At 41.8% G+C, this 115,639-nt stretch overlaps 3 protein-coding genes across 8 annotated transcripts; 1 reads left to right on the top strand and 2 right to left on the bottom strand.

Moving 5' to 3' along the window:
* The first annotated feature begins 14,240 nt into the window (after nt 1–14,240).
* Nucleotides 14,241–23,400, top strand: LOC139382856 (heat shock cognate 70 kDa protein-like). Its single transcript, XM_071127093.1, has 9 exons — nt 14,241–14,502; nt 16,207–16,416; nt 16,517–16,722; nt 16,900–17,052; nt 17,197–17,752; nt 18,161–18,363; nt 18,591–18,789; nt 22,473–22,705; nt 22,876–23,400. The coding sequence occupies exons 2-9, from the start codon at nt 16,212–16,214 to the stop codon at nt 23,062–23,064; spliced, it is 1,944 nt and encodes a 647-aa protein (XP_070983194.1). The 5' UTR covers nt 14,241–14,502; nt 16,207–16,211; the 3' UTR covers nt 23,065–23,400.
* Nucleotides 23,401–28,746: 5,346 nt separating this feature from the next.
* LOC139382771 (lens fiber membrane intrinsic protein-like) lies at nt 28,747–30,763 on the bottom strand. Of its 5 annotated transcripts, none has more exons than XM_071126908.1 (6): nt 30,605–30,763; nt 30,460–30,520; nt 29,986–30,173; nt 29,486–29,635; nt 29,198–29,332; nt 28,747–28,920 (listed from the first exon to the last, which is right to left on the bottom strand). In XM_071126908.1, exons 2-6 carry the CDS (start codon nt 30,465–30,467, stop codon nt 28,859–28,861), a joined length of 543 nt encoding a protein of 180 aa, XP_070983009.1. In that variant the 5' UTR covers nt 30,468–30,520; nt 30,605–30,763; the 3' UTR covers nt 28,747–28,858. The 5 variants fall into 5 exon arrangements, with proteins under 5 accessions (XP_070983009.1, XP_070983010.1, XP_070983014.1 ...); XM_071126909.1 differs by having other exon boundaries at nt 29,986–30,161; XM_071126913.1 differs by having other exon boundaries at nt 29,986–30,090.
* An 18,927-nt stretch (nt 30,764–49,690) lies between these two features.
* Nucleotides 49,691–110,631, bottom strand: LOC139382468 (roundabout homolog 2-like). Of its 2 annotated transcripts, none has more exons than XM_071126533.1 (26): nt 110,215–110,631; nt 87,390–87,716; nt 79,051–79,208; nt 78,531–78,651; nt 78,277–78,415; nt 75,136–75,263; nt 73,211–73,335; nt 71,914–72,085; nt 71,481–71,686; nt 69,903–69,984; nt 69,469–69,643; nt 57,868–58,034; nt 57,495–57,616; nt 57,144–57,360; nt 56,737–56,855; nt 55,882–56,065; nt 55,410–55,628; nt 55,039–55,081; nt 54,639–54,781; nt 54,064–54,414; nt 53,721–53,859; nt 52,434–52,828; nt 51,942–52,058; nt 51,375–51,554; nt 50,923–51,062; nt 49,691–50,371 (listed from the first exon to the last, which is right to left on the bottom strand). In XM_071126533.1, exons 1-26 carry the CDS (start codon nt 110,291–110,293, stop codon nt 50,360–50,362), a joined length of 4,260 nt encoding a protein of 1,419 aa, XP_070982634.1. In that variant the 5' UTR covers nt 110,294–110,631; the 3' UTR covers nt 49,691–50,359. The 2 variants fall into 2 exon arrangements, with proteins under 2 accessions (XP_070982634.1, XP_070982635.1); XM_071126534.1 differs by having other exon boundaries at nt 54,639–54,778.
* Between the last annotated feature and the right edge of the window lie 5,008 nt (nt 110,632–115,639).

The raw sequence follows: 115,639 nt of genomic DNA, 5'->3' as shown, positions 1-115,639 counted from the left end.
ATAGCATAGGGTTGTCTAAGAAATTAGAGTTCTTCAGAGGGTAATAATGTCTGTGAAACCCAGACTCTAGGCAACAGGTTTTAAGCCGGAACATTAGAACGTTGTTGTAGGCATCCCAGATGTCTAGAGAGTCAAAAGCAATATGGTGAACGTGATCGTGACCGCCACAATGTACTGTCGCAAAACGTTTAGTTTTGTTTCTCTGAGTGAAGGCAGTGACCTGTGTGTTATTTTCGAATTGTTGATACTTACAGGCAGTAAGGACGAACAGGAGGACACCTCACAGAGTAGGGTGACAGTGCAGGTAGAAAGTGGCGATGGTCATGTTCTTGTGTTCAATGAAACGGAAGGTGTGCATGCTGAGACGCTCCATTCAACTCGACCCTGGTTTGTCCATCATGTGTATGTACACGTTCTATGAGACAAGAGATATGAGTCATACTGTACTCATACACGATTTAGGCGTGACCGGAAACAAAAAGGCTTCAGTTTCAGTTGCAGAGTTATCATAAATCTATAGAAATTAAACTGGGTGAATAATATTGACTCACCCAACAAAGAGGTCATAGTAGGTGCTGTTGTTGGGAGAGACACTTGTTGTTGTGTAGCATCGGTCAAGCAGAACGTGGAACCTTTGGAGAGGAAGAGAGGGACTGATTCTAGAATGCAGTATAACTACAGCACTTTTTTTCTTAAAGATATTTGGGTTTTTTTGTGATACATTGTACGTTTTGCAGTATGGCACTTTACAAAAGGCTTTTATTGAGGTAGATTTTAGTCCTACCTCTCTGTATGGTACTTTACAAAAGGCTTTTATTGAGGTAGATTTTAGTCCTAACTCTCTGTATGGTACTTTACAAAAGGCTTTTATTGAGGTAGATTTTAGTCCTACCTCTCTGTTAGATTGGTGGCTTTCACCCCCACAAAGATTCGGGTCTTCAGATTTATTCCATTCTCTGGAACAATGAGTTTCTGAGTGTAGTCAGTGTCCTGTTTCACAGCAAAACACTAGTCTATTATAAGCACAACACAATTGCTTCATATCCTGTAGAAGTGCACTGTGTACTTCTGGCAGCCATGTGCTCAAGGTACACACAAAGACAGACCACTTACACTGTAGAGCCACATACTCAGAGTACTGATGAAGCTGCCACTGTTCTCCCTCACTGCAAGACTCACACCCGATCTGTGGACAATCAAGTGGGGGAATGTTACAGAGACACATACATGGTTTACACTCAATAATGAACACTCTTAATAATGACTCTTTTCTCTGTATATATCAAATCAAATCAAGGAACCCACCAGATACAACCCTAAATCCGTAAACATGGGCACCCTCATAGACATTATCCTGACCAACTTGCCCTCCAAATACACCTCCGCTTTTTTCAATCAGGATCTCAGTGATCACTGCCTCATTGCCTGTATCCGCTATGGGTCCGCGGTCAAACGACCACCCCTCATCACTGTCAAACGCTCCCTAAAACACTTCTGCGAGCAGGCCTTTCTAATCGACCTGGCCCGGGTATCCTGGAAGGATATTGACCTCATCCCGTCAGTCGGGGATGCCTGGTCATTCTTTAAAAGTAATAGATAAGCATGCCCCGTTCAAAAAAAGTCTTCAAAAGCCAAGTTAATAAACAGATCACTGACCATTTAGAATCCCACTGTACCTTCTCCGCTGTGCAATCCGGCTTCCGAGCCGGTCACGGGTGCACCTCAGCCACGCTCAAGGTAGTAAAGAATATCATAACCGCCATCGATAAAAGACAGTACTGTGCAGCCGTCTTCATCGACCTGGCCAAGGCTTTTGACTCTGTCAATCACCGTATTCTTATCAGCAGACTCAATAGCCTTAGTTTTTCTAATGACTGCCTCGCCTGGTTCACCAACTACTTTGCAGACAGAGTTCAGTGTGTCAAACCGGAGGGCATGTTGTCCGGACCTCTCTGTGGGGGTACCACAGGGTTCAATCCTCGGGCAGACTCTTTTCTCTGTATATATCAATGATGATTCCCTGATCCACCTCTACGCAGACGACACCATTCTGTATACATCTGGCCCTTCTTTGGACACCTTGCATACAAACCTCCAAACGAGCTTCAATGCCATACAACACTCCTTCCGTGGCCTCCAACTGCTCTTAAACTGGAGACTTTTATATCCCTCACCAACTTTTTTTATTTTTTTATTTTTTTTACCCCTTTTTCTCCCCAATTTCGTGGTATCCAATTGTTGTAGTGGCTACTATCTTGTCTCATCGCTACAACTCCCGTACGGGCTCGGGAGAGACGAAGGTTGAAAGTCATGCGTCCTCCGATACACAACCCAACCAAGCCGCACTGCTTCTTAACACAGCACGCATCCAACCCGGAGGCCAGCCGCACCAATGCGCCGGAGGAAACACCGTGCACCCGGCCACCTTGGTTAGCGCACACTGCGCCCAGCCCGCCACAGGAGTCGCTGGTGCGCGACGAGACAAGGACACCCCTACCGACCAAGCCCTCCCTAACCCGGGCGACGCTAGGCCAATTGTGCGTCGCCCCACGGACCACCCAAGCCATGAGGTCAAAGGAATTGTCCCTAGAGCTCCGAGACAGGATTGTGTCGAGGCACAGATCTGGGGAAAGGTACCAAAAAATGTCTGCAGCATTGAAGGTCCCCAAGAATACAGTGGCATCCATCATTCTTAAATGGAAAATATTTGTAACCACCAAGACTCTTCCTAGAGCTGGCCGCCCGGCTAAACTGAGCAATCGGGGGAGAAGGGCCTTGGTCACGGAGGTGACCAAGAACCTGATGGTCACTCTGACAGAGCTCCAGAGTTTCTCTGTGGAGATGGGAGAACCTTCCAGAAGGACAACCATCTCTGCAGCGCTCCACCAATCAGGCATTTATGGTAGAGTGGCCAGACGGAAGCCACTCCTCAGTAAAAGGCACATGACAGCCCACTTGGAGTTTGACACAAGGCACCTAAAGACTCTCAGGCAATGTGAAACAAGAGTCTCTGCTCTGATGAAACCAAGATTGAACTCTTTGGCCTGAATGCCAAGCGTCACGTCTAGAGAAACCTGGCACCATCCCTACGGTGAAGCATGGTGGTGGCAGCATCATGCTGTGGGGATGTTTAACAGCGGCAGAGAATGGGAGACTAGTCAGGATTGAGGAAAAGATGAATGGCGCAAAGTACAGAGAGATCCTTAATGAAAACATTTTCCAGAGCACTCAGGACCTCAGACTGGGGCAAAGGTTCCCCTTCCAACAGGACAACAACCCTAAGCACACAGCCAAGACAACGCAGGAGTGGCTTCGGGACAAGTCTCTGATTGTCCTTGAGTGGCCCAGCCAGAGACCAGACTTGAACCCAATCAAACATCTCTGGAGAGACGCTCCCATCCTACCTGACAGAGCTTGAAAGGATCTGCAGAGAAGAATGGGAGACTCCCCAAATAAAGGTGTTCCAAGCTTGTAGCGTCATACCCAAGAAGACTCGATGCTGTAATTGCTACCAAAGGTGCTTCAACAAAGTACTGAGTAAAGGGTCTGAATACTTATGTAGATGTAATATTTCTGGTTTTTAGTTTTAATAAATTAGCAACAATTTCTAAAAAGCTGTTTTTGCTGTGTCATTCTGGGGTATTGTGTGTAGAGTGATGAAGGGGGGAAAACTATTTAATACATTATAGAATAAGGCTGTAACGTAACAAAATGTGGAAAAAGTCAAGGGGTCTGAATACTTTCCGAAGGCACTGTATGTTGTTGTATTTTCAACATGGCTATGTACTTAATTATTAAGTATTTTTTAAATAAATGTTTCATATTTTGGCAAGGATCTCTGTCAGTAGACATACCTACAATGACGCTTGACTAAAAGTGATTTACTGTATTAACATGGTGAAAAGAAGTACACGAATGTACAGAAAATGTCATTACATATCCTCTGAGAGTAATTGTATGATTGTTGTGCTGATTAAAGCCAATTGACTTCAACAGAGTTGTGGATCTGATATAGAGCCACAGGATGAGCTCAGTGATATAAGTGTGTTAATAGCCATTAATGGTGAGCTCAGTAATATAAATGTGTTAATAGCCATTAATGGTGAGCTCAGTAATATAAATGTGTTAATAGCCATTAATGGTGTTATGTAAAGACTACATAATGAATAGTCTCGGGCATAATGTAACAAAGCACATTCAAATCAAGTACACTACCATTCAAAAGTTTGGGGTCACTTAGAAATGTCCTTGTTTTTGAAAGTCCATTAAAATAACATCAAATTGATCAGAAATACAGTGTAGACAGTGTTAATGTTGTAAATGACTATTGTAGCTGGCGAAAGGAGGCCCATTATCAGCAACCATCACTCCTGTGTTCCAATGGCACGTTATGTTAGCTAATCCAAGTTTATCATTTCAAAAGGCTAATTGATCATTAGAAAATCCTTTTGCAATTCTGTTATCACAGCCGAAAACTGTTGTTCTGATTAAAGAAGCAATAAAACTGGCCTTCTTTAGACTAGTTGAGTATCTGGAGAATCAGCATTTGTGGGTTCGATTACATGCTCAAAAAGGCCAGAAACAAAGAACTTTCTTCTGAAACTCGGCAGTCTATTCTCTTTAGCTAAATCCCAAACGTATTTTTTTTCTCTCTCTCTCTCTCTCTCTCTCTCTCTCTCTCTCTCTCTCTCTCTCTCTCTCTCTCTCTCTCTCTCTCTCTCTCTCTCTCGCTCTCTCTCTCTCTCTCTCTCTCGCTCTCTCTCTCTGGGGTGTGAGTCAGATGGCAGGAGAGGAGACAAAAGTGTTCTCTGCTCTCATCTCGTGTACTCTAGTTTCCCTGTTCCATTCCATCCAAGCACAAACAACATGAGCAATGGACAAACAAACCCCACATAGCAACAGGGGACTGTTTACATGTTTTGACTTGCTTCGGTTCCTTTTTCATGTTATAAACTATAAAGTTTAGTGTCATTACAGTTTTTCTCAATTGCTAAAACACTAAAACCCATTGGCTGAACAAAGTTTTTCATTTAGCTAAATATGCAGTCTGTTGTCAATATCTTAAACCATTTCACATGGTAAAACACAATTTGCAGATCTCAGTTAGACTTTTCAGCAAAACTCTTAACACATTCTCATTCTCAAAACACATTCTGCACTCTAATCCACATGTCATCCATACTGGTAAACACAAGTGGCAACAATCAAATACAAATAGAGAAGACATGTCATTGATTGAACACAACCACTCAAAATTGATTTAACCTGTTTCAAATGATGCGACACAACCAATATAAGCCAGTTCAGAGAGCAAACAGGTTGTTGAAGGTGGGAAGGAGAAAGTCTGAGAATGGATAGAAGAAACAATGTGAGAGGACGAGTGCGTATGCGAGGTGGGTGATGAGGAGGAAGAGGAGGGCAAGAAAGAGGAAGAGGAGGACGAAGAGGAAGAGGAATATAAAGAGTGGAAATATCTGATGAAATTCGAGCATAAGTTATAGACCATGTTCAAATCAAATGTATTTATTTTGCCCTTCGTACATCAGCTGATATCTCAAAGTGCTGTACAGAAACCCAGCCTAAAACCCCAAACAGCAAGCAATGCAGTGTAGAAGCAAAGCACAGTGGCTAGGAAAAACTCCCTAGAAAGGCCAAAACCTAGGAAGAAACCTAGAGAGGAACCAGGCTATGAGGGGTGGCCAGTCCTCTTTTGGCTGTGCCGGGTGGAGATTATAACAGAACATGGCCAAGATGTTCAAATGTTCATAAATGACCAGCATGGTCAAATAATAATAATCGCAGGCAGAACAGTTGAAACTGGAGCAGCAGCACGGCCAGGTGGACTGGGGACAGCAAGGAGTCATCATGCCAGGTAGTCCTGAGGCATGGTCCTAGGGCTCAGGTCCTCCAAGAGAGAGAAAGAAAGAGAGAAAGAGAGAATTAGAGAGAGCATACTTAAATGCACACAGGACACCGGATAAGACAGGAGAAGTACTCCAGATATAACAAACTGACCCTAGCCCCCTGACATATAAACTACTGCAGCATAAATACTGAATTATATTCTTGTCCATGGACTGACAATGAGGGAAGCAGGACTTAAGAGTGCAACCCAATTTGAGCCGATTTTCTGTGTCCACCATAGTAAGGACATTCAGAGAAGAGAACAGGTACAGTACACTACTGTATTTTTGTAATTGCAAATTTACTGTACTACACTATATGCAGCTGTTTCAATAGACATTTGTAAAGTTAATCACTGTATGTATTGTACTGCATGAATATGTTTTGTAACTGCACAACTACTTTTTGTAGAATTGCAAGGCTGCCACGTGCAGGTGGAAGGACAGCTATATTCACTCGGGAGCAAGAGGCCGTTATAGTTGGCATGGTCCTTCAAGATAATGCAATACGACTCAGAGAAATCCAGGAACGAGTGATACAAGACAACACACACTTCCAGGGAATCGACAGTGTGAGCATTTCCACAACTGACCGTGTCCTCCATTGTAACAGGATGCGAATGAAACAAGTATACAGAGTACCTTTTGAGTGCAACTCACCAAGGGGGAAAGAACTGCGAGCTCAGTATGTGCAAGTAAGTGTACATTCAGAAACATTTACTGTAATCCAGATTGTCTACAGTACTAACACATACTATGTGAATGACATTACTCTTCAGTACATACAATGTCTGTGAATCAGAAGCCTAATTGTACTCTACAGTATAGCACTGTCTCTGTACGACTTACAAAATCCTACATACAGTATATTGTATTTCTACACAGACAATATTTGACTTGGAATCCTTGGACAGACCCCATGAGTTCATCTTTGTTGATGAAGCAGGCTTAAATCTAACAAAGAGGAGAAGGAGAGGCCGATACATGATTGGACAGCGGGCCATTGTTGCAGTCCCTGGTCAATGAGGTGGCAATGTCACAATCTGTGCTGCTATCATCAACTATGGTGTTCTACATCACCATGTTACACTCGGGCCATATAACACCCAGCACCTTCTAAGATTTATTGCCAATCTAATAGATATTTTATTTGAGCAGCAGGTTCAAGAGCAGCAGGGTCAAGAGCTAAATGAGAATCCCATTCCCACCTATGTGATAGTGTGGGACAACGTCAGTTTCCACCGAGCTGCTCAGGTAAGGGAATGGTTTAACATCAATGGGCAGTTTATGAACTTGTACCTCCCTCCATACTCGCCTTTCCTGAATCCGATTGAGGAGTTTTTCTCCTCTTGGAGATGGAAAGTGTATGATAGACAACCCTACACCAGAGTAAATCTGCTGCAAGCCATGGATTTAGCCTGTGGTGATATAGGTGAGGAATCATGTCAGGGCTGGACACGGCACACAAGAGGCTTCTTCCCCTGTTGCCTCAGGAGGGACAATATAGCGTGTGATGTCGACGAAGTGCTCTGGCCTGACCCAGCCCAAAGACAAGAAGAAGCACATTGATCACATGTTTACTCATTCAATTTTTTTGTCCCTTTTAGTATTGTATACTGTAGTACAGTGCATTGTAGGCTGTATGCTGTACAATGGACAAATTGTATGGCCCTGAACATTGTGCTTTCCATTTATTAACAGTACTGACTGCTCAATAGATTTTGACTGGTTGCAGGTTCATATCAACAAAGAACAAGAATTACAGTATCACAGAGACAAAGGACACGTTTGTGAGATGCAGGGTACAGTACTATAAAAATAGGAGGAGGAAGAACAAAAAACAAAATTGCAAAGAGCAAAGCAGAGTAGTAATTTCTGATCAATTTTGAGCTACTATGCTTTAACATGTTTTCGTTCATCAAAAGGCAATGGCGGAAAAATATGAATATTTTTTAGATAAAAAATGTACTTCTCCCTGAGAATTGTATGTTTTAAACATTGTGTTTTCTATTTTTCGGTGTATAGTTTACTGACTGCTTGAGAGTGTATATCATTTTGATCACTTTGTTTATGATTTGAGAGCAGTGTTTGATTTTGAACACAGGTAAAACTGTTTTGAGGCGAATGTTTCATTTTGCGAGAGGAGTCAGAGGTTATGTAAATAGTGCTTGAAGATGAGGTTTTGTGTTTAATGTTTTCAGGAAATGGAGCAAGGTTACAGAAATTGTGTTTTAGCAATTGAGAAAAACTGTAATTATATAAAACCAGACTCACATTATGTTATTGATATGCAAAATGCAATGCATATTACAATTACATGGTAGGCCTATGCTTTTGCCGACAGTATAAATTAAACAACTAAAGTGAAAGACCATGAGAGGTCATTCCACGAAATGAGTGTATTTTGCGTTTGTGTACAAATATTGCATTTTTAAAGACTGTTATATTAAATTAACTGCCCTTTAATATAGAACACATTGCATGTAAAATTCAATAACTCTGAACAGACTTTGTAAAGTGAAACAATTCAGCATTTTTACATGCATTTTGACATGCATCCTCTGTGACTACTAGTAAGATTTTCACCCACTTAAGCCCAACATTTCTCAAATTTTTCACCATCATTGTAAAGCCCTCGATATTTTGTTGCTTTGAAAAATGTCATTTCTGAAGATTATTATTTATTTCATGTTATTAGTGATTAATATTTTGGCAAAAAAAACAACAACAACCTGTCCCTCATTTTAAGGTCAGCCCTGTTATATGAACTGAACTCTTTTTTCAATATTTATCTCAGTAGGTAGGTTTCCATCCAATTAGTGACAGATTTTCATGCGAATACTCAAAAATCTGCATAAAAACAATATGCTCATTTTCGCACCAAAGATGTGTTTCCATCAAATTTACTAAAAGGTTGTGCGTGATGATGTAATGCACATAAAAATTACTTTTTGCGGTTAAATTCCAATGTACCGAATAAAAAACGACAAGTTAAACGGGTTTCCATGGCATTTTCTACTCTACTGATGGTTTTCTCACAACAAATGTTGGGTTATATAGCGAGTGTGCCCGCTCGGGTATTGTTAGGTGCGCTCTAGCCAACAGTACTATCTGCGGATGTATAGTTTACATGATGAGATTATTATGGACAAAATAGCGAGTTTATTTGTATTTGCCAAGCATAGATTATCATGTAACCAGATTAAGACCATTGATATTTATTGGAAAGGAGAATAAAGCACATCACCTTGCACTTTCTCGACCCTGTGAAGTTCATCATATTTATTTAATCTTTAACCTCGTAAACTGTATGCTTTCCTGATGAGTTGTAGTGGGAGGACCACACAACATGTCATCACGTCATCATGTGAATCCACGTGACTACTTTGGTATAATGGTGATTGGCCTATATCAATATTTGCGCATAAAAACGTTTCCACCGACATTTTTTGTGTAATTAATTTTACCACATAAAAAGATCCACCTGGTCTAGCGTATTTTGTTTTGTCAACTTTTGGAAAGTTTACAGAGAAATGCTGTTTTGAAAGGTTGGATGAAAACTTTAAAAGGTTGAATGAAAACCAGTGTCAAATCATAGTGTAAAAGCAGGTGAGATGGTTTTATTGTTTTGGGCAATTTTTTTGTGTTTGTGGAGGAAATCTGAGCGGGTCGAGCATGCACTACCGGTCAAAGGTTTTAGAACACCTACTCATTCAAGGGCATTCTCTCACTCTTGGCATTCTATCAACCAGCTTCGTATGTAATGTTTTTCCAACAGTCTTGAAGGAGTTCCCACATATGCTGAGCACTTGTTGGCTGCTTTTCCTTCACTCTGCGATCCGACTCATCCCAAACCATCTCAATTTGGTTGAGGTTGGGAGATTGTGGAGGGCATGTCATCTGATGCAGCACTCCATCACTCTCACTCTCTAGCACTTACACATCCTGGAAGTGTGTTGGGTCATTGTCCTGTTGAAAAACAAATGATAGTCCCACTAAGCCCAAATCAGATGGGATGGCTTACTGCTGCAAAATGCTGTGGTAGCCATGCTGGTTAAGTATGCCTTGAATTCTAAATAAATCTCTGAAATTGTCACCAGCAAAGCACCACCACACCATAACACCTCCACCTCCATGCTTTACGGTGGGAAAAACACATGCGGAGATCATCCGTTCACCCACACCATGTCTCACAATGACACGGCTGTTGGAACCAAATATCTCAAATTTGGACTCCAGACCAAAGGACAGATTTCCACTGTCCACTGCTCGTGTTTCTTGGCCCAAGGAAGTCTCTTCTTATTATTTGTGTCTTCTTATTATTTGCGCATACTGGATGCTCTGGCGGAGGAGTAGGGTTGATCCGAGAGTTCTGACGTCACAACGGCGGTAGTGGAATCTTTGCGGAAATTCGACCATGATGGCCTGACTCACAGAGATGTGTCTTTTACTTGAATATCTGTGAAGTATTTACTTGGGCTGCAATTTCTGAGGCTTATACTCTGCAGCAGAGGCAACTCTGTGTCTTCCATTCCTGTGGCGGTCCTCATGAAAGACAGTTATCCTCATAGCTCTTGATGGTTTTTGCGACTGCACTTGAAGAAATATTCAAAGTTCTTGAAATGTTTCATATTGACTGACCTTCATGTCTTAAAGTAATGATTGGCTGTCGTTTCTCTTTGCTTATTTGAGCTTATCACGTTCTGACCTTAGTTCCTTTGTTATGTCTTTGTTTTAGTATGGTCAGGGCGTGAGTTGGGTGGGTTGTCTATGTTCGTTTTTCTATAATTTGGGATTTCTTTGTTTGGCCTAGTATGGTTCTCAATCAGAGGCAGCTGTCAATTGTTGTCCCTGATTGAGAATCATACTTAGGTAGCCTGGTTTCACTTTGGAGTGGTGGGTGTTTGTCTTCCGTGTCAGTGCTTGTTGCCACATGGGACTGTTTCGTTTATTCACGTTTATTGTTTTGTTCCAGTGTTCTGTTGTGTTTTGATTAAACATTATGGACACTTACCACGCTACGCATTGGTCCTCAGATCCTTCTCGCTACGCCTCAGGAGAGGAGGACGAGATCCGTTACAGAAACACCCACCAACCAAGGACCAAGCAGCGTGGTATCGGGCAGCAGCGATCTCCGGACTCCTGGACATGGGAGGAGATACTTGACGGCAAGGGACCCTGGGCACAGGCTGGGGAATATCGCCGCCCCAAGGCAGAGCTGGAGGCAGCGAAAGCTGAGCGATGGCGATCTGAGGAGGCAGCGCGACAGGCACGAGAGGCAGCCCCCAGGTCTCCAACCTGACTCTGCCCCACTCCTCGTGCTTATCGGAAGAAGCGCAGTACTGGTCAGGCACCGTATTATGCGGTCAAACGCACGGTGTCGCCAGTACGAGCTCATAGCCCGGTAGGCTATAGGCCAGCCCCCTGCAAGTGCCATGCGAGAGTAGGCATCCAGCCAGGGCGTGTTGTGCCAGCCCAGCGTGTTTGGTCTCTAGTACACCTTTTCGGTCCAGGGTATCCTGCGCCGGCGCTGCGTGCTGTGTCTCCGAGGCGCTGGGAGGGTGCAGTGCGTTCTATGCCTGCACTCCGCCCGTGCCGGGCGAATGTGGGTATTGAGCCGAAGGGAGAGGCGCGAGTGGTATGCACCAGAGCTCCAGTGCTTACCCACAGCCCGGGTCAACCTGTGCGTGCACTCGGGAGGGTCCGGGCTAAAGTGGGCATTCAGCCTGGAGGAGTGGTGCCAAGGCTGCGCACCAGAGCTCCCCCACAGCCCGGTCCATCCGGTGCCCCCTCCATGCACCAGGCCTCCTGTAGGTCTCCCCAGCCTGGTGGGCCCTGTGGCAGCCCCACGCACCACTCTGTCTCTCTGTCTCCTCCCTCCCTGTCTCCTCCCCCTCCCGCCTGTCCGGCACTGCCGGAATCTCCCGTCCGTCCGGCGCTGCCAGGATCTCCCGTCCATTTGGGACCCATTGCTAGGGTCCCCAGTCCGAGGTCGGCAGCGAGGGTCGCGGCTCGAAAGAGGCCACGGAGGCGGTTGAGGAGGAGGACAGAGACTATGGTGGAGTGGGGACCACGTCCCGCGCCAGAGCCGCCACTGAGGACAGACACCCACCCAGACCCTCCCCTATAGGTTTAGATTTTGCGGCCGGAGTCCGCACCTTTGGGGGGGGGGGGGTACTGTCACGTTCTGACCTTAGTTCCTTTGTTATGTCTTTGTTTTAGTATGGTCAGGGCGTGAGTTGGGTGGGTTGTCTATGTTCGTTTTTCTATCATTTGGGATTTCTGTGTTCAATCGTTGTCCCTGATTGAGAATCATATTTAGGTTGCCTGGTTTCACTTTTGAGTGGTGGGTGTTTGTCTTCCGTGTCAGTGCTTGTTGCCACATGGGACTGTTTCGTTTGTTGTTTTGTTCCAGTGTTCTGTTGTGTTTTGATTAAACATTATGGACACTTACCACGCTGCGCATTGGTCCTCCGATCCTTCTCGCTACTCCTCAGGAGAGGAGGACGAGATCCGTTACAGAGCTGCTCTTGCCATAATACGAACTTGGTCTTGATCCAAATAGGGCAATCTTCTGTATACCCCCTACCCTGTCACAACACAACTGATTGGCTCAAATGCATTAAGAAGGAAAGACATTTCACAAATTTACTTTTTAGAAGGCACACCTGTTACTTGAAATGCATTCCAGGTGACTATCGCTGGTTGAGAGAATGCCAAGAGTGTGCAAAGCTGTCATCAAGGTAAAGGGTGGCTATTTGAAGAATCCCAAATATATATTTTGATTTGTTAAACACTTTTTTTTTGGTTACTACATGATTCCATATGTGTTATTTCATAGTTTTGATGTCTTCACTATTATTCTACAATGTAGAAAATTGTAAAAAATAAAGAAACTCCTGACTGAGTAGGTGTTCTAAAACGTTTGACCGGTAGTGTAACTTCCAATAAATAGGTTAGTCCTAAATATTTCAAAACTAAAAGCATTGTCTGCGGTAAATCATTCACTAAACCTCAACTAAATCTTGTAATGAATAATGTGGAAATTGAGCAAGTTGAGGAGACTAAACTGCTTGAAGTAACCCTGGATGTTAAACTATTATGGTCTAAACATATTCAACAGTTGCTAAAATGGGGAGAGGTCTGTCCATAATAAAGCGCTGCTCTGGTTTCTTAACATCTCTATCAACAAGGCAGGCCCTACAGGTCCAAGTTTTGTCGCACCTGGACTACTGTCCAGTCATGTGGGCACAAAAAGGGACTTAGGACAATTACAATTGGCCCAGAACAGGGCAGCCCGGCTGGCCTTTAAATGTACACGAAGAGCTAACAATAATATGCATGTCGATCTCTCCTGGCTCAAAGTAAGTGGAGAGATTGACATGTTGAATGCACCTGAGCGGTCTGTTTAAACTACTAGCACACAGCTCAGACACCCATCCATACCACAAGACATGCCAACAGAGGTCTTTTCACAGTCCCCAAGTACAGAACAGACTATGGGAGGCTCACAGAACTACCTTGAGCCATGACTACATTCAACTATGCCACATCAAGTAAATCATGCAAGCAGTAAATTCGGATTTAAAAAAGAGATACAAATATATCTTATGGAACAGTGGTGACTGTGAAGAGACACACAGGCACAGCCACACGCATACACACACATGATAACATACGCACTATACACACATACATACACACATGGATTTTGTGTTGTAGATATGTAAAAATAGAGGAGTGGCCGGAGGGCATGTGTTCGTAAATTCACTCTGGAGTGCCAGAGTGCACTCCGAGCGTTTCTATCGGAGCGTTCAGACTGCATACTGGATGCTCCGGCGGAGGAGTAGGGTTGATCCGAGAGTTCTGACCTCCCAACGGCAGTCATGAACCCAAGCTAACTGGCTAATGTTGGCTAGCTTGCTAGCTACAGTACTTCCAGACACAAATGAGAGAACACCTCACTCTGACCATTTTACTTGCCCTAGAAAAGCTGGTTAGGCTGTTTCCATTTTTTCCAGAGCGTTGGTGACTGTAACTGTGCTTCTCGCAACAACTGAATTACTCTCAGACAAGAGTGCTCTGAAATCGGAGTAGACAGAGTGAATTTATGAACGCACCCTTAATGTGTTGTGAAATCTGTTGTGAAATGTAATGTAATGTTTTCAATTGTTTATAACTGCTTTAATTTTGCTGGACCCCAGGATGCTGATGCTTTGGTAGGCCATCATTGTAAATAATAATTTGTTTTTAACTGACTTGCCTAGTTAAATAAAGGTAAAAAAAAAAATAATAATAATAATAGGTTGTAATAATACTGTGAAATTGTTAAGGTGGGATGGAGTTTTGGCCTGCCTCGGACATCACCATCACTTTTTTTGTGACACTTGCATTCAATTAACTGCCCCTCCCTGTGGCACACAAGAAGCTTGACTTGATTGGTTACATCGCTCAGTTCTAGACTGTTCTGCGGAAATCTTTATATACCTCAGAAATCACCAGCCCGCCCAGTTTCTGCGAGAATATTGTAGATGCGGAAACCTTCGGTACTGTTCAGGGTGAAGCTACATTTTCTGTCTGATTTCTTATCTTTAATAAGGTAAGCATTTTTAAATTGAGGTTGAATATCAGCATTACAATTGTTGGAGATGGAAAAACAGTAAGTTAGGCTAACAAGCTTGACGCAATACTGAAACGGCAAGCATAAATGGCTATATTAGGCATAATCTGGATTCACAGGAAACGTTACCTACGGTTGGGTTTCATATTCAAGTCTCCTGTAGAATCGCCATATTCAACGTCTCCTGTAAGCCCAAATTTTAATTGAAAATGGCTACATTATTTTTGAACGCAAAAATAGTTTCAACGATTGCGTCATCGGATATGGCAGTTTCAGTTTGCTTGCAGTTTAAAGAGACGCTCTCTTGTTAGGCTAACTGTGAAGAAGGCTTGCCTTCCAACATTAACCAATTCAGTTGAACAATTGGTTTACTCTGTCGATGTAGCCTAATGTGCTGGTAACATATGTTCGAGTTTAAATAATTGCGTGTGAAACTTATTTTAATGGCAAGCCTATCAAGTCTAGCCTACGTGAGTTGGATGGTGATGAAGCTGAACTGAATGTTCCAGCAATTTCCCAACCCACCCGCGGCAGGGCAGAGCCCTCAGTGACACAACTCCCGGCGAAATGTTTGTTTTGTATTTGAGTAGGTGATAGTGAGGAATCGCTTCCAGGATTTGTTCTATCATGTTAATTTGGTTAAAGTGTTAATAAGTATGGAGTTACTTTAGCTATTCAGTTAAAACAGGCGGACATAAAAAAAAAAAAAAACGTAAACAGTAACGTGACTTGCACTTAACCCCCCCACACACACCACACACACACACACACACACCCTCTTTCTAACTGACTGCGGATAGCTACTTAAGGAGAAATGTACTTTCTATGCCTGTGTTATGTGGTTGGGACACCTTAAAATGAATGCACTAACTATAAATCGCTCTGGTTAAGAGTGTCTGTTAATTACTAAAATGTAAAATGCTGTAATAAAGCACGTCTTCTCCCAACCTGTAACTAGGGAAACACACTTCACGCTGCTTCGATACCAAAGTTACTTTGTCGTAGCAGCTTATGAGACTAAGGTTAGCGAAATGGCTCTTCTAACCTGCTACTAAAATAACTGTCTGTATCAAGACGAAATGCTTTGAAGAATGTCTGGTTGAAAGACAGCTGTTGCACTGAAGGTCAAGACAAGGATGAGTCTTTTGAATGCAGAATCGCATTAGTGGAAACTAAGACTGTTCTCAGGGCAGACCTGTTTGTATCTAGATTTGTGGGGTTGGGACAATTTTAGCAATTTCTAACCCTTTTCCTAACCTTAATCTAATTATCCTAACATTACACATGAATTCTCCTAACAAGCCACATTAATTATCCTAACCTGCTTATTAAGTTCTCATAAACCTGCTATGAAAAGTCACATCCGCTAGTAAAAACCGGCAGACCTCCCTTGAGAGCAGTGTGAGTATCCAATAATGCAATACTCCTTTTTGAACAGGTGGTCCCGGGGTCTTTCAATGACACAATAGGCTACGACAAAAAGTATGAACTTTTCTGAAAATAGCATCATGTGTCACAGGCCTATACCAAAATAGACCCAACTTGACCAGTTGTACAGAGTTGTCCCAGAGTCTACCCTCAGGATCACTTACCTTGGTCAATGAGTTCATACCTAGATCTCTTAAAAAATCTCTACTTTGCCACCACACAGTTTGTTTTAATGATATCGCTCTTCATTTTCAGACACCATGTCAAAGGGACCAGCAGTTGGCATTGACTTGGGCACCACCTACTCATGTGTGGGTGTGTTCCAGCATGGCAAAGTGGAGATCATTGCCAACGACCAGGGCAATAGGACCACACCCAGCTACGTCGCCTTCACAGACACAGAAAGGCTGATTGGGGACGCTGCCAAGAACCAAGTGGCCATGAACCCCACAAACACAGTGTTTGGTAAGAAATTCACTTGGAGAAATTGATCGGATACCATGTACGGTATATAAGATGTACTTGTGTGGCGTTAACTCCTGTTTACCCCCTTATCTTTTCCCAGATGCGAAGCGGCTGATTGGGCGGAAGTTTGACGACAATGTCGTCCAGGCAGACATGAAACACTGGCCGTTTACAGTGATCAACGACTCGACACGGCCCAAGGTCCAAGTGGAGTACAAGGGAGAGACCAAGGCCTTCTACCCAGAGGAGATCTCCTCCATGGTGCTGGTCAAGATGAAGGAGATTGCAGAGGCCTACCTGGGCAAGGTGAGCATCACAACAGTCCTATCACTCTGTCTTCATAGCAATGCATGTTATGGTCTTTTGGGTGTTACTGAATTGTTTAACAAAATATAAATGCATTTTTCTCACACTGTAGAGGTGACTTTCAAAAATGAAGACTGTCTTGTCTGTTCACTTAGTTGTAAATATTTCCTCCTGCAGACTATAACCAATGCAGTGGTCACTGTGCCAGCTTACTTCAACGACTCTCAGCGCCAGGCCACCAAAGACGCAGGGACCATCTCAGGTCTCAACGTACTCCGCATCATCAATGAGCCAACCGCTGCTGCTATCGCCTATGGCCTGGACAAGAAGGTTCATTTATATATATTTATCAACACTAACAACAGTACTTAGAACTCAGAACTGTAATGCATACCTGAGGCCCATTGACCATGTGTTTTGAGAGACAAATTTCACCCTAAAAATAATTTAACTCACAAAAGAAAATGTTTTTAGGTGGGAATGGAGAGAAATGTCCTAATCTTTGACCTGGGCGGTGGTACGTTTGATGTGTCCATCCTGACCATCGAAGACGGGATCTTTGAGGTGAAGTCCACTGCCGGAGACACCCATCTTGGAGGAGAGGACTTCGACAACCGCATGGTCAACCACTTCATCTCAGAATTCAAGCGCAAATACAAGAAGGACATCAGCGACAACAAGAGGGCCGTGCGTCGTCTGCGCACTGCCTGTGAGCGTGCCAAGCGCACCCTCTCCTCCAGCACCCAGGCCAGCATCGAGATCGACTCTCTGTATGAGGGTGTCGACTTCTACACCTCCATCACCAGGGCTCGCTTTGAGGAGCTGAACGCTGACCTGTTCAGAGGCACTCTGGACCCCGTTGAGAAGTCTCTTAGGGACGCCAAGATGGACAAAGCCCAGGTCCACGACATTGTCTTGGTGGGAGGCTCCACGCGCATCCCCAAGATTCAGAAGTTGCTGCAGGACTTCTTCAACGGGAAGGAGCTCAACAAGAGCATCAACCCTGACGAGGCTGTCGCCTATGGTGCAGGTGAGGCTCTTTATTTTTCTAGCTCCCTCTTTTATCTAAAGCTTTGCCCAGTAAACCTTCTTGTCAACTGTCTTTTCCTGTTCTACCATTTCTAACCTTCATCCAGAGAAGCCCTAATCAAATCAAATGTATTTATATAGCCCTTCTTACATCAGCTGATATATCAAAGTGCTGTACAGAAACCCAGCCTAAAACCCCAAACGGCAAGCAATGCAGGTTTAGAAGCACGGTGGCTAGGAAAAACTGCCTAGAAAGGCCCAAACCTAGGAAGAAACCTAGAGAGGAACCAGTCTGAGGGGTGGCCAGTCCTCTTCTGGCTGTGCCGGGTGGAGACTAATATGGAAAAGACATTGTACATTCTTTGATGGTTTGTTTAAGAATGACTGATGACCCCGTGTCTGTTGACAGCTGTCCAGGCGGCTATCTTGTCCGGAGACAAGTCTGAGAACGTGCAGGACCTGCTGCTGCTGGACGTCACACCTCTGTCCCTAGGCATTGAGACGGCCGGAGGGGTCATGACTGTGCTCATCAAGAGGAACACCACCATCCCCACCAAGCAGACGCAAACCTTCACCACATACTCAGACAACCAGCCTGGGGTGCTCATTCAGGTGAGCGGAACGTACTTATGACTCATTCCTAGGTATCTCAATGGATTGTGTCCATCAGTGTCAAAATGTTAGCATATACTCTAGTTGATATTTAAGTTGAATTTGGATCGGAGTCAATATTGACCCACACACTAATTTATTTGTTAGTGTTTACATTAAAACTTGAGATTTGAATCAGAATGTATCCACATGAGTGTTGACCTGAGTGTGTGTCTGTGTCCTGTCAGGTGTATGAGGGGGAAAGAGCGATGACCAAAGACAACAACCTACTGGGGAAGTTTGAGCTGTGTGGGATCCCACCAGCCCCCCGGGGTGTGCCTCAGATAGAGGTCACCTTTGACATTGATGCCAACGGCATCATGAACGTGTCCGCCTCTGACAAGAGCACTGGCAAGGAGAATAAGATCACCATCACCAATGACAAAGGTAGACTTAGTAGTAGTTACAGTTAAAGGACAAATCTGATTTTCAAACAATAAAAACGCACCCAACCGCCACTGTTTTGGGGGAAAAGTTGAGGGATGGGACTGGAGAAATGTGTACCCACTCTCAAATGTATAGATCTAGCTATGGATGCAAGGACTGATCATCCATGATATCAAAATTCTAGTTTTAACCATATTTTGAGACTGAACAGTGTTTGTTTACAATTATTTTGTTTACAAACAAAGGAGATAATTAAACTAGCTTATATGTGACCGACTGTCTTGATCCGGTCTTATGTAGCAATTTTTTTTATCATATTTGACTTTGGATCAAAGTGGAGACTGAGCTAGAAAATGGTATATCATACGCTACAGCTGAGGAACAATGGGAAAGTAATTCTGCTTTGAAAGTTTGATAAACTTAGAACCTCACTTTTGAGAAAATGGCCTTGGAATGTTTTGGCGCATCTACTGTAGAGCCCCTCTTTGTCTACACCTATTCAGCATCGAAAACACTAGAGGTCGATCGATTAATCGGAATGGCCGATTAATTAGGGCCGATTTGAAGTTTTCATAACAATCGGAAATCGGTATTTTTGGACACCGATTTTTAAAAAAATATTAACCCACCGGCCTAGGAACGGTGGGTTAACTGCCTTGTTCAGGGGCAGAATGACAGATTTTTACCTTGTCAGCTCGGGGATTCAATCTTGCAACCTTACGGTTAACTAGTCCAACGCTCTAACCACCTGCCTCTCATTGCACTCCACAAGGTGCCTGCCTGTTACGCAAATGCAGTAAGAAAGTAAGTTGCTAGCTAGCATTAAACTTATCTTATAAAAAACAATCAATCAATCATAATCACTAGTTAACTACACATGGTTGATGATATTACTAGTTTATCTAGCGTGTCCTGCGTTGCATATAATCGATGCGGTGCACATTCGCGAAAAAGGACTGTTGCACCAAAATGTACCTAACCATAAACATTAATGCCTTTCTTAATATCAATACACAAGTATATATTTTAATTTTTAATTTTTATTTAGGTAATATTGCCTGCTAACATGAATTTCTTTGTCACTTCTCTTGCAACAGAGTCAGGGTATATGCAGCAGTTTGGGCCGCCTGGCTCGTTGCGAACTGTGTGAAGACTATTTCTTCCTAACAAAGACAGCCAACTTCGCCAAACGGGGGATGATTTTTAACAAAAGCGCATTTGTGAAAAAACCACAATCGTTGCACCGTAAACATTAATGCCTTTCTTGAAATCAATACACAAGTGTATATACTTTTAAACCTGCATATTTAGCTAAAAGAAATCCAGTTTAGCAGGCAATATTAACCAGGTGAAATTGTCACTTCTCTTGCGTTCATTGCATGCAGAGTCAGGGTATATGCAACAGTTTGGGCCGCCTGGCTCGTTGCAAACTACTTTGCCAGACTTTTACGTAATTATGACATGACATTGAAGGTTGTGCAATGTAACAGGAATATTTAGACTTATGGATGCCACCCGTTAGATAAAATACGGAACGGTTCCGTATTTCACTGAAAGAATAAATGTTTTGTTTTCGAGATGATAGTTTCCGGATTCGACCATATTAATGACCTAAGGCTCGTATTTCTGTATGTTATGTTATAATTAAGTCTATGATTTGATAGAGCAGTCTGACTGAGCAATGGTAGGCACCAGCAGGCTCATAAGCATTCATTCAAACAGCGCTTTCGTGCGTTTTGCCAGCATCTCTTTGCAATGCTTCAAGCATTGCGCTGTTTATGACTTCAAGCCTATCAACTCCCAAGATTAGGCTGGTGTAACCCATGTGAAATGGTTAGCAAGTTAGCAGGGTGCGCGCAAATAGCGTTTCAAATGTCACTCGCTCTGCAACTTGGAGTAGTTGTTCCCCTTGCTCTGCATGGGTAACGCTGCTTCGAGGGTGGCTGTTGTCAATGTGTTCCTGGTTCGAGCCCAGGTAGGAGCGAGGAGTGGAAGCTATACTGTTACACTGGCAATACTAAAGTGCCTATAATAACATCCAATAGTCAAAGGTATATGAAATACAAATCGTATAGAGAGAAATAGTCCTATAATTCCTATAATAATTACAACCTAAAACTTCTTACCTGGGAATATTGAAGACTCATGTTGAAAGGAACCACCAGCTTTCATATGTTCTCATGTTCTGAGCAAGGAACTTAAACGTTAGCTTTCTTACATGGCACATATTGCACTTTTATTTTCTTCTCCAACACTTTGTTTTTACATTATTTAAACCAAATTGAACATGTTTCATTATTTATTTGAGGCTAAATTGATTTTATTGATGTATTATATTAAGTTAAAATAAGTATTCATTCAGTATTGTTGTAATTGTCATTAATGCAAATACGTTTTTAAAAATCGCCCGATTAATCGGTATCTGCCTTTTTTGGTCCTCCAATAATCGGTATCGGCGTTGAAAAATCATAATCGGTCGACCTCTAGTTCACACCCTCTTAAGCTTTAGCCCCACCCATCTCTTTAAGAATTTGCATGTGAGGCCGAGGAGTAGGGTTGAGCCAAGCATTCTGTCCTAACAGCAGTCAAGCACCCAAGCAAACTGGCTAACGTTGGCTAGCTTGCGACTTCCAGACACAAATGAGAGAACAGCTCACTCTGACCATTTTACTCGTCCTAGCAGAGCTGGTTAGGCTGTTTTATATTTTATCCAGATCGCAAGTGACTGTAACTGTGCTGCTGGCAATAATTTAATTGCGCTTTTTTCCCAACGTTTACTGACATTGGCCATATTCAATGGCTGTTGAGCGTTTGTAAATTTGTCAGTTATTCTGTGCTCTGAATTTACCAACGTCTATCAACAGTTGTGTCAGTGACATTAACTTTCAAGACATGTAGCTAGCTAAACAATGACACATAATCCCAGCTCATGACGTTACTGCCCTGCATGAATCTGCAGGCAACAAAAAACAGGTTCAGTGTTAGCTAGCGAACATTAGGCTATAACTAGCAAGGAAATTGCTCTGCGGTACGAATAATATTACTACAAAGATCATGCCCGTAAAGTTCGCTAGCGAGCCAGCTAACATTAGCTAGCTCGCTAACAGTACACTTCAACTTAAATGAAAATTACTTTCTAACAACATTAGAAATGTGTAATATCTGAATATTTTTTTGGTTCCGACAGGGTACTACTGTTGGACTAGGCTCATGAGGCATTTTGAAGCTACTTTGAAGAATTTCAAATATAAAACATATTTTGATTTTGTTTAACATTTTTGGTTACTGCATGATTCCATATGTGTTATTTAATAGTTTTGATGTCTTCACTATTATTCTACAATGTAGAAAATAGTCCAAATAAAGAAAAACTCTTGAATGACTAGGTGTGTCCAAATGTTTGACTGGTACTGTGTGTAGATATATACAGTATATTCAAAAGTCCAAACATGGATGAACCAATCACAGATTGACATGTAAATCTATAGTCTGGGATCTGGGTATCTGTTCATGACAATTCAATTTATTGATATTTACCCTTTGAATCTTGAACATCTGAATCCCAGAATGTAGCTTTAAATACTATGCCATTGTAAGGTATGCACACCATTTTAAATAGGGATGTCCTCTCCAACAATGCTTTAACAAATCCTCCATCTCATTGTCTGTCCCTCTCTCCATAGGTCGCCTGAGTAAGGAGGACATAGAGCGCATGGTCCAGGAGGCTGAGCAGTACAAAGCTGCGGACGATGTCCAGAGGGACAAGGTGGCGTCCAAAAACGGCCTGGAGTCGTACGCCTTTAACATGAAGTCCACCGTGGAGGACGAGAAGCTCAAGGGCAAGCTCAGCGACGAGGACAAACAGAAGATCATGGACAAGTGCAACGAGGTCATCAGCTGGCTGGATAAGAACCAGGTACAGTACTGGCCCTGGGCCTTTCAACCAGAATGGAGTGGGTTAACATTCATATTTAAAATCAATTATAGCGCTCGGAGTCCCTCATTGTAATTTGATTAAACAAATGTCTGGTGGTTCAACAAGGAGATTAGGCACTAATCTACCTTTCTCTTTCTCTCTCCTTGTAGTCTGCAGAGAAGGAGGAGTTTGAGCACCACCAGAAGGAGCTGGAGAAGGTGTGTAACCCAATCATCACCAAGCTGTACCAGGGTGCAGGGGGCATGCCCGGGGGGATGCCAGGAGGGATGCCAGGGGCTGGTGGTGCCACACCCGGAGGAGGCGGATCCTCTGGACCAACCATTGAGGAAGTCGACTAAACCATGCAGAGCATACTTTTACTCCTGATTGGATATGGCTAAATAGTGGTCCACATTCTATAGCTTGGAATGGGCTGAACCTTTATTTTCACAATCTGCATTGACTACTTTTGTTTGTTTTGGTCATTCATCTTTTTATGCTGAAAGCAACCAATCAATTTAATATTTTTCATGGGCACTGTTCTACCTATTGTTAAACGTTTTCAGTTCAACCAGTGAATGGTTACTACTGTATACAGAGCATGTTTTTCACAAGTGGAATTCTGTGACTGCAAAATGTTTTTGCCTTTGTACTGCACTGTTGGCTTAAAAAAACGATTAAAAAAATTCACACTCTTCCAGATCCTCCTTTAATTTTGACACCTATGACAGTCTTGATGACCATCATGGTTTATCATTTAGATGTTAAAGCTGTGCTATGCAGAAATCACTTGCCATTTCCTGGTTGCTAAAATTATAGTAGTTTGCCTAATTTCAGTTGTGACAAAAAAAAGCACATATAGTGTGTAGAGAGAATCATTGTACCATCTAAACAGCTGAAATATATGTACATAACCAAAAATATTGTATACTTAGCTGTTTAAAGCTGGTGTACAAAACTGAAATGTAAAATATGCAAAAATTAAACTTAAGAATGGGAAGCAATGAAAGGGTGCAAACATAACATTTTCCGCTTAGATGTGCTGATCTATTACTTACATTTCTATGTGAATTTGGTCTGGTCACCCAAAAAGTTACAATGCAGCTTTAAAGAAATGTTCTAACTTATAACTGAACATAATCTTAACTGTGGTTTATATTCTTATCAGACTGATGAATACCACTCAATAGAAAGACACAGACAATTTAATTAACTCTTATTCAATAGAGGTCAGGTAAACAGGAAATGACATGGGTGCCTAAACCCTGGTCTCAGCTGTTTTTTTTTTTAAATGTAAAATTAGCAGGAGTTGGCGTTTCTCGCCAAAAAGATCAAGGACAACAACCACCCGAGCCACTGCCTGTTCACCCCACTATCATCCAGAAGGCGAGGTCAGTACAGGTGCATCAAAGCTTGGACCGAGAGACTGAAGAACAGCTATCTCAAGGCCATCAGACTGTTAAACAACCATCACTAACATAGAGACTGCTCCCAACATACATATTCAAATCTCATGTCAGTTAAGAACAAATTCTAATTCGGCCTAGGAAGAGTGGGATAACTGCCTTGCTCAGGCAGAACGACAGATTTTTATCTTGTCAGTTCAGGGATTCGATCTTGCAACCTTTCGGTCACTAAATCCAACACTCTAACCACTTGGCTACCTGCCTAGTGGTTAGATGAAGAAGAGGACGCCGGCCAGCAAACGTCTTGTCAAACCCACTGAAGGAGGAGGAGCGTATGAAAGCCATGACGCCGATCACGATGCCAATGAAGCAGGCCAGCAGGGAGAGGATCATGAAGGCACGGGTGGCATCCCAGTACGCTGGTGACAGAGAGGGCACAGAGAGGACAAGGCTGATACTCAGTACAGTACAGATACTTACCCAATAAGCATTACTACTATCCCTGTCTACTACTGAATTACATTTCACACTTTACTCAAATGTGACATCACTTAACATTTACCTATTACACAATATTCAATATATTGCACCAAATATTGAAATGTGGTGATTTATTCCCAACTGAACCTGCTCAAATAAAATGAGCTGAGCCAACTCCAGCGCAGTACAACCCTCTGCCCATGAAGCTGTACATCCTGCCAAGCACAGGAGGAGGAGACAGTTAGCCTACAGCACAACTGGCTGGGACAGTGAAGCATCTCTACACACCACCATCTCATGGCTGGTGAATACAGCATAGAGTAACACAACATTGCATGCTTTGAATAGTTGAAAGGGTCTGAACCAATTACATTTTCCAAAGAATAATCTTTCAAGGTACACATTCATATTCCACATGTTTTACCATAGGCCTGCTGCTTTTAGACAGTTTGTTAGAGCAAGGTGTTTTCAAATGTGGCACATAGTTTTAGCTTTGATACACTGTATTTACCCTGACATGACTGATCTGTCTCTCTTCTGTCCTCTCTTCTGTCCTTTCTATGAAGAAATATTAACTTTAAGTCACCTACATTATGTCAAAGCACACACATGACGTCAGATTTTAGGTAAGTAATAACCTACCTTTATTATCCTTTTTGAAAAAAAGTCAGAAATTCCAATAATACAGGGGGGTTGTCAATACACTCCGGAGCCCGGTATTGCCCAGCCTGGCAGGAAAGTTTAGTTTGTGTGTCAGAAACTAGGCGAACAAACGGCCCGAGGCACAATAGAGCATGCTGAGCCACAACCAATCACAGGGAATGAGTTTTGTGTTTTAGAGAATCTGCTGAAAATACGAAACTATTAAAGCGCTGGGTAAGTCACAGTAATACTGATGACACAGAGGTTTCAATTCAAAATGCTGCACTGCCATCCACAGTGGATATGGGTTGGCAATAGGCTCCCACACTATGCAGTAAATGTTAATTTCACATAGTTATTTCACACAGATTATTTTTGTAAGTATAGTTGGGGCTCTCATGTTGGGAAAGGTCAATTTAGATAATCTTATCCCTCACAACATCAGGTGTTAAAGTATTAAAATCTTTATCGAAACTACAATTGAACTCCCAAAACTGCTTACAATTAATTGAATTTAAACTGGCCAGTAATTCTCTGACCTTGATCCAAAAAGCAGCTTCAAACACACACTGTGATGAATATGAGTCACTATGTAACACTCCTCTGCTAGGGTAGCAGGTGTCTTGAACAAATTATGGTACATTTATTTTATAATCACAAAACAGTGATTCAAATTATTCAGTGCTATTCCATAATTAACACATTTTGAGTAAAAGCGATCAATAATTATGTATTCAAACATTTTTGGTGGAGAGTCAAGTCTTTTGGGAGGCGGGAACATAGTCAGAAAACATTTTATCAAAACATTTTACACGGTGAGGTCTGAAATTCTTGACAACCTTGATAAAGTTGAGCAAAAATGACTGTATGAAATAAATAATTCAAATACTGAGCTATGCTCAAATAAATGGGAAAATGTTCTGATTTTAAACTCATACAATTGCTCTCCAAAATGTAGGGGAGGGGCAATTAGTTGAATGCAAGCAAAAAAAAATCTGTTTTCATCTCAATATCAAATCCTTTTTGGGTAACAATTTAGTACCTTACTGTGATTGTTTTCAATTTAAAAGGACAAAAATAAACAAAAATAGATTCTTAGCAAAGAGACATTTCTCAAGCAATAACTAAGCTAGGACTCTGGGAGCGATCTGAGTGGAGAGGGGAAAACTGAAAACAAACTGTTATTGGCAGACAAGTTTGGAACTCTCTTTCTTATTGGTCTATCAACTAATTTAACCCTTGGTGATGTCGCTAAGCAGTCGAAAACTCCATCCCACCTAATCAATTTCACAGTATTATTCCAACCTCATAGTGTAGACATATATACAGCGCCTTGCGAAAGTATTCGGCCCCTTTGAACTTTGCGACCTTTTGCCACATTTCAGGCTTCAAACATAAAGATATAAAACTGTATTTTTTGTGAAGAATCAATAACAAGTGGGACACAATCATGAAGTGGAACGACATTTATTGGATATTTCAAACTTTTTTAACAAATCAAAAACAGAAAAATTGGTTATGCAAAATTATTCAGCCCCCTTAAGTTAATACTTTGTAGCGCCACCTTTTGCTGCGATTACAGCTGTAAGTCGCTTGGGGTATGTCTCTATCAGTTTTGCACATTGAGAGACTGACATTTTTTCCCATTCCTCCTTGCAAAACAGCTCGAGCTCAGTGAGGTTGGATGGAGAGCATTTGTGAACAGCAGTTTTCAGTTCTTTCCACAGATTCTCGATTGGATTCAGGTCTGGACTTTGACTTGGCCATTCTAACACCTGGATATGTTGATTTTTGAACCATTCCATTGTAGATTTTGCTTTATGTTTTGGATCATTGTCTTGTTGGAAGACAAATCTCTGTTCTAGTCTCAGGTCTTTTGCAGACTCCATCAGGTTTTCTTCCAGAATGGTCCTGTATTTGGCTCCATCCATCTTCCCATCAATTTTAACCATCTTCCCTGTCCCTGCTGAAGAAAAGCAGGCCCAAACCATGATGCTACCACCACCATGTTTGACAGTGGGGATGGTGTGTTCAGGGTGATGAGCTGTGTTGCTTTTACGCCAAACATAACGTTTTGCATTGTTGCCAAAAAGTTCAATTTTGGTTTCATCTGATCAGAGCACCTTCTTCCACATGTTTGGTGTGTCTCCCAGGTGGCTTGTGGCAAACTTTAAACAACACTTTTTATGGATATCTTTAAGAAATGGCTTTCTTCTTGCCACTCTTCCATAAAGGCCAGATTTGTGCAATATACGACTGATTGTTGTCCTATGGACAGAGTCTCCCACCTCAGCTGTAGATCTCTGCAGTTCATCCAGAGTGATCATGGGCCTCTTGGCTGCATCTCTGATCAGTCTTCTCCTTGTATGAGCTGAAAGTTTAGAGGGACGGCCAGGTCTTGGTAGATTTGCAGTGGTCTGATACTCCTTCCATTTCAATATTAACGCTTGCACAGTGCTCCTTGGGATGTTTAAAGCTTGGGAAATCTTTTTGTATCCAAATCCGGCTTTAAACTTCTTCACAACAGTATCTCGGACCTGCCTGGTGTGTTCCTTGTTCTTCATGATGCTCTCTGCGCTTTTAACGGACCACTGAGACTATCACAGTGCAGGTGCATTTATATGGAGACTTGATTACACACAGGTGGATTGTATTTATCATCATTAGTCATTTAGGTCAACGTTGGATCATTCAGAGATCCTCACTGAACTTCTGGAGAGAGTTTGCTGCACTGAAAGTAAAGGGGCTGAATAATTTTGCACGCCCAATTTTTCAGTTTTTGATTTGTTAAAAAAGTTTGAAATATCCAATAAATGTCGTTCCACTTCATGATTGTGTCCCACTTGTTGTTGATTCTTCACAAAAAAATACAGTTTTATATCTTTATGTTTGAAGCCTGAAATGTGTCAAAAGGTCGCAAAGTTCAAGGGGGCCGAATACTTTCGCAAGGCACTGTATATATATATATACAGTTTTTCACAATTCCTGACATTGAATCCTAGTAAAAATTCCCTCTCTTAGGTCAGTTAGGATCACCACTTTATTTTAAGAATGTGAAATGTCAGAATAATAGCAGAGAGAATGTCACGACTTCCGCCGAAGTTGGTCCCTTTCCTTGATCGGGCAGTGTTCGGAGGTCGACGTCACCGACCTTCTAGCCATCGCTGATTCATTTTTCATTTTCCATTGGTTTTGTCTTGTCTTCCATCACACCTGGTTTCAATACCATCACTGGGAAAGTGATGAAAGAAATAAAAGCTTAAATAAATCATTCTCTCTACTATTATTCTGTCATTTCACATTCTTAAAATAAACTGGCGATCCTAACTGGATTAATCAGAATGACTGATCTAATACTCACATTCTTATGAATTTGTCGGGTCACCCAAAAAGTTACAATGCAGCTTTAAAGAAATGTTCTAACTTATACCTGAACATAATCTTAACTGTGGTTTATATTCTTATCAGACCGATGAATACCACTCAATGGAAAGAGGAAACACAATTGGATTTACCCTTTTTATTGCTTATTCAATAGTGGTCAGGTAAACAAGAAATTACGTAGCTACTGTTGGTGTGTAAACCCCGGTGTCAGCTGTGTTTTTTTTTCATTTTTTTTTTCAAATCAGCGGGAGTTGGAGTTTCTCGGGCATTCATGCATCCTGTAGGCACACATGTAGAAGATACCTGTAAAAGAAAATGGGAAGACATTACCATTCAGTTCATGGACATAATGTCCACTGGATTATTTACTTTTGTGAAGAAGAAAAAAATATTCAAATGAATCATGTTGGACTGAGTCATCTCAAATGGCACCCTACTGGTTATATAGTGCACTACATTTGACCAGAGCCCTATGGGCCTTAGTCAAACGTAGAACACTAAAGGCAATAGTTGGCCATTTGGGACACACTGATAGTAAATTATTGCATTTAGCTCTATAGGCAGAACCACATCATCCTACCTGAGAAGAAGGTGAGGACCACGGCCACCCAACCCATGATGTAGGACCAGGAGAAACGCCAGTTCCCATATCGTTTCCCGTAGTAGTTCACCGTCACCCCAGTGTACACAGCCATCGCTAGCAGTACAAAGAAACCTGTGGAGAGTAGTCAATCAAACGCTGCTTTATTCCCTTTATCACATCCCTCAACAGGGACTTGATAGCATGGAATGAATTCATTCTATTTCTAGGCTTGATATGGAGAGTGACAGGGAGAAATGACAGTAGGAGGGGGAAGGAAACACTTACAGGAGATGAAGAAGAGGATGCCGGCAGCAAATGTCTTGTCAAACCCACTGAAGGAGGAGGAGCGTATGAAAGCCATGACGCCGATCACGATGCCAAGGAAGCAGGCCAGCAGGGAGAGGATCATGAAGGCACGAGTGGCATCCCAGTAAGCTGGTGACAGAGAGGGCACAGAGAGGACAAGGCTGATACTCAGTACAGTACAGGTACTTACCCAACAAGCATTACTACTATTCCTTTCTACTACTGAATTACATTTCACATTTTACTAAAATGTGACATCACTTAACAATGACTTATTACACAATTAATTGCACCAACTATTAAAATGTGGTGATTTATTCACAACTTAACCTGCTCAAATAAATGGAGCTGATTCCTTTATTGTGGAAATTATTTTACACTAGATATTCACAGTATGGAACAAATCACAATGTGACCTCATCAAGGCCTTTATTTAACTTAAAGTACATTTGATGACAAAGGAGACATGTTGCTCTTACCAATGCTATCTGTATGTGTCATGCATTTCCCTGGCATACAGTAGCGCCACAGGCCCTGATGCATGTAGTTGTTAGATTGACGATACTGCATCCAGTAATCAGTTGCTGTGGAGATAATAAGGAGTATGTTCCCGACTCCAGCGCAGAACAACCCACCGCCCATGAAGCTGTACATCCTGCCAAGCACACTGACAGAGGTGACAGTTATCCTACAGTACAACTGGCTGGGACACTGAAGCATCTCTACACACTACCATCTCATGGCTGGTGAATACAGCATAGAGTAACACAACATTGCATGCTTTGAATAGTTGAAAGGGTCTGAACCAATTACATTTTCCAAAGAATAATCTTTCAAGGTACACATTCATATTCCACATGTTTTACCATAGGCCTGCTGCTTTTAGACAGTTTGTTAGAGCAAGGTGTTTTCAAATGTGGCACATAGTTTTAGCTTTGATACACTGTATTTACCCTGACATGACTGATCTGTCTCTCTTCTGTCCTCTCTCTTCTGTCCTCTCTTCTGTCCTTTCTATGAAGAAATATTAACTTTAAGTCACCTACATTATGTCAAAGCACACACATGACGTCAGATTTTAGGTAAGTAATAACCTACCTTTATTATCCTTTTTGAAAAAAAGTCAGAAATTCCAATAATACAGGGGGGTTGTCAATACACTCCGGAGCCCGGTATTGCCCAGCCTGGCAGGAAAGTTTAGTTTGTGTGTCAGAAACTAGGCGAACAAACGGCCCGAGGCACAATAGAGCATGCTGAGCCACAACCAATCACAGGGAATGAGTTTTGTGTTTTAGAGAATCTGCTGAAAATACGAAACTATTAAAGCGCTGGGTAAGTCACAGTAATACTGATGACACAGAGGTTTCAATTCAAAATGCTGCACTGCCATCCACAGTGGATATGGGTTGGCAATAGGCTCCCACACTATGCAGTAAATGTTAATTTCACATAGTTATTTCACACAGAATTCTTTTGTAAGTATAGTTGGGGCTCTCATGTTGGGTAAGCTAAATTTAGATAATCGTATCTCTCACAACATCAGATGTTAAAATATTAAAATGTTTATCGAAACTACAATTGAACTCCCAAAACTGCATTCAATTAATTGAATTTCAACTGGCCAGTAATTCTTTGACCTTGATCCAAAAAGCAGCTTTAAATACACACTGTGATGAATATGAGTCACTATGTAACACTTTCCCCTGCTAGGGTAGCAGGTGTCTTGAACAAATGATGATAAATGTATTTCATAGTCACAAAACAGTGATTCTAGTTATTCAGTGCTATTCCATAATTAACACATTTTCAGGTAAAGCAATCAATAATGATGTATTTAACATTTTTTGGTGGAGAGTTAAGTCGTTTGGGAGGCGGGAACATAATCAGAAGACATTTTATCAGTGAGTGTTTTAAATTTGTATATACACGGTGGGGTCTGAAATTATTGACAGCCTTGATAAAGATGAGCAAAAATGACTGTTTGAAATAAATATTTAAAATACTGAGCTAAGCTCAAATAAATGGGAAAATGATATTATTTTAAACTCATACTATTGCTCCGAGAAAAATATTTTGTTTAACAAGTAATACTTTTTTTCTCTCTCTTGTGACTCCCCATCCCGGGTCCGGGAGCGTAATCATCGCCTGACACTAATTAGCATAACGCAACGGACATAAATCTTCCTAGAAATTCTTCCTATTCATGAAAATCACAAGTGAAATATATTGGAACACAGCTTAGCCTTTTGTTAATCACCCTGTCATCTCAGATTTTCAAAATATGCTTTACAGCCAAAGCTAGACAAGCATTTGTGTAAGTTTATCATAGCCTAGCATAGCATTATGCCTTGCTAGCAGCAGGCAACCTTGTCACGAAAATCAGAAAAGCAATCAAATTAAATCGTTTACCTTTGATGAACTTCGGATGTTTTCACTCACGAGACTCCCAGGTAGATAGAAAAAGTTACAGTGCCTTGCGAAAGTATTCGGCCCCCTTGAACTTTGCAACCTTTTGCCACATTTCAGGCTTCAAACATAAAGATATAAAACTGTATTTTTTTGTGAAGAATCAACAACAAGTGGGACACAATCATGAAGTGGAACAACATTTATTGGATATTTCAAACTTTTTTAACAAATCAAAAACTAAAAATTTGGCGTGCAAAATTATTCAGCCCCTTTACTTTCAGTGCAGCAAACTCTCTCCAGAAGTTCAGTGAGGATCTCTGAATGATCCAATGTTGACCTAAATGACTAATGATGATAAATACAATCCACCTGTGTGTAATCAAGTCTCCGTATAAACGTATAAATGTTGTCCATAGGACAACAATCAGTCGTATATTGCACAAATCTGGCCTTTATGGAAGAGTGGCAAGAAGAAAGCCATTTCTTAAAGATATCCATAAAAAGTTTTGTTTAAAGTTTGCCACAAGCCACCTGGGAGACACACCAAACATGTGGAAGAAGGTGCTCTGGTCAGATGAAACCAAAATTGAACTTTTTGGCAACAATGCAAAACGTTATGTTTGGCGTAAAAGCAACACAGCTGAACACACCATCCCGACTGTCAAACATGGTGGTGGCAGCATCATGGTTTGGGCCTGCTTTTCTTCAGCAGGGACAGGGAAGATGGTTAAAATTGATGGGAAGATGGATGGAGCCAAATACAGGACCATTCTGGAAGAAAACCTGATGGAGTCTGCAAAAGACCTGAGACTGGGACGGAGATTTGTCTTCCAACAAGACAATGATCCAAAACATAAAGCAAAATCTACAATGGAATGGTTCAAAAATAAACATATCCAGGTGTTAGAATGGCCAAGTCAAAGTCCAGACCTGAATCCAATCGAGAATCTGTGGAAAGAACTGAAAACTGCTGTTCACAAATGCTCTCCATCCAACCTCACTGAGCTCGAGCTGTTTTGCAAGGAGGAATGGGAAAAAATTTCAGTCTCTCGATGTGCAAAACTGATAGAGACATACCCCAAGCGACTTACAGCTGTAATCGCAGCAAAAGGTGGAATAAATAATGAAATAATAATAAATAATAATAATAATAATAATAATAATAATAATAATAATAAATAATTCAAATACTGAGCTATGCTCAAATAAATGGGAAAATGTTCTGATTTTAAACTCATACAATTGCTCTCCAAAATGTAGGGGAGGGGCAATTAGTTGAATGCAAGCAAAAAAAAATCTGTTTTCATCTCAATATCAAATCCTTTTTGGGTAACAATTTAGTACCTTACTGTGATTGTTTTCAATTTAAAAGGACAAAAATAAACAAAAATAGATTCTTAGCAAAGAGACATTTCTCAAGCAATAACTAAGCTAGGACTCTGGGAGCGATCTGAGTGGAGAGGGGAAAACTGAAAACAAACTGTTATTGGCAGACAAGTTTGGAACTCTCTTTCTTATTGGTCTATCAACTAATTTAACCCTTGGTGATGTCGCTAAGCAGTCGAAAACTCCATCCCACCTAATCAATTTCACAGTATTATTCCAACCTCATAGTGTAGACATATATACAGCGCCTTGCGAAAGTATTCGGCCCCTTTGAACTTTGCGACCTTTTGCCACATTTCAGGCTTCAAACATAAAGATATAAAACTGTATTTTTTGTGAAGAATCAATAACAAGTGGGACACAATCATGAAGTGGAACGACATTTATTGGATATTTCAAACTTTTTTAACAAATCAAAAACAGAAAAATTGGTTATGCAAAATTATTCAGCCCCCTTAAGTTAATACTTTGTAGCGCCACCTTTTGCTGCGATTACAGCTGTAAGTCGCTTGGGGTATGTCTCTATCAGTTTTGCACATTGAGAGACTGACATTTTTTCCCATTCCTCCTTGCAAAACAGCTCGAGCTCAGTGAGGTTGGATGGAGAGCATTTGTGAACAGCAGTTTTCAGTTCTTTCCACAGATTCTCGATTGGATTCAGGTCTGGACTTTGACTTGGCCATTCTAACACCTGGATATGTTGATTTTTGAACCATTCCATTGTAGATTTTGCTTTATGTTTTGGATCATTGTCTTGTTGGAAGACAAATCTCTGTTCTAGTCTCAGGTCTTTTGCAGACTCCATCAGGTTTTCTTCCAGAATGGTCCTGTATTTGGCTCCATCCATCTTCCCATCAATTTTAACCATCTTCCCTGTCCCTGCTGAAGAAAAGCAGGCCCAAACCATGATGCTACCACCACCATGTTTGACAGTGGGGATGGTGTGTTCAGGGTGATGAGCTGTGTTGCTTTTACGCCAAACATAACGTTTTGCATTGTTGCCAAAAAGTTCAATTTTGGTTTCATCTGATCAGAGCACCTTCTTCCACATGTTTGGTGTGTCTCCCAGGTGGCTTGTGGCAAACTTTAAACAACACTTTTTATGGATATCTTTAAGAAATGGCTTTCTTCTTGCCACTCTTCCATAAAGGCCAGATTTGTGCAATATACGACTGATTGTTGTCCTATGGACAGAGTCTCCCACCTCAGCTGTAGATCTCTGCAGTTCATCCAGAGTGATCATGGGCCTCTTGGCTGCATCTCTGATCAGTCTTCTCCTTGTATGAGCTGAAAGTTTAGAGGGACGGCCAGGTCTTGGTAGATTTGCAGTGGTCTGATACTCCTTCCATTTCAATATTAACGCTTGCACAGTGCTCCTTGGGATGTTTAAAGCTTGGGAAATCTTTTTGTATCCAAATCCGGCTTTAAACTTCTTCACAACAGTATCTCGGACCTGCCTGGTGTGTTCCTTGTTCTTCATGATGCTCTCTGCGCTTTTAACGGACCACTGAGACTATCACAGTGCAGGTGCATTTATATGGAGACTTGATTACACACAGGTGGATTGTATTTATCATCATTAGTCATTTAGGTCAACGTTGGATCATTCAGAGATCCTCACTGAACTTCTGGAGAGAGTTTGCTGCACTGAAAGTAAAGGGGCTGAATAATTTTGCACGCCCAATTTTTCAGTTTTTGATTTGTTAAAAAAGTTTGAAATATCCAATAAATGTCGTTCCACTTCATGATTGTGTCCCACTTGTTGTTGATTCTTCACAAAAAAATACAGTTTTATATCTTTATGTTTGAAGCCTGAAATGTGGCAAAAGGTCGCAAAGTTCAAGGGGGCCGAATACTTTCGCAAGTTTGGCTGAGAAATCGCCCGGAAATTGCAGTCACGAAAATGACGAAAAATATTTTAAATTAGCTCCATAATATCGACAGAAACATGGCAAAGGTTGTTTATAATCAATGCTCAAGGTGTTTTTCAAATATCTATTCGATAATATATCCGTCGGGACAATTAGTTTTTCAGTAGGACCGATTTGAGTAATGGCTACCTCTGTATTTTACGCGAGTCACCCTGGGAGCCATCAGGTGACCACTTACACAATGTAGCCGCCTACGACTATTCTTCAACATAAATGCGTAAAACTACGTCACAATGCTGTAGACACTTTGGGGAATACATAGAAAGCGTAAACTGGTTGATAGCACATTCACAGCTCAATAGGGACTCATTGGAACGCAGTGCTTTCAAAATATGGGGCACTTCCGGATTGGATTTTTCTCAGGCTTTCGCCTGCAACATCAGTTCTGTTATACTCACAGACAATATCTTTACAGTTTTGGAAATGTTAGAGTGTTTTCTATCCAAAGCTGTCAATTATATGCATATTCTAGCATCTTGTCCTGACAAAACATCCCGTTTAAAACGGGAACGTTTTTTTTCTCCAAAAATGAAAATACTGCCCCTAGAGTCGCAACAGGATTTATTAAACTCATACAATTGCTCAGAGAAAAATATTTTGTTTAACAAGTAATACTTTTTTTCTATCAAAAAGGTAGGGGTCAAAATGATTGACACCCTGCGAGAAAAACAGCGTGAAGTCTTTTTGCATTGGAGAACACATTGGGAGGGATCTTAAGACCATTTCTCCATACAGAAAGAATCCTGTCTGCGCTTATAGACTGCCCTCTTCAATTCAAACCATAGATTTTCAGTGGGTTTCATGTCCGGATAATGAAATCCAAAGCAAAAATAAATATATTTAATCAATTACAAGTATACTAAAGTGTACTTAAATATAAACATTTCTAATAATATACTTAAAATATGAAATGTAATATTCTATACTATATACTACATATATATATATATATATATATATATATATATATATATATACTATAATACTATATATATATTCTATACTATAATTACACTTCAACACACTTATTCAAATTGTGCTTTATATTCATTGCTATTTCAGTCTTTTAGTATACTATAAATACACTATCATCAACCTTCAATATGCTTATTAAAAGTGTACTTTAAATTAGTTGTTTTTCAGTCTTTAAGTATACTATATGCTCACTATCATTAAATGTACAGACTCATTAAAACTGTACTTCAACTTCAAACACTAATTGGAATTCAGTATATTCATTCAAACTCTGCTTATGAGTGATCAAGTACACTATATGTATACAGAAACTTAAGTATACAGCAAGTGTATTCTTCACTCTATATTGTGTTTCAACGTGGGATTAAAATGTATTTAATAAAATTATTTTTGTCAACAATGAACTCAAATTCTCTGTATGTATTCAACCGTTTTGGTGATTTTTAAACAGTTAGAGTTCAATGTCTGTGATGGGAGAAAACTGAGGATGAATCAACAACATTGTAGTGAGTCCACAATCACTTAAATGACAGAGTGAACAGAAGAATACGAATATACAGAATACAAATTCAAAACATGCATCTTGTATGCAACAAGGCACTAAAGTAAGACTGCTAAAAAACACGACAAAGGAATACACTTTTTTGCCTAAATGCAAAGCCTTATGTTTGGGGGTAAATCCAACACAACACATCACTGAGTAACTGCCTACTTATTTTCAAGCATGGTGGTAAGTGCAACATGGTATGGCTATGCTTGACATCAGCAGATACTGATGAGTTTTTCAGGATAAAAAGAAACAGGACGGAGCTAAGCACAGGCAAAATTGTAGGGAAAAACCTGCTTCATTCTGCTTTACATCAGACACTGGGAGGGGAATTCACAATCTCCAACATATTGACAAAGCTTGAACAATTATGAAAAGAATAATGGGATAATATTGCACAATCCAGGTTTGTAAAACAATTAGAGAATTACCCAAGAAAACTCACCGCTGTAATCACTGCCAAAGGTGTTTCTAACATGTATTGACTCAGGGGGCTGAATACTTATGCAATGCCTACATTTTAGCTATTACATTTTTATCAATCTTTACAATTTAAAAAAAAAATATTCCACTTTGACAGAGTATTTTGTGTAGATTGTTGACAAAAAAAAATACAATTAAATCCCACTTTGTAACAATAAAATGTGAATAAGTCCAAAGGAGTATGGAGCCAGTTCCGTAGGCCTCTATTACTCATCTAACCAGTGTCTGGCCAACTGGTAATAAGCATGTGGGGGTTTCTTGTCATCCTCCACATGGTAACTGACTACGGAGTATTTTGTCAACAGAACATGTGATCATCTCTGCAAATTCTCTCCATGATGACAACCATGCTTGATTTATAATCTGATCTATATCACATTAAATGCATAGTCCCATTTGTAACAATAAAATGTGAAGAATCCAAAGTATGAATACTTTTGCGAGGTAATGTAGTTTCAGTGCCAATGAGGAATTTTTAAGTACTTTCTTAATTCCTGTTCAGGAGAGTGCAGAGAAAGTTGACAATGATATCAATTGTTTATTCCACTAAGGAAATATGCACAGCTGAGGAACATGCTTCCTGAAAGTATACTTTTCATATCTCAAGAAAATATACTTAAGTATACTTTCACAAAAGTATATTTAACTTAAATGTTCACAAAATATATTTAAAGTTTATGTTAAAAATAATAGTTAATAATAATAATAATAGCATCCTCTCTGCAGTTTTAATAAATTATGTTATATTGTTCTAATTTTTAGGTTATTAAAATGTTTTGATGTTCATTTTAAAACTGAATAATGTTGTGCTTTAAATGACACATTTTATTGAAATGGTACTTTATCACTTATCACTGTAATGTTAACAACTAAAGTGTGAAATGCCACTGATGCACAAGTACTGTATCATATATGTTACTTTTAAATTGTTGCTCCAGCCACAACTGCTTATAAATAGCATGTTAACATTCACTGAAAAAAAGGTAACCTATACATGGCTAATTACAATAGCTAACGTGGTTAATGAGTAGAAGTGCATTTTCAAAAGTAAACTTGAAACACATTATAAATATACTTTATTTGTAAAAATAATAATACAGGAATTCTAATTCAAATACCATTTTCCAGGGTTGTTCTTTATTTTTTACTATTTTCTACATTGTAGAATAGTTGTGAAGACATCAAAACTATGAAATAACACATATGGAATCATGTAGTAACTAAAAAAGTGTTCTTCAAAGTAGCCACCCTTTGCCTTGATGACAGCTTTGCACACTTTTGGCATTCTCTCAACCAGCTTCATGAGGTAGTCACCTGGAATGAATTTCAATGAAAAGCTGTATCTTGTTAAAAGTTAATTTGTGGAATTTCTTTCCATCTTAATGCATTTGATGGCCATGTTGAAGGCAGACTTCCACTCGTCCCCTTCCCGTATATGCACCAGGTGGAAGGCATTCCATAGGTCCAGCTTGGAGAACATGGTGGCCCCCTGGAGCTGCTCGAAGGCTGAGGAGATGAGAGGTAGTGGGTAGTGGTTCTTCACCGTGATATCGTTGAGACCTCGGTAGTCAATGCACAGGCGCAGGGTTTTGTCCTTCTTCTTCACAAAGAAGAACCCTGTGCAGGTGGGGGAGGTAGAAGGGTGGATGAACCCAGTAGCTAGGTAGTCCTCAATGTAGGTCTCCATAGCCTTGGTCTCCGGACCCGACAGAGAGTACAGTCATTCCCGGGACGAAGTGGTGCATGGGAGAAGATCAATCCCGCAGTTATATGGTCGGCGCGACGGCAGCGAAGTGGCCCGGGCCTTACTGAACACCTCCCGGAGGTCCTGGTACTCTGCGGGAATGGCAGAGAAGTCCGGGGCAACTTACGAGGCCCCAGGAAGATGTCCCGGGAGAGGCTGCGCTGACTTCAGGCCTTCACAGGCTCCAGCCCATGATGGCACCGGCAGACCAGTCAATGAGGGGATTGTGTCACTGGAGCCAAGATAATCCCAATACTACGGCAACCTGAGGATACTTAATTAATGAGCAGGAACTGGATCGTCTCGCTGTGGTTTCCTGACATAGCTAGATTGATGGGGTGGTATTGTGGGTGACCCGACCTATAGAGCGCCCGTCCAGTGCTCTAACGTCCATCTGAATGGAGAGGGGCTGAGTGGGGATATCCAGCTCGGAAGCCAGGGTAGTGTCCATAAAGCTCTCATCAGCCCCAGAGTCAATGAGGACCCGGAGAGATTTAGACTGGTTCCCCCACAGCAACATGGCATGAAAAGGAATGCGAGTAAGGGAAGAGGAAGAGTTCTCCGTATGGCCAACCAGAGTACTCACTCCTACCGGAGAGCCTGGGCTTTTAGTGGACAGGTGGAGACAAAATGACCAGTAGTCAAGTCCTATAATACAGGCAGCTCTTAATGTGAAGCCTGTACTACCTGGCATGATGACTCCTTGGCCGTGCTGCTGCTCCAGTTTCAACTGTTCTGCCTGCGGCTATGGAATCCTGACCTGTTCACCGGACGTGCTACCTGTCCCAGACCTGCTGTTTTAAACTCCCTAGAGACAGCAGGGGTGGTAGAGATACTCTTAATGATCGGCTATGAAAAGCCAACTGACATTTACTCCTGAGGTGCTGACTTGCTGCACCCTCGACAACTACTGTGATTATTATTATTTGACCATGCTGGTCATTTATGAACATTTGAACATCTAGGCCATGTTCTGTTATAATCTCCACCCGGCACAGCCAGAAGAGGACTGGCCACCCCTCATAGCCTAGTTCCTCTCTAGGTTTCTTTCTAGGTTTTGGCCTTTCTAGGGAGTTTTTCCTAGCCACCGATATTCTACACCTGCATTGCTTGCTGTTTGGGGTTTTAGGCTGGATTTCTGTACAGCACTTTGAGATATCAGCTGATGTACAAAGGCCTATATAAATACATTTGATTTGATTTGATTTGTATAGCCATTTATCTGGAGACAGCCTAGCTCTGCCTAGTTGCATGGGCTCGGGAATAGGTGAATCGGCAGCCTTTGGAGACTCTCGGGGAAAGTCGGGTAGCCTCGGGTTCTCTCGTCAACAGAGCCGTCGGGGACTTCCGTGATACCTCGGCGGCGAGGTGGAATCCAAAGACAGGCAAGTGAAATCAAATCTCCTCTCCTTATGTTCCCGTAGTCACCCATCGATCTGAATGGGAGATTACCGTCGTGGTAGGCTGCATAGTAGACAACCCATGGAATTGCTCTAGCAATGTGTTCAATGCTTGGTTGTGACGTTCGGTCAAGGTCTGAAATCTTTCCATAAGACTACGAAGCAACTCTTCGTGCCTTCCATTGTTGGCATCTTAGGAGGAGAGGGCGTTGCGGAGCTGGTCCATGAATGCTGGGTCAGTCATGGGCAGTTTGTACTATCACGTTTCAGGAATGACCCAGATGCAGACACTGTCAAAGAAACAAAAGTTTATTTCTAAAACAGGGGCAGGCAAATGACAGGTCAAAGGCAGGCAGGGGTCAATAATCCAAAGAGGATGCAAAGGGACCAGAATGGCAGGCAGTCTCAGGGTCAGAGCAGGCAGGGGTCAATAATCAATTAAGGTCGGGTAAAGTACAGAACAGCAGGCAGGCTCAGGGTCAGGGCAGGCAGAACGGTCAAAACCGGGAAGGACTAGAAAACAGGAGCAAGAAACAGGCAGGAGCAGGGGAACAAACGCTGGTAGGTTTCATGAACAAACAAACTGGCAACAGACAAACAGCGTACACAGGTATACATACACAGGGGATAATGGGGAAGATGGGCGACACCGAGGGGGGGGGGGGGGGGGTTAACTGCACCTCAGATTGCAGCTCAAATAAATGCTTCACAGAGTTCAAGTAACAGACACAGGAGGAGACTGCGTGAATCAGGCCTTCATGGTCAAATTGCTGCAAAGAAACCACTACTAAATTACACCAATAATAAGAAGAGACTTGCTTGGGCCAAGACACACGAGCAATGGACATTAGACCAGTGGAAATCTGTCTTTTGGTCTGATGAGTCCAAATTCAAGATTTTTGGTTCCAAGCGACGTGTCTTTGTGAGACGCAGAGTAGGTGATGGTCATGTCATGTGTCATGTGTGGTTCCCACCGTGAAGCATGGAGGAGGAGGTGTGATGGTGTAGGGGTGCTTTGCTGGTGACACTGTCAATGATTTATTTAGAATTCAAGGCACACTTAACCAGCATGGCTACCACAGCATTCTGCAGTGATAAGCCATCCCATCTGGTTTGCGCTTAGTGGGACAATAATTTTTTTTTCAACAGGACAATAACCCAACACACCTCCAGGCTGTGTAAGGGCTTTTGACCAAGGAGAGTGATGGAGTGCTGCATCAGATGACCTGGCCTCCAAAATCACCCGACCTCAACCCAATTGAGATGGTTTGGGATGAGATGGACCACAGATTGAAAGAAAATCAGCCAACAAGTGCTCAGCATCTGTGGGAACTCCTTCAAGACTGTTGGAAAATCATTCCTCTTGAAGCTGGTTGAGAGAATGCCAAGAGTGTGCAAAGCTGGCATCAAGGCAAAGGGTGGCTACTTTGAAGAAACTCAAATATATAATATATTTAGATTTGTTTAACACTTTTTTGGTTACTACATGATTCCATATGTGTTATTTCATAGTGTTGATGTCTTCACTATTATTCTCCAATTTAGAAAATACTAAAAAGAAAGAAAAACCCTTGAATGAGTAGGTGTCCAAACTTTGACAGGTGCTGTATGTAAATTAGGTATTTCTGTTTTTTTAATTTTTATAAATTTGCAACAAAAAAAACAAAAAAACTATCTTCACTTCGTAATTATGGGGTATTGTGTGTAGATTGGTGAGGGGAAAATGTATATAATCCATTTTAGAATTAGGCTGTAACGTAATGGAAAAAGTGAAGGGGTCTTTTAAAACTTTCCGAATGCACTGTACTTAAATGCTAATAAGACACAAATAAAATTGTCATTAAATGCACTAAAAATAGTTCCAATTTTAATCATTTTAAATATGCTTTAGTATATCAGGGGCATACTTAAATATATTTAAATATATTAATGAAGTATGATTTAAGTATATTACATTTTGTTTTAAAATCTGCTTGATTTTGTGGCCAATTAACCATTTCTTTGTGGATTTCGATGTGTGCTTGGGGTTATTGTCTTTCTGTAAGATCCAGCTGTGGCCACGTTTCAGCCTCCTGGCAGAGGCAATCAGGTTTTTGGCTAAAATGTACTGGGTAAAGTTCATGATGACCAATTGAGTTGAAACAAAATAGCCCAATAACTTCAAACCTCCATATTTTACAGTAGGTATGGGATCATTTTCTGCTCATGCATTCTCATTTCGACACCAAACCCACCACTGGTGGTCTAAAATCCATCCCAATGTGTTCTCCAACTCCTCGCAAGGTGAGATATTGAATGGCATTGAAAACAGGGGTGTCAATAATTTTGACCCCTACCTTTTTGAGATAAAAAAGTATTCCTTTTTAAACAAAATGCCTTTCTCTGTGCAATTGTATTACTTCAAATACGAATGGGCAACTGTGATGGGGGGGTTGGGGCCACAAAAAAATCTGAACTCATCATGAGGGACCGCAGTGACTCGCGGGTCTGCGTACACACATACATACCCACAGATTCAGTCAGAAAATAATTAAAGTAGCCTAAGTAGGCCCTAAGCAACATTGTGTTTGGGGGCCTCCACACCTTACCAGCAAAACATTTTGGGCCCTCCTCTTGACAGCGTAGAGAAAAACGTTGCAGTTGTAGAGCAGTTTTGCTGCAATTCTACTCATTTTACCATGGGGTAGAGAGAATTGATCCACGAAGGGGGGCAGGCCGCCATTTGCCCACCCTATAATTTCCCATTTTTTTCCCCTTATACATCAACTAGAATTAGCTACGGGACTATTTTGTATTGAGCAGATGGTCAGGGGGCCGGAACATAATTACAAATCATTTGTAGACCGCAAATTAAATAAAAATAACTTGGAACTGATTTCCTGGTGTTTTTTGTTCTAATGTAAAAAAATATATATTTTTTGTTGTTGTTGCCTACGAACACTTCAGGGGCCTAATAAAACCACCCGCGGGTCACCAGTTGGGGAACCCTGGCTTACACTATACTGTAGCTCAGTATTTGAATGATTTATTTTACAGTGCGTACGGAAAGTATTCAGACCCCTTGACTTTTTCTACATTTTGTTACGTTACAACCTTATTTAAAAACGTATTTCATTGTTTTTTCCCCTCATTATCTACACACAATAGCCCATATGACAAAGCAAAAATAAGTTTTTAGGCATTTTTGCAAATGTATAAAAAATAAATGCTGAAATATCACATTTACATAAGTATTCAGACCCTTTACTCAGTACTTTGTTGAAGCACCTTTGGCAACGATTACTACCTGAAGTCTTCTTGGGTATGACGCTACAAGCTTGGCAACTGTAACAACCATCAAGATTAATTGTCAGATTCAACAGAAGATCTCTTTGTTTCTTGGGACCTAGAACTAGCATCTCTGTTTTGTCCGAGTTTAAAAGTAGAAAATTGGCCGTCATCCACTTCCTTATGTCTGAAACACAGGCTTCCAGTGAGGGAAATGTTGGGGCTTCACCAAGCTTCATCGAAATGTACAGCTGTGTGTCATCCGCATAGCAGTGAAAGTTAACATTATGTTTCTGAATGACATCCCCAAGAGGTAAAATATATAGTGAAAACAATAGTGGTCCTAAAACGGAGCCTTGAGGAACAGCGACATTTACAGTTGATTTGTCAGAAGACAAACCATCTACAGAGACAAACTGATATCTTTCCGACAGATAAGATCTAAACCAGGCCAGAACTTAGTGTAGACCGTGTAGACCAATTTGGGTTTCCAATCTCTCCAAAAGAATGTGGTGATCGATGGCATCAAAAGCAGCACTAAGGTCTAGGAGCACGAGGACAGATGCAGAGCCTCGGCCTGACGCCATTAAAAGGTCATTTACCACCTTCACAAGTGCAGCCTCAGTGTTATGATGGGGTTTAAAACCATACTGATGCGTTTTGTATACATTGTTTGTCTTCAGGAAGGCAGTGAGTTGCTGTGCAACAGCTTTTTTTTTTTTTTTGAGGAATGGGAGATTCAATATAGGCAGATCATTTTTTTTATTTTCTGGGTCAAGGTTTGGCTTTTATACTGTCACTTTTGGTGGGTTTGGTACACATCCGGTGGATAGAGAGCTGTTTATTATGTTCAACATAAGAGGGCCAAGCACAGGAAGCAGCTCTGTCAGAAGTTTAGTTGGAATTGGGTCCAGTATGCAGCTTGAAGGTTTAGAGGCCATGATTATTTTCTGAAATGTGTCAAGAGATATAGTATTAAAAAACTTGAATCCTAGTTCCTGGCAGAGTTGTGCAGATACAGGACAACTGAGCTTTGGAGGAATACACAGATTTAAAGAGGAGTCCGTAATTTGCTTTCTAATGATCATGATCTTTTCGTCAAAGTAGTTCATGAATTTATCACTGCTGAAGTGAAAGCCATCCTCTCTTGGGGAATGCTGCTTTTTAGTTAGCTTTGCGACAGTATTAAAAATACATTTGGGATAGTTTTTATTTTCCTCAATTAAGTTGGAAAAATAGGAGGATCGAGCAGCAGTGAGCTCTCTTCAATACTGCACGGTACGGTCTTTCCAAACTAGTCGGAAGACTTCCAGTCTGGTGTAGCTCCATTTCCATTCCAATTTTCTGGAAGCTTGCTTCAGGGCTCGAGTATTTTCTGTATACAAGGGAGCTAGTTTCTTATGACAAATGTTTTTTGTTTTTAGGGGTGCGACCGCATCTAGGATATTACACAAGGTTAAATTGAGTTCCTCAGTCAGGGTAGTCCTTGGGTAGGTGGAGGGAGTCTGGAAGGGCATCTAGGAATCTTTTGGTTGTCTGAGAATTTATAGCACGGCTTTTGATGATCCTTGGTTGGGGTCTGAGCAGAATATTTGTTGCTATTGCAAACGTAATAAAATGGTGGTCCAATAGTCCAGGATTATGAGGAAAAACATTAACATCCACAACATTTATTCCACGGGACTAAACTACGTCCAGAGTATGACATGTTGAACAAAACCCACGGAGTCGTTGGTGCCGATGTGGATAACAATATCCCTGTACTCTCTACACTCGCCAGTTTTAGCTTTAACCAACACCATCTTCAGATTAGTTTTAACGTCGGTAGCCCTGCCCCCTGGTAAACAGTGTATGATCGCTGGATGATTCGTTTTAACTTCTTATGGCTGGGGGGCTTTATTGAGTAGCTTGGATGAATAAGGTGCCCAGAGTAAACTACCTGCTACTCAGGCCCAGAAGCTAAGATATGAATATGATTTGTAGATTTGGATAGAAAACACTCTGAAGTTTCTAAAACTGTTTGAATGATGTCTGTGAGTATAACAGAACTCATATGGCAGGCAAAACCTGAGGAAAAATACAACCAGGAAGTGAGAAATCTGAGGTTTGTAGTTTTTCAACTAATTTCCTATCGAATATACAGTGTCTATGGGGTCATATTGCACTTCCTAAGGCTTTCACTAGATGTCAACAGTCTTTAGAAACTTGTTTCAGGTTTCTACTGTGAAGGAGGAGGGAATGAAAGCTCTTTCAATCAGGTGTCTGCCATGAGCTGATCACGCGCGCTCCCGTGAGAGGTAGCTGCGTTCCTTTTCATTTCTAAAGACAAAGGAATTCTCCGGTTGGAACGTTATTGAAGATGTATGTTTAAAACATCCTAAAGATTGATTCTATACATCGTTTGACATGTTTCTACGGACTGTAACTGAACTTTTTGACTTTTCATCTGAACCTAGTGATCGCGCCTCATGAATTTGGATTTGTGAACAAAATGCGAACAACAAGGAGGTATTTGGACAAATATGACGTACTTTATCGAACAAAACAAACATTTATTGTGGAACTGGGATTCCTGGGAGTGCATTCTGATGAAGATCATCAAAGGTAAGTGAATATTTATAATGCTATTTCTGAATTCTGTTGACTCCAAAACATGGCAGATATCTGTATGGCTTGTTTTTGTGTCTGAGCGCTGTACTCAGATTATTGCATGGTGTGCTTTTTCCGTAAAGTTTTTTTGAAATCTGACACAGCGGTTGCATTAATGAGAAGTGTATCTATAATTCCATGTATAACACTTGTATCTTTTGTCAATGTTTATTATGAGTATTTCTGTAAATTGATGTGGTTCTCTGCAAAATCACTGGATGTTTTGTAACTACTGAACATAACGCGCCAATGTAAACTGAGATTTTTGGATATAAATATGAACTTTATCGAACAAAACTGTATTGTGTAACATGAAGTCCTATGAGTGTCATCATTCATTTGATCTCTATTTCTGCTTTTTTGACTCCTCTCTTTAGCTGGAAAAATGGCTGTGTTTTTGTGACTAGGCACTCACCTAACGTAATCGTTTGGTGTGCTTTTGTCGTAAAGCCTTTTTTGGAATCAGACACTGTTTTTTTATTTTTTTCATTTTATTTTACCAGGCAAGTCAGTTAAGAACAAATTCTTATTTTCAATGACGGCCTAGGAACAGTGGGCTAACTGCCTGTGTAGGGGTAGAACAACAGATTTGTACTTTGTCAGCTCAGGGGTTTGAACTTGCAACCTTCTGGTTACTAGTCCAATGCTCTAACCACTAGCCTACCCTGCTGCATCCCTGTGGTGGGATTAACAACAAGTTTATCTTTAAAATGGTGTAAAATACTTGTATGTTTGAGGAATTTAAATTATGAGATTTCTGTTGTTTGAATTTGGCGCCCTGCACTTTCACTGGCTGTTGTCATATCGATCCCGGTAGAGGGATCTATGCCATAATACTGTTGGTCATGGATTCGCCAATGACTAGGGTTTTCCATTTGTCAGAGCTAATGGCGGGAGGCTTCGGCATCTCAGACCCCGTAACGGGAGGAGTAGAGACCAGAGAAGGCTCGACCTCTGACTCCGACCCGTTGCTTAATGGGGAGAACCGGTTGAAAGTTTCTGTCAGCTGAATGAGCGACCGGTTGAGCATTCCTACAGCATTTCCTTCCAGAAGCCATGAGAAAATTGTGCTATCTGTACTTATTGGTGGCACAGACGCTTTTTCATCCTTTCCTAAATTACCCTTGCCTAACGATTGCATCTAAAGCTGGTATCCACGCCATAAGATCGTTTTTCTGTATATTATGAGTACAGCGACAGCAATTATAAGGCATAATGTTAATGTTACTACTTAGCTTCGGCTGGTGGAGGTCCTGACAAATCACGTCCAGATAAAGCGTCCGGGGTGAAAAAGTTGAATGAAAAAGTTGAGCGAGGGAAAAAAATCAAAATATAAAATGGAAATTAAAAAGTAAAAACCGTAAAGTTGGCAGGTAGCAAGGTAAGGTTAGCAACAAACCGCACAGCAGCACATAAACAAGTCTAACGTTACAAGTAAAGGGTCTGAATACTTATGTAAATAAGGTATTTCTGTTTTTTTTGCAATAATTTCGAAAAACCTGTTTTTCGCTTTGTCATGGGGTATTGTGTGTAAGAGTGATGAGGAAAAAAACGAATTCACTCAATTTTAGAATAAGGCTGTGATGTAACAAAATGAGGAAAATGGCAAGGGGTCTGAATACTTTCCAAATGCAATGTATACAGTCATTATTTCTCATCTTTATCAAGGCTGTCAATAATTTCAGACCCCACTGTATATATATATATATTTTTTGTATGTGTTTCATTAGGCTGAAGATGTCTGTCAACAGCCAGTGATTTGTTGAGAGTTATTTTAATATAAATGCCATTTAGATTAAATACACTTTTATCCAAAGCAACTTGAGTGCATAAATATATACATATTTTTTGTACACATTTTTAATTCATTTACTAGTTATTTTTCTCAAATTTTTAGTCATGCTTGAGCAAGTTAAGAGACAAAAAAATGCTCCATTATGACAGCGTCTGTAGGCCTAATGTGAGCTTCCGAGTGGGGCAGTGGTCTAAGACACTGCATCTCTAGTGCTAGTGGTGTCACTATAGACTCTGGTTCAATACTGGCTGTGATTGGAAGTCCCATAGGGCTGCGCACAATTGGCCCAGCTTCATCTGGGTTAGGGTAGGCCATCATTGTAAAAAATCATTTGTTCTTAGCTGACTTGCTTAGTTAAATCAAATTAAAAATGATATGTACACTATGTAACAGCCACTAGATGGTGCCTTCTATCAAGTCATACATTCACATATGGAGCCAGATCAGCAGGCCTCTATGACTCATCTGGCCAACTGGTCATCCTCCACATGGTAACTGACTCTGGAGTATTTAGTCAACAGTACATGGGATCATCTCTGCAAATTCTCTCCATGATGACAACCATGCTTGATTTATAATCTACATTACATTCATAATCCCATCATCTGCCATTGATATCAAACATTTAGGTATTTTATGTTCTTACTGTGTGTATGGGTTCATGGTTGACCTTTTCTATATGAATCTCTACTCAACAGATCAGTTCATCATATACAACTGATCAGGGTTGGAGTCAATTCCAGTCAATACATTTTTTTAAAAACTCATCATTACTTTAAAAAAAATCATCGAAAAGCATTGAAGAGAATTTTAATTTTAGTGTACCTCCTGAATTGACTAATTGATATGAAATTGATCCCAACCCTGCCACGGATACAAAAACATCTCAGTGGATGTTTGTTTATTTCTGAAGGAAAAACATTCTATTCTAAAACAAACCCCTACATGTACTTACTTACCTAACAGGATCTTAAGCGGAGGTTTTCAGAATGGCTCGAGACCGACCGTATTGAAAGATAACTGCATGGATTTATGATTGATACCAGTGTACCAGTCACTAGAGACACAGAATAAAGGAGGTTCATATTGTACACAGAGGAGCTTTTAGAGACCCGGGAAGAGTGTGTCTCAGGTGGAACAGCTCACATGCTCCTCATTTCTCAGAAACAGCTCATTTCTCCCAACCTCATCCACCACGCTCCCAGCCAGTCAGTTGATTTAACACACCTCACATATCCTGCCCAATATTCCACACAAAATAAACACCTCTCCCTCCTCTGGCTACCTTTTAACTGTAGAATATCCCTGCCTGATCCAGTTCTCTACTGTAGTTTTGTGTTGTCCCCCTCACCACCTTACTGTTAACTACTTTCTACTGTCTGGTAGAAAACTCAATCTGAAATCTGTCTGGGTTTAGCAGTTAACTATTACATAAAAGTCAGTGCACAGTGGCACAATACAAAGAACCCAGGGAAAAGGGTACTTTTTTCTTGGAAATGTGAATCAATATAGCAGGTTTTTAGGATAGGATTACCTACACTAGATCGATTCCAGGAAACAGTCTAGAGAAACATGTCTTTAGAGTAACAAATGTTTTATTGGTATTTTTTAACAAATCATTCCACTGATGACAGAACATAACAATTGGTGTTTAACAAGGGTATAGGTTCACACATTTTCAGCATCACAACCTAAAATGACAAGGCTATTTCATCTGCTGTTGAAAAGATCGATATGCCGGTTTAGAAGAAGCAGGAGGTTGACTCCACAATGACAGCGCGCGCGCGAGAGAAAGAGAAACTGTCAACACACTCACAGAACCTCACAGACGCCCAACTATCAGGTCTTGTTAACAGAGTTTCTGCCTCATATCCTTTCATTACACAAACATCACCATGGTAAACAATAAACTTAAGGTACATTCAAACATCCGATGTATAATATCTATAGTCATTTTAAGACTTTCTTTCCCTTTTCTTAAAATACAATATATTATCTTTATCCCAGGTCATGTTTAAAAAAAGTTGCAAAGATGTTTATATACAGAGGCAGGACATCAAATCACATACAAATTATGAATAAATAAAAAACGAAAATATGAACTAATATTGAAAAAGCCGGTGGCAAGCCTAAATGCTTCCACTTTTGTCTTCAGCTCTTCTTTGACACCATGGCAACAGGCTGGATTTCAGCAAAAATGGAAGCAGCAAAAGAACCTTTTAAAAAACACATGGCGGAGAACTTCACATCACATAATCTGCTTCCAGCTACATGAGGTTCTGAAAGTAAACAAACAAACACACAACACAATCATCCCATGGGACTGGTGCCAAAAACAAATCCTGACACTGTAATTTAGCCAAGGTTTAGTCACACAAATATGAGTTGTGCATTTATGTTGAGCTCTCATAAATCTACTGACCACCCATATTTGCCGACATCTATGCCATTGTCAAAACATTAGTTTGACATGTCCATAATCTACCCCGTGCAACATAAAATAGATGGAAACACTGCAGTCTTGATTTGGAATTAATATTGTTTGTATTAAACATGTTGGATAAACCATACCAGATTCGTAGAGAAATTAAAGCAGCGGAGAGCCAGGTGTGTCTTGGGCCACTGGGTCTCTTGTCTCTCTGTGCCACACCAATCAACACTTATGAAGACCCAAACTTGTCTTGGATTATCACCAAATCCTTGCCTTACATTAACCCACTACAGTACTAGACTTTAGGAGGACAACAACACTGATAACAACTATAGGACTAAGATCATGTCTCTACTGAGCCAGACCAGGTAGTCCTGCTGTCCTTCATACTGGACTCACCTCGTCCCTCCTCCGGACAGCTCCAGGCCCTCTCTGTCCTGTTGAAGCCCGCGAGGACGCCCCTCCACCAAGGGAACCATAGTCTGACATCTGGCCCCGGGGCAAAAAGCTGGATGGGCAGTACGGGATTACACCCTCATCTGCAGATGACAATATGCAATCACTCAAAAGTGCAGCTGGAATTATATGGGTCAGATTCTAAGTGCTGAACCAGACTAGACCTTCCACCATCTCTGTCCACCTGAGTAGAGGGGATTGCTGCTAGATATGTGTGCTTAAACCAATGCATTATTTTAAGTCCACAGAGGATTTGTATGCGTATGAATGTAGACGGAGCATTACTAAACCTCAATCACAATATGTGTCTGTGGTTGTGGCTTTTATAATACTGTACTGTATGTGTATTTGCATATTTGTATTCATTTGCATTAATTAGATGGTTTGATGCATACCCTGTGAGCCCCACATGGCAGGCCCCCTCTTATGGGTTGAGGAGTAGTCTTCTCTCCTCTGCAGAGCCGGCGAGTTGTCCGCCGACGGTGTCCGGCTGCAGCCCAGCACATCAGCCAGGAGCTGCAGGGGGTCGTCTGCTGCAGGGGGTGGGGCCGGCGGAGGGGGCAGGTCTGCACAGACTGATTGACAACTCATGATAAAAAAAACTGCCTTCATTTGACCTAACAGGTTGCCTCTTTTAAGAACTGCAGTCTATCTATTCACAGTTGGATGTACACTATAGGACTTTAACCATACGTACTGGATAAGACCATCTGTTAAATTACCAAAATGAAAATACACTGTACTGTAAGGATGTGGCTTGAATCCCAAGGCGGGAATGTTACTCATGTGCATTTAAATACCAAGAAGTTAGAGCCAGTAAGAGACATTTCGAAGTTCTTGCAAATAATAAGCTGGGATAACTTGTTATTCCAAAAGCTGTGTGTGTTGTCTTGTATAAAAGCCTCTCCAAAGAGAAGATATGAAGATAACATAAATGTAGCCCACTGTCCAATATGTCTTACCTGCTTGGTCATGCAGCTCTCGTCGGTGCTGGCCCTCCCTGAGGACTTTCTTCTTGCTCCTGGTTCTGTGCCCCTGAGTAGCGTGGGCGGACTCAGCCAGGAAAGGAGGAGATTGTCCTGACAGAAAAGAACAGTGATGTCATCATCAAGTAGACATTCAGAGGGAAGCGCCATCTTCATATGCAAATACTTGGTGTTAATGTAACATGACAACATTGAATAATTCAGGATAAGTATGCATTTATGGATTAGCCTGGTAGCAGATCTGTGTGGGCTTTAGCCAACTCCTCTTGTCCAGTTCATTATCATGCCAAACACAGACTGTATGCATGGCATGCATGACAAAGGACGTGGCTAAGGCACATACAGTTCTGTGACCAGGCTGGTCATTTTCAAGAGGCTAGCTACACATATAAATAATTATCCTATGCATTAGAACTATGAGAGGGGAACAGGTTTGTAAAGACAGGGGGACAGGTGTGTACAACTAACCTCCTCCGCCACTCCTCTCTGAAATATAGCTCTCCCCCATGGAGGTGTCTCCCCATTGGTTGGTGTGGTATGGCCCGCTGACATCATATGGCCCGCTGGCATCATCCTTATTGGCAAACAGGTTGTGGTTGGAATGGGAGACCTGAGAACTGGGCCCGTAGCAGGCCAGCAGGTCAAAGTGCTGCAGCGGGGGGCTGTCGTTGGGGTTGAGGGGGTGTGTCTCCTCCTGAGGGGAGGGGGGAAGTATGGCTGTGGACCGCAGGCTGGAGGTGGAGCCCTGGGTCAGCTCCTCTCTTCTGGAGGAGGGCAGGCTGGGTAACTCATCCCTGGAGCCTTCCATCAGGTAGGTCCTGGCTGGCAGCGGGGGACACCAGTCCTCCTCATCCTCATCTGAGCTAATGTGAGCAGGAGGAAGAGGAGAAAAGACCCCTGGTTTAACAACTAAGAGGACCTGACACATTCAGTGAAAAACATTGTCAGTAAGACCCCAGTATAAATCAAGGGGTCTATCTTACACAATACTTGTACATCAAGAAAAGTCTTCGAGGCACATTAACAGCCATATCCAGAGACAGTAACAGTAGTTGACAGAGTTACATTTTAAAAGAGGAACCAGCAGCATTGGGTTACAAAACACAAGAGTGACTTCAAATGATTTATGTTGCCGTGACAACGTCAGAGGACATCAGAGCAGATTTAATAGAGGACATGTTATTGAAACAGGAAAGTGCTAATCCACACTGTCAGACGGTGGCTAATGTCATTACAAAAGACGATGTACAGTCAGAGCAGCTAGGTCCCCCCAGTTATGGCCACAATCTCATCTGTCACAGTCAGTTAGAGGACACTCTACACTCCCCCTGATGCAGCCATAATAAGAGTCTCTCCTGAGCCTCCAGACAAGAATGTTTTTAACTCCAACTTTAACCATAGTAAACATCATTAGAGTTTACAATTTGGTTAGAATCGGAGGACAGGTTCTGGCCCTAACGTCACGAACTCTTGCTACATAGTTCAGGTGAACTATCAGGTCAAATAGAGTGCAAGCCATACATTCAAACTAAACACAGCCCTCAAATGAGGGTGTCAGAGAATAGATAAAAAGGAAACATCAGGAAAAATCACAATGAGTTATGGAGAAAAGGTTCAATATGTAACAACTTCAGCACTCCTGGCTTTCTTTCCCTCAACTGACATTTCCCTCCATACACCGTTAGTTCCCTCATCTGTACTTAACAAGCTATCCCATGGTAGGGTGTCTGCAGGGGATATGGCGCTAGGTGTTACCTGTTCCTCCCCTCATCCCTGTCTCTCTTAGTGTAACCCCGTTCTTTATTAGCAGGCAGTGGTAGAGATAGCACATCCTCCCAGTTGAGTGGTGCAGGCTTGGATGGAGGACACGTGGACCTCTGCTTCACCAGCTTGGCTACAGTAGAGAGACAGCAGACAACCCACACACTTATTTAAATCAAGCTGAAGAGAACATTAGAAATTAGCTCTGTTAAACATATGTATGTACAGCATACAAACACCCACATCAACTATGTAACAGAGTTAGCTATATCCTCACTAACGAACATTCCATGAGCCCTTAACTACAGTACATGAGAAGTGTAATAGCTGCCTGTACCATTGCTTGTCCTGGCGTACTGCAGCTTGGCGTACTCTCTAGACTGGACGGTCAACTGGTCCAGGTCCTGCTCCAGACCGAAGAGGCCCGAGTTGGAGAGGACGGGGGTAATGGCATAGGGGTCAGGGCCCTGGGAGTAGGGGGTGTTGGAGCCCTGGGTGTAGGGGGTGTTGGAGCCCTGGGTGTAGGGGGTGTTGGAGCCCTGGGTGTAGGGGGTGTTGGAGTATTTGTTGTAGTATGCTAAACCCTGCAGGTCCTCAGCAGCAGCTGTATTGATGGTGCTGTAGATGGGACTCTCTGTGGACACTGAGCTGTACTTCTCAGACTGGCTCAGGTAATTGGAGATGCCAACTGCGGGACAGAAATAGAAAGTAAATAAAAAATGTTAAGTGGAACCCATTTCCTTGAATGAACCACTTCATCTTCCCTCTGCAATTTCCTGGCCAATCACAAAAGCTCAAATAGGTTCCATCATTTGAGCAACAATGGGGGCTTATTACTATTAATGTTGCCTCTGTTCAAACTACTGCATTTTATCCCACCCTAAGTTGCAAGAAGTGACTGTGGGCTCTCACCATTGTAGTATCTGTCTGTAGAGTCCAGTTTGCCAGAGCAACAGTTGACTGAGTCTTTTCCATTGTGGGCAAGGCCAGGGGCTGGCCAGGAGTCTGCTAGCCATGGGTAGTTCCCCATGTTGGAGTCCAGCATCCCTGGTCTACTGTAGGCAGATGGAGATAACTAAAAGGTCAGATATTACTGTAAGTCTATGCTGTTTGTAAAAAAAGAGTCCACTCATTCCTTTACTTAGATTTGTGTGTGTTGGGTATATGTTAGATATTACTACACTGTCGGAGTTAGAAACACAAGCATTTCGCTACACTCGCAATAACATCTGCTAAACACTTGTATGTTACCAATAAAATTTGATTTGATTCTTGTTTACATTGAAAATCTGAGTAAAACCAAGATCTCTACCTTCCGTTGCTGAGACCAGATCCTTCACTGTGAGCAAATCCAACTGCAGGAAAAACAACAAAAGCAATTGTTGCAATTAAAAACACATCTTACTCAAAGCAGTGGAGGCTGCTGAGGGGAATGGCATCAAACACATTGCAGCCATGCTGCTGAGTTTAACCTAGATACACTAAAAGGCATAGATCACAGCAACACTAGGATTCTGAACCCACAGATTACAACAAGTCACATTTTAAGACACTCAGATACCCAGACTTGGCAAACGTGATGGTGACAGGATTGGAACAGATTAGTGGTGTAATGCTAATGGTATTGTTTGTATGCTATGTGAATACAATGTTGGGGTTGAGGTTAAGGATGTTACAGTATACCTGCAGGTGTGTAGGCAAATGAGGTGGTGTAGTGTCCCAGCTCTTTCCTCCTGCGGTGGCGACAGTATAGCCAACCACTGAACCCCATGAGCACCAGCCATGAGGCCACACCCAACCCAGCGATGAACGCTGGTTGGCTGACCACTCCCGTGATTTGCTCTGATAGACTGAGGCTGCTGTCTTTCTGCAGAGGGTCTGAAGGCATGTCCAGTGACAGGGCTGAATGATAGAGAGTCCAGGTTATCAGTCTGGCAAATTCATTTCCAATATGGCTTCCTGAATAAACAGACAACTAACTTACCCCATTGGTTTCTAGCAAGTAGTGTTGATATACTGTATACCAGTAACAAACAATTCAAAAACCTCAAGCCTCGTCTTTAGTAATCAGGACCAGGGTATTAATTGGCTATTAATGTTGGCTATTAATGTTGCATCTAAGGAAGGGTCTCTTCTAGTGGTAAAGCTGACTCACTGAGGACCAGGTCTATAGGTGGGCTATGTTCACCCACTCCCAAGTTGGTGACTGCAGCCACCATCACACTGTACTGGAGGTCTGGCAGCAGCCCAGTCAGTAGGATGGACAACCCCGCTCCATCAACTGTCCTGTTGATATGGCTCTCTGTCTTCAACTCAGTGTCACTCCCCAGGCACCAGACCTGGCAGACAGAGAAACAAGCTTGATACTGAGTGGTGGAGAGACAGAAACTCTGGAGGAACAGAAATGGGACAGAAACTCTGGAGGGACAGAAATGGGACAGAAACTCCAGAGGGACAGAAACGACAGACAACATTTAATAACACTAGAAGCATCAAGTCGATCATGTTGCCAAGAGGACAACTGAACCAGAAGTGGAGATATTTTGTTGCTAGCCGGCACGACATGGTAATACGATAGGCTTTAAAACGCCTTCCCAGAAAAGTCTGAGAAAAAAATGTTTATTTTTGTTGACTGCAAAGCAAACCAAGAGCAGATCCAATCGAAAAGATGAGGACAAGTGATTTAAATCTGAGGACTAAATTAATTAAATTGTGTTTTTGCATCCTACAGAAGTGTTGCTGTTAACTGATACTAAGCAATGTTTAATTAAAACCACTAGCACAGCATTTCTGTTCAGCACAGCATGTTTTTGGCAACAAGGATAAAACCGACTGCTTAAAATCAGCACATTGATGATTCAAACAAATAATACATTTTCTCTTTCCCACGACCAGCTATAGTGACTAATTAACTGCCCACTTTTCACTAAATTAACATCAGACAGTAGTCTAGAGTAGCACTTTCCTCCAACCAGGTACAGCTTCAACATTCTCCACTCTGTAATCTTACTTTGTACTCCAGGACTGTACCACTCTGAACATCAGCGGGGGGAGGTTCCCAGGAGACACTGATGCTAGAGCTGTTGCTGAGCTGGACCACCGACACAGCCTGCGGGGGAGCACTTAACACTGGAAGGATGTGAACATGGATAACTGTCGGTTAATGAGAGCCAGGAAATCAAAGAGACTTTGGTCAATAAAATACATTTTCCTATACGCATGTGCTGTAGTGTCCTACAGTAATACATCACAGCATTGAGTCATTTTAGAAGCAAACAAATCTTTATAAATTCTAAGGGAAAGTCTGAGGAAAATTGATTCTTACTGCCCTTGCAGCAACAATAACATGTAGTGAACTGCTGTATGCCTACGGACTTCACAAAGAAGGAACATCCTGCATCCCACTGCGTGTCTTACCCTCCTCAGGGGTGCGTAGCTGCACCAGGGGGCTGTCTAGTCCCTGCAGCTCGTTGAAGTAGGGGCGGACCTTCACCTCGTACTCTGTGTCCGTGTGCAGGTCTGATAGGACAGTGGTGAGCTCAGGCCCCACTTTCACATTCTGGACTAACCAGGCGCTGCCAGTGGAGCGGTACAGCAGCCTGAATCCCTGCACGTACTGAGACTGACGTGACACCTGACCAATGACAGAACACAGGGGGAGGGACATAGAGGTGGTTAATTATATATTTCCCAAGATATTATAAAGTATGGAGCACAGTACAAAGTTGCATATTGTTTCTCCAGGTTATGACACTCAGTTTTACTCACAGTCCAGGAGACCTGGGCACTGCTGGGTGATAGGACCACAGGCTTCTGCAGGTAGAGAGACACCTCCCCTAGTTCTCTCTGCACCTGTCTGCGGTCTACCCCCTGCTCTGTTGGACTCCCATCTACAACACCACAAGAGAACTGCACTCAGAACAGCCTGACGTCATACCACACTGCACTGAGAACAGCCTGATTTCATACCACACTGCACTGAGAAAAGCTTGATGTCATACCACACTGTACTGAAAACATCCTAATGTCATAACACACTGCACTCAGAACAGCCTAACAGCACAGGACACTTTACTATGAAAAAGTCCAAGTGATTGAGTGATTATACACATATTATATGCTGTTCTGTGTCCATACTGACCCTGTGTCCTGATGGGTTCAGAGATTGGGCTGGGGTCACTCAGACCGTAGGAGTTCACTGCTCGGACGATGAACAGGTAGACAGTGTTTGGGTACAGGCCGATGACGGTGTGCTTCTCCTGTTTCACGTGGTCAGCTACCGTCTGCCACACACTGCCAACGGATTGGCTGGAAAATAACAATCAATTACAGGTTGAATTCTGGGAGGATTGTCTGGCCTTGTCCTTATCCTGATATGATAAATAACGCAACAATGAGTGTGGTTTGACAATTTGGGTCCTCTAGCATTGATGAATGTTGGGTAAATTAATGCTATTATCGTCTCAGTCCAGTGAGGACCTATAGTACATATTACCTAGTCTATGGTATGATTTGTCCAGTCAATTACCCAGTGAGTGATAACCAACCAGTCAAAACGCGTTAGCATTGAGCCGGGAACCGACTGAGTGTGCTCGCAAACTCCCTTAAAAGACCTTCACTTGAAAAACAAGAAAAAGCGTCAATAGTACTGTTTGACCATTTTTAGATGCCGTAGTCAGTAAACACTTCCTCAAAATACTCTGAATTAATCTAAAATAACTCCCGAAATCTGTCATTAATTTTGACGTTTTTGCGGAGGATTTCTTAGTTGCGTAATTTACTACTAAGATGTTTGTTGTAGTCTTTCTCAATTAAAAAATGTGCATGAAAGCGAGTCGTCTCTGGTTGAATGACAAAAAAATAAGAATCCCTACTGTTGACCAATCACTGAAGAAGGGATGAAAACTTCGGCTCCGAAGAAAAAAAATGTGTGCCCGAACAGGCGAAAAAACCTTTCTGAAGTACAAAACGAACAAAAACACATCACAAAATGTTGTCATAATATATGCACATATTCCTCCAAACTGTTTTGTCTGGAAAGCATGTGGACGCCTTAAGGAAGCAGCGCTCGAACTCTGACCTGCTCCTTAAAACTTCTTAGGGCTGCAATCCCATTAACATACATGTATCTTATACCATTTTAAAGGTAATCTTGTTGTTAAACCCACCACAGTGTCCAATTTTTCAAATAGGCTTTACAGCGAAGCACCACAAACGATTATGTTAGGTCACCACCAACTCACAGAAAAACACAGCCATTTTTCCAACCAAAGAGAGGAGTCATGAAACAGAAATATAGATCAAATTAATCACTAACCTTTGATGATCTTCATCAGATGACACTCATAGGACTTCATGTTACACAATACATGTATGTTTTGTTTGATAAAGTTCATATTTATATAAAAAAATCTCAGTATACATTGGCGCGTTACGTTCACTAGTTCCAAAAACATCCGGTGATATTGCAGAGAGCCACATCATTTTACAGAAATACTCATTATAAATGTCGAACATACAATTGTTAGACATGGAAATATAGATATACCTCTCCTTAACCTTTTTGGGATAGGGGGCAGCATTTTCACTTTTGGATGAATAGCGTGCCCAGAGTGAACTGCCTCATACTCTGTCCCAGATGCTAATATATGCATATTATTAGTAGTATTGGATAGAAAACACTCTGAAGTTTCTAAAACTGTTTGAATGATGTCTGTGAGTATAACAGAACTCATATGGCAGGCGATAATCTGAGAAAAATCCAACCAGGAAGTGGGACATGAGATTTGTAGTTTTTCAAAGCTTGGCCTACCGAATAGACATTGAGATATGGATGAGGTTGCACTTCCTTACAGCTTCCACTAGATGTTGTTACGGATACAGGTATTCCGTGTGTGTATCCTGTGTGTGTGTGTGTGTGTGTGTGTGTGTGTGTGTGTGTGTGTATTTATTTTCTCTCCTTCTCCCCTCCTCACAGGTGGCAATCATCATTCCCCAATCAGTCATCAATCAGTCGCTAATCAGAAGACACACCTCCTCCTGTTTCCATTACCCAATCACATCCCTTTTCCCTTGGTTTAAAAACCCATTCAGTTGTTTCCTCTGAAGCTCAATCTCTCTGTCAATCTTGCTGTCATACAATCTCTCGGTAGATCTCTTGTTTGTTTTAGCACCTCCAGATCACTTTGTCCCCACCTGTGAGTATTGTTTGTTTTATGGTGTTTGATGGTGGAAAAAGGGGGAATCAAGACAAGTTGCCCATGGGCATACACTACCCATAGGACTACTTTGTCTAAGAACACTAGGTTCTGGGCGGACCACCCACTGTATTTTTGGTTAGTTAGTTAGCTGTATAGTAGTAGGCTAGTCTAGTTTAGGGGTGTTTTTGGATATTTGTTTCTTTCCTTGGGTCCAACTCAGCCCCTTTTCCTGCCCCCCCTTTACCGTGTGTTTTCAAATAAACCCTGAGTGTTTGACGGTAATTAAGTTGTCTGTGGTTTTTCGTTCGCACTTTTACTTTGTCACAATTATAATTTGCATGAGTTGTTACGGGTCTCGTTACCATCCCCCCTAGATTGCCGGGCCAAAAAGGGATTCGTAACATAAGTGGGGGCTCGTTCGGGATATGTCATAATTGACACCCATGCCGCTCGTGTTAGTGGTTTGGTTCAGTGTTGAGCGTCATAGCTGATGTGGCATTAGTGTTTGCTATTTGTTGGCTCTTGTGTAGTAGTTCAAGATGGCTACTTTTGATTTGAGATCCTTTTTGGATAACCCTTCGTGGGAGGTTTTTGAGTTGATTTACAGACCTTGGCTGACCATTATTCTATATCGATTCCGCAGGATGTAGTTAAGGCGGAGGTTAAACAGCTAGTGTTAAATGTTTTGTTGGAAGAGCAGGTGCTTGTGATACCGCTGCCTGAGCCTACTACCCCTGTAGGGGATGTTGCTGCTCCTCTAAGCCCAGTGGTGTCTGAGAACGAGGGCGAGGCTAAAGCTCCAGCCACATTGCCCTGTTTTGATCCACTCTCCCCACTGTCAACCGGTGATGCCAGGAGGGATGTCCGTTCAATACAGTTCCAACTGGAGGCGGAAGAGAGAGCCCAAATTAGGCGGGAGACTCTCCAGTTGGACATGTGTAAAATTGAGGCAGAAAAAGAAAGAGACCAGCGGCATTTGGAGATGTGTAAACTTGAAAAAGAACGAGAACAGCAGAAGTTAGATTTGGAGATGTGTAAACTTGAAAAGAACGAGAACAGCGGCAGTTAGATTTGGAAATGTGTAAAATTGAGGCAGAAAAAGAAAGAGACCAGTGGCAGATGGAGTTCAAAATGCGCCAGATGGAACTGGAGGCAGAGACAGCGAGGCTAGCCTCCGTTCCAGCTGTGACTATTAGTGAGTCGTCCTCACCAGCTGGAGCTTCCAACACGTTCGACATTAGTAGGCAGATTGCCTTAGTACCTTTGATCAGAGAGTCGGAGGTTGACTCCTATTTTTGTGTATTTGAGCGTATAGCCAGCCGTAGCATTGAAATGGCCTGAAGAGGTATGGTGCCTATTACTTCAGTGTAAATTAACTGGTAAAGGCCAATAGGTTTTGTCAGCACTACCTCTGGAAGACAGTTTGAATTATGAAGTGGTCAAAGCTACTTTTATTCGTGCCTATGAGCTTGTGCCTGAGGCATCCCGACAGAGATTTAGGTCTCATAAGAAGTCTTCTAGTAAGACTTATGTGGAATTTGCTAGAGACAAGGGAAATCTGTTTGATAAATGGCATGCTGCTAGTAAGGTAACTGATTTCAACTCTCTCCGGGAGTTAACCTGTTGAGTCTATGGGGGCGCTATTTCATTATTGGATAAAAAAACGTGCCCGTTTTAAGCGCAATATTTTGTCACGAAAAGATGCTCGACTATGCATATAATTGACAGCTTTGGAAAGAAAACAGTCTAACGTTTCCAAAACTGCAAAGATATTATCTGTGAGTGCCACAGAACTCATGCTACAGGCGAAACCAAGATGAAACTTCAAACAGGAAATGAGCAGAATTTCTGAAGCTCTGTTTTCCAAAGACTCCTTATATGGCTGTGAATGCACCAGGAACGAGCCTGCGTTTTCTGTCGTTTCTTCAAGATGTCTGCAGCATTGTGACGTATTTGTAGGTATATCATTGGAAGATTGGCCATAAGAGACTACATTTTCCAGGGGTCCGCCCGGTGTCCTTTGTCTAAATTGGTGCGTAATCTTCAGTTGCGGGCATTTTCTCCTGGGATTCAGGACAGAAAGCACACTTCCACGAACGATATATCATCGAAGAGATATGTGAAAAACACCTTGAGGATTGGTTCTAAACAACGTTTGCCATGTTTCAGTCGATATTATGGAGGTAATTTGGAAAAAAGTTTGCCGTTTTGATGACTGGATTTTCGTTTTTTTTTGGTAGCCAAACGTGACGAACCAAACGGAGCGATTTCTCCTAAACAAATAATCTTTCAGGAAAAACTGAACATTTGCTATCTAACAGAGTCTCCTCTTCTGAAGTTCTTCAAAGGTAAATGATTTTATTTTAATGCTTTTCTGGTTTTTGTGAAAATGTTGCCTGTTGAATGCTAACACTAATGCTAATGCTAAATGCTACGCTAGCTAGCTACTGTTACACAAATTATTGTTTTCCTATGGTTGAGAAGCATATTTAGAAAATCTGAGATGACAGTGTTGTTAACAAAAGGCTAAGCTTGAGAGCTAGCATATTTATTTCATTTCATTTGCGATTTTCATGAATAGTTAACGTTGCGTTATGGTAATGAGCTTGAGGCTGTATTCACGATCCCGGATCCGGGATGGCTAAGTGCAACTGGTTTAATCTGGTTGGAAGAGTTTAAAAACTGCTTACCCGAAAGCATTGTAGTTTACCTAAACGAACAGAAAGTATCCTCCCTGTCAGAAGCGTCTGTGTTGGCAGACGAGTTTGTGTTGACGCACAAGAGTGTGTTTTCGGCTCATACTGAGAGTAGAGCCACTGACTTGCCTACTTTTAGCCCTAGTCGGCCAGCAGTATATCAATCACGCCAGAAAAATGAGTGTCCCTGTTTCTATTAACATAAGGTGGGATATATGATTAATGATTGCTTCCTGCTTAAACGCAAACAAGGGATGCCTATTCGTGCCAAGCCGCCAACAGGTGTTGGTATAATTCGTACGGTTGTGAGGTCTGAAACGAAACAGGTGCCTCAGGGTAACTGTAGTTTGAAAGTCCCAGTCCCCGACCGCAGTTATGAACCGTTCATTTGAGGGGTTTGTGTCCATAACGAATGACGACGCGTCTCAGAGTCCAGTTAAAATCCTTAGAGATACTGGAGTGGCGCAGTCGTTTATATTGTCTGATGTGTTGCCCTTATCTGACGATGCATACTGTGGTTCGTGTGTTAGTTCAGGGTATTGAAATGGGTTTTGTCCCAGTGCCATTGCACTTTGCGAAAGTAAACTGAGTTAATCAGTGGAATATTCAGAGTGGGGGTACGTCCTATGTTGCCAGTAAAAGGTGTGACCTTTATAATGAGTAACGATATTTCCGGAGGAAAGGTAGTACCCATATTGGAAGTAATGGATAAAAGTGACCACTCTCTCTCCAATGAGCTGGCACAGAGTTATCCACATGTGTTCCCCGCTTGTGCTGTCACTCGTGCTCAGGCACGACAAGTGGGGGACGTGATAGATTTGTCGAACACTGTGCTGTTCAAAGAGGTTGATCAAGAGGATATGCTGTGTGCTACCTCTGGGAAGCTGATCACCTCTGACAAACAGCCCAGGGAAGAATCGAAGTATGTTGAACTTATTGCTGATGCAATACAGTTACCAGTCACTCGTGAGCAGCTGATTGCTAACCAAAAGGTTGACAACAAGCTTGCTCAATGTTTTTATAGTGTTGTATCATTGGATGAGGTAAAGAAGAAGAACGTGGCTTACTTCCTTGATGGTAATCTCCTCATGCGTAAATGGACATCCCATGTTGACGCGGGTGGAGATTGGAATGCTGTTTACAAAATAGTGATTCCTACAGCCTTTCGACAAAATGTGTTATCCCTTGCTCATGATCACCAGTGGTCTGGTCATTTAGGAATCACCAAGACTTATGATCGGATCCTTCAACATTTCTTTTGGCCAGGTTTAAAACAAAATGTGGCTCAGTTCTATCAGACATGCCTCACGTCAGATAACAGGAAAACCAAATCAGGTTCCTCTTTGTCCAATACCTGTCATAGGTGAACCATTCGAACATGTGGTGGTTGATTGTGTTGGACCGTTACCGAAGACAAAATCGGGTAACCAGTTTTTGTTAAACGGTCATGTGTATGGCTACAAGATACCCCGAGGCCAATCCTCTGAGAAGGATTACAGCTCCGCTAGTGAGTAAAGCCTTAATTAAATTCTTCACGACATTCGGGTTACCTAAGGTGGTACAAAGTGATCAAGGTACTAATTTCCTATCAAAGCTCTTCAAACAGGTGTTAAAATCCTTGTCAATTACGCACCGGGTGGCAAGTGCATATCACCCAGAGTCTCAGGGTGCGCTTGAAAGATGGCATCAGACACTGAAGTCTATGCTACGTAAATATTGTTTGGCATCTGAGAAAGATTGGGATGAGGGTTTTCCTCTAGTTTTGTTTGCTGCTCGTGAAACTGTACAGGAGTCCCTAGGGTTCAGCCCGGCTGAACTAGAGTTTGGTCACACAGTGAGAAGACCAATGAAAGACCAATGAAAGTCAAGAGTTGTGTACAGGAGATGATGTGTTGGACTACGTTAGTCACTTTCGTGAGCGCCTACACCAAGCCTGTGCTCTCGCAAAGGAAGCTCTGTCTTCCTCACAAAGGAGTTTGAAAAGACACTATGATAAACAGGCTGTTTCTCATCCACTACAGCCAGGTGACCAAGTACTGGTGTTATTGCCTGTCTCCTCTGCTTCTACTGCTATGATAGTGGACTGTCATACTGATGATGTTGATGGATTGGAGCTGCGCAATACTCAGCAGCAGTGCGTTAGATTGCCCAACTCAGAAATGCTGCTGTCTATCCAATCAGGTCTGGTTCATTTAACGGACGGACAGGCCGACGATATTGTGAGGCTACTACACAGTTTTCCATGTCTCTTTAATGACGTTCCTACTCGCACAAACGTGTTGGAACATGACATCAATGTTGGAAATGCTGCCCCTATCAAGCAACACCCATATCGTATCAATGCTTCTAAGAGGAAGAAATGAGGGATGAAGTGAGATATTTGTTGGAGAATGACCTGGCTATGCCAAGTTCCAGCCCTTGGAGTTCTCCTTGCATTCTGGTTCCTAAACCTGATGGTACGTCCAGGTTATGTACAGATTATCGAAAGGTAAATTCTGTCACAATGCCAGATTCGTACCCTTTACCCAGACTGGACGACTGTATCGACACTATTGGTGCTGCTAATTATGTAACTAAGTTGGACCTCTTAAAAGGTTACTGGCAGGTTCGTTAACCTCACGGGCTTCTGAGATTTCTGCCTTTGTGACCCCAGACAACTTCCTACAGTACTCAGTCATGGCTTTTGGGATGCGGAATGCACCAGCCACTTTCCAACGACAGGTTAACTCTGTATTAGCTGGTGTTCCCAATTGTAGTGCATATCTTGATGATCTAGTGATTTATTCGTCTGAGTGGTCAGATCATGTTGACTCTCTAAGGGTAGTATGTGAACATTTGGCAGCTGCTTCTCTAACCCTGAACTTGGCAAAGTGCGAGTTTGGGAAGGCTACTGCTCAGTCTGGCAAGATCATTTATTGTAAGATAGCTTTTGATACTGTGAAAGCACTCTTATGCAATACCCATGTACTTGCTGCTCCGGATTTTGAACAACCGTTAACTTGAGGTAGATGCTAGTTCCAGAGGTGCTGGTGCTGTTCTACTGCAGTAGGACAAGAGTGGAGTGGATCATCCCATTTGTTATTTTTCACAAAAGTTTAACAAATGTCAGGCAAACTATGCAACTATTGAACAAGAGGCTCTTGCTTTGTTGTTATGTCTGCAATACTTTGAGGTGTATATTGGTTCCAGTGCCCTACCAGTAATCGTATATACTGACCATAACCCGTTAGTGTTTCTCCACCGGATGTACAACCACAACCAGCGCCTTATGCTTTGGGCGCTGATTGTACAAAATTATAATTTGGAGATCCGCCACAAAAAGGGTTGTGAAAATGTGTTGGCAGATGCTTTGTCTCGTGTGTAAATATGATGATTTTTGGTATGTGTTGTAAATATTGTGGTCGCAATCCCCATGGGTTGCTCTTAAGGGTGGGGGTGTTACGGATACAGCTATTCTGTGTGTGTATCCTGTGTGTGTATATTTATTTTCTCTCCTTCTCCCCTCCTCACAGGTGGAAATCATCATTCCCCAATCAGTCGCTAATCAGAAGACACACATCCTCCTGTTTCCATTACCCAATCACATCCCCTTTCCCTTGGTTTAAAAACCCATTCAGTTGTTTCCTCTGAAGCTCAATCTCACTGTCATACAATCTCTCGGTAGTTCTCGTTTGTTTTAGCACCTCCAGATCACTTTGTCCCCACCTGTGAGTATTGTTTGTGTTATGGTGTTTGATGGTGGAAAAAGAGGGAACCAAGACAAGTTGCCCATGGGCATACACTACCCGTGGGACTACTTTGTCTAAGAACACTAGGTAGAACTGGGCGGACCCCACCACTGTATTTTTGGTTAGTTAGTTAGCTGTATAGTAGTAGGCTAGTCTAGCTTAGGGGTGTTTTTGGATATTTGTTTCTTTCCTTGGGTCCAGCTCAGCCCCTTTTCCTGCTCCCCCTTTACAGTGTGAGAGTGTTTGACGGTAATTAAGTTGCCTGTGGTTTTTCATTCGCACTTTTACTTTGTCACTATTATAATTTGCATGAGTTATGTTACGGGTCTCGTTACCATCCCCCCTAGACTGCCGGGCCAAAAAGGGATTCGTAACAGATGTCAACCGTCTTTTGAAACTTGAATGAGGATTCTACTATAAAGGAGGGGCTCATGAGACCTCTGAGTCAATGGTCTGGCAGAGAGCCTTGGTCTCATGACGAGCGCTCCCGACAGAGTTACCTCGTGTTCCAGTGCTTTTTCTGAAGACAAAGGAATTCTCCGGTTGGAACATTATTGATGCTTTATGTTAACATCCGAACGATTGATTCTATACATGTTTCTAAAGGAGTGTAACTTTTCGAGTTTTTGTCTGGATGAAATGCATGAAGATGGACATAAATTTGGACATAAATGATGGAACTTTATGGAACAAATCTGTCATTTGTCGAACTGGGATTCCTGGGAGTTCCTTTTGATGAAGATCAAAGGTAAGTGAATATTTATGGTGTTGCTTCTAACTTTGTTTTTTCCAAAATGGTGCCTTTCCCAGATTATGCTTTTTCCGTTAAGTTTCTTTGAAACCTGACACAGCGGTTGCATTAAGGAGAAGTCTATCTTTAATTCTGTGAATAACACTAGTATCTTTTATCAATGTTTATTATGAGTATTTCTGCAAAATCACTGGATGTTTTGGAATCAAAATATTACTGCACATAACGCGCCAATGTAAACTGAGATTTTTTCTCATAAATATGCACATTATCGAACAAAACATACATGTATTGTGTAATATGATGTCCTATGAGTGTCATTTGATGAAGATCAAAGATTAGTGATTCACTTAATCTATTTTTCTTCTTTTTGTAACTCCTATCTTTGGCTGGAAAAATTGCTTTTTGTTCAACTTGGCGGTGATCTAACAATCATATGTTGTGCTTTAGCTGTAAAGCATTTTTGAAAATCGGACACGATGGCTAGATTAACAAGATGTTTATCTTTCATTTGCTGTATTGGACTTGTTAATGTGTGAAAGTTACATGTTTAAAAAAAATAAAAAATAAAAATTTTTATTTATTTTGCGCGCTGCCTTTTCAGCGGAATGTTGTCGAGTAGAAAGGTTAATGCAACCGCTGTGTCAGATTTCAAAAAAACTTTACGGAGAAAGTAAACCATGCAATAACGGCGCTAAGAAAATGTAAAAAAATTATCCACCATGGAGTCATCAGAAATCACATTATAAATATTCCCTTACCTTTGACCTTCATCAGAATGCACTCCCAGGAATCCTAGTTCCACAAATGTTTGATTTCTTTGATAATGTCCATTATTTATGTCCAAGTAGATACTTTTGTTAGGGCGTTTAGTACACAAATCGAAACGCTCATGCAGGTCCAGCCGAACGTCGGACGAACTTCAAAAAGTTAAATTACAGGTCGTAGAAATATTTCAAACTAAGTACAGAATCAATCTTTAGGATGTTTTTATCAAATCTTCAATAACGTTCCAACCTGAGAATTCCATTGTCTGTAGAAAAGCCATGGAACGCAGGTCGCTATCATGTGAAATGCGCGTGACCAGGCCCTGGCTCTCTGCCCGACAACCGACTCAAAGAGCTCCCATCTGGCCCCACATCACAGTAGAAGCCTCATTCAAGTTTCTAAAGACACTTGCCATCTAGTGGAAGCCTTAGGAAGTGCAACAACCAATATCCCACTGTGTCTTCAATAGGAGATGGGTTGAAAATCGACCAACCTCAGATTTCCCACTTCCTGTTTGGATTTCTTCTCAGGTTTTTGCCTGCCATATTAGTTCTGTTATACTCATAGACATCATTCAAACAGTTTTTAGAAACTTCAGTGTTTTCTATCCAATAATAATATGCCTATATTAGCAACTGGGACTGAGGAGCAGGCTGTTTACTCTGGGCACCTTTCATCCAAGCTACTCAATACTGCCCCTGCAGCCATAAGAAGTTAACTACAGTAGGTGTCAGATAAGGGGCAGGTAAGGAGCGGCAGGCGTTGGACTAGTAACCGAAAGTTTGCAAGATTGAACCCCCGAGCTGACAAGGTAAATAAAACTGTAGTTCTGCAGTTAACCCACTGTTCCTGTCATTGAATATAAGAATTTGTTCATAGTTAAATAAAGGTAAAAATAAGACCTGAGTAACAATCTGCCCTCTGCTATCCTCCAACAATCCCTCTTCTTCCATTAAGCCCTGTTCTCTAGCCCTAGGAGGGTTAGTGGAGGAATAATAGGAGACGTCCCCATCCAGCAGCTAGCTCTATTTAAAGACTGTGCTCTGTTAGCTACTTTCCTCAAACTTCATCTAACAGCTACCCATGGGAATGTCTTGTCTCAAACTGTGCTGTCAGTCTCAGTGCCAGGCAGCTTATTGGCCTGTATGTGTGTCTGGCTCTGCCTGCCCAGAGCCTCTGCCCTCTCTGCCTCTGTGATAAGAGCTCTCTGGCTAGTCTCTCCTTCCATAGCCCCAGGTCAGTGCCGTCCAGGACCACAGGGAAAATTATGTTTTTTTCTTCATGCAACTGATTCTATGTTCTCTGCTCCAGAATGCTTTATGATTTGATTTCATCTGGCATGGCTCGTTTTCCTTTCACGTCATTATTTCCTGCCACTGTTGCACATGTATGTTAAACCAAATGGAGAATCCCTGTATGTGAATACAAATCAAGGACACAACTGATATAGCAACAGACCTAGAAAGACCCCAGTACCCAGCATTGAAATAGAAATCCCCTATTTATATATTACCCTGCAGAGCCATGTATTAAGAGAGGTTGGACAATGCGGTTTCTAAATATGTCTCTGGTACCCAGTCTTTGCATGTCATACCGTACCTGAAGGCCTCGATGATGTAGGAGGTGACAGCGGCCCCACCTTCGTGGGGGTTGGACTGCCAGGTGAGGGTGACTGTATTCCTGGTCACATCCGTCACCACAGGCTTCTGGGGCGGCCCTGGCAGCTGGATGGACTCTGACACTCGGGGAACTGATGACCCAGGGGCTCCGTCCTCTGGGACACAAACAGGGATACGCCATTAGATAACATGAGACAGTGGTGGTGTGTGATAATGGTAACTTGGTGTACCAGGATATAGTCTGAGTTTGACTGTTTATTTTTCAATTCTATTTATCTACACATAGTAGTGATGAATACTGTAGCTAAAGCAGGAAAGTAGGTTTCCATAAAGTATAATGTACATTTACTGTATCATTTGAAACCAATGGGGTTTGTATGGTTTTGTGAGGCACCAAGGTGAGTGTGTGTTTACCTCTTATGGTGAGTGTCCCGCTCCAGCTCGACTCGCCCGTGGCGCTGGACACCACACAAGTGTACATTCCCGAATCCTTATCCTAGCAACAGAAATTTGCATTTTAGCTCCCTTTCACGAGGAGAGGGGACCCAAAACATTGGAACCACAGTGCTTTAGATACTTTCTGTGTTTGTTAATCCGAGTGGAGCAAATCTCAGCGGATCTCCTCTTTTTACGTATTAATTGCTTCCTTGTTCACTGCTCTGCCGCCGTCCTGAGACTCACTTTTAGAAGTGTAAAGTTAAAATATTTTATGAAATGCCACTTTGCCACAAAGCAGACATCACTCAGCCACAGTAGTAGAAGGAGTCATATGTGCTGAACACTCCTGAGAGAACAGCAGTCAAAATGTGATTCATCTCCCCATGTGCATGGTCAACCTCACAGGTGTCTAACTCATTCCACGGAGGGCCGATTGTCTACCGGTTTTCGCTCCTCCCTTGTACTTGATTAATGAATGAAGCTCACTTATTAGTAAGTCACTCCACTTACCTGACTGTCTAGGTCTGAATTGAAAGGAAAAAACAAAAACCAGCTGACACTAGGCCCTCCATGGAATGAGTTTGACACCCCTGGTCTACCTGCTCTCCCTTTCCACAGTACTGTATTATATACATTATATATACACATTATATATATATGCAGTGAACAAAGAAGCAATATGTTCTCCACTGTCCTAATGGTGTTACTAACACTGGGCTGGCAGAGTGCCAGTCTACTGTAACCAACAAATTCATGTTAGATCATTCACCACAGCATCGACCTCTGGTTTATGGATTGGTAGTATGTGGACAGATGAACTCTTTGTGAGTTTAACCACTGCTGAAATATTGAAGACAAAGAGGGGGCATCGCTAGGCTAAATATTTTTAGCCCCTCTTTCTCCCGCTACATCTCGTCCTCTCCATTCCCCTCCCTCCCTCTCTCTCTCCATGCCAAGCTAATGCATCTCTTCTGTTCCATTGAGCGCAGTGACATGGCAGATTTCCCCTGCCTCAATGATGCATTGGACCTTGTGTTAATGCTCCAAGTTTGCTGAGCACCACTGCTGAGAGAGAGAGAGAGAGAGTTGTGCCAGAGATGTAATTAAAGGCTTTGAAATCGTTAATCATGCGTGACCATAGTCAATTAGCACAAACCAGGCTGCTCTCCCCGCTCCGCACGCTCACCTCCAGGTGAGGCCACAGCACAAAAGGGCCATGGACTGCTCTTTCATCAAAGCAGAACACATTTACATTTACAAACAAGCCCCTTCATTAACATTACAATTACACACTGCATAGGCAGGTAATCGCGCCAGAGAGGTCGGTTTGAAATTCAGTTTCACCTTGATTTCAGAGTGGTACAGAGTGGCACTTATAATGGAGGAGAACATAAAAACATTTGTTGGTTGCCCTCTGGTTTTGGAAAAAGTACAAATGTAACAATGATGGATGGCAGGCATTTCTGTACAGCCGTGCGATACTAATTTATTAATGAGGATCAAAAGACAACCAGATCACAGCCATATTTTTATTCCATGACATCATACACATACCTCAACATTAGTGATCTGCAGTGTCCCGTTCTCCATCAGGGTCATGCGGGGGTCATCCCCCACAATCCTCTCCCCGTCCTTTTCCCACATGATCCTTAGTGAGGGTCCACCAATCGCATGACACTGCAACTGGGCAATGGACCCCAGACCCAACGTCTGATTGGCTGGGCCTTGACGGATGATTGGTGGAACACGGTCTGAAGGACCTATGGGTGAGAGGGAAGAACAGACAGGATATTATGTCAGTGGGTCCTGTCACACACACTAATGTCCACTTTATTTGACAGTGTTTATGTAGAGCTGTCGAAGGCTATCTTCCCATTCATATACAGGTATGTGTGTTGTAATATCAATATATTTTTGCTGGGCTCTTCTCCCAGTACCATATGCCCTTCCTCATCCCAAAGTAACCCCCTCCATCCCTCAAACTCACCCCCTTCCACCTCCAGCAGGGCTTTGGTCAGGACACTTCCTGCTACACTGATGGCCTGGCAGATATAATACCCAGAATCCTCCAGGTGCACGTCGGTGATGGACAGCTCACCACTCATGGAAACAGAGTAGCGACCGGACTGGGAGAGGGGCTGGCCAGGAAACAACAGCATCTACACACACACACACACACACACACACACACACACACACAGAGAAAAACTTGCATCTTAGCTAGTGATGAATCAGAGAGATGGTGTATCCAGTCATTATATGGCCATCACTTTTCCAACACAATACAGAATAGCAGGAGAACTACAGACTTTTGGTTTGGTCTGTTGGCTTGATGTGAGCTGACAGATGCTTTACACACGGCCAGAGTGATGAGAGGGGGAGATGGGCATGAAGGGGGAAGGGACAGCCTTCCATTTCATTCCTCTAAGAGGCTTAGACTGAGTGAGAGGACCAGGGCTATAAGGTCACAAGATAATCCCAAAAGTACAGCAAACCGCTTCACAAACAGGGGACCAGGCACATCAACTATCAAATAGACTGGAACACATTTAAACTTATTCAGAGAACCTCATACCAACTTCCCTGCCTGGCGGATCTGAGGGTTAACTCCTCTATGTTCTCTACTAGAACCATCTAGACTAAGTGATCTTGATTGTTCCCCCGCTGTTATCAGAATGTTATCATTAGGTATTTATAGTAAGTAATAATGATAGAAGGTTTTAAACAGTGTTTCTGTGCCTATTTCCCAAGGAGGCAGCTCCTCTCATCTACCCTTCCTCCCCCTCTCTTCATCTGTCTGCAGGTAACAGTGACTTCCTCGCCAACGCATTTCCTGTGATTCCTTCCAACACCTATTGGTTGTCGCCTCTCACAGCCAAATACAAACGAGCTCCCTCCCTCATTTCACCTCGGCCAACGTCTCTTTAAGAGCACGGGCAATCAAAAAAAATGTGTGAAAAGCATTGTTAAATCGAACAATTCCCCGGCTTGTTTCAAGCTGAGAGAAATCAAATGAGTCCCCACCAAACAAACATGGTGAGAAAACTATTTGTATGCTGCTGATCAAAATAAGGCTAAAACAAATCAAAACCCTACTTAAATGTGACATAACATCATTACTTTGTTGATCAGTTTAAAGTGCCATTTATCTATGACAACGTATGTTGTAGTTTCTACAGTACATAGTTGGAATTTTATTAGTCATTTTTAAAAATGTTTTATTTAGGAAGTAGTCTTTCTTGACCACTCACTTCCTGTTTGTCAGGAAGTGCCATCATTTTTACCTGGCTTCCTTCTTTCTTCCAGAAGATGGCAGGTGAGGGGTTTCCTCTGGTGCCACAGCGGAAGGTGACACTGCACCCCTGAGCGGAGATCTGGTCCTGGGGTTTAATGGTGATCTGTGGGGGTACTGGAGAGTAGAGCAGAGACACTCGGTTAGAAGATTCAGATTTTAGGCTTTAAATTATAGCGTTTAAATTCACAGTTTTCTCCTGCCTCCCCTGCATAATCAATACCTACTATGTAATTCCAGAACAGTATTTATTCAACATTTAGCATATAGAACTACCCTTTTTACTCCATGATTTGACTGCTGTCTTTAACTCTCTTAACTCTCTTTAACCCTCTGCCAGTTGATATGGTTTCCCTTTCTGATTAATCTGCCTTCTCATTTTCACATTATCGAGTGAAGACATTGATGCCTATCTTTTATTCTGAGACGTGTCATCATCTAATTCCAATCTTAAACTATTGTGATGGTATTTGTGGGTTTACTTTGGAGTGATATCAGTGGAAATGAACTGGCAGTCAGGTTGTGTTGTGGCCACAGCTTGCTTCTGATCCCACCACATCCTGTCTTCCTATAGACTTCGACTGCACAATGACAGCATTGACTCCAATTCCATAGATTCTGAGCTCTCCTGCTGTTTGCTCTCCTCAGCAGGCTTCTTCCCTGTCTTCATACACACAACACACACACACGGGATCAGGCTAAATCCTCAAGGGAACTGAGTCATCTGTGTCGTGCCTTGATTTTCACTCTGAGGGAGAACACAGCAGATCTTCCCACATCAGAGATGGAGCACGCACACACAGCCACAGAGAGAGACTGACTTCACTACACTAACATCACTAACCAGCCAGCAGGGGGGATGTAACTATGACAGGGAACCGTGTAGAGAAACCATGTTACTAAACAGTAATGTGGTTTATGTTCACTTCAAATAGAGTCATGATCAGAGTGAACATGTATTGGCAGTTCTGTTACCTTTTAATATTTAGATTTTTTTTTTTTACAATATAAATGAATAGTGGTATTTTTCCATTGGAATAATTTCGCATTCAGCAATCATGGGTTTCTGTGGTAACAAACGAAGTGAATGTCTGAACTTTGTGACCTCATATCTCAACACACTTCTTTAATAAGAGTACAGCAGATGTGTTTGTTTGATACCAATCCTTAATCTGGTACACATTAAGTCACTGTGTCAGAGTACAGGCTTACTTACTGCACTGCCTGAGTGCTGCAACAGGCCAGTAGACTAGAATCCTGACCATGCAGTAAGTCATGTTTACAGGCTCTTTTAAACCATTAGGTGCTGATGATACTGAATGCATTAAATATTATAACCCCTCTAGCTTTTAAAATGTATTTGAAAAAATCTACAAACAAAGTCAGAATGGTGTGGGGGAAATACAACGGAATGAGATGGCTGACTACAGTAAAATGAAAACATGACATCTACTACATAGTCAATGAAACACAGAGCAGAAGGAATGGAAGGCATTGTTTGAAGAGGTAGGGTTTAGATTTCATCAGGACTGACAAAAGCAATGGAGGATGAAGTCAACCCTGCTGCCCACTCAGCCAACACACACACACACACTTCTTATTAATAGTGGTCCTGCTTTTTGGCAGTGTGTTAAAGTACACCATCTCCCAAACAGCTGTCAGAGGGAGTAATCCATACGGTTTAGCATAAGCTTCTGTCAGTGGAGTTGAAGAGAAGAAAGCCCACCACAAATACATTGATATGCCAACACGTATTCCAACACACACGGATGGATGGGCAGAGCTTTGACAACTCTAAATGACCACTGTCAAATGAAGTGGACATAACAGTGTGTGACCGTACTGTACAGTATGAGAAGGGTGAGAACACATATCAGTGTGTGTGATTGAGTGATAGAGAGAATCTTTGTTTCTTACCATGGACCTCTAGCGTGGCTGAAGCCTCTGTCTTGCCCACGCTGTTCTCAGACATACAGGTGTAAGTTCCCCCGTCCTCCCCTCTCACCCTAGTCAGACGTAGGCTGTTGTCACTGTGGATCTCAAACCTGGAACAGAGACACACAGAGTATTTTCACAAATCTAACCATCGAGACAAAGACCAGGCCCATGTCAGAATACCCATACTTCCATTCCAAATAGTATGAATTTTAAATATGCGAAAATAGAACGTTTTATAGTATGTGAAATTTCGAGACTCAAGTAAGCTTTAGAATGCCAGGACGTTATACTCATTTTGGGTTTTCATCTAGTAGAATTCAATGCACACATTTAAAGAAGAGAATCGTCATTCCAGACTCACGTGTGATAATCAGTAAATAATGAGATAAGGAACACACTGTACTCAAATGAATGAATGGAGGGACTCATCGCAATTGTGCATTAGACGACACATTCTCAGTAGGATGAACCCAGTAAGATGATATTTGTTGCTTACTGCATTTGTTTTGTATGTTCTAAATGGTATGTAGTACGATTAGTACACAGTATGTAGTTTTAGTAAGTAGTAGGGGATACTTTAATCCCATATGTATCCCTGGTGAATGAGCTTCCCTAATTCTGTCAGTCTGTCTGTACCTCCAGCACTGCATCAATCAATATGTCATATACTTTAAACCCATATGCATCCCCAGGGCCATGCACAGACCTTTCAGAGGACATGTGCTCAAAATGACCCACCGCTTAAAAAAACATTACTTTTATCATTCATATCTTGAAATTATACCGAATGCCTCTGTAGCAAAAAAATAAGCATAGCCCTATTTATTTCTGCAACACACTTGCTCATCACAAATTGTATGCAAGCTAGTTACAGTGCTTTCTAAACACATGATTTACATTGTCCCTCTCCAAAATCCACCAAGGAATGTGCTTTGTCGACACAGACTGTCTTCCCGCCGAAACTCGATTTGATTTTGATTTGATTTCTCTAACACGTCCTAAAAGTGAATACTGGAACATATTTCTAATATAAGAATGTGGGGAATGGTCAGTGGTGATCTAAAGAATAATCATGTCATATGGGTTGTTATTTTGTAATGCTGTTAAAAAGGTTTTAAAGGAAATACTGTAACTTGAAAAGTATACACATTACAGGTATGAAGTCTCCATCCTTAACGTTGTATATGAAATATGGATAATTTTTTTTTTGTCAAGATAGGAATGTGATTTTAGGAGCCATAGGATAATCTATCTCCTATAAACTGTGCATGGTAGGTAGCTACGCCCAAAGTGAGGTCAAAGAGCGTGTCAGCCTGACGGGGCCATCCCTTTCGGCCAGAGTGCATAAAATAATTGGTGGAGAAATTAACATTAGATGGTTGGAACCTTGAACCTCAGCACGAGGTGGAGAAAATAAACTCACCTCCCAGACCAGAGAGGCGTGTAGAGCTGCAGCTCACGTCCAGAGTGGTTTGAACCTTGAATATCAACACGGCGAAGAGGCGAGAAGCTCACCTTCCAGACAATCACTGGTACGGCTAATTAGCTGTTCAACGTCAAATATCTAGAAAAGTGAATTTAAGTGGGACCACCCTACTACTCTTCTCAAATCACCATATTCTACTACTCTCATCACCAATGGGAACCGTCCAAGGAGCATCTTCCAGAGTGAACAACAGTAGAAGACGGGAAAGGGAAGACCCCTTTCGGACAATCAGAACCATACAAGCGTGCCGCTGAAAGGCCAGTGAATACATTCATGATTTCTTACTTCAAAAGGGTGGAGGTTTGTGTGCAAAGTATATGAGTACTGTGAGAAAAGTTTCAAAAATGTATCAACGATAAGTCTCTTTCTTTTTCTCTCTCTCTCTCTTTCTCTCTCTCTCTCTCTCTCTCTCTCTCCCCCTCTCCTTGTTGTTGTGTAAAAAGCCACCACATTGTGTCAGTCCGCTAGGGACCTTTTCCTCATGCATTAAGTGGGTATGTTTATTCTGTGTTATTATTTAGTTAGCTAGTAAATAAATAATTAAACCAATTTGTATAGTAAGTAAGGCTGGGGTTTTTGCAGATGCATGAGGTTACGACTGTTCAGAATGATGATATGATAAGAGGTTATGATTTAATGCGTTGACTGTTTTATGGATGTGATAGGTAAAGACCTTTAGAGTTAATTTGTGAGATGGTAACTCTTTAAACAACCGCTCACATGATGCCCCAAACTCCTAATGAGTGCATTGTTATATTATTAATTTAAATCAGGTAACAATTAAACATAGTTAGTTGATTCGATAAATAACAGTTATCAGATTAATGAAGGTAAAGTCACGACAGCATCGAAAAAGAGGATGGGCTATCAATTGATCATTGATATTGATGATTGATGGAAATCTGCTAGTGACCTAGAGCGATTTCTTTTACTGATTATGATTTATATTCAAAGCTCATATCAAATAATAAGAATAACTTAATTATATAATATTAATAATCTTCTAACTCATGATATATGGCTGGCTGTCAGTTGCTTGTGTTGATATTTTAGTATGTGGTGGTTAGCTAGAGTCTGGACTTCCTGTGTTGCTGCTGCCCTGACATACATGTGCAACTCCCGACTGAAGAACAGGTGGAGTTGGGTCAGAGGGTCGTTGATGCAGCCTCTCCTCTCTACATCTTTCTGCCTCTCTCTGCTATGTGCATCAGCCAACCAGAGCGAATATTATTGATGGAGGCTAAATCAAGTGTTATCAAGTGTTAATCAAATGTTGAAATTTAAACTAGGGGGGGTGGCAAACTTGATGACGCCACAACGAATTGTGGGTAGTGGGCTCCGAACAACAATGACACAATATTTATACAACAAATTAATTTTGCGGAAGATTATACCACCACCAAAAAGGGCACTTCGGAGACTGGAAGAGGAAAAGGGCATGAGCTCTGCACAGGTATCTGTGTACATGCCTGTGCATTCCTGGTGAATGGGCTTTCCTCATTCTGTTAGTCTGTACCTCTAGCACTCCATCAATCAATGTGTCACTGAGTGTTTTGTCTATCTCTTCAGATGTCAATCAATCAATCAGTTTATTTTCTATTAGTGAGTGGACCTGTCCGTCAATGTGTCCTCACCTCCCGCGGGGGAGCTCTCCCTCCTCTCGACGCCAGCGTATTGTGGGGGCGGGGTCTCCATGTACCTCACACAGGAAATCAACAGTTTCTTCCTCCATCACCACCTGGTTCACCGGCCTCCGTATCAGCACAGGACGCTCTACATAGAGAGACCCAGAGTTACACACATGAAGACAGCGTAATGCGCACACACACATACACACAAGCACACGCACACATGCACACGCACACGCACACAGGTGTGAGAGACTCACCATACACCACCAACTCAGCAGGGTCACTGTCCCTCTCTCCCACCATGTTGGTGCCCACACACACATACATGCCAGCATCACTCTTCCTGGTGTAGGAGATCATCAGCTTGCCCCCACGCATCTGAAAAACAAGACAGTGATGACAGGTCATCATATCACTCTATGTATTAGCCTTTGGGCTTTTCAGAGGAGAGGCAGTACTTCCACCATCTGACATCAGCACTTCAAATGGATGTATAATTTATGATTCCACCTTCATCAGCATGTATCATTAAGGATTCCACCATCATCAGCATGCATCATTAATTACATTAATGGCCTTTGAGACAGTTTGGGTTGACTTGGGACTTAACTGCACTGAACTCAGTGAGGTTTGGTTGGAACTTGAGTGGGTTGGAACTCTAGTGTATGCAAACTCTAGAGGGTTTTACTTCTAACTCTAATGAGCTTGATGCTGAAACTATGGGTCATAGTTCAGGGGTCATACAGTGCCGTGAAAAACTGTATAGGTGAGACTCACAGAGATGCGGTCATCCTTGCTGCTGACTCGGGCATTGTTCCTCTTCCAGGAGACGGTGGGCTCAGGGTGACCGCGGGGGGGAACACACTCCAGGACCGCTGGCTCACCGGCTGCCACGACCACATCACTGGGGGCCTGCCGGAAGTCATCCCTCAGGACTGGGAAGAGGAGAGCATAGACATGGTTTAGTCTATCTATTCATATTACTGTACATTTATTTGACCTGGTAGGTAAACACATTTGGAAAAATACACAGAGTCAAACTATATAGCAGATTGTTTTTATCTATTAATTTAGTACCTTTATACGTCCATTAAAATAACATCAAATTGATCAGAAACACAGTGTAGAAATTGTTAATATTGTAAATGACTATTGTAGCTGGAAACGGCTGATTTTTAATGGAATATCTACATAGGCGTGCAGGGGCCCATTATCAGCAACCAATCACTCCTGTGTTCCAATGGCACGTTGTGTTAGCTAATCCAAGTTTATCACTTTAAAAGGCTAATTGATCATTAGAAAACACTTTTGAAATTATGTTAGCACAGCTGAAAACTGTTGTTCTGATTAAAGAAGCCAGTTTGCGCTGTTCTGTGAAGTAGTACACAGTGTTGTATGAGATCTTCAGTTTCATGGCAATTTCTCAAATGGAATAGCCTTAATTTTTCAGAACAAGAATAGACTGATGAGTTTCAGAAGAAAGTTCTTAGTTTCTGGCCATTTTGAGCCTGTAATCAAACCCACAAATGTTGATGCTCCAGATACACAACAAGTCTAAAGAAGGCCAGTTGTATTGCTTCTTTAATCAGAACAACAGCTTTCAGCTGTGCTAACATAATTTCAAAAGGGTTTTCTAATAATTAGCCTTTTAAAATTATAAACTTGGATTAGCTAACACAACGTGCCATTGGAAGACAGGAGGGATGGTTGCTGATAATGTGCCCCTGCACGCCTATGTAGATATTCCATTGAAAATCAGCCGTTTCCAGCTACAATAGTCATTTACAATATTAACAATGTCTACACTGTATTTCTGATCAATTTGATGTTATTTTAAAATGGACAAAAAAGTTGCTTTTCTTTCAAAAACAAGGACATTTCTAAGTGACCCTAAACTTTTGAATGGTAGTGTATGTTATTGAGAATATGTTGTCTTTCAAATGCAAACTATATGAGATATATACATCAGTACACATCCATCTCCGATGCGGTATTCTGTCATCACAAGAGTAATCTCAAATATTGTCCTTGTAATCAATTTGAGCATATTTTATATGTAGAGTTTCTGTTTGAAGGTTAGACGAGAGGAAAACAAGCTGATTGGGTGAAAGCAGTACATTGTGTTTTGTGCTTGTACATGACTGTTCAAATCCCTGGCAACTTCCTTCCAGTGTTTTGATGTTTCCTGTGCAGCATCCTAGTCTGCAGTCTACTGTCAGAGTGGATGAATAATGCACATCTCTCAGTCCAACACAGAGTAAACAAATACAAACACATTAATAATTTAACCTGTCAGAGGGAAAAATGGCATCACACATTAATGCAATGCTTCTGTCTCACACTAGAAACTATGCTAACTCACATCTCCGCACTACAAATCTGACAGTGACAACGACGACAGAACTAAAAAAGGGGACATGATCTTTATGTCACTGTCACACAGTGAGTTTAGCAGCCTTTTCTCTGCAAAGGAAGTCCGGATGAGAGGCTTGACTTGGCAGCAACCTTTGTCATTAAATCCCAGCAGTGATTGACAGAAGAAAGAAACTGTATGTGCTCTGATGCCTGGCCGAGGCCTCAAGAAACCTGTGCAGCACTACTATTCCAGTGTTGAAAATGCACACACACAACCTGAGGGTCTGCAGGTGACCCTCCCTATGTACCCTTTCCTCCTTGACCAACACACACTACTCCAGAATAACATATCTTCTTATACCTTTATAAATATCTTAGGTTGGCATTTTACAAAGTAAACAATCAGACCAAGACCATCTACCTGCCTGTCAAACTATCCATCTGTTAGCACGGTAATGCATCAACACCCAATCAAATAAATTAGGACTGCAAATATGCTGCGAATTAGTCCAATTTCAAACATCAGTTAATCTATACTAAACACACTAGTGAACTCATCACCTGTCTGTCAACTGGACGTCTCTCCAGCTAAACCACACTACCCCCATCACTTATCCCCTGACGTGTGTTTGACAGATCCCTCATCAACACAGCAGCTACCTGTGTCTTTTAAAATGGCATTTATCTTCACAACTACAGTGACTGACTGACTACCATCTCATTTAGTTTATCACAGCCATCTAGAGCATAGAGAATTTCTCTCCTCTATCTTTAGTTGTAAAGGCTGCAATTATCTTGGGAAACGTGTTGCTATGAATATTCCAATCTCTGAGAAGCAGACAAATGGTGGCTGAGCCGTCGCTGAGCCGGCTGCGTTTCAGATCCGCTGTCATGATTGAAGTGGTCATCTGTCGATCTGTCTGCTCAACCTCCCCCCTCTCGCCAGCCCCCCAATATGAGACAATCTGTCTCACACTCTCTGGCTGCCTGAAGTCGCTGCCTGTTCAAATGCAGCAGCATCTCTACTTTTGATCATTTGGAGGCATTTTTTCTGTATTATAATGAAGCACATTTAATTCCTCAGCTGAGACTGGACTTTGTCATTGACGTGACATTTAAACTTAGAAAAGTCGATTTCTGTCATTTGTTTCAAAAGTAAAGGCTTGTTCAGAACATTAAAAAGCTTGTCAGAATTCCTCATCACATCCAACTGGAGTTTTTTCTGTCTCAGATTGTAATATATCCACCTCATCTGAATCTAAGGCCTATCAGTCTGGGGTGAGTTAAGTACATAGGCAGGGGGGCAGTTTAAGGGAACATTTACAGGCACACGCTGCCTGAACATCTGTCCCTTCAGGGGTATAACGGAACCCCCTGAGCTCCCGTCCCACCCGCCCCCAAAACCCAACAAAAGGAGACGCCAACATGGAGACGCCAACGACGACAATTGATGGATGAGCTATTACCTGACAAAGCACACACCCTTCCCCTCCCAAAAGTCTGTTCAGTAGTCCCCACTCAGCTGGCTGCTTGTTTGAAAAGCTTCAGAGAGTTGAGGGCTAATTGAAAGTGGTGAATTATTTTTAGAGATCCGTCTGTAAAGGGCCGGTGTGGAGACGAGACAAGGAGCACAGACACCATCACTACCCAGCCATGTCGAGGGAACTGAAGAGAAGACATGGTTATAGATCCAATGAGCTAATCCACACACACAAACACTTCTCCACTCTCATCCACACATTCAACCACAGAAGTCCCAGAATGTGGGCCATTTGAGGGCTTGAAACAAGTGTCAGAGAGCGGAAAGTAGCCTCAGATAATTTCCCCTCCAACTCTGTGCAGTGCGAGCAGCCAAGAGCAACTCTTTGAAGCTGTTGGAAGTTAATACGATCCCTCCTGCACCCAGGCTTTAAAGGCTGACATGCTAAAAGTCGTTTCACAGAATTCACACACTGTTATATTTTTATGAAATGATGATGGCACCACAGGAACCTCTGATATTCTCACACAGACAGATGGCCAGGGGACTTCCTGAAGTAACGTCCAAAGCACAGTCTTTGTACCAGACGTGACTCACACTGTGATTCCCAATGGTGGTGAGTAAGTACCAGGACATCCTGAATCTGAACTATCCCAACCTCACCTTACTGTGACAGGAGTGGAGAAGAGGGCACCTAAGGTCCTGGCCTGGGGATAAATAAAGCCCATATTCATCTAACTCCTGCTATTTCTTTAGCTCAGCTTAAACAATGTTGTTAAATGACTAACCATTATGCTCTATGGTTACTACTATAATTGTTACATTTACATTTTAAACATTTAGCAGACACTTATCCAGAGCAAACTACATTGAGTGCATTTTAATACTTTACTGTTACTGCTACATTCCTATTCTGGGACAGTGCCATTTATTTTCATAATTGTAATGCTTCAGGGATATACAGATTAAGAGATTAAGAATATCCTCAGAATATTCAGCACTGTATTTTTAAGTGACATTAATCTCAATATTTAGCATTTAGCAGGAGTGCAGCTTTAGTGCAGTCGTAGTGGCCATCTGTTAATGTTTTGAAGTGGGGAGATGGGAGAGTAGTCATGGCAATAGGCTGCTTTGCATCGTGTGGCCCTTGTCAGTCAGTTCACTATGGACACCACTAGACTAAACATCAGATTCACTGAACATTCTCTTTTTTTTTTACCCCTTTTTTCTCCCCAATTTCGTGGTGTCCAATTGTTGTAGTAGCTACTATCTTGTCTCATCGCTACAACTCCCGTACGGGCTCGGGAGAGACGAAGGTTGAATGCGTCCTCCGATACACAACCCAACCAGCCGTACTGCTTCTTAACACAGTGCGCATCCAACCCGGAAGCCAGCCGCACCAATGTGCCGGAGGAAACACCGTGTACCTGGCAACCTTGGCTAGCGCGCACTGCGCCCGGCCCGCCACAGGAGTCGCTGGTGCGCGATGAGACAAGGACATCCCTACCGACCAAGCCCTCCCTAACCCGGTCGCGGCCGGTTACGACAGAGCCTGGGCGCGAACCCAGAGTCTCTGATGGCACAGCTGGCGCTGCAGTACAGCGCCCTTAACCACTGCGCCACCCGGGAGGCCCCACTGAACATTCTCAAGGCAGGATGGAGTAGGGTTGACAGGATTGGGTGAGGAGTGTAGGGAGAAGGTGAGGATGGAGGGGGCACTCTAAAGGTGATGTGGGGGACAGGGTTGAGAGGTTGGGCAGAGTTGTTGGAGGGACAGGTTGACTTCAATTGGGATGAATCTTGCCCTTGAGACAGAACTGAGCGATATCCGCTAGATGAGCCAGCTGCAAAGTCAAAATTGTCTATATTGTAAAAATGCATGAAAACAAAATTTTTATTTTTGTTCTTAATTTATTAGAGTTAGGAATTAGATGTGGTGTGGTTAAGGTTAAAATATGATTTTATGACTTTGTGGCTGTGCCAGCTAGTGACCACTCTGCAGAACAAGATTTATGACGAAAAAACACTAACCAGAGGACATAGTGACAAGCTGTGTACAGCAGCGCAAGTGGGTGGGGTTATATCCTTCCTGTTTGGCCCTGTCCGGGGGTGTCCTCGGATGGGTTCACAGTGTCTCCTGACCCCTCCTGTCTCAGCCTCCAGTATTTATGCTGCAGTAGTTTGTGTCGGGAGGCTAGGGTCAGTTTGTTATATCTGGAGTACTTCTCCTGTCCTATTCGGTGTCCTGTGTGAATTTAAGTATGCTCTCTCTAATTCTCTCTTTCTCTCTTTCTTTCTCTCTCTGAGGACCTGAGCCCTAGGACCATGCCTCAGGACTACCTGACATGATGACTCCTTGCTGTCCCCAGTCCACCTGGCCGTGCTGCTGCTCCAGTTTCAACTGTTCTGCCTTATTATTTTTGGACCATGCTGGTCATTTATGAACATTTGAACATCTTGGCCATGTTCTGTTATAATCTCCACCCGGCACAGCCAGAAGAGGACTGGCCACCCCACATAGCCTGGTTCCTCTCTAGGTTTCTTCCTAGGTTTTGGCCTTTCTAGGGAGTTTTTCCTAGCCACCGTGCTTCTACACCTGCATTGCTTGCTGTTTGGGGTTTTAGGCTGGGTTTCTGTACAGCACTTTGAGATATCAGCTGATGTACTAATGTAAAAATACATTTGATTTGATTTGATTTGAGCTCCCGCTCAGCCCAGTCAGAGCTGTTCTCTGTCCTGGCACCCTCCACCCCTTTCCTACTAGCACTGACTTTGCTAATAACATATTTATTGAGGGAAAATGTATCTGCTACGATTGTGATATGTAGTCGTCTTACCTAGCCATCTTGAGATAAACACACAAATTGTAAGTCGCTCTGGATAAGAGCGTCTGCTAATTTACTAAAATGGCAATGTAGATGGAGATGTGTATGGGATGGGAGCCTGGCAGGAAAGTGAAAGTGTTCTAGCTGAGAGCAGGTCCTAGAGTAAAGTGACCTGATGGTCAGTCAGTCATTGTTCTTTTGTCTCTAATGGGTGTACTCTTACAGTAGGAGTACACCCATTAGAGGTGGTCTAATCCTATCTCTCTGCTACTGCCGTGTCATGGCTAATAGAGCCAGTGGGCGCCTGTCGAGAGGAGGGATTGATTTAATCCAGCCATTGTCTGTGTTTACTGAGGATAAAGAGGGACTCAGGCAGTGCCAGGTATCCTGAGCCTGTTGTGTTTCAATGGTTGGACTAGTGGTCAACTCATGCCTACAAATTCACCCTTAGGCACTTGTTAAAGCCAACTTGATTATTCAAAATCTCTAATCCTTTATGTAAATGATTATGACAAGAAAAAATTAGTAACGTATTGTAGTAACAATAAAGAGAGTTTAAATGAACAGTTTGGCCACTGCGATATCTGTCCATACAGAAAACATCTCTCCTGTATTTCTTCTTCAGGGTTTAAAGAAGAGACCAGTGGCAGAGTTGTAGTGTAGAAGAGGCCAAGAAACAAGCGGCAGTCCAAAATGTCAGTCCTTCATAATCCTCCCATCAGGAGAAAGAGAGACATCTGGCCCTAAAGCCTTTCAAGCAAGTTAAATTTTTTATTTGTCCTACTTTATTTTAATCCAGCTCAAAGAACGCGGCTGTTTGCTCCCTCAGACAGACATTCACATTCATGGCTTTGAAATAGATACCGCTTTCCTCTTCTTCTTACATAAAGGCTAACCGACAGAGCAGAACACTGCTATTTCTGGGAGGAATATGTGAATGGATTCATACACAATATCTCATTATCTAGGCGCTTCAACAGCCCTGCTATTCAGCTGGTCGCTTACAGCTTATTCATGCCAACAACAAGAACACAGCCAGCAATAATTGACTGTTTAGTATTTCCATACCCGACATGAAAGTTATTCTGAGGAAGTCAAATTAAGCAACAGTGTCTAGTTTTACTGAAGCCTGAGTTGTGGACCCCGAAGGCAAAAAACATTTAAGCATGAAATACATGTCACTTCCGATGCATTTGTGCAGTGAAGGGACTGATTGTGTGGAAGGAATGAACTGTGTAGAAATCTAAATTCGACAACCCTGTTGAGGTAATACTCTACTGTAGCCAATCCCCATGACAGTCAGGGCAGGGTGGGGTGTCATGGTTCAGAGGTCAGTTCTAGGCATGCCTACATGCCACAGCAATTCAATGTATCTTTCCTCTGAGCTACTCCCAAGCCAGGAGTTGCATTGATCTCAGTGTGATTTCACTATCGTTACCATGGTAGCAATTCAGTACTAATAAATCATAATCAACTTATTCACCAGCTACCCAGAGGCACCAGACCTAGGACAATAGTCATTACTGCAGTTAGTCACCGTTAGAGTGCTTGCATCTAGGTGATGCATAGCCTTACTGGTAGGACTGTCATCTCCGACTACATCTCCACTGGCTGTGGAGAATTCATCATCAAAAACAGCAATATAACTGTGGTGCTTAAATGTTTTCCTCTGGAAGCTGTTCTGCTCTAATATTTTTAGTTTTTCTCTAATATTTCATGTTCTGCCGCTTATGAGTGTGAATATATCACTCAGTGTGGAAGCTGAACTAAAGCTGGCCCTATTTTTGAACATGAGCTGTGGAAGTCAGTGAGCCATGAGCAGTTAGAGGCTGAGGCTGAGGAGGCCTGGCTGGCTCTGTGCTCTGGTGGAAGATAAGATGCAGGCAAATTGCTGTTTTGTGTTTTTAAACGAGGAGACATTCCCTCATCTGTTACGCTCCTTTTCCTAATCAGCACACTCCGCTAATCCATTTCCTAACGGCAGAAAGGACCTGCATTCAGCCCAGGGTCACGCCACACTGCCACAATTACAAGGAGAAAGAGAGAAAGTGGCAAGTGATGCAGTTGTCACTAGTTACCACAGACACAAAGTCATAATTTGTTATATTTAAAAAATAAAATAATAATAATGTTATTTTTGGTCTTATTTTATGGTTAAGCAAAAGGTTACAGTGTGGTTAAGGTTAGGGGTTAAAATCAGATAAAAAAATAGATAAATTGTAGAAATAGGCAGGGTTTATGACTGTGACAACTAGTGATGACCACGTGAGCCTAAGGGCCACAATAATAGACAAGTCTCTCCAAATGGTCATATTTTCAGAAGTTCAAGATAGCAGATGAAAGCCTGTCCTCTTCACCTGTTGTGCTTTGAGAGAGACAAAGAGACAGAGAGAGAGACATAGAGAGAGACAGGTCATGGGGTGACATTGACAGCAAGTAAAATGACAAAGACTTACTGGCTACTTCCAGTGAAGCGTTTCGACTGACAGCCTCTCCAAGGTAGTTACGTGCCACACAGGTGTAGACGCCCTCATCTGGTTTGGAGCGTCGTCCGTGGACGATACGCAGGAAGAAGAGGGAGCCGCTGGGAAGGAGCATTCGGTGAGATCGAGGGTCATCCCGGTCCGTTTCCACCCGCTCCCCGTCCTTGTACCACTCCACAGTGGGGTTAGGCCGCCCCTCTGCCTTGCAGTTGAGGGTTGCGGGTTCCCCCTTGGACACGATCAAGTCAGAGGGGTCTTCCAAGATCCGAGGTGAGCTGTCCTCAAAACGTGCACGGGACCCTGTAAGGTGAAAGAAGTTTACTATCCATGCAGCTGTCTATCATACTGTAGCCCAAACCTGCAATCTCTGAAAGAAAACATCACAACACAATGTAATCCCATTGAGAAAAAAGGCAGTAGAAAAGCTCTGTGGCAGGCTAACCCAAATCCATCTCCACTGACATGGACGTATAGATGCATGAAGTCTGAGGGAGAGACAGATGGGTTGGACAATAATAGAGAAATGTCTGTCACTCACCACTGAGATCTGATGCACCATGGTAGTAAAGCTGACAACAAGGATCAGAACTTTGGTACTGAAGAGCTCATGTTGTTGTTGTTGTTGTTTCTTCCCACTCGGTAGAGATAAATCACATCTTTATTTTACCTTCTGGGCCTGTTATTCTAGTGTTTAACAAAACACCTTATCAGACATTCCCTTGAGCATAGGTAAGTAAGTATCCTGCTTGTATACTCTTCACACTGTAATGACTTCTAGCCTTTTAACCAACTTTGTTCGTCCATTGAAATGTCATTTGTCAGTAATGGTTGGTAGCCTGCTGAAGAAGACAGGTTTTATTCTGATGGGGTATTTTCAAAGGAGGAAGAAGCCACAGGAGATGGTAATGGCCAATCTCAATGTCAGTCAGGATTTCAGCATAGAAGACATGAAGGCCAGTGACATGCTAACTAAAACAAGATGGAAAGAGAAAGCCAATAGAGATTGAAGTGGGTAGAATATCAGAGAGAAAGAGAGGGAGAAAGAGAGAGGAGAGAGAGAAAGCTCTCCTATAGCCCTCCCTCTTGGGATCCATTACTGTTACCCTCTTCTGTATGGGAGAAGAGTACTTCTCCAAGCCAAGGGCTTTAGCTAAGCTTTTAGAGTAGATGGCTCAAACAATGTGTACTACAGTTTTGGGTCTGGAATATGTATAATTCAAATTAAGAAAAAAAGCCAATGTGCAGTGAATGACCAGATGTATCTTGTTTTTTTTACAATCAAAAGTAATTCTCTATGGATCTCCTTTGTTTAATTCTATTCTTATGTTTTTCTGTCCATCTGTTGTCTTTTGCTTACTTGTTTGCCTGTTCTTTTTAAACTACTTCAACCGAATAGCCCAGGAAATGCAACAGTTAAGATTTTCTGAATTTGAATATTCACCATGCCATTGAATATTGTGTTAGAGTTATTTTTACTGCCGTCAGTCTATAAATCTCCATTGAAGTGAAAATCTTAAATTACCAGAAGTGTATGGTGGGGAGGAGCATACAGCAACCAATTCACATACAATGCGCTCCAAAAGTATTGGGACAATACATTTTTTGTTGTTATTTTGGCTCAGTATTCCAGCACTTTGGATTTTAAATGATACACTGACGAGGAGGTTAAAGTGCAGACTGTCAGCTTTAATTTGAGGGTATTTTTATCCATATGAGGTGAACCATTAACAAATTACATATTTTTTTTTAAATAGTCCCCCCATTTTAGGGGACCAAAAGTATTGGAAAATAATTCACTTCATATGTGTATTAAACTAGTCGAAAAGTTACGCATTTGGTCCCATATTCACAGCATGCAATACCTACATCAAGTTTATGACTCTACACATTTGTTGGATGCATTTGCCATTCGTATTGGTTGTGTTTTAGATTATTTTGTTCCCAATAAAAAAGATATCACGAACTGCAAAAGTGTTGCTAATGCTCTCCACTTTCTGGAGGACTGAGTTTTGAAATCATTGGAATGCCAGTGGAAGCAGAGTATGATAGCTAAGGAAATTGAGAAAATTCAGGCATTTGGTTGCAACTATGCGGAGGGAGTCAAAAAGAGAATACAAAGAAGGCTGTTGTATAAAACACCTGCCTCCGGATTACATTTTCAAACCAAGGGCAACAATGGCATCTGTAACAGAGAGGGAGAAGCGTTCAACCATGTACACGAGTAAGACAGTCTAGCTAGCTACATATTCAGATATGATACGTTTCTAATTTTGTGATGAAGTCATTTTCAGTTAAAGTGTATTGTTAGCTAGCTAGCTAACATTAACTGGCTGACTCGCTAGCTAACATTACGTGTATGATCTGTGTAGTAATATTGGTATCTCAGACCCATTTGCATTGCTAGTTTTAGCCTAATGTTATCTGACTAACTAACATTGAAAGTAGTTGGTAAGCTTTAGCTAACTATAGAGTCATGTAGGGTAGCAATGTTATGAGTTGGAATTATGGTTCATTGTTTAGCTAGCTAGATGCCTAAACAAAAAAAGACTACCATCCAAGTAACCATTTCACGGTACCGTTTACACCTTCTGTATTGGTGCATGTGACGAATACACATTTATTTTATTAGATATAGTGTGCGTCTACCAGAGACGGTAATGTGAAGAACAACCGGACCTACACCAAAGTCAAATTAGGATTTAACGTTTGGCCAACCAGTGTCCAAGTAAAACAAATCTCTGTTAGAATGCCCTGCTTTATTTCACCACACTCACAACCGTAAGTTATTTTATGTAATTAGCTCACCATTAACTTGTAAATAATGATCTTGTTGTGAGTTTATTTTCCTGTAATAATGAATACAAATTAGCTAAAGTTAAGACGTTGTCAGCTATATGATAGTCATTTTTTGAATTGGCTAGCCAGCTAACTTAACGTTAGTTAGCGAGCTAACAAGCTAGAAACAATCCAAAACAGATCAATTGTTTAGAAAGTTGCTTTTACATGCCTGGTTTGCTAGATTGACATATACTACATTTATTTTGAAATGGATGGGTTTATTTGTGTTAAAATACACCAGTTACGCTATTTTGGACCACCAGGCTGCTGATGTCATGCAGCCTGTAGTTTTTATGTTCATACGTTTTCATAACAACCATTTTGAATGTTCATGATGTCACTGCGACAACTGTATATAGACATGTCTATAGCCGTAGTATAAACCAGCTTTAAGTCTTGAAATCTTTGGTTGCTTAGTACACTAAGTATTCCCTCTGTATAGCACATGGCCTCACGTGAATCCTTAAAGAGATGGTTGGGGCTAATGCTTAAGAGGGTATGAATGATGCTGAATGGGTGTAGACAAATAAGAGCTCTCCAGAAGGTGTATCAAAACATTCAAGGGGGGTTTTCAAGTTTATCAACTTTCAAAGCAGAAATATTTTCCCCTTGTTCCTCAACTGTATTGTATGATATACCATTTTCTAGCTCTGTGTCTCTACTTTTATCCAATGTAAAAAAAAAAAAATTAAAATGTTGCTACATAAAACTGAATCGAAACGGTGGTTCACATATTTGTGGGTCTGTAACTTTCTCACTCATCATTATTCACGATTCGCCTCCCGGGTGGCGCAGTGGTTAAGGGCGCTATACTGCAGCGCCAGCTGTGCCATCAGAGTCCCTGTGTTCGCGCCCAAGCTCTGTCGTAACCGGCCGCGACCGGGAGGTCCGTGGGGCGACGCACAATTGGCCTAGCGTCGTCCGGGTTAGGGAGGGATTGGTCGGTAGGGATCTCCTTGTCTCATCGCGCACCAGCAACTCCTGTGGCGGGCCGGGCGCAGTGCGCGCTAGCCAAGGTTGCCAGGTGCACGGTGTAGCCTCTGACACATTGGTGCGGCTGGCTTCCGGGTTGGATGCGCGCTGTGTTAAGAAGCAGTACGGCTGGTTGGGTTGTGTATCGGAGGACGCATGACATTCAGCCTTCGTCTCTCCCGAGCCCGTACGGGAGTTGTAGCAATGAGACAAGATAGCTACTACAACAATTGGATACCAAGAAATTGGGGAGAAAAAGGGGTAAAATAAAAAAATCTATAAAAAAATAATAATAATAATTCTTCACGATTCATTCAGGACAATCTGTAATCATGGTAGCATCAACATTAATGTAGAAGTGTTTAGAAACATTATATTCTTATTGACAGTAAAGGTGACTGCAAAATGACACAATGCATTACATACCATTAATTTCTATTAGGAACAAAATAATCTGAAACATAACGAAAACAAACAGCAAAAGAATCCAACACATTTGTAGAGTCACAAGCTTAATTCTTTTAACTAGGGGGCAGTATTTTCATTTTTGGAAAAATAACGTTCCCAGAGTAAACGGGCTATTTTGTCAGGACAAGATGCTAGAATATGCATATAATTGACAGCTTAGGATAGAAAACACTCCAAAACAGTTTCCAAAACTGTAAAAATATTGTCTGTGAGTATAACAGAACTGATATTGCAGGTGAAAGCCTGAAAAAAATCCAATCCGGAAGTGACTCATGTTTTGAAAGCTCTGCGTTTCGATGCGTCCCTATTGAGCAGTGAATGGGCTATCAACCAGATTCCCTTTTCTATGGCTTCCCTAATGTGTCCAGTGTCACAATGCATAGTTTCAGGCTTTTATTTTGAAAAATGAGCCTGAACGTCAAAATTGCGTCAGTGGTCAGCGGAAGTCTCTGAGTGTTTTGTGCGTAAAACAGAGAGGTAGCCATTTTTCCTCCCGGTCCTAGTGAAAAGCCAACTGTCCCGGTTGATATATTATCGAATAGATATTTGAAAAACACCTTGAGGATTGATTATAAACAACGTTTGCCATGTTTCTGTCGATATTATGGAGCTAATTTGGAATATTTTTCGGCGTTGTAGTGACCGCAATTTCCAGTCGATTTCTCAGCCAAACGTGAAGAACAAACGGAGCTACTTCGCCTACAAAAATAATATTTTTGGAAAAAAGGAACATTTGCTATCTAACTGGGAGTCTCGTGAGTGAAAACATCCGAAGCTCATCAAAGGTAAACGATTTAATTTGATTGCTTTTCTGATTTTCGTGACCAGGTTGCCTGCTGCTAGCTAGTCATAATGCTATGGCTATCGATAAACTTACACAAATGCTTGTCTTGCTTTGGCTGTAAAGCTTATTTTCAAAATCTGAGATGACAGGGTGATTAACAAGGCTAAGCTGTGTTTCAATATATAATATTTATGTCCGTTGCGTTATGCTAATTAGTGTCAGTTGATGATTATGTTTCCGGATCCGGGATGGGTAGTATCAATAAATAAATGCTGTTGTAATAAATATATAAAGACACATTTTTCATTCACAAAACCAACTTACACCGAGAGGAAAGTTTTTCTGGAACATGCTTATTCCTGACATTGTCTGGAAAAATGCATGGTTAAGACCTTACAAATACTGTATACCAAACAAAGTTAAGGAAGTGCACTTCAGCATTTTGCATAAGATATATCCATGTAATTCTATGATGTCCAAATTTGTGGCTATTGATGATATCTGCATTTTCTGTGAAAAAGAAGGTGAGAATCTGTCTCACTTGTTCTTTGAATGTAAATTTGTGTCCGAATTTTGGGAAAACCTTGCAAAGTACTTATTTACCATTATGAACACTGCCTATAATTTTAACATAAAATATATAATATGTTACTATTGCAATGATAACAAAACCACTGAAATGATTGTTATTTTTTTTAATTCTATACCAAAATGACAAATTTTTCTGATTGAATTTAATTATCTTATTAAAACACTAACCTTAGTGAATAACAAAAAGAATAACATCTTCATGAATCATTATAATAAGATATTTTCAGAGTGAATATAATTGCACTTAAATTGTTTCTTTTTTGTATTGTATTTATATTTGTTGTATGTTTGAGCATTGTTAATACCTGTGTTTGGTTTGCTACACATGTTTGATGTAGCAATGTAAGTTGATTTTTGTATTATGAATAATAAAAAAATAATAAAAAAATAAAATAAAAAAAGTGCATTTTTTATTTTTTTATTACATTTTTACCTTCATTTAAAAACAGGGAGTCACCATTGAAACCAGAGAGTCTCTTTCGCAAGGGAGACCTGTACATACAATTAATAGAACAATCAAATCAAAATCAGATTAACAAAACTAAAATACAGCACAACAATCAAGAAAAACAGGCACATTCCTCAGAAAATAGTTTCACAATCAATATTTTAAATTGCCCAAGCGGCATCAGAGCGTCCAATTGCAGTGTATTTTACAGTTGGTTCCAGCAATGAGATGCATTAAAACTAAAAGCGGATTTACCTACAGTAATTCGGTGGAGACATGAGGAACCTCAAGAGTTAACCAACCCTGTGAACGGGTTTGATATCTAATGTTTTTTTTTATATACTTTAACAACGAAGTCAGGTAAGTTGGAAGCGTGTGTAATAATGAAGTGCTCTACTGGACTTCAATGATGCCCGGGCCAACCTCATTGCATGCTAGGAAAATGGGACCAAATAGTAAAAACTTTTGACTGTTTTATTACACAAATAAGTGAATTTGTCCCAATACTTTTGGTACCTTAAAATGGGGGGGACTATGTAAAGAAAGTGCTATAATTTCTAAATGGTTAACCCGATACGGATGTCATTACACTCAAATTAAAGCCGACAGTCTACACTTAAACCTCAATCATTTTATAATTTCACTTTTGGAGCTCACTGTACATGCTGGCTTCTACACTATAGTCGTTACATCTGAAAAGTGTGTATAAATCCAAGCTCTTAGCTGTAACCAGATTTGTTTTTTTTATGACCTCATTTGATGCACATCAGAAACACTGACCAACATGCCATGAACCTGAGGAAAACACCCAAACAACAATCCCACCACGGTAGCTGTACCAGCTAAAACCCACCGGTTACACACGAGGGCAGCTAATACTAATGCAGGATGCGGATGAATGCTTGAATAGCGCCACATAAAATCGGTTCTTTGCCTGATTCTGTATTTTCTTTCTCCAAAATTCCACTTTGTTATTCCAGGTTTCCATTTTGTTTCTCCTATCAAATTCACATTACATTTTCTTTTATTTTTATAGAAGAACAACAATATTGCATGTTCTAAGTCCACAACAATGTTTAAACCACACAAGGAGACCATTTTTTAAAGTCTGACAAATGTTACCCTTAAATGCAAGTGTGCACCAGAAAGAAACCTGTGTTTGGTTAATAGGTGTTGCTGTAGCGCTCATGTGAATGCAGAGTTTGCAAAACAAATGGCCACTGGATTGACACAAATAGTCATGATATCATTCTGCCTGGTAGGCATAGGCTACTTTGTAGTTAACATTTAAGTGAGAAGATTTTTGGGAAAGCCTTTCCATCTCTAACAGAAGAAGGTTATCATTAGCATCATCGCTAAAGGATATACAAAGTGTAGACATATGCACGCACAACACACAAACAGACAGGGGCATTCCTGTGCCATTTCAGAAAGTTGCAGGAAAATATGAATCACTGATGCATTTTGTTCATGTCTTATGATTCACTTCATTTCACTGCATTTCCTAATAAGTTCAATAAAACATTTTAATATTGTTTCATTCCGTTTTAATGTCTGGATTCCATCTGCAACTAAAATTTTATAGGGCCCTAATATCCGAGGAGTTGTAGCACGTTTAATGCTCATTGAATTTCTCAATTCAATATTATCCCTAACAATTCCACAAATTCAAATACTATTCCCTCGGGCTGAACATTTCACTGTTCAGACAGCCAAGCAAAAATGATTTAAAACAAATCCTATTGGACATTTTTGATACTAAGTTCTTTAATTTCTGGGAAATAACTGGGAAATGTATAAATATTCAAATCCAATCCAATTCCAAATATTAAAAGTTTTTCACAATTCCAATTCAAACAGTCTAATTCAAATTCAATCATTTGAATTCAACGTTAATTCAGGAATTCCAATTTTTAAATAAATTGGAATTGACCCCAACCCTGGTACTTACATCATAGCAGAAGCAACAGGCCAGGCCATAAAGCTTTTGTGTTTTACAATTTTGTTGTGGAAAAGCACACAACTCAGGCATAGCTGAAAGGCTATGTGACAAACAGAAGCAGCAAACTGCTGTGACAAGTGTACTGTATAATCAGTGCAAACTCTGTGGCACCAAGGGCACCTGTGAAGCTTCTTTGATGAATGAATCAGGCTTGAGGTTTGATTTACACTGAACTGAAAATTATAAACTCAACATGTAAAGTGTTGGTACCATGTTTCATAAGCTGAAATAAAACATCCCCCAGATAGTTTCCATTCTCACTAAAAGCTCACTTCTCTCAAATTTTGTACAAATTTGTTTACATCCCTGGTAGTGAGACTTTTTCCTTTGCTAAAATAATCCATACACCTGACAGAGGTGGCATATCAAGAAGCGGATTAAACGGCACGGTCATTACATAGGTGCACCTTGTGCTGGGGGACAATAAACAGACACTCTAAAATGTGCAGTTCTGTCACACAACACAATGCCACAGATGTCTCAAGTTGAGGGAGCATGCAATTGGCGTGCTGATTGCAGGAATGTCCACCAGAGCTGTTGCTAGAGAATTGAATGTTAATTTATCTACCATAAGCCGCCGCTGTCATTTTAGAGAATTTGGCAGTACATCCAACCGGCCTCACAACTGCAGACCACGTGTAAGCACGCCAGCCCAGGACCTTCACATCCGGCCTCTTCACCTGCAGGATCGTCTGAGACCAGCCACCTGGAATTTCTGCACACACTGTCAGAAACCGTCTCAGAGAGGCTCATCTGCATGCTTGACCTGACTGCAGTTCGGAATCCGTAATGGAGGAATCCCTACCTTTCTTTAAGGTATCTGTGACCAACAGATGCAACTGTACAGGGCAGATGGCAGACAGCGTTGTGTGGACGAGCGGTTTGCTGATGTCAACGTGTGAACAGTGCCAGTATGGTGGTGGTGGTGTTATGTTATGGACAGACATAAGCTATGGACAATGAACACAATTGCATTTTATCGATGGCAGTTTGAATACACAGAAATACATTGAAGAGATCCAGAGGCTCATTGTCTTGCAATTCATCTGCCGCCATCACCTCATGTTTCAGCATAATGCACGGCCCCATGTCACAAGGTCCTGTACACAATTACTGGAAGCTGAAAACACTAATTGAGCATGTTTGGGATGCTCTGGATCAACGTGTATGACAGCGTGTTCCAGTTCCCGCCAATATCCAGCAACTTCGCACAGCCATTGAAGAGGAGTGGGACAACATTCCTCAGGTCACAATCAACAGCCTGATCAACTCTATGCAAAAGAGATGTGTCGTGTTGCATGAGGCAAATGGTGGTCACACCAAATACTGCCTGGTTTTCTGATCCACACCCCTACCTTTTTTAAAGGTATTTGTGACCAATAGATGCAAATCTGTATTCCCAGTCATATGAAATCCATAGATCAGGGGTTCATTTATTTATTTAAAATTGACGGATTTCCTTATAATGAACTGTAACTCAGTAAAATCCTTGAAATTGTTGCATGTTGCGTTTATATTTTTGTTCGGAAGAAGATTGTGGGGCGGAAGTTGAGTGCACCTTTTAAAGACAAAATCACAGGCAATCAACCAAGCTTGCTGTTTGTTACGAAGAGAAAAACATGTCCCTGAGAATAACGGAGGCTTCTAAAGGAGTAAAACATTTGATTCTCCTTTGTTTCATTTTCATCTTATGTTTTTCTTGTCCATCTTTTTTTTTGTTTACTGGTTTGCCTGTTGTTTTTAAACTGCTTCAACCGAATAGCCAGCCCCACAATGCAACAGTTAAGACTTTCTGAATCCGAATCTGAATGTTGTGTTATTTTTACTGCGGTCCGTCTATAATCTCCTGTGGAATGAAAACCTTCATTACCAGAAGTGTATGGTGGGGAGGAGCATACCGCAACCTATTGACATACATGCTTGCTGCTACACTATAGTAGTTACATCTGAGGCGTGTGGACAAATCCAAGCTTTTAGCTGTAAGCAGATTTGTTTTTATTTATGACAGGCAATTCCAAGGTAAAGGAATTACGCTGAAACTCAGATTTGTTACTTTTAAAATGTATACCAAACAAAAATTGATTGAGAAGTTGAACAAACCATATGGTTTGCTGTTTGTGCTGTCATTCTGTTACCAAACTTTGCATCTGCACTGTTCTTCAAGTAAATGTGTTTTTGTTTTTTTTGGTGGAAGTCCTTGTGTATATTATGTTGTTTGGCATACATTTTAAAGTGAGAAGAAAAAAAATTGTAATCTCAGCGTAATTCTGTTACTGTGGAATTACCCTGAACTCAGAAACACTGACCAACATGCCATGAACCTGAGGAAAACACCCAAACAACAATCCCACCACGGTAGCTGTACCAGCTAAAACCCACCGGTTACACACGAGGGCAGCTAATACTAATGCAGGATGCGGATGAGTGTTTGTAATATCAGATGAGCTGTAGCACCTTCAATCTCTCTCATTGCTTTCATAATGACAAAAAGCAAGGCAACAGAAAAAAACGAACATTTGAAAATATTATTGCACAGTTTAAACTATTCCCCTCTCGACTCATCTCTCTGCAGCCTTCACCATGACACATTCCATCGCTCTTTCCCTTTTTCAACTCTAATACAATTCCAGCTGAGTTGTTGTTATGACCAGTCTCATCTCCCCTATGGTTCACAGATGCTGGGACTTGATCTGCATATTTGGCTGAGTTCCCCCACAAGAAGTTAAATCAGACAATAGAGGAGAGTCTCTGCTGCTTTCCCATAATGCCATTCTCTGGGATTACTGAGAGCTAATGGGTACTTACATCATAGCAGGAGCAACAGGCCAGGCCATAAAGCTTATGTGTTTTATAATTTTGTTGGGGAATAGCAGACAGCACAGCCATAGTTGAAAGGCAAACACCTTTATCTGGCTGTGTGACAACCAAAAACAGCACAATCCTGTGACAAAATCAAACTCCTGTGACAAGTGTATCATCCATGCAAACTCTGTGGCACCATGGGCATCACAACACCTGTTCTCTCAGAAGATGCTTTGACGTACACTGAACAAAAATATAAAATGCAACATGTAAAGTGCTGGTCCCATGTTTCATGAGCTGAAATAAAAGATCCCAGAAATGTTCCATACATCACCTTTGGAAATATAATCCATCCACCTGACAGGTGTGGCATATCAAAAAGCTAATTAAACAGCATGATCAGGTGCACCTTGTGCTGGGGACAATAAAAGGCCATTAAAATGTGTAGTTGTGTCACACAACACAATGCCACAGATGTCTCAAGTTGAGGGAGCGTGCAATTGGCATGCTGACTGCAGGAATGTCCACCAGAGCTGATGACAGAGAACTGAATTTATCTACCATAAGCCGCCTCCAACGTCATTTAAGATAATTTGGCAGTACGTCCAACCGGCCTCACAACCGCAGACCACGTGTAACCACGCCAGCACAGGACCTCCACATATGGCTACTTAACCTGCGGGATACTTTGAGACCAGCCACCAGGACTGCTGATGAAACTGTGGGCTTTGAAACCGTCAGAAGCTCATCTGCGTGACAGTCGTCATCACCAGGGTCTTGACCTGACTGCAGTTCGGCGTCGTAACCGACTTCAGTGGGCAAATGCTCACCTTCCATGGCCACCGGCATGCTGTAGAAGTGTGCTCTTCACGGATGAATACCGGTTTCAACGGTACTGAGCAGATGGCAGACCGCATATATGGCGTCGTGTGGGCAAGCGGTTTGCTGATCTCAACGTTGTGAACAGAGTGCCCCATGGTGGCAGTGGGGTTATGGAATCAGCAGGCATAAGCTACAGACAATGAACACAATTGTATTTTATCGATGGCAATTTGAATGCACAGAGATACCGTGATGAGATCTCGAGGCCCATTGCCATGCAATTCATCTGCTGCCATCACTTCATGTTTCAGCATGATAATGCGAAGCCCCATGCTGCAAGAATCTGTCCACAATTCCTGGAAGCTGAAAATGTCCCAGTTCTTCCATGGCCTGCTTACTCACCAGACATGTCATCCATTGAGCAAGTTTGGGAAGCTCTAAATTGACAGCGTGTTCCAGTTCCTGCCAATATCCAGCAGCTTCCCACAGGAGTGGGATAACATTCCTCAGGCCACAATTAACAGCATGATCAAATCTAAGGAAATTTGTTGCATTGCATGAGGCAAATGGTGGTCACACCAAATACTGACTGATTTTCTGAACCACGCCCCTACCTTTTTTTAAGGTATCTGTGACCAACAGATGCATATCTGTATTCCCAGTCATGTGAAATCGATAATTTAGTTTATCAATTGATCTCTGAGATTTCTGCCCTGCGAGAATAAAACCAAGGGAGGTTTCGAAAACACATTACCGATATGGTCATCAGATCTTATCATGTGTCAATGTTTGTGAACGATTTCCTTAATTTGTTCAGAGCACTTAGTGTGTAGTGAGAACGTAAGAATGGTTATTTTTGCGAAACTGTCCTTGAAAGAGATCTTGTCTCGATTTGTTTTGGATTTCCTCAATGGCAGTATTGATCTGACCATTTCTGTACCCCCTTTCATAGAAATGTCTTTGCATCGCAACCATGTTACTGTCGAAGTGTGATTATTTTTTGCTAATTCTTTTGATTTGACAGAACTGGCTGTAGGGCAAACTGTTTTTCAAGGGATGAGGGCGACAGCTATCAGCCTTCAACAAACTGATACAGCCTGTGGGTTTCTTGTAAAAATCTGTGTATAGAACATTAACCTCACAAATAATCAAAAGATCAAGGAAACTGATTTGATGTGTTAGATCGTAAAGTAAATCTCAGGTTGTCAGAACCAGCGTTCAGAAAAGCATGGAATGCCTAAATCTGTTCTGCATCACACCTCCATAGAACTAAAATATCATCAATGTACAGTGTCCAAATCATTTCTGAGAGGATTGAGAATTGACTGTTTCTCCATGTAACGCACATACATATTTGCATAGTTAGGAGCCATCGGGGATCCCATAGCAGTACCCTTCATCTGGATAAAGAAATCCTTTTGAAACATGACATAGTATGAGGACTATTTCCGTCAATGTTATAAAGTATTTCCATTTTTTTATTGAACCCTTATTTTACCAGGTAAGTTGACTGAGAACACATTATCATTTACAGCAACAACCTGGGGAATTGTTACAGGGGAGAGGAGGGGGATGAATGAGCCAATTGGAAGCTGGGGATGATTAGGTGGCCATGATGGTATGAGGGCCAGATTGGGAATTTAGCCAGGACACCAGGGTTAACACCCCTACTCTTACGATAAGTGCCATGGGATCTTTTAGTGAAGACAGGGAGTCATTCACTGGAGGGTAGTTAATTTGGGTCACGTTGTAAGGCTGCTTTGATGTGTAATCAGGCTATGTTTGGTTTATGACAAGAAGATTGTGGGTGGCAGTTGAGTGCACCTTTCAAAGAGAGAAACATGAGCAACCAACCATGTTTGTGACAGAGAAAAACACGTATTTGCCGATATTGGAGGCTTTTATAAAGCGGTACAAACATTCAGCTAATACTCATGGCCCATTTGGCCTGGATAGCATTCAACCACATGAAATAAATAGCATGGTGGGTCCTCAGAGGGTTCAATGTGCATATGGAATTCTTAAAAATGCTTTGGTGTGACTTGATTTGCCCCAAATTATAATTCTAGGTCAATCCTTGTTTCCAAATGAACTAACAAAATAAAACACACTAAGGGTGAACAGCTAAGGGAAGGGCATATTCCTGAATCCAAATGTCCACATAAATGAATAAACACAGAACAGAGCTAAATCTTAAATCTGTGCTATGTCACAAAATGCTCCCATCTGTGTTGATCCAATAAGTAGTTATATAAGGTTTGTGTCATTATTGTAATACTACACACTGGAGAAATAATGTACATACACCCACTTCACAATCAGACTATTCCTTCACTCAACACACGCCACACAGAAGAAGCTTCCAGCGCTATCAAATGCCAGAGCAGGAGTCTGGGTTGTCCATAAGACTGAATTGTGGGCAACCTTGAAGTGTCTTCTAGAGGGAGGGGCCTATTGAATGAAAGGCTGTTGGCCTCAAACAAGGTGATCACTCTCTACCAGCCTCTCAAGGATATCTCCACGCAGCAGTGAAGGTTGTGTACAGAGTAACAGAGAATCTGTCTGGAGCACTGTAAAGTTTCCTGTTTCTCTGGTAGGAAAGAAACGTAAAGCAAATAGCTAGCTCCTGCTATGGTCATACCTCATGAGATAGATGTTGTGCAGATTTCCAGAATGAAGCTGACATTCTCTCCCCTCGTTAGGTTAATAAAGCACTAACCTTGATGTAGTAACACAACTACAATACCATTTACATCTACAACTCACATACTGTGAGACGGAGTCCAAAGAGCTAATCATTTTATAGATAATGTTTAACTCATTATGCAAGGATGATGAGTCTAAATAACATCCATCATCATACACTGTAGATTTATTAAGATAGTAAAAGCTATTCATGGAGAACATGAAACATCCACAGCAGAGCAAGCAACCAAGCCCTGTCAGAGAGTGACAGCAAAATAGGCCAAGCACTATCTGATAGACAAGCTATTGAATTGGCCCTAATTGCAACTTCAGACACCCACCCACATATTGGCTCATGGCTTCTCATACACTTCTGTCTTACTAAGCAGGCAGAGTTAGCAGGAGAATAGCTTAGGGGAATATCAAGCCCCATCTTTACAGCCCTGTTGATCAAGGCTATATTTGGCCTATGGCTGCTAGCTATGACATTACGTAATTGGGCTTCTTTCATTAATTAATATTTACAAATATTAAGCATGCGTCAGTGTCTTTCTTCCCCAAGGGCATAAGTGTACCCCCGTCATGCTAACATGGTGTGAAAACAACAAAACCAGAGGGAGAACTACGTCCTGCTTCACTTCAAATCCTGTTGTTGTTCAGGGTAAGAGTACCCCTCTAGGTCGGCGCTGGGAACACAACACTCCTCAAAACAGAGATGCTACACCCCAGACCCTGTTTCCTATATTTTTCGCAGTATACAAAAATCAGGAGAGACAGAGTGTACCTGTTGGGTAATAATGTAGCTGGCAAACAAGGATACATTTGGCCACCACCACACAAATTTGTAGGGGCTGCTTACCTTGAGGGCTGGTTGCTATCCACTGAGATTTATTCATTAAGATTTCACTTCTTGTATCATTTACATAATGCAATGGACCCAAAAGCCCTTGAGAAGCATTCGAGAGTCATAAGGAAAAAAGTTTGGTTACTCTTGGCACAATGTCAAATGGTCTTTGAAGGGCAGACTCAAGTAATGTTCTCAGTCTTAAACTTGTAGTGTTCCATTGACTCGTATGTTACAGTGCATTCGGAAAGTATTCAGACGCTCTTGACTTTGTCCACATTTTGCTACTTTACAGCCTAATTCTAAATATGTCTTTTTTTTTGTATCCATCTACACACAACACCCCATAATGACAAAGCAAAAATCAGGTTTAGAAATTTTGCAAATGTATTACAAATAAAAAAAACTTTAATATTATATTTACATAAGTATTTAGACCCTTTACTCAGTACTTTGCTGAAGCACCTTAGGCAGTGATTACAGCCTTGTTTCTTCTTGTGTATGACGCTACAAGCTTGGCACACCTGTATTTGGGGAGTTTATCCCATTACTCTCTGCAGATCCTTTAAAGTTATGTCAGGTTGGAAAGGGAATGTCACTGCACAGCTATTTTCAGGTCTCTCCAGAGATGTTCGATCAGGTTCAAGTCCGGGCTCTGGCTGGGCCACTCAAGGACATTTAGAAACTTGTCCCGAAGCCACTCCTGCGTTGTCTTGGCTGTGTGCTTCGCCTCAGTCTGAGTTCCTGAGCGCTCTGGAGCAAGTTTTCATCAAGGATCTCTCTGTACTTTGCTCCCTTCACCCATCGCTCGATCCTGACTAGTGTCCCAGTCCCTGCCGCTGAAAAACATCCCCACAGCATGATGCTGCCACCACCATGCTTCACTGTAGGGATGGTGCCAGGATGCACCTGAGTCTAATAGCAAAGGGTCTGATTACTTATGTAAATAAGGGATTTCTGTTTTATTTTTTAAAATAAATTTGCAAAAAAATATATAAACTTATCTTTGCTTTGTCATGGGGGGGGGGGGGTGTATTTAATCAATTTTAGAACAAGGTTGTAATGTAACAAAATGTGGAAAAAGTCAAGTGGTCTGTGTGTGTGCTACAGTCTCATATAGTTCCCATCTGAGATAGGGCCTTTGCCTGGCAGTTGCCCTTACTGCCCATGACTCATCTCAGTGATGTCATCAGCATGTCCCAGAAGCAGGACATTATTCAGTGATATGACTCAAGCCAGGCTGTGTACTACAGTAGTAGGCTGTGAGCAGACACTGTTCTTGTGGTTTCATCATCCAGACCAGAGACCATTTTCATTAAGTGCAGCTCTGAGAGGCTTTGGGTGAACCTGCAGCCATGATGTTTCACTACCTAAGTAACCAGGGGGGGAGGATTTGGACAGATATCTCTGTTGGCTATTTCATTAACTGTCGCCTTCAGAAAGGTGTTTAGCATTGGATTAGTATAACTCCAAGCACAACAAGTGCTCTGAATTTATTCAACTTAACTTCATTGAAATAGCAGTGATTTGTCGATACATGGAGTAAAACAATTTAATTCCAACCTGAATCAGATTGATCAGTCTGTGCGTGTGAAACACTCTGGTGAGGCAAGTTAAGTGCTGAGACTGCAATCAATATGTTAAGTTGTTAGCTCTGGCAACTCTGTCTTGCTCAATCTGCCTTCAATCGAATGCAATTTGTGGAGGATCCCTCTTTTTCACGCAATCAAACAGAGACTTAGGAGGACACATGCAACACTCAAGTTCAAAAACAATTTAGGAAAGTATTGGTGTATTGATGGACACCAGAGAGAGAATGGAGACCATGCATTAACAGCCCTGTTCTCACAATAAAGTAAGGTAGTACTGTTTTCAGAGACTGACTCTAAAAGTGGAGACCAAAGTCAACCAAGACCACTGCTGCTAACATGATGATGCATCATTGTCTTACATGCACCCCTGTAGTACACAAGTGTCTATCATTTGTGTCTTTAAAGTAAAAGCTTGTTTAAAAAAAACATTACTGTGGTTTCAATTGTACCCGAGTAGTTCATGTTTTTGACATCAATCATCCTGTCTCAGGGTCATTATTTTCAAATATTATAGTACTTATCCTTTCATCATAGGATTGCCAGTCTCTCAAAGGATCATAGGAATTCTTGAGGTCTTACAGTAGCCTATGACATAGATGCTCACAGTGACTCAGGCAGCTGCATTGATGTCCTATGAGTCTGATGTGAGTCCCTGTCAGTGTCAACACAATACCTCTGGTGGAAACATGCATAATAAAACTCAAGATGTGTGAAGCCTCTCACTCAATACACTTCATACCATATGGCACCAGTGTGATCTGACAGCGACTTAAAAAGAGTTTGTTGGGAGGGGTGTCTGGGGGATAGAATGTAAATTACACACAGGCACGCACAAATGCATGAAAGCATGCACACACACACACGCCTATAGCATCACATTTGATTAAAGAAAGAATTGTAAGTGATTTTTCATGAGTCACAAAACTTTGGGATTTTTAAATGAAAATAAATAAATATAGTGCTCAAAAAGTATTGAGGAAACAAATATTGTAAACAAAAATGAATCAAAAGTATTGAAAGCCTAAAACAAACTACAATACCGGTCAAAAGTTTTAGAACACCTACTCATTCAAGGATTTTTCTTACATTTTAATATTTTATACATTGTAGAATAATAGTGAAGACATCAAAACTATGAAATAACACATATGGAATCATGTAGTAACCAAAAAAGTGTTAAACAAATCAAAATATATTTTACATTTGAGATTCTTCAAATAGTCACCCTTTACCTTGATGACAGCTTTGCACACTCTTGGCATTCTATCAACCAGCTTCACCTTGAATGCTTTTCCAACAGTCTTGAAGGAGTTCCCACATATGCTGAGCACTTGTTGGCTGCTTTTCCTTAAGTCTGCGGTCCGACTCATCCCAAACCATCTTGATTTGGTTGAGGTCAGGGGATTATGGATGAAAGGTCATCTGATGCAGCACTCCATCACTCTCCTTCTTGGTCAAATAGCCCTTACACAGCCTGGAGGTGTGTTGAGTCATTGTCATGTTGAAAAACAAATGATAGTCCCACTAAGCCCAAACCAGATGGGATGGCGTATCACTGCAGAACGCTCTGGTAGCCATGCTAGTTAAGTGTGCCTTGAATTCTAAATAAATCAGACAAAGTCACCAGCAAAGCACCCCCACACCATAACACCTCCTCCTCCATGCTTTACAGTGGGAAATACACATGTGGAGATAATCTGTTCACCCACATTGTGTCTCTCAAAGACAAGGTGGTTGGAACCAAAAATCTCCAATTTGGACTCTAGACCAAATGTCAAATTTCCACCGGTCGAATGTCGATTGTTGATGTTTGGCCCCTTATTGGTGGTTTCCTTGCAGCAATTCGACCATGAAGGCCTGATTCACACAATCTCCTCTGAACAGTTAATGTTGAGGTGTGTCTGTTACTTGAACTCTTTGAAGCATTTATTTGGGCTGCAATTTCTGAGGCTGGTAACTCTAAAGAACTTATCCTCTGCAGCAGAGATAACTCTGGGTCTTCCTTTCCTGTGGCAGTCCTCATGAGAGCCAGTTTTATCATTTGAAATGTTCCGTGTTGACTGACCTTCATGTCTTCAAGTAATGGACTGCCATTTCTCTTTGCTTATTTGAGCTGTTCTTGCCATAATATGGACTTGGTCTTTAACCAAATAGGACTATCTTCTGTATACCGCCCTACCTTGTAACAACACTGAAATGCATTAAGGAGGAAATATATTCCACAAATTAACTTTTAAGAAGGCACACCTGATAATTGAAATGCATTCCAGGTGACTACCTCATGAAGCTGGTTGAGAGAATGCCAAGAGTGTGCAAAGCTGTCATCAAGGCAAAGGGATAATTCACTTGTAATATTGATCACCATGTATTTCACCGTAACATGCCAATTATTTAGCTAACGTTTCTGCTCACAGGAAGCACGTCGAGACAGTGTGAATGACCAGTGCACCGGTGATGCATCAAGGTGTATGGTCTTCTTCTATGAGGTTTAATGGCGGTTGGCATCCAATTTGTTACATTACCGCCACCTACTAGACTGGAGTACAACTCCCTTATACTTTGCTTGAAAAATACAAAAATTACTAAATTAATACCCTACCATCTAACTCACTAATTTCAAAATTATATAAAATAAAATGAACACCACCCTACTCCACTTATTAAATGTATTTATTTATTTCATTTTTTTTTTTTTTTGAATTTTACCCCTTTTTCTCCCCAATTTCGTAGTATCCAATTGTTGTAGTAGCTACTATCTTGTCTCATCGCTACAACTCCCGTACGGGCTCGGGAGAGACGAAGGTTGAAAGTCATGCGTCCTCCGATACACAACCAACCAAGCCGCTGCTTCTTTAACACAGCGCACATCCAACCCGGAAGCCAGCCGCACCAATGCGCCGGAGGAAACACCGTGCACCTGGCCACCTTGGCTAGCGTACACTGCGCCCAGCCCGCCACAGGAGTCGCTGGTGCGCGATGAGACAAGGACACCCCTACCGACCAAGCCCTCCCTAACCCGGGCGACGCTAGGCCAATTGTGCGTCGCCCCACAGACCTCCCGGTCGCGGCCGGTTACGACAGAGCCTGGGCGCGAACCCAGGACTCTGATGGCACAGCTGGCGCTGCAGTACAGCGCCCTTAACCAGTGCGCCACCCGGGAGGCCTAAATGTATTTATTTCTACCTCATGCCATCACCACTTAACACACCCTGTAACTCTTCTGATGTCAAGTCTCGCACACCTAAATACCTCTCTGCAGCTGCCATCTCAACCTCAATTTTCTGCGACTTCCGTTCCATCCCTGCAGTACAGTTGATAACCATTGCTATAAATCCAATCTTAATTAAACATATATCACTTTTTGGCCTATCCCCCTGTACTGGTATATCACTACTACTCTCACCACTCCTCCCCCTTAACCCATCTTCACTGCCTCTGTATATGACAACTTCTGCACTACTCAAACACTGGAAACCTAAACCTGCCTCTCTCGCACGGGACATTTCTGATCCCCAGCTCCATGGGCACCCCTACAATTAACACATTCCATTACTTTCCCCAATACTACACATTCCTTTGTCTCATGCCCATGCACACTTCTCACACCTTGGACCCTCCCTCCTACACTCTGCTCAGCTGTATGGTCACATGTCACCTGCAGTAGCTATGGCCAATTTGTTCCATCCCACTTGATTTTATTTTGAGTAGGATGGCAGCCTACATGAGAAATAGCTTGTAATATTAGTAGTGACCATCTGGATGCTACAGTGATACATAGAGTCTAGTGCTCAATGGGGGGGGGGGGGGGGGGGGAGTATTGGAGCAACTGGGAACACACAAAAAACTAGGTAAAATCAAGACATAAGTGATCTTCAGGTTGGAAAGTCAGAGTTTCCAACCTCGAATTCTGAGTTGAAAATATTCTATTTATTTTTATTCCCAGTTGTCTTAAACACGACATATGCTCTGCAAGCCGACAGTACGACACCTGGGCAGTGTCTTTCACTCCCGCTTGCGGAGCACTACTGTTCCGCAGTACAGCAAGTGATGTAGCTTGGTAGAGGATGGCAGCGTTGATAATGCGTTCTGTGGGAGTGGTTGCTGAACTCTCACTCCAAAATGTATTGACCAACAGTAACCAATTTAGTTCGCTCCCTTCTAAACCCAACAGATAAATTAAACAATTAAAGCGCTGGGGAAAGAAATATTGTAACCTTAGAATTGTGATTTGAAGAGCTTGAGAAATGCAAGCATGGGTGAGGAAAAGTTGCAAACAAAGCAGAGAAGATTGCTTGTAAGTAACCAGGTTTCCATCCAACCTTTTTGTGTGAGTAAAGTACATGTCGGACCAAAATAATTACTACAAGCCTGAGTGGGCTCCCGGGTGGCACAGCGGTCTAAGGCACTGCATCTAAGTGCTAGAGGCGTGACTACAGACCCTGGTTTGATTCCAGGCTGTATCACAACCGGCCGTGATTGAGAGTCCCATAGGGCGGCGCACAATTGGCCCAGTGTCGTTAGGGTTTGGCCGGGGTAGGACGTCATTCTAAATAAGAATTTGTTCTTAACTGACTTGCCTGGTTAAAAAAAATTAAATACCGCATTTACTTTGATGCAGCCTCCGCAGAAGTCAGAGCATTCATACTTCTTGTACTTTGCTGAGCTGTTGTCAAGGAAGTGAGTTTGTGTTATACAGGACCTCCCGTCCCCACCTACCGTCACCCAATCATGTCAATGTGTTGTTACAAAATCCGGAACGGAGCTCAATTTGGTCGCCACAAGCCTTCGGAGGATGCACAATTGCGTCACACCCTCCGTACTATATTACAAGAGCAAGGATAAATTAGCTTTAAAGCGCATGTGCCAAAACCTGATGGAGACCCATCTAACTTATTTGTTATTCTGTACATGGGAATTTAACGGCAAAATGTATTTTTATGTGCACTACGTCATCACACACAGCCTTTTATCTGCAACAAGTCAATTTGATGGAAACATCTCTGCTGGGAAAATGTTATTTTTGGCTTGCAATAACTTTAGATTAGTTTTAGTTTACAAATTTAACATTTTGTCTAATTACTGTTTTCCTCTCAATATGTTTAGGACTTTACAATATATTGAAAATCTAAAAATTAAAAAGTATTTTGACTCATGAAAAATAACTCACAATAATGTTTTAAAATCAAATGTGATTCCATACACTCCACACTACAGAGCTATGTTTTGGATAAAAGCAGTGTAATACAGTGATTTGCATAACCTTGTGATGCATATCCTTGTGATATAGCCTTTTAAAATGATAAATATAATGTAAAACAAAAATAAAGAGAAATCAACAGCTTGCATTACTTTTCATTGAATATTAATCCCAATCAAAACATTGTTCCTTAGCCTAGCCTACAGGTAACTGCCAAAATAAAGGAAACATCAACATAGTGTCTTAATAGGGTGCTGGGACATCACAAGCCGCCAGAACAATGCGCCTTGGCATAGATTCTACAAGTGTCTGGAACTCTATTGGAGGGATGCAAAAACATTCAGCCACAATAAATTCCATAATTTGGTGTTTTGTTGATGATGTTGGAAAACACTGCTTCAAGGGCCACTCCAGAATCTTCCATAAGTGTTCAATTGGGTTGAGATCTGGTCACACACACACACTAAACCCCCCTATGCTCCTTTGAGAACCTGTTTCAGATCTCTTCTAGCCATGGTAGACAAAATAATGGGCAACTGGGCATTTTTATACACGACCCTAAGCATGCTGGGATGTTAATTGCTTAATTAACTCAAGAACCAAACCTGTGTGGAAGCACCTACTTTCAATGTATCTTGTAAACCTAGTTTACGCAAGTGTTTCCTTTATTTTGGCAGTTACATGTACTTGATGCATCGGCTACACGTAAAAGTTGAAAAGATGGAATAGTTCATATTGTAGTTTCTCTCTTACCCAAGGCGGTACAGATGATTGATACCGCCAATAGCAAGACATGCGTGGTATGTGTCTCCATATTCTTGTAGTTGGTCATTTTTGCGTTGTGACAGGTCGGTCTATGTCCAAACTGGTTTTCAACCCTCAGTCACATTCAGTATCCAAATGTATCAAAGGTAAACAATTACAGTGCTTACTACAAGCTCAGCTGATGTTTTTTCTAACGGTTAAAATGACCACACAGAACTTCTTTGAAAACAGCTCTCCGGATCCCGTGGCAATTTTGCCCGAAGAAATACATCGCCGCATCACTTCGCCCCGCACATTATGCACGCAAAATCATAATGAAATCATATTGTAGCGAAACGTCCTCAGCAAAACAAGACATCGATACGTAAATATATTGATCTATAAAATATAAACAAGACAGCTTCGTCGGAGAAGTTGCGCTCCCGCTCGCATCTCTGTATGTGTGCCTGGAATAACAGACCACCACTTTACGAATGGCACATGCTGAATCAACTGCGTACACAGCTCTCAGCTACAAATGCGAGGATGTATTCTTAAAGAGACAGGAGCGACATCTGTGCAGGCTCTGACCTTGCTACGCATGGCTAGATGACCGTGAGATGATTCACAACCTAAAGGTCTGTGTTTCGGCCATGTCAATCTTTACAGTAATTGCAGGTGTCAGTTTCCCCAACTCATATGGGCCTAACATCGTACGGCAAAGCAATTATAGGTAATTCAATAAACATAATCCTAGCCTGTTAATTGGCTGAAATGATTAATGTAATGTGTTGCCTTTAAGTAGCCTAACACAAATTGATGAAAACTACATTGTTATTGACCAACAGAACTGTAATCAAGGGGATAATGATGAGGATTATTATGGTTGTGACTTTAATAATTTACTAAGTTATCTCTGCTTCTCCTCCTGTTGAAGAGAATTCTAATCATAATGATGATGATAAAGGATAATGATATTCTGCTGCTGCTACAGTACTGCTGATGATGATGAAGATAGCCTTCCACTGTGATCCACAGTCCAGAGCAGCTCAGCCCTTTAACACTGTCTGCCACCGAGCCTCCACAGCCCCCAGATTCCATAGTGATTTATTAAACAGATGCCGGTTCACACCCACTCCTCCTCTCTCTCATTGATCTGCAATCTGCCTCTCGCACAGCCTCTGGTGCCTGTACTCTCTGGGGAGAAGGACACCCTGCTCCCCAGGGCAGGCTCCATTTCTCTGCCTCCACCCCAGCCTCTGTGTGCCCCTGCCCCCTGCCCTCTCAATGCATTGTCTCCATGTCTCTTACTGAGAGCCCAACATGATGGAGAGTGCTCATGGACTACCAGGCGCCTACTCTCCCTTTGTCCCCCTGAATTGGGCTGGAAATTGGGCAACAGAAGTGGTCCAGACGCCTGTCCCGGCCACAACAGCATTAACCCCCAGCTCCAATGGAAGCGTGGACCGTATCAAAGTCTACAAAGCTAAACAGAGCAAATGGAAACATCTCATCAGGAATCTTAGTGGCATCATTGGGTGTCAGTCAATATTTAAACAACAACAAATGGCAATAGTGGACACTGTCTCTTCAGGTGTTGGAGGTTATCCATGCACTCATGCCCAATTCTTAGGGATTTCACTCATGATGCAGTCAAAATAAATACATGACTTTTTGTGCCTTTGTATATAATGTATATCATGTACAGTGCCTTGCGAAAGTATTCGGCCCCCTTGAACTTTGCGACCTTTTGCCACATTTCAGGCTTCAAACATAAAGATATAAAACTGTATTTTTTTGTGAAGAATCAACAACAAGTGGGACACAATCATGAAGTGGAACGACATTTATTGGATATTTCAAACTTTTTTAACAAATCAAAAACTGAAAAATTGGGCGTGCAAAATTATTCAGCCCCTTTACTTTCAGTGCAGCAAACTCTCTCCAGAAGTTCAGTGAGGATCTCTGAATGATCCAACGTTGACCTAAATGACTAATGATGATAAATACAATCCACCTGTGTGTAATCAAGTCTCCATATAAATGCACCTGCACTGTGATAGTCTCAGTGGTCCGTTAAAAGCGCAGAGAGCATCATGAAGAACAAGGAACACACCAGGCAGGTCCGAGATACTGTTGTGAAGAAGTTTAAAGCCGGATTTGGATACAAAAAGATTTCCCAAGCTTTAAACATCCCAAGGAGCACTGTGCAAGCGTTAATATTGAAATGGAAGGAGTATCAGACCACTGCAAATCTACCAAGACCTGGCCGTCCCTCTAAACTTTCAGCTCATACAAGGAGAAGACTGATCAGAGATGCAGCCAAGAGGCCCATGATCACTCTGGATGAACTGCAGAGATCTACAGCTGAGGTGGGAGACTCTGTCCATAGGACAACAATCAGTCGTATATTGCACAAATCTGGCCTTTATGGAAGAGTGGCAAGAAGAAAGCCATTTCTTAAAGATATCCATAAAAAGTGTTGTTTAAAGTTTGCCACAAGCCACCTGGGAGACACACCAAACATGTGGAAGAAGGTGCTCTGGTCAGATGAAACCAAAATTGAACTTTTTGGCAACAATGCAAAACGTTATGTTTGGCGTAAAAGCAACACAGCTCATCACCCTGAACACACCATCCCCACTGTCAAACATGGTGGTGGCAGCATCATGGTTTGGGCCTGCTTTTCTTCAGCAGGGACAGGGAAGATGGTTAAAATTGATGGGAAGATGGATGGAGCCAAATACAGGACCATTCTGGAAGAAAACCTGATGGAGTCTGCAAAAGACCTGAGACTGGGACGAAGATTTGTCTTCCAACAAGACAATGATCCAAAACATAAAGCAAAATCTACAATGGAATGGTTCAAAAATAAACATATCCAGGTGTTAGAATGGCCAAGTCAAAGTCCAGACCTGAATCCAATCGAGAATCTGTGGAAAGAACTGAAAACTGCTGTTCACAAATGCTCTCCATCCAACCTCACTGAGCTCGAGTTGTTTTGCAAGGAGGAATGGGAAAAAATTTCAGTCTCTCGATGTGCAAAACTGATAGAGACATACCCCAAGCGACTTACAGCTGTAATCGCAGCAAAAGGTGGCGCTACAAAGTATTAACTTAAGGGGGCTGAATAATTTTGCACGCCTCATTTTTCAGTTTTTGATTTGTTAAAAAAGTTTGAAATATCCAATAAATGTCGTTCCGCTTCATGATTGTGTCCCACTTGTTGTTGATTCTTCACAAAAAAATACAGTTTTATATCTTTATGTTTGAAGCCTGAAATGTGGCAAAAGGTCGCAAAGTTCAAGCGGGCAGAATACTTTCGCAAGGCACTGTATATAAATGTTTATATTTATGTATTTTTACCTGAGAGCAGTTGTTGTTTTCTTGGAATTCAGCCATGTGCATTTAGGTAGAGGCCATTGATGTATTTTCGATTTATGATAAAATAATGTTGTTAATTGTAATATCCAATGGTCCCAAGCTATGTTTAAAGTCAATTGATCCCTCTGCATGGGGTAGAGTATGTGGATGGTGGGGAAAGTGTGGCGGGGTACAGGTTAGTGAGTTTGACTCCGGTAAAGAATTTTAGATTCAGCTGTCCACCCTGAGACCTGATCTCACGTCTCTCAGATCATCGTCTGGCTCCATACCATAACCTGGAAACCCAATCCAGAGACAAGACTCTACAGACAACTACATTTTCCCTTTTACACAAACTCTTCAGTATATCCCCCCCAAAAAGATGGCGCAGACAGAGATGGTCGCCTCACTTCAAGTTCTTACGAAACTATGCAGTAATTCACTTTTTAATGTATTATTTCTTACATTGTTAGCCCAGAAAATCTCAAGTGTTATTACATATAGCCAGGAATAATTATTTGATATAAGAGCTACATCAACTTAAGAACATTACGACCAGGAATACGACTTTCCCGAAGCGGATCCTTTGTTCGGACCTCCACCCTGGACTTTGGATCTTATCCCAGAGGCCGACCCAAAACAACGTTGTTGCCACAGGAGAGGCAGACGGAGCGGCCTCCTGGTCCGACTTAGAAGGCGAGCACAACATCCACCGCTTCTTAGTATATTAGTCGCTATTGTCCAGTCTCTAGACAACACGGTGGACGAAATTAGGGCACAAGTTGCCTTCCAGAGAAACATCAGAGATTGTAACATTCTCTGTTTCACGGAAACATGGCTCACTCGGGATATGTTGTCAGAGTCGGTACATCCACCGGATTTCTTCATGTGTCGCACCAACAGAAATAAACATCTCTCTGGTAAGAAGAAGGGCGGGGGTGTATGCCTCATGATTAACGACTCATGGTGTAATCATAACAACTTACAGGAACTCAAGTCCTTTCGTTCACCTGACCTAGAATTCCTTACAATCAAATGCTGACCTCATTCCTTACAATCAAATGCTGACCTCATTACCTCCCAAGAGAATTCTCTTTGATTATAGTCACAGCCGTGTATATCCCCCCCCCCCCCCCCCCCCAAAGCAGATCCCTCGACGGCCCTGAAAGAACTTCACTGGACTCTATGTAAACTGAAAACCATATATCCTGAGGCTGCATTTATTGTAGCTGGAGATTTTAACAAAGCTAATTTGAGAACAAGGCTACCTAAATTCTACAAGCACATTGATTGTAGTACCCGCTCAAGCAAAGAACTAGACCACTGATACTCTAACTTCCGTGATGCATACAAGGCCCTCCCCCGCCCTCCCTTCGGAAAATCTGACCATGCCTCTATCTTGTTGCTCCTCTCCTATAGGCAGAAATTAAAACAGGAAGCGCCAGTGCTTAGGTCTATCCAATGCTGGTCTGACCAATCGGATACCACGCTTCAAGATTGCTTCGATCACGTGGACTGACAACAACATTGACGTATGCACTGACTAGGTGAGTGAGTTTTTTAGGAAGTGCATTGGAGATGTTGGACCCACTGTGACAGTTAAAACCTTCCCTAACCAGAAACCGTAGATTGATGGTTTAGCAAAACTGAAACTGAAAACACGAACCGCCGCATTTAATCATGGCAAGGCGACTGGAAACATGACCGAATCCAAAAAGTGTAGTTATTCCCTCCGCAAGGCAATCAAACAAGCAAGCGTCAGTATAGAGACAAAGTAGAGTCGCAATTGAACGACTCAAACACAAGACGTATGTGGCAGGGTCTTCAGACAATCACAGATTACAAAAAGAAAACCAGCCCCGTTGCGGACATCGATGTCTTGCTCCCAGACATATTAAACAACTTCTTTTCCCGCTTTGAGGACAATACAGTGCCACCGACACGGGCCGCTACCAAAGTCTGCAGGCTCTCCTTCTCCATGGCCGACGTGAGTAAAATGTTAACCCTCGCAGCGCTGCCGGCCCAGACGGCATCCCTAGCCGCGTCCTCAGAGCATGCGCAGACCAGCTGG

This window comes from Oncorhynchus clarkii, chromosome 24 (genome assembly GCF_045791955.1).
Source record: "Oncorhynchus clarkii lewisi isolate Uvic-CL-2024 chromosome 24, UVic_Ocla_1.0, whole genome shotgun sequence".
Classification (NCBI taxonomy): Eukaryota; Metazoa; Chordata; class Actinopteri; order Salmoniformes; family Salmonidae; genus Oncorhynchus; species Oncorhynchus clarkii.
The sequence above is the reverse complement of the archived record's forward strand: the minus strand, read 5'-3'. Positions and strand labels throughout refer to the sequence as shown.

What these genes read in the sequence shown, in the direction of transcription:
- LOC139382856 (XM_071127093.1), top strand. Translation starts at nt 16,212, where the DNA reads ATGTCAAAGGGACCAGCAGTTGGCATTGACTTGGGCACCACCTACTCA. An exon ending in CCCCACAAACACAGTGTTTG is followed by an intron (nt 16,417 to 16,516) that starts GTAAGAAATTCA and finishes ATCTTTTCCCAG; the next exon opens with ATGCGAAGCGGCTGATTGGG. An exon ending in CCTATGGCCTGGACAAGAAG is followed by an intron (nt 17,053 to 17,196) that starts GTTCATTTATAT and finishes AAATGTTTTTAG; the next exon opens with GTGGGAATGGAGAGAAATGT.
- LOC139382771 (XM_071126908.1), bottom strand. An exon ending in CATCCTCTTCTTCATCTCCT is followed by an intron (nt 29,333 to 29,485) that starts GTAAGTGTTTCC and finishes TACTCTCCACAG; the next exon opens with GTTTCTTTGTACTGCTAGCG. An exon ending in GGTCCTCACCTTCTTCTCAG is followed by an intron (nt 28,921 to 29,197) that starts GTAGGATGATGT and finishes TTTCTTTTACAG; the next exon opens with GTATCTTCTACATGTGTGCC.
- LOC139382468 (XM_071126533.1), bottom strand. Translation starts at nt 110,293, where the DNA reads ATGACCAACTACAAGAATATGGAGACACATACCACGCATGTCTTGCTA. An exon ending in ATTTGCCTACACACCTGCAG is followed by an intron (nt 55,082 to 55,409) that starts GTATACTGTAAC and finishes TTTTTCCTGCAG; the next exon opens with TTGGATTTGCTCACAGTGAA. An exon ending in GTACGCCAGGACAAGCAATG is followed by an intron (nt 53,860 to 54,063) that starts GTACAGGCAGCT and finishes TCTCTACTGTAG; the next exon opens with CCAAGCTGGTGAAGCAGAGG.